Source organism: Mytilus trossulus, chromosome 13 (genome assembly GCF_036588685.1).
Source record: "Mytilus trossulus isolate FHL-02 chromosome 13, PNRI_Mtr1.1.1.hap1, whole genome shotgun sequence".
Classification (NCBI taxonomy): Eukaryota; Metazoa; Mollusca; class Bivalvia; order Mytilida; family Mytilidae; genus Mytilus; species Mytilus trossulus.
Window position 1 is genome coordinate 22,484,805 of NC_086385.1, and position 113,138 is coordinate 22,597,942.

General features: G+C 32.3%; 3 protein-coding genes across 6 annotated transcripts; all 3 read right to left on the bottom strand.

Moving 5' to 3' along the window:
• Positions 1-24,676: 24,676 nt before the first annotated feature.
• Positions 24,677-88,817, bottom strand: LOC134694790 (dynein axonemal heavy chain 7-like). 4 transcript variants are annotated; one of them, XM_063555844.1, is made up of 70 exons: positions 88,692-88,817; positions 86,685-86,874; positions 85,929-86,067; positions 85,397-85,505; positions 84,881-84,985; positions 84,572-84,650; positions 84,074-84,272; positions 83,273-83,392; positions 81,255-81,438; positions 80,338-80,517; positions 79,892-80,047; positions 79,178-79,198; positions 78,612-78,725; positions 77,415-77,429; positions 75,934-76,061; positions 75,282-75,585; positions 74,456-74,602; positions 74,015-74,151; positions 73,422-73,557; positions 72,883-73,152; positions 72,318-72,466; positions 71,534-71,807; positions 70,833-70,939; positions 70,358-70,556; positions 69,558-70,021; positions 69,131-69,299; positions 68,160-68,603; positions 67,425-67,658; positions 67,009-67,122; positions 66,531-66,680; positions 65,770-66,132; positions 65,121-65,252; positions 64,747-64,842; positions 64,421-64,546; positions 63,688-63,885; positions 63,239-63,394; positions 62,489-62,784; positions 61,975-61,995; positions 61,122-61,338; positions 52,586-52,902; positions 52,091-52,232; positions 51,586-51,699; positions 51,141-51,259; positions 50,526-50,706; positions 49,974-50,203; positions 48,845-49,034; positions 47,961-48,305; positions 47,105-47,247; positions 46,381-46,632; positions 45,593-45,707; positions 44,070-44,233; positions 43,561-43,714; positions 42,861-43,052; positions 42,164-42,297; positions 41,511-41,643; positions 40,832-41,110; positions 40,217-40,462; positions 39,266-39,535; positions 38,688-38,849; positions 37,941-38,141; positions 37,437-37,451; positions 35,806-35,967; positions 35,002-35,187; positions 34,491-34,628; positions 31,699-31,707; positions 30,825-31,055; positions 30,245-30,397; positions 29,647-29,824; positions 28,891-28,994; positions 24,677-26,837 (listed from the first exon to the last, which is right to left on the bottom strand). In XM_063555844.1, exons 1-70 carry the CDS (start codon positions 88,707-88,709, stop codon positions 26,631-26,633), a joined length of 12,126 nt encoding a protein of 4,041 aa, XP_063411914.1. In that variant the 5' UTR covers positions 88,710-88,817; the 3' UTR covers positions 24,677-26,630. The 4 variants fall into 4 exon arrangements, with proteins under 4 accessions (XP_063411914.1, XP_063411915.1, XP_063411916.1 ...); XM_063555845.1 differs by lacking the exons at positions 77,415-77,429; positions 79,178-79,198; XM_063555846.1 differs by lacking the exons at positions 31,699-31,707; positions 37,437-37,451; positions 61,975-61,995.
• Positions 88,818-92,024: 3,207 nt separating this feature from the next.
• LOC134694163 (uncharacterized) lies at positions 92,025-92,672 on the bottom strand. Its single transcript, XM_063555161.1, has one exon. The coding sequence runs from the start codon at positions 92,670-92,672 to the stop codon at positions 92,025-92,027; it is 648 nt and encodes a 215-aa protein (XP_063411231.1).
• A 9,870-nt stretch (positions 92,673-102,542) lies between these two features.
• Positions 102,543-110,864, bottom strand: LOC134694785 (uncharacterized). The gene is made up of 2 exons (XM_063555836.1): positions 110,686-110,864; positions 102,543-104,779 (listed from the first exon to the last, which is right to left on the bottom strand). Exon 2 carries the CDS (start codon positions 104,596-104,598, stop codon positions 102,652-102,654), a length of 1,947 nt encoding a protein of 648 aa, XP_063411906.1. The 5' UTR covers positions 104,599-104,779; positions 110,686-110,864; the 3' UTR covers positions 102,543-102,651.
• Positions 110,865-113,138: the final 2,274 nt, after the last annotated feature.

Genomic DNA, 113,138 nt, shown 5'->3' on the forward strand with positions numbered 1-113,138 from the left:
CTGATAGTAAAGAGCACAACAGAAGACCAGAAATGCCAGATAATGTGTGTATTTTTGAAGAACTGGATATGGATATAACCATTGATGAACTTATTAAAGCTATACATGACTAAAAACGCGAGAAAAGCCATGGTCCAGATGGTTTGTTAAACGAATTTAACATTGAGTTTAAGGGCCTTGTGCTGCCTTATATATGTACTATTTTCAATGCCGTTTTGAGCTCTGGATATTTTCCGTCCACTTGGTCTGATGCTATTCTAGTGCCAGTATTTAAATCCGGGGATGCGAACGACCCAGCAAATTACCGTGGTATAAGTCTTGTCAGCAATCTAGGTAAACTATTCACTACTATTTTGAATAGTAGATTATTAAAATGGGCATCAATGAACGATATTTTATCTGATGCACAATTTGGGTTCCGTAATGGTTACAGTACAGTAGATGCTGTGTTTTGTTTATATTCTGTCATACAAAATTCTTTTTGTAAAGGTAATAGATTATATTGTTGCTTTGTTGACTTTTTAAAAGCGTTTGATACAGTTGATCGTCTATGTTTGTGGTACAAAATTTCTAAATTAGGAATCAGAGGAAAATTGCTTAATATTTCAAAATCAATTTATAACAATGTAAGATCTTGTATTAGATTTGATGGATTTAATTCAAAACACTTTTCTAATAATCTTGGCTTAATGCAAGGGGAAGTTCTTTCCCCTATTTTATTTTCATTTTATGTCAATGACTTTGAGAATGAATTTATTAATAATGGTAATTGTGGACTTGAATTTCAGGACATAACACTTTTTTTTTATTAATGTATGCTGATGATAATCAAAACCACTGTGCGGAACAAGGCAGGAAAGCTATGTTTAGTATGAGGAAATAGGCATTATCCTTATACCTGAACACTGTTACTTCTATAAGTCTATTTAACACTTATGTATGTAGTATTTTAATGTATGGTTGTGAAGTTTGGGGTGTTCATAGAGCACTAAATGTAGAAAAAGTTCATTTGAACTTTTGTAAAACATTACTAGGTGTCAAGAGGTCCACTTCTAATGTAATGGCATATTATGAATTACGAAGATATCCATTGTTATATGAGCGAAATTTTAGGATGCTTAAATTATGGACTAAAATACACGGTAGTGAAAATTGTATTATAAAGTCTTGTTACAAAGAACTAGTAGCAAATAGCAATAAATGTAAAAACGGGGCAACTTGTATTAAAACAATTTTATATGATCTTGGTATGAATTATTATTGGGACAACCAATGGGTACTTTGTTTGGATAGTTTATTTTTACAATTAACCAAACAAAGAATATATGATCAAGCTAAACAAGAGTTGCATTTCACGCTTGAAACATCACCAAAGTGTAGATTATATAAGTATATTGTGTCAAATGTAGAATTACAATTTTATTTACAAAAATGTATACCCGTAATAGCTCGTAAATGGATAACGAGAATTCGCCTGTCCTCACATAATCTATGCATTAAACTGGTCGTTTTTTAAGGAATAAGTAGAAATAGTAGAATGTGTATTATGTGTGATAAAAATGTAGAAGAGGGTGCATTTCATTTTATTTTACAATGTACAAATTATAATGATATACGTAAAAAGTTTATCAACAAATATTATTGGACTAGACCGTCAACTTATAAATTAGTACAATTGCTTTCTGTTGAAAACACTAAGGAACCTTGTAATTTGGGAAAGTATTTACTCTATGCATTTAAGTGCAGGAATAATATTTAAGACCCATGTTTATTATATGTAGTCTGAAACTCACAAACTGTATAATATGTAACTGATATTTCTGACGTTTGTTATTTGCGTGTATGTTAACGCTATACAACTTGTAAACTGTATATTTAAATGCATATTATACTTATAAACTGTATTGTTTAAAGTAAATACAGAATAGAATTAAAAACCAATTGTTCAGAGAGCAATTAAAGGTCTTTCCACTGAAAATAATGTATTTTAATAAGAAAAATTAAAATTAAGTTTAAAATGTCATTTCAATCGTCAACTGATAGGTTATTGTACGCTGATTCCAGAAATATATGGTTTCTGTACAAAAAAAATTTAAATAAGGGAGATAATTTGTTACTTCCGGTTTGAAAAATGTTACTTCCGATAATATTTGAATATTTAATTGACACTGATTCCAAAAAGATCTGGTTCTATATACTTTTTTATTAATAAAGTACAAAAAATAGCTACTTCCGGTTTACACGAGGTCACTTCCGGTTGTTTTTTTCAAGGTTAATTGGTTTGATACCTTTCACCAAAAGTCTCATGACTATATCATGTATACATATGAGCTGAAAGCAAAGGTCAAAAACTAGAACGTCAAATTAATCTATGACCTTGAGATCAATTTCAAGGTCATAAACCAAGGACCTCAAATCAAAAGACCATAGGTCATTATTATATTTGGTTAATCAGTTATATCACCATACGCGTATTTTTAATTACAAGAGGGGAGAAAACTCACTTTTACATTCAACATACCCTTGCAATCAAAATTTACATGTTACGACATGTCGCAACTGGCTATTGGTACTTTACGGAACGGAACGGAACGGAACGGAATTTCATTTAAGGTATCCAAAGGGGGCATTTATCAAAATTTCGAAAAATCTTTAAAACAAAACAAACTTTAAAATTTCTGTGTTTTACGGTTTTCCATATACAAATAACACAAATGTATACTTAATCTCATCTTCACAGGTGAAATGTGTAATAATGTATAACATCGGGAACTATTCTGTAGATGAATATGTCGGATTGTCCTGATAAATTATCATGAAATTAACGCATTTGCAAGTCATGCATTATGATATCTAGACTGACCTCACGTCGTCCTTTCCGACGATGATTAGAAACATTGGTTCTGATTTTAACTTTTTAAATTTATTATTCCGTTCCGTTCCGTTCCGCAAAGTACCAATTGCTCTGAGGAATTGGTATTTAACGGAATCGAACGGAACAGACATCTTTAATGTAATAAAAGCAGTATGATAAAAAAAAATGTGTCTGACACCCCTTTTTGCAGAAGAAATAAGTGTTTTAGATAGCATTCCCGACCAGATAAATAATTAAGAATTTAAAACAAAGGCAGCTTAGACAAAAACAAAAAGTTTTACTTCTTCCATTGGTAATTATATTTTTTAAAAGAGGCCTCCCACCTCTCGTGCCGACGAGGATTAGAAACAGTAATCAAGTTGAATCTGATTTAAACTTTTTAATTTATTATTCCGTTCCGTTCCGTTCCGCAAAGTACCAATTGCTCTGAGGAATTGGTATTTAACGGAATCGAACGGAACCAGACATTTATAATGTAATAAAAGCAGTATGATAAAAAAAAATGTGTCTGACACCCCTTTTTGCAGAAGAAATAAGTGTTTTAGATAGCATTCCCGACCTGATAAATAATTAAGAATTTAAAACAAAGGCAGCTTAGACAAAAAGTCTTACTCCTTCCATTGGTAATTATATTTTTTAAAAGAGGCCTTCCACCTCTCGTGCCGACGAGGATTAGAAACAGTAATCAAGTTGAATCTGATTTAAACTTTTTAATTTATTATTCCGTTCCGTTCCGTTCCGCAAAGTACCAATTGCTCTGAGGAATTGGTATTTAACGGAATCGAACGGAACCAGACATTTATAATGTAATAAAAGCAGTATGATAAAAAAAAAATGTGTCTGACACCCCTTTTTGCAGAAGAAATAAGTGTTTTAGATAGCATTCCCGACCTGATAAATAATTAAGAATTTAAAACAAAGGCAGCTTAGACAAAAACAAAAAATCTTACTCCTTCCATTGGTAATTATATTTTTTAAAAGAGGCCTTCCACCTCTCGTGCCGACGAGAATTAGAAACAGTAATCAAGTTGAATCTGATTTAAACTTTTTAATTTATTATTCCGTTCCGTTCCGTTCCGCAAAGTACCAATTGCTCTGAGGAATTGGTATTTAACGGAATCGAACGGAACCAGACATTTATAATGTAATAAAAGCAGTATGATAAAAAAAAATGTGTCTGACACCCCTTTTTGCAGAAGAAATACGTGTTTTAGATAGCATTCCCGACCAGATAAATAATTAAGAATTTAACACAAAGGCCGGATAGACAAAAAGTCTTACTTCTTCCATTGGTAATTATATTTTTTTAAAAGAGGCCTCCCACCTCTCGTTCCGACGAGGATTAGAAACAGTGATCAAGTTGAATCTGATTTAAACTTTTTAATTTATTATTCCGTTCCGTTCCGTTCCGCAAAGTACCAATTGCTCTGAGGAATTGGTATTTAACGGAATCGAACGGAACCAGACATTTATAATGTAATAAAAGCAGTATGATAAAAAAAAATGTGTCTGACACCCCTTTTTGCAGAAGAAATAAGTGTTTTAGATAGCATTCCCGACCAGATAAATAATTAAGAATTTAAAACAAAGGCAGCTTAGACAAAAACAAAAAATCTTACTCCTTCCATTGGTAATTATATTTTTTAAAAGAGGCCTTCCACCTCTCGTGCCGACGAGAATTAGAAACAGTAATCAAATTGAATCTGATTTAAACTTTTTAATTTATTATTCCGTTCCGTTCCGTTCCGCAAAGTACCAATTGCTCTGAGGAATTGGTATTTAACGGAATCGAACGGAACCAGACATTTATAATGTAATAAAAGCAGTATGATAAAAAAAAATGTGTCTGACACCCCTTTTTGCAGAAGAAATAAGCGTTTTAGATAGCATTCCCGACCAGATAAATAATTAAGAATTTAAACCAAAGGCAGCTTAGACAAAAACAAAAAATCTTACTCCTTCCATTGGTAATTATATTTTTTAAAAGAGGCCTTCCACCTCTCGTGCCGACGAGGATTAGAAACAGTAATCAAGTTGAATCTGATTTAAACTTTTTAATTTATTATTCCGTTCCGTTCCGTTCCGCAAAGTACCAATTGCTCTGAGGAATTGGTATTTAACGGAATCGAACGGAACCAGACATTTATAATGTAATAAAAGCAGTATGATAAAAAAAAATGTGTCTGACACCCCTTTTTGCAGAAGAAATAAGTGTTTTAGATAGCATTTTCGACTTGATCAATAATAAAAAATTTAACACAAAGGCAGGTTACACAAAAAGTCTTTCTCCTTCCATCGGTAATTATATTTTTTAAAAGAGGCCTTTCACCTCTCGTTCCGACGATGATTAGAAACAGTTATCAAGTTGAATCTGATTTAAACTTTTTAATTTATTATTCCGTTCCGTTCCGTTCCGCAAAGTACCAATTGCTCTGAGGAATTGGTATTTAACGGAATCGAACGGAACCAGACATTTATAATGTAATAAAAGCAGTATGATAAAAAAAAATGTGTCTGACACCTCTTTTTGCAGAAGAAATAAGTGTTTTAGATAGCATTCCCGACCAGGTAAATAATTAAGAATTTAACACAAAGGCCGGATAGACAAAAAGTCTTACTTCTTCCATTCGTAATTATATTTTTTAAAAGAGGCCTCCCACCTCTCGTTCAGACGAGGATTAGAAACAGTGATTAAGTTGAATCTGATTTAAACTTTTTAATTTATTATTCCGTTCCGTTCCGTTCCGCAAAGTACCAATTGCTTTTTATTTCAAGTCCGATTTTGATGAGTTTTTTTTACATTAAATTCCTGATAAAAAGCCATGCCTGCCGGGCATTTTTCACATTGCACGTTCCGCAAAGTTCCAATTGGTCTGAGGAATTGGTATTTAACGGAATCGAACAGAAACAGACATCTACAAATGTAATAAAATCAATATGATAAAAAAAGGCTGACACTTCATTTTTGAATGAGTGGTAATTGTTTTAGATAGCATTCTCGACCTGATCATTAATAAATAATTTAACAAAAATGCAGGTTACCCAAAATCCATCCATTCCTTATTATATTTTAAAATTTTCGGGAAAAAAATGATGAAATGGGCAAAAAAAAGTTGTCGTTAATTATTAAAGTTCGGAATGAGATGCTACATTTGTATGTCTAAAGTAATGTTGATCCTCTTGGAATTCATTTGAATGTAAGTTTTAAATTGTGCTAATGAATATCATGCATGTGTATTTAAGTTAAAAAAAAATGAAAAAAAAATGAAAAAAAATGTCTTGAATAAAAACAAAGCTCTCGTCAATTATTCCCGGCGTCATTACAGTGGTTACAAATGAAAATATCAAAATCAACCTTTTATTAAATTAGAAGTCCGCAACTTTGACAATATACAGTGCGAATGACATAAGCTTTTGATGTAGAAATACAAGTGTACTTAAACTATGACAGTGTCAAATTTTTAATTACTGTAACGGTTATTGGGTTCGGGATTGTGTACTTGTTTTTATGTTGTTCGTTCTATAAATAAAGTTTGAGTACTGCAGACGTCTTTTAGTCACAGCCAAGCTTTTTGTAGATCTCTGCTATTTGTGGTGCCAAATAGGACCCACGTTGCTTGAGAAATGTTTCAGGCATCACACTGGTGTCAGAAGTGTCGACTATTGTGAATTTATTCGACTGAGAAGTTTGGAAATTCATCGGAAAGTTGCCAGTTTGGAAAACCACGTGAGTCGACGATTGGGCGATCCAGATGCGGATCCCTGTCAATCACAACCCAAACATAATTATTCCGATGAGATCGTATGATTTTTATACTTTAAATACTGAAAATTGTTTTATTTTTACAAAAAATTTAGCTGACGAAAATTTGCATTTGAAAAAAAATAATTCCGGTGGCTCCGACCTCGTCACCAAATTACCGGACATACAAAAACATTTTTATTTTTTATTTTTTTTTTTAGTCAAGATTTGCATTTTGAATCATAATAATTTGCATATTTTTTGACTGTTTCATGTAATACGTGTTTTTTAAGTATTACAGATCGAATTTAGAAAATAAAGGACTTATGAGTGAAACTGTTCTACACAACTATCTCAGGTCTATTCCACTGGTCATCACACAACAGACAAAATATTAATTTTCACCTGCTAAGAGACGGGCTTCATCCTAAAAGAATATGGGCACAAAAGTGGTTTAGAAAATTACCACTTGACATATGCCAAGAGTATTGGTTAGATAGGGAATCATTTTCAGTACACGTCGATCCACAGGATTGAAAATTACAATCTTTTATAAATTGCAATTTAATAATAAACATGAATGACGATACAGTAGTAGAGACGGGTTCTTATCGAAAAGTCAGCGAAGATTCCCCGCCAAATGGTGATCAGTTGGGCATAAAAATGCTTAACGTGTTAGAAAGAATGGGGAACGACATGGGAACCTTGGCTGACACCATGACATATGTTTAGAAAACAGGATGAGGTTTTTGCCAATACAATGCAGCTACTCTACCAACAAAGTAGAAGTATAGAAGAATTGAACAATACGTTTTTGAAGAACCGGGAGACATCGAAATCCGACATTAGGTAGCAATACACAGTTAGAAGTTTAGTTTCGCATTATGGCCCCTGTGAAATTTTTAAATATGAAAGTTTTTGTACAATAAAATTGATTTTTAGATAATTGAAGAATAAAATAGCCTTCTTAGTGGGTTTATATGAACATTTAGATTGATTTTAACATGTTTTATAGGCCATTTCAGTGATTGACAGTCCGTATTTTCCTATCCGTACCGTTCATAGGTCCATAAATTATTGTAGTGTTTATCAACAAAGATTTTGCGCTCGATCTTTTCAATTCAATTTTATGGAAAAACGAGCAGGAAGACATATGATTTTTTTTGGACCACTTGATAGATATAAACCTATGGATTCAGGAAAGGTATCACTGTAATTCATTGAAATTTTCCTTTAGACCAAATTTTGGAGACTTTTGTGACATGTTCACCCCCCTTTTTTGCTATATTTTGTATCTAAGAAATGCAGATTGTTGCCATGGTTACACCCAAAAGGGATTATATTTCACCCTTATGACCATTAGAAATCAAATCTATGGAAGATTCTCTTTCTACAAGTATATACATGCATAACACACATATAAAGCCTTCTTTGTTAGACAGGAGGGGAAAGAGGGTGTTTAAAAATTATGAGTGTCAAATTTAAGTTTTTTTCCTAACTGTGTATTGCTACCTTAAGAGCACAGGAACTAATACTTCCGGTTACACAGTTGACGATTTTTCTGGGTCTTCTATTAGTCCAAAGTATGGATTATATGATGGAAATAATGAACACATAGACCCTAATAGTTATCAAAAGTACCAGGATTATAATTTTATTTTGATACGCCAGACGCGCGTTTCGTCTACATAAGACTCATCAGTGACGCTCAGATCAAAATAGTTAAAAAGCCAAACAAATACAAAGTTGAAGAGCATTGAGGACCCAAAATTCCAAAAAGTTGTGCCAAATACGGCTAAGGTAATCTACTCCTGGGGTAAGAAAATCCTTAGTTTTTCGAATAATTCAAAGTTTTGTAAACAGAAAATTTATAAAAATGACCATATAATTGATATTCATGTCAACACCGAAGTGCTGACTACTGGGCTGGTGATACCCTCGGGGACGAAACGTCCACCAGCAGTGGCATCGACCCAGTGGTGTAAATAGTTATCAAAAGTACCAGGATTATAATTTTATTTAAAAAAATATAATTACCAATGGAAGAAGTAAGACTTTTTGTCTATCCAGCCTTTGTGTTAAATTCTTAATTATTTATCTGGTCGGGAATGCTATCTAAAACACTTATTTCTTCTGCAAAAAGGGGTATCAGACACATTTTTTTTATCATACTGCTTTTTTTACATTATAAATGTCTGGTTCCGTTCGATTCCGTTAAATACCAATTCCTCAGAGCAATTGGTACTTTGCGGAACGGAACGGAACGGAATAATAAATTAAAAAGTTTAAATCAGATTCAACTTGATTACTGTTTCTAATCCTCGTCGGCACGAGAGGTGGAAGGCCTCTTTTGAAAAATATAATTACCAATGGAAGGAGTAAGATTTTTTGTTTTTGTCTAAGCTGCCTTTGTTTTAAATTCTTAATTATTTATCTGGTCGGGAATGCTATCTAAAACACTTATTTCTTCTGCAAAAAGGGGTGCCAGACACATTTTTTTCATCATACTGCTTTTATTACATTATAAATGTCTGGTTCCGTTCGATTCCGTTAAATACCAATTCCTCAGAGCAATTGGTACTTTGCGGAACGGAATAATAAATTAAAAAGTTTAAATCAGATTCAACTTGATTACTGTTTCTAATTCTCGTCGGCACGAGAGGTGGAAGGCCTCTTTTAAAAAATATAATTACCAATGGAAGGAGTAAGATTTTTTGTTTTTGTCTAAGCTGCCTTTGTTTTAAATTCTTAATTATTTATCTGGTCGGGAATGCTATCTAAAACACTTATTTCTTCTGCAAAAAGGGGTGTCAGACACATTTTTTTTTTATCATACTGCTTTTATTACATTATAAATGTCTGGTTCCGTTCGATTCCGTTAAATACTAATTCCTCAGAGCAATTGGTACTTTGCGGAACGGAACGGAACGGAATAATAAATTAAAAAGTTTAAATCAGATTCAACTTGATCACTGTCTCTAATCATCGTCGGAACGGGCTGTTGAAGGCCTCTTTTTTAAAATATAATTACCGATGGAAAGAGAAAGACCTTTTGTGTAACCTGCCTTTGTGTTAAATTTTTTATTATTGATCAAGTCGAAAATGCTATCTAAAACACATACCACTCATGCAAAAAGAGGTGTCAGACAATTTTTTTATCATACTGCTTTAATTACATTATAGATGTCTGTTTCCGTTCGATTCCGTTAAATACCAATTCCTCAGAGCAATTGGTACTTTGCGGAACGGAACGGAACGGAATAATAAATTAAAAAGTTTAAATCATATTCAACTTGATCACTGTTTCTAATCCTCGTCGGAACGAAAGGTGGAAAGCCTCTTTTAAAAAATATAATTACCAATGGAAGAAGTAAGACTTTTTGTCTATCCGGCCTTTGTGTTAAATTCTTAATTATTTATCTGGTCGGGAATGCTATCTAAAACACTTATTTCTTCTGCAAAAAGGGGTGTCAGACACATTTTTTTTTATCATACTGCTTTTATTACATTATAAATGTCTGGTTCCGTTCGATTCCGTTAAATACCAATTCCTCAGAGCAATTGGTACTTTGCGGAACGGAACGGAACGGAATAATAAATTAAAAAGTTTAAATCAGATTCAACTTGATTACTGTTTCTAATCCTCGTCGGCACGAGAGGTGGAAGGCCTCTTTTGAAAAATATAATTACCAATGGAAGGAGTAAGATTTTTTGTTTTTGTCTAAGCTGCCTTTGTTTTAAATTCTTAATTATTTATCTGGTCGGGAATGCTATCTAAAACACTTATTTCTTCTGCAAAAAGGGGTGTCAGACACATTTTTTTCATCATACTGCTTTTATTACATTATAAATGTCTGGTTCCGTTCGATTCCGTTAAATACCAATTCCTCAGAGCAATTGGTACTTTGCGGAACGGAACGGAACGGAATAATAAATTAAAAAGTTTAAATCAGATTCAACTTGATTACTGTTTCTAATTCTCGTCGGCACGAGAGGTGGAAGGCCTCTTTTAAAAAATATAATTACCAATGGAAGGAGTAAGATTTTTTGTTTTTGTCTAAGCTGCCTTTGTTTTAAATTCTTAATTATTTATCTGGTCGGGAATGCTATCTAAAACACTTATTTCTTCTGCAAAAAGGGGTGTCAGACACATTTTTTTTTATCATACTGCTTTTATTACATTATAAATGTCTGGTTCCGTTCGATTCCGTTAAATACCAATTCCTCAGAGCAATTGGTACTTTGCGGAACGGAACGGAACGGAATAATAAATTAAAAAGTTTAAATCATATTCAACTTGATCACTGTTTCTAATCCTCGTCGGAACGAAAGGTGGAAAGCCTCTTTTAAAAAATATAATTACCAATGGAAGAAGTAAGACTTTTTGTCTATCCGGCCTTTGTGTTAAATTCTTAATTATTTATCTGGTCGGGAATGCTATCTAAAACACTTATTTCTTCTGCAAAAAGGGGTGTCAGACACATTTTTTTTTATCATACTGCTTTTATTACATTATAAATGTCTGGTTCCGTTCGATTCCGTTAAATACCAATTCCTCAGAGCAATTGGTACTTTGCGGAACGGAACGGAACGGAATAATAAATTAAAAAGTTTAAATCAGATTCAACTTGATTACTGTTTCTAATCCTCGTCGGCACGAGAGGTGGAAGGCCTCTTTTGAAAAATATAATTACCAATGGAAGGAGTAAGATTTTTTGTTTTTGTCTAAGCTGCCTTTGTTTTAAATTCTTAATTATTTATCTGGTCGGGAATGATATCTAAAACACTTATTTCTTCTGCAAAAAGGGGTGTCAGACACATTTTTTTCATCATACTGCTTTTATTACATTATAAATGTCTGGTTCCGTTCGATTCCGTTAAATACCAATTCCTCAGAGCAATTGGTACTTTGCGGAACGGAACGGAACGGAATAATAAATTAAAAAGTTTAAATCAGATTCAACTTGATTACTGTTTCTAATTCTCGTCGGCACGAGAGGTGGAAGGCCTCTTTTAAAAAATATAATTACCAATGGAAGGAGTAAGATTTTTTGTTTTTGTCTAAGCTGCCTTTGTTTTAAATTCTTAATTATTTATCTGGTCGGGAATGCTATCTAAAACACTTATTTCTTCTGCAAAAAGGGGTGTCAGACACATTTTTTTTTTATCATACTGCTTTTATTACATTATAAATGTCTGGTTCCGTTCGATTCCGTTAAATACCAATTCCTCAGAGCAATTGGTACTTTGCGGAACGGAACGGAACGGAATAATAAATTAAAAAATTTAAATCATATTCAACTTGATCACTGTTTCTAATCCTCGTCGGAACGAAAGGTGGAAAGCCTCTTTTAAAAAATATAATTACCAATGGAAGAAGTAAGACTTTTTGTCTATCCGGCCTTTGTGTTAAATTCTTAATTATTTATCTGGTCGGGAATGCTATCTAAAACACTTATTTCTTCTGCAAAAAGGGGTGTCAGACACATTTTTTTTTATCATACTGCTTTTATTACATTATAAATGTCTGGTTCCGTTCGATTCCGTTAAATACCAATTCCTCAGAGCAATTGGTACTTTGCGGAACGGAACGGAACGGAATAATAAATTAAAAAGTTTAAATCAGATTCAACTTGATTACTGTTTCTAATCCTCGTCGGCACGAGAGGTGGAAGGCCTCTTTTGAAAAATATAATTACCAATGGAAGGAGTAAGATTTTTTGTTTTTGTCTAAGCTGCCTTTGTTTTAAATTCTTAATTATTTATCTGGTCGGGAATGCTATCTAAAACACTTATTTCTTCTGCAAAAAGGGGTGTCAGACACATTTTTTTCATCATACTGCTTTTATTACATTATAAATGTCTGGTTCCGTTCGATTCCGTTAAATACCAATTCCTCAGAGCAATTGGTACTTTGCGGAACGGAACGGAACGGAATAATAAATTGAAAAGTTTAAATCAGATTCAACTTGATTACTGTTTCTAATCCTCCTCGGCACGAGAGGTGGAAGGCCTCTTTTAAAAAATATAATTACCAATGGAAGGAGTAAGACTTTTTGTCTAAGCTGCCTTTGTTTTAAATTCTTAATTATTTATCAGGTCGGGAATGCTATCTAAAACACTTATTTCTCGTGCAAAAAGGGGTGTCAGACACATTTTTTTTTTCATCATACTGCTTTTATTACTTTATAAATGTCTGTTTCCGTTCGATTCCGTTAAATACCAATTCCTCAGAGCAATTGGTACTTTGCGGAACGGAACGGAATAATAAATTAAAAAGTTTAAATCAGATTCAACTTGATCACTGTCTCTATTCATCGTCGGAACGGGCTGTTGTAGGCCTCTTTTTTTTAAATATAATTACCGATGGAAGGAGAAAGACTTTTTGTGTAACCTGCCTTTGTGTTAAAATTTTTTTTATTGATCAAGTCGAAAATGCTATCTTAAACACATACCACTTATGCAAAAAGAGGTGTCAGACAATTTTTTTTATCATACTGCTTTAATTACATTAAAGATGTCTGTTTCCGTTCGATTCCGTTAAATACCAATTCCTCAGAGCAATTGGTACTTTGCGGAACGGAACGGAACGGAATAATAAATTTAAAAAGTTAAAATCAGAACCAATGTTTCTAATCATCGTCGGAAAGGACGACGTGAGGTCAGTCTAGATATCATAATGCATGACTTGCAAATGCGTTAATTTCATGATAATTTATCAGGACAATCCGACATATTCATTTACAGAATAGTTCCCGATGTTATACATTATTGCACATTCACCTGTGAAGATGAGATTAAGTATACATTTGTGTTATTTGTATATGGAAAACCGTAAAACACAGAAATTTTAAAGTTTGTTTTGTTTTAAAGATTTTTCGAAATTTTGATAAATGCCCCCTTTGGATACCTTAAATGAAATTCTGTTCCGTTCCGTTCCGTTCCGTTCCGTTCCGTAAAGTACCAATAGCCTCGCAACTAACAATTTAGAAAAAATAATTTGTCGATATCTTATACGGTTTCTGGAAATTAGTGGAAAGAAGCCAAATTCAAAAATTAAAATATGACCTTGACCTTTGACCTTGACCTAATTTTTATTTTTTGGGACGAAGGACCTCAAATCAAAAGATCCTTGGTCTATAGCACTTATGGTTTACAAGATAGAAATGCATATCACTTATATCAAATGCATAAGGGGAAATAACTCTCATATAAAGCGTTCATATCACTTCGGTCAAAATAGGACAAATCATGCGAAGGATACAACGAGCAATTTTGTAAAATAAATTTGTCATAATATTTTACGGTTGCGAAGGAGTTGCACTAACAAGGAAAACAGTGTTTGGGGAGATAACTCCTACAAAGAAAAGTATTCGTTTACGCAGGCTAAATTTCAAAAGCGCATAAACTGTTCGATATCATATACCAAATATCTAAGCGACATATTGCGAAACAAATGTTTATCACAAGAACAAAATTAGGCAAAAAAAAAAAAAAAAAAAAAAAAATTGTTCAGAGAAGAATTGAAGGTCTTTCCACTGAAAACAATGTATTTTAATATGAAAGTTGTAAAATTAAGTTTAAAATGTCATTTCAATCGTCAACTGATAGGTTATTGTCACTGATTCCAGAAATATATGGTTTCTATACAATATTTTTTAAATAAGGGAGATTTTTTGTTACTTCCGGTTTGAAAAATGTTACTTCCGATAATATTTGAATATTTAATTGACACTGATTTCAAAAAGATCTGCTTCTATATACTTTTTTATTAATAAAGTACAAAAAATAGCTACTTCCGGTTTACACAAGGTCACTTCTGGTTGGTTTTTTCAAGGTTAAATGGTTTGATACCTTTCGCCAAAAGTCTAATGGCTATATCATGTATAAATATGAGCTGAAAGCAAAGGTCAAAACTACGTCAAATTAATCTATAACCTTGGGATCAATTTCAAGGTCATAAACCAAGGACCTCAAATCAAAAGACCATAGGTCTTAATTATATTTGGTTAATCAGTTATATCACCATATGTGTATCTTTAAATACCAGAGGGGAGAAAACTCACTTTAACGTTCAACGTATCCTTGCAATCAAAATTTACGTGTTACAATATGTCGCAACTAACAATTTAGAAAAAATAATTTGTCGATATCTTATATGGTTTCTGGAAATTAGTGGAAATAAGCCAAATTCAAAAATTAGAATATATCCTTGACCTTTGACCTTGACCTAATTTTTATTTTTTTGGACCAAGGACCTCAAATCAAAAGATCCTTGGTCTCTAGCACTGATGGTTTACAAGATAGAAATGCATATCACTAATATCAAATGCATAAGGGGAAATAACTCTCATATGGAGCGTTCATATCACTTCGGTCAAAATAGGACAAATCATGCGAAGGATATAACGAGCAATTTTGTAAAATAAATTTGTCATAATATTTTACAGTTGCGAAGGAGTTGCGCTAACAAGGAAAACAGAGTTTGGGGAGATAACTCCTACAAAGAAAAGTATTTGTTTACGCAGGGTAAATTTCAAAAGCGCATAAAATGTTCAATATCATATACCAAATATCTAAGCGACATATTGCGAAACAAATGTTTATCGCAAGAACAAAATTAGGCGGAAGAAAAAAAAAAATAATCAGAAGAAAAACAATAGGTCTTTTCACGGAAAAGTGGAAAGACCTAATAATCAGAAGAAAAACAATAGATCTTTCCACAGAAAAGTGGAAAGACCTAATTATAGTCAATTGAAAAGTAATCGATAATTACATCATATCTTTTGCTGTAATCGATTAAATTGCGGTTACATGCAGACTTGGGGTAATTGTAATTGTAATCGTCAATCAGCTGTAATTGATTACAATTTTTCAAGTAATCATTGTAATCATTAATCTGCCAAAAATCTGATTACATGTAATTTAATTTAATCAATTACTTCTCAAAATACCCTGTAATCATGATTACTTTTTGATTACATTCTGATTACAATGAACAAAATCTTAAACTCTGTTTATGTTCAATAAATGAACCTTTTAGTTATTCTTCTTTAATAAATATTCATCATGTTAAGATAGTTTGGTTTACTTTATAAAGCATGTTAATTGATTTGTATACTTTTATACTATAAAAATTCACTGTTACAGTATTGAAAAGTCCTCATTAGCACAAGAAGAGACATACAATACAATCTTATGTCTCCCTTGTTAAAAGATATTGTACATATATTCACAATTTAAAGATGTACAATCATATTTGATAATAACTGTTATTTTCAAGTTATACTTTTCTCTAACCCTGAATTATAATCTTTTTTTGTTATTGTGATTTTTGTCAACTTTGGATTGACAGGCAGGAAACCAATAAAAGTTTGTTTTTATTGCAATTACCAAATTAGTATAGCTGTAGGACAATATATATGATGAAATTAATTAGACAAGTGAAAACTTATCTAATTAGCACAAACTAAATCAAAAGTTAGACACATATCTTGTTTAAAATAAGCACATTTGTGTATGTATTTGGCCTGGACATGTAAAATGCAATGATTTTTAGTACTTGTATTTTGTTTACAATGTGAATCCGCTTCCATTAAAATTTTACATAGATTTTAACTGGTAACTTAATTTTATCCATGTTTTAACCTCCATAACCTGCACATTGAAACACATATATATAAGGATAGCTCACTGATGATGAAGTGTAATGGGTCATATTCAGTGACACAATGTTCATGTATGTATGTAATGAACTTTTGTGGTTTATTAAATAGATGAAGTTTGCAGTTAACAGTTTATAATTGTCCCTTTGGTATATTTTGTCCCTCTTTTATAATATATCAAACATAATTCTTTCTAAAAAATGCTATAGTTATATTAAACGTTTATTCATTCACATCATTCAAAATGTGTGCTTTTTTTTAAAATTCATTGTAATCAGATGTAATTATGATTACATTACCAATGTAATCATTAACTTAATCAGACATTTCAGAAATGATGTAATCGTTAATTTAATTTAATTGTACAAATGACAAAGTAATTGTAATGTATTCAATTACATTGAAAGTAATCGGACCCATCTCTGGTTACATGTAATCGAAATGTCTTCGATTACAGGGAAAATGTAATGAATTACAATCGATTACGGTAACAGATTACGATTATCCCATCCCTGGTACGCATCAAGTCGAATAATTTATCTGAAAAGGTTGTTTTGAGACATTTTGTAAGTTGAAATGTAGGTAAACTATTTTTCTCTTCTGAGAATTGCTTTTGATTTATAAACAATTATGTTGATTATATGACACTGAAGATTAAAAGTTGTAGAGTGTATTTTAATCACGTTATAATTTTAAAATATTTTCCGCAAAAGGGCATTGAAATTTAATTTTTCAAAAATAAACAAATTAAGTTTATAAACCTTAGACTTCAATACCTTCTATATTTCATACTTGTATTTCATATTTTGTCTTTTTTTAGGAAAAAATATCTTGTTTATCCTTAATTAATCATTTATCTTTCAGACATTATTTACAAGACCACGTTCTGAAGTGTGGATCAACAGTAATTCTAGTAGGTAATGAATAAATATATCATTTCTATATATCAAACATCTCATATATACATTTTTGTATTCAGTTATCAGCCAAATATATATGTATTGAGAGTAAATTGAGATGTTTAATGAAGGATCTGTATAATTATGAAAGACTGGGTTGATTTGTTATGTGGTCAATATGACTGGCATTTGAGGAAATATGGCATTGTAATCATTGCGCCAACTTTGTCTCTGGTTGTTTGGTAATCATGACAGTTGTCAATCGTACATATATTGGATCATTACTCTAATTGCCTATTCAAAATGACAAAAATAGCCTCTACATTAACACACCTCAAAAACAAACATATTTGAATGAACTGCTCAAAAAACATACCTAGTGTTTTAATTTAATTTAATGTGCATAGCATGACCCAATCTAATACTTCGTCCATAGTCTAAGATAAACCATGCAAACAGGAAAACATGTACATCTTACAGTCATTGTATATGTCGTGTACATTTTATTATTTTGTACATGTTATTACTTGTACAAAAACTTTGTACGAGTAATTACTTGTATGATGCCATCATACAAGTTATTACCTGTACAAATATAATTGTACCAGTAATTACTTGTACAATTTTTGTTGAGAAAAAGATAATAACTTTTATAACACAATATCTTTGAGTTGTTTGTGCTTCTAACTTTACTGTAAACAAAATGTTTCATTGGAAAACTCCATTCTATGAGTTAGTAAGTCGGTGATTGTTATGTCAATTGTCGGGTATTAATTTTCTTTTACTGTTTTCTCGTATTTATTTATTTGATTCACTATTTTTTCTTATCATAGAACGTACGTATTTTTGAAATCTGTATTGTGTTTGGTTTTTTTTGTTTGTTTTTTTCAAATGTGTATTTTGTGGGCTTTTTTTTTATTTTTGTTGGTGTGTGGGATATACATGTACCCAGCCACGTCCACTCTGTGTGGTATTTCTGATTGTATTGATCTGATGAGTTAAGTCTTTTTCAACTGATTTTTATTGTTCGTTCTTGTGTTATAATGTTACACCATTGTCCCAGGAAAGGGGAGGTTTTGGATCCTGCTAGCATGTTTAACCCTGACACATTATGTATGTACCTGTCCTAAGTCAGGAACTGTAATTCAATGGTTGTCGTTTGTCGCTTATCGTTAAGTTACATATTTGTATTCCGTTTATTTTTGTAGAAAAATAAGGCATTAGTTTTCTCGTTTGGATTGTTTTACATTTGTCATTTCGGGGCCTTTTAAAGCTGACTTTGCGGTAGGGGCTCTGCTCATTGTTGAAGGCCGTGTGGTGATCTATATTTTTTTAATTTCTGTGTCATTTTGGCTCTTGTGGAGAGGTTTCTCGTTAGCAATTATATCACATCTTCTTTTTTTATATTAACACTATTTTTGAAATGTCAGAAGATTGAGCAGATTTACCTTAACAGCTAATTGCCACTTAAATAGTGCTACTGGTGCAAAATGACAAAGTCGTTAAAAGCAAAAATAAAAAAAAACTTCTATAATTTGTTTTTAAAAATGAATAATGATAAAAAAAATTGCATATGTAATATCATGTCTTGGAATTAAATGTTAAACCTAACAGATAAAATTATCTATTTGTTTGCACAAGACAAGGAAGAATAACGTCTGGAATTACACAATAAGTTGATCTTTTCATTTACATTTGCCTGTCATACAGCCACCCTGACAACTGCAGTGAGCATGATTTTGTTCACCACTTAAAGAAAAGATTTTTACTGCTTCAATGACGTTAACCTCGGTGCTCTCTGGTATGTCCAACATTGTCAAATCTTTTCTCTGAATCTGTTTGATTTGATTTCGACTCATTAAACCAATCATGATTCCAACTTTTGTTCCTATTTTTAAACTTTCGTCAATATTCAGTACAACTCCTTTGATATATCTACAGTCAATCTGTCTACTAGTTCACTGTAACATTGTGTCCAATTTCTAAATATATTAATCATCTTTTGGCATGTGCTGTTCTTATCAAAGAGTAAAATTCATCAACTGCACAATAAAAACAATTTGTCTTCTTTGCGAATGTGATTGTTTGATAACTGGTACATTCAAAGCACCATTCTGTCATAAGAAATATCTTTGAAGTGCTGTCTTTCATGGAACTGAATGTGGCTTCCTTTACATAACTAAGAGTCTTTCTGTACTATCTGACGCGTGTGAAAGTGAATTTTTAGAGTTAATTATTTCTTGATATTTTTTTCTTCAATGTTTTCCATCTTTACACTTTTAAGTTTTGACTTTTTGTTTTAGTTTTGCTTATATATTTGTAAGTTAAAAAGCACACACATGTTGAAAGTTTATATCTGTATGTCTGAGTAATAAATTATTTGGCAAACGATTTTAAATATAATGCTTTGTACAAGTTATTATCTTTTTCTCACTAAAAATTGTACTAGTTATTACTTGTACAATTGTATTTGTAAGAGTAATTACTTTAATGATGGCTTTATACAAGTAATTACTTGTATAAAATGTTTGTACAAGTAATAACCTGTACAAAATAATAACATGCACACGACATATACACAAAATAAAGTTGTCAATTACTTATGTTTATAAGAAACAAACTTTACCAAGAAAATTTCACTTTGACTAATGAACTATTAAATTTTTTATAAGGAAAAGGAATAAACATATATGTGAATTCCTTAGACTATGGGTATTATAATCATAATTAAAAAAAAATGCAGAATTTAGTACCATCAACATTAATCAGCAGTAATTAATTGACTGGGATTGTTTTAAAAGAGACGACAGTATGGGTAGTTGATCTTTCAATCAATCTATGCTCTTAATATAGTAAACATATTTATTTTAGTATTTAAATAACAAACTTAACAATGAAAAAAGTAAGTAACAAAAAACATCGAACTCCGTCCTCCGAGGACAATTCTAAACGAAAAGAAACTAAGCAAATTGCAAAATCAAAAGCTCAAACGAATGGATAACAACTGTCATATTCCTAATTTAGTACAGGAGGTTTTTTTTCTTATTTAGACTGGTTTCATTGCTAGCTAAACCTCTCACTTGTATGACAGTCGCAGAAAATTTAACATTGACTAATGAACCATTAAAATGCATCTTCGCTAGCCAAGGGTTACGATCCACTCCCGCTCTCTTCACCCTTGGCGGATTGAGATAAAATTTCGGAAACACAAGGTAAGGATTTTTATTGGTTGCAGTCAAAACTCGCTGCATCCAATCAAAATGCGCCTATAACATGATCACGTGTAAATGTAGAAAGTGTTTGTAAACAATTGCCACGTGTTTTTTGTGCAACAAGCCTTTACATCCCTAAACATACGACTATATTTAGTGAAAACTTGAATGTTTTTAATCAACAAATAGAAGTTCCTGTGTATGTTTCATGCACGTTGACGTATGCTTTCATTTCCGGCTTTACCAAGTGTGTAGAATCTAGACGCTTCCGTGTTTTTACCTCCAAATTGAAGAGTTCAAGTGCTACCATTGGTCAAGACTAATGTATTCGGAATTGGTGTGATTTTTATCGTCCGATAGATGGCGCAACATTGTTATCACAAATGTTGACTCAATCCGCCAAGGGTGAAGAGCGGGAGTGGATCGTAACCCTTGGCTAGCGAAGATGTTAAAATGATGTAGAGGTAATATATAGACAATACCTACCAGACAGACATGTACAATGCACTTTTAAAGTCATTCCAAATATAGTTAACTTATTGCTTATATTTTAGAAAAAACGGTCAAAAACACAGAAACTTAATTAACACTGAGCAATGAATGACCCGTGAAAATGAGATCAAAGTTAGTAAGCAAGTAAATTTTATTAAGGTAAAAAATAATTAATGAAACCTACAAGACTGACATGTACATCGTTAAATATTTCCATACACCAAATACAGTTGACCTATTGCATATAGTAATCGGAAATAGACAAAAACTCAAAACTTAACTTTGACCACTGAACCATGAAAATGAGTTCAAGACTAGATGGCAACTGTCAGTTGGACATGCACACCTAACATTCATTCCATACACCAAACACAGAAGATCTATTGCTTATAGTATCTGATATATGAACATGACCACGAAAACTTAACCTTGTTCACAGAGCCATGAAATGAGTTCGATGTCAAATAAAACTGTCTGGCAGGCACGATAACCTTGCAATGTACAATTATACTAAATATATTTATCCCTTTACTCATAATAAGAAAGAAATCAACATTTCAATAAATCTCAATTTTTTTCCAAGTAGTCACTGAATCACGAATATGAGGTCAAGGTTAATGGGCATATGATATACGAAAACATCATAACATATGGCAAATATATACAAAGTATGCAGCATCCAGGTCTTCTACCTTCCAAAATAGGGAGCTTTCAAGAAGTTATTCAACACTGCTGCTGGCTCACTTTCATTATCCTGCTTTCTGTGCAGAAGTTGCAGGCTCGACAAAAATAAGTAATGTATTAGGATTGTTAATAAGACTAATTATCCACCGAAGCTTAAATTAGGTGGAGATAAAAAATTATAGGTAAGGGTATAGCCTTCAACAATGAGAAACCAGATGCTCCACAGGACGCAGCTTTATATGACCGCAGAAGTCAAACAGTTGGGGCAAGTATGGACACAACATTCATTGACAAGCTTGATACAGATTGAAAGAAAAATTGCGGTCATATAAAAACCCATACCTTATAGTTGCCTTCAAAAGCCCTTCACATGAAAAAATGTTTTCAAACCAAACTAGAGGCTCCAAGGAGACTGTGTCACTCACCTGATATATTTGTTCACCATTGATGTATGAAATAATGCAATGATTTTAAATTTTAGTTTCTTGTGTATAATTCGGAGTTTGGTATGACGTCCATTATCACTGTACTATTATGCATATTTTAGGGGCCAGCTGAAGGACACCTACGGGTGCGGGAATTCTCCCTTCATTGAAGACCCATTGGTTGCCTTCGGCTGTTGTTTGCTCTATGGTTGGGTGGTTGTCGCTTTGACATATTCACCATTTCCTTTCTCAATTTTAACCATAATATTTTTGCTTTTTTTCAGCGATATAAGCAAAAACCTGCATTTTATACCCATGTTATATTTTGAGCCATGTGCCACTAAGTTGGTTGGCAGGTGGGGAATCAGATATATTTTTTTAACTTGATACCCTAATGATAATTGTGGCCAAATTTGATTAAATTTGTTGCCGTAGTTTCAGTGAAGATTTTGAAAAAGGTTACAAAAATTTGTTAAAAATTGACTTTTTAGGGCAATTACTCCTTAAAGATGTATTCTTCTGTTGTTTCAGTCTCTTTGAAATCTCATTTTGGAATTATATCCATAACTTGTTATACAATTGGAAAATATCAATGAATTTTTAAAATGTTATAATCAAACTTTTAAACTTTGAAAAAATAACATGACATAACATAGGTTTCAAAAATGAAATGAATGTGGTGAAAGACCTTAAAAATTTGAAATGGGTTGAAATATTTCTATTAATTTTCTATAGAAGATTTCTTGCTATTGCACAATACTGTGCAGTATAAGATTTCTTGCTTCGTTGCAATATTGTGCTATTACACAATAGTGTGAAATTGAAGATTTCTTGCAATTGCGCAATACTGTGCAATTGATTTGAGGATTTCTTGCTTATGCACAATACTGTGCTATAGTGCAATACTATGCAATTGAAGATTTTCTGCTTTTGCGCAATATTTTATATAATAATTTACATATCATATTTGGTGTGTTTCTCCTGCCATATCAGTATTTTTCCGACGTAGTAGGTATAGTTTCGGTTTTTGCACTTTGAACTTAAGGTCGCTTCACTATGACAACAGACTACGCATGCTCGAAAATCCTTTCTGAGATTGGACAAAATGCTGTCATGGTGGGTGATTTTGTTGTGTTTAAAAAAACGTCTCGAAAATTATATCTTGATGGAAAGCAAGTGAAAAACTATAAATATTTGAACTAGATCTTACAAAGATTTATATTTTTATCAAAATAACTGTTTCTCCAAAGACAATAGCTCTTTGCATCCATGACAGCTGTTTATTCAGGACAATTATATAATTTTTAATGTAAACTTTGTTGTACGAACGTACATGACTTTTAGAACGCACTTACCGGCATGTGAGATTTCCGCGGGGTTTTGGTGAATGTAAACAGAAAGATACTACTTATACTACCAATAGTTTCTAGATTTGTTAACCGTGAATTAAGTTAAATGTAAACAGTAGTAAATGTATATTTGTTTCTTTTTATTTGCACTAGATTTTTTGACAAATTAAATTTTTAGGTGTCATCACAATATTCTTATATATTATCGCCTTAATATAACCAGACTTAGTAAAGAATTTCTTGTAGTTACATTCAGATGAAGATTTTATTAAAGAGGTCCTGCATCATTAAGCCATTTGTGCTTCTGAAGGTGATGGAAATGATAGTTTTAAACATATACTCAAGTTTAAATACGTCAGATATCTTTTTTAAAGATAGTTCTTGTTTCCTTTAATATACAAATAAGTGCTAAAAATCAATGGAAAAAATGGAAAATTTAAAGAAAAAAAATTAACTATCGAAATGTTTTTTCAGAAAGATCATATACAAGTTATTGTCTGGAACCACTCTGGAAACTAGAAACATTCTTATTTTGACCCCTTTTGGGCCCCTTATTCTTCAACTTGGGACCTAACCCCAAAAATCAATCCCAACCTTCCTTTAGTGGTTATAAACCTTGTTAAAATTTTATTGATTTCTATTTACGTATACTAAAGTAATGTGTCTACGGGAGACGCTGACTATGGCTACAAAGTGATACCAATATATGACCAAATTTTTTTATTTTTGCGGTCGTATAAAGACAATCACAGAATAAGTTTTGTGACATGCACATAAGTAATGTGGCAGGTTAAACATGTTTATTTGTTTTTGAAGAATATTGATTGTTTGATTTTAGTTTTAAAACCACTTTTCAACACTTTTGTGGTTGTCAGTTTTCATTGGTGGATGAGTTGCATTGGGGGTAGAACCACCAAACTTACGTAGGAAAACTCCAGCACCCAGAGGAGTCCTTCAGCTGGCCCTTTAACAAATGTTTCCAGTTTAGTGATAATGGATGTCATTAGACCACTTAGCAACACAGGAATATACATTTAATTCTAAATTGCCACTATGTCAACTTCTTGTAATACAGAGGCTCTAAAATGTATTATAAAAGAATCATCTAGGAAAATATTATCATTGACATACAAACTTGGTCACTGAAATATATAAGTAAGTGTGATATCAGTTTTAAAATGTTTAACTGAAAGAGCCCCAAGGATTTGCCCAGTGACAGTGATGTGCTTTGTGCAGGGTTAGGGTGTCACTTTGAAATATGCAAAACCTGACAAAGATAGGGGAAGTTGATAGCGGAAGTAACTCTTGGTATATAGAAAACAAACAAACAGCAAACACTTCAAGTTTTATTATGGGATGTTCTTTCTCTGTACAAAACTAACAGAATAAATATTTCAGATTTGTCTGAATATAATATACTTAGGACGGAATGGTTTAACATAACTTTCTGCACCACTTTATATCAGCAGATAAGTATACCAAAGTGAACGGTCTTGTTAAAATATATATCTATATATACTACTATATTTGGAATGTTTAATCTAAAAATCAGCAGTTTCAGTATCAAATTAAAGATTTACAAATTACCCAGATCATTAAGACTGACAGACGAAACTCCATGTCTGTACATTAAAACTCAAACTTTCTGTAAATGCATCTATTGTTCATTCTCAACTAATCAAAATAATTTGTAAATATCAAATTCAAAATTTCATTAATTAAAATATAAAACAACACTGTTTTGTCCTTCTCATACATGAAAAAATAGCTATACTTTATATGTGAAAATATCAAAATGAAAATTAAGAAAAAAACAAGTCAACAAAAACAAAAGTCTATCCATACAATAAAGAATAATTAAATTATGACGTTAAATAAATAAGATATCACAGTTGGTTAGCACAAGACAGATGTGCAGTATGATTGAAAAAAATATGTACAATTGTGTAAATAAATTCACATTAAAAACAAATATCACGAGCAATAAATTACTGTGGACGGAATTCAGCAGCTAGTCAACCCATTATGTTTATTTTATTTCTTCTGATTTGTGTTCATCACAAAGTTATGTCACTTCTAACTAGATCTTAAAGAAGGACTCATTGGATAGATATTTTCCTTTTATAACAATAATATCTGAAACAACTTTTTTCTTCTTCAAAAGATGTTTCCTTACCATACCTGTTTGAGTTGATATTTAATAAACAGGTTAAGTTCTTCCACTGAACAAAAGATAATAAATAAATTTAACTAATAACAGGAATTGTTAAATACAAATCACAGATCATATAAATGTCTCTATTTGAATACTTCATAAAATGCAACAACATTTCATTGGCTGATAAAACAAATGGAGTAATTTGATTGGACATCAGGCAAAACTCAACTTACTACTGAGGACCCCATAACACTGACTTAACAGAGTTCAATTTCTTCTTAATTAATATAGCTCTGTTAAGCACTAGCCATACTTGTTAACTTTGTTGTACACACGTAAATAATTTCTGTTAACTAAACACTAGCCCTGTAAACAAATAAGCCATTCCATTATTTGCACACACAAGCACAGTACTTACAAAATCAAACATTTTTGGTTGTTTGAATTAACTCTTATTGAAATCTTGTTGTTGCAAAAAAAATGCATTGTTTTTTTGTTAACTAAAATAATTGCAATCTATGAACAGAAAAGCAGTTATTTTTAATGAGGTGACAGAAAATGATTTTTTAAATCTTTTTTTTTCACTGCAATCCATACAAATCACAAAATTCTAGCAACACACAGATTTAGCACTACTAAAACAGATATGGCTTATGGATATCAACTGACTGGTCCGTATAACACAAAGAGACAATATTATCTACCAGTTCAATGAAATCAATGGTTTAGTATTTACTATATTTACATATATCTTAAACAAAGGAAGAGAAAATCAAGATGCGACAAGAATTCCTGCTTTACATTTCAAATGTCACTACTATTCCCACTGGATTCGTCATCAGCACAAGATTATTCTCATGCATTTCATATTTCATCAGAGGTTTTAGCCTATAAGATGTATTAGAGAAACTAGCATAATACAATATTAGCATGTTAAAAAATCAACTGATATTCAGATGGTTTTCTTTTCCAGTCTATAGTTTATAGTAGACAACATTGTATTAAAAGCAGATATAACTGTAGTTGATAATTAACAGAATAAGCAGCAGATTTAACACACAGATTAGATTATTATATGGCATTGTGAAATTGTGAAAGTCTATGTTATGGGGACGGAAGCACCCTGTCTCTAATCATTAAGCTGACAGATCAGGGCCACGCCTCTTTGGACCCAGTGGTCTTGAGGTTTGTCTGACGGTAGGGACATGCCAATAACAAAGTTTGTAGAGTGTCCAGTAGTTGAGAGAACACCACGACGTTCGCTGGTCTTGTACACAGGAATGCTATATACTGGCTTTTTAGGAATGTCTGATTTCTTAATCGGTACCATGTGGATCTGGAAATATAAGAAAAATCTTGAAACTTGTTGCTTTTTGTAATTTAAACAAACAGATTTAATTAATATTTTTTATCTTGAATTTGACTCATCAATTTTCACACTTGCAAATTAAATGGTTTCCTTTCATACACTTGATTTTTGCTGTTGATGCATTAACCGACACATCTGCATTATGACCTAAAGACAAAATATATCAAATACAACTTTTCCTACTGCCAGTTAGATTTATATATCAAATACAACTTTTCCTATTGCCAGTTAGATTTATATATCAAATACAACTTTTCCTATTGCCAGTAAGATTTATATATCAAATACAACTTTTCCTACTACCAGTTAGATTTATATATCAAATACAACTTTTCCTACTACCAGTTAGATTAATATATCAAATACAACTTTTCCTACTGCCAGTTAGATTTATATATCAAATACAACTTTTCCTACTGCCAGTTAGATTTATATATCAAATACAACTTTTCCTACTGCCAGTTAGATTTATATATCAAATACAACTTTTCCTACTGCCAGTTAGATTTATATATCAAATACAACTTTTCCTACTGCCAGTTAGATTTATATATCAAATACAACTTTTCCTACTGCCAGTAAGATTTATATATCAAATACAACTTTTCCTACTACCAGTTAGATTAATATATCAAATACAACTTTTCCTACTGCCAGTTAGATTTATATATCAAATACAACTTTTCCTACTGCCAGTTAGATTTATATATCAAATACAACTTTTCCTACTGCCAGTTAGATTTATATATCAAATACAACTTTTCCTACTGCCAGTTAGATTTATATATCAAATACAACTTTTCCTACTGCCAGTTAGATTTATATATCAAATACAACTTTTCCTACTACCAGTTAGATTAATATATCAAATACAACTTTTCCTACTGCCAGTTAGATTTATATATCAAATACAACTTTTCCTACTGCCAGTTAGATTTATATATCAAATACAACTTTTCCTACTGCCAGTTAGATTTATATATCAAATACAACTTTTCCTACTGCCAGTTAGATTTATATATCAAATACAACTTTTCCTACTGCCAGTTAGATTAATATATCAAATACAACTTTTCCTACTGCCAGTTAGATTAATATATCAAATACAACTTTTCCTACTGCCAGTTAGATTTATATATCAAATACAACTTTTCCTACTGCCAGTTAGATTAATATATCAAATACAACTTTTCCTATTGCCAGTAAGATTTATATATCAAATACAACTTTTCCTACTACCAGTTAGATTTATATATCAAATACAACTTTTCCTACTACCAGTTAGATTAATATATCAAATACAACTTTTCCTACTGCCAGTTAGATTTATATATCAAATACAACTTTTCCTACTGCCAGTTAGATTTATATATCAAATACAACTTTTCCTACTGCCAGTTAGATTTATATATCAAATACAACTTTTCCTACTGCCAGTTAGATTTATATATCAAATACAACTTTTCCTACTGCCAGTTAGATTAATATATCAAATACAACTTTTCCTACTGCCAGTTAGATTAATATATCAAATACAACTTTTCCTACTGCCAGTTAGATTTATATATCAAATACAACTTTTCCTACTGCCAGTTAGATTTATATATCAAATACAACTTTTCCTACTGCCAGTTAGATTTATATATCAAATACAACTTTTCCTACTGCCAGTTAGATTTATATATCAAATACAACTTTTCCTTCTGCCAGTTAGATTTATCTAATGTAGCAGCATTGAAACCGAGGTCATTCTGGAATTTTTGTTTTATCTTTGGTTGTCAAGCAGAACATGATGACAGTGGCTTCACGCTCTTAATCATAATTATCTATTTAATATCAGATAGTCAATATATCTTTTTATGGATTGAGACAACAATTGTACAAACTCAACCAAGACAAGCTGATTCGGCTTTTCATTTTCAATAGATATATAAAGAAGATATATTATCAATGTTATCATTTTAGTTTTTCTGAAGTCAATGAACCATGAAGTCACAGCTAAGGATGTATAATTACTTACCGTAGGCATAGGATCAAATAATACTTTAGGCACAGATTCTGCAAAAACATTGTTTTTTCTATCCCAGCATGCACCTTCTACATATAATCCCTGGACATAAACACCTGCGAAATAGAGAGAAAAGAAAGTTAAAAATGATTTTTAAATATTTTAAATAGCCTCATCTTATATCCTTAAAGTTCTATGTTTTTTTTCCACACATATTTTACTACATTTGACATTAGTCAACGATTTATACGAAATGCCTTTGTTTCATTTGTAACAATTAATACCAATATTCCCTATTTTACCAAAACAGTATTTTTTCTTAGTAAAGACTAATTACATAACTCATTTAAAATACAATAATTAAAATGTATATCTATGCTTCTTTTGAGACCTTGATTTAGTATTGTATATTTGTGAGACATTGTCCTAGTATTGTATATTTTTGAGACATTGTCATAGTATTGCATATTTTTGAGACATTGTCATAGTATTGTATATTTTTCTGACCTTGTCCTAGTATTGTATATTTTTGAGACATTGTCATAGTATTGTATATTTTTGAGACATTGTCATAGTATTGTATATTTTTGAGACATTGTCATAGTATTGTATATTTTTGAGACATTGTCATAGTATTGTATATTTTTGAGACATTGTCATAGTATGGTATATTTTTGAGACATTGTCATAGTATTGTATATTTTTGAGACATTGTCATAGAATGGTATATTTTTCTGACCTTGTCCTAGTATAGTATATTTTACTTACCGTCTTCTGGAGGAGTGTCATAGTCCTTATCTTCCATAACTATATAATCAAATGACAACAAATCTATAGGAATGGTGTATTTCCTGGCAAAATTCTGCTGAGCACCAGTCAAGAAAGCCTGTGTGAAGTAAAATCCAGAGATCCAGAAGACTGGTGGTGGTCCATTATCATACCAATCCTGCAAAAACAGAAACATTTTTTTTTTTAATTCATACAAATAAAATATGAAAGTAGAGAAATGAAGTAACTGAAATAACTAATTGAAATTGATTAAAAAAAAGCTAACACATACAATATATTCCTTACAATGTAGTTGATAAGACAAAACTAACCCAATGATAGGACTTACTATAAAGGTCTTTTTAGTAAGATGTAAACAGAGAAGTGAATTCAAAAAGTGTCACTCATTTTGTGGAGATGTTTTACTGCAAATTTAGGAATTTTGCATAAATATATTTTTAAGATTGTTGAACAAAAGTCAGATATATGATTTTTCGGGTTTTCCATCTGGTCAAAAAAATAAATACAACAAATTATAAATTGAATGAGTCTGAAGCACTTCTCTGGATTTACCTTCATGAAGAATGCAAAAAATTACCTGTAAGAATTTCAGTCTAGCAATAAAATCATTGACATAGCTTCCAAGTGGCTTCAATGATGGATAGGACCTCTTCATCCACATGCCGGGAATCTTTCCTTTAAGGATACTAAGTACGACCTCTTCTAGGTCAGATGACATCACAACAAGTCCCTAAAATACAAAGTGTAAATTTAAGAAGATTAAAGGAACAAAAAAATCATTACATTGGTTGCAATGAATTACAGTGATTTCCTAGTGAAATAAAAACTGAAAAATTTCACGTGAAACAACCTCCTCAATGTCATATAACAATAGGTGTTGTCAAGAAGTTTTCATTGACGTCGCATCAAAACAAATTGCAGATGAGTAGAAAGGAATTAAAGCATTTATACTTGATACTTAACTGACTGGTTTTAGAGGATAAGGATTCATTTATTCATGTGTGGAACCAATATTCAAGACTATTTTTGTGTAAAAATTAGGTTTTAAAGAAATTTTGTAGGAAATGTGTATTTTTTTTTTACAACAATATCCATAAAAATCCACAAAGTGTGTACCCCATTATTGATATTGAATCTATAGTATCATTTTAACCTACCTTCATGGCTTTTCTGATGTTTGCCAAGCTGGATTTGACAACTGACAGAAGTCTATTGAATCTGGTCATTTCTTGGACAAGGACAGTGTTCATACTCTGTTTGTAGGATGTAGGATATTTACGCAATGCTGAATCCGTGTCAAATATGTTTGGAATTTTAGATAAAATATCAGCGGCAACTTCATCCACGACCTCGTCTGTTGATTTCCCTCCACCAGATGTTGCTCTAGCCTAAAGGGAAATAATCAAAATTTGTTTAGTTAATTTACAAATAAAATAAAAAACCCAACAAGACTTTGGAATGAGAACTAAATAACAGAAATACACGAAGGTATATATCAAGAGGTCAATAATAGATGAATATAATATGTGTATAAATGTTGGTTTTTAAATGAAAATTGATGAAGAAATATAAGTAATGATAAAATTATGATATCAATTCTTAAAATGAAAAAGGTATGACATTTCGAAATATATATACTTGACAACAAAAAATACACTCTTTGAGCACACTTTTTCCGTTCAGTTTCATATTTCTAAATTTGATAACTGAAAATTTACAGCAATCTTAAGCTGCTCAACTTTCTCAAAAATTAATAATTGAGATTCTAAGTAGAGATTCTCCAGAAATTTTGACAAGTGTAAGTTTAAAGCAGCTAAAACAATATCCATTTTTTTCTTCAAATTTTAAGTGGACCAATTTTCATGCTGTCATGTGAAAAAATAAAAAACCTAATATTGAACTTGAAGATAAGACCAAATTTTAAAAAGCCAAAATAATTTCATGCTAAAAACAATAAATGGTCATTTTGAATATAATTTCAAAGTCATGCAAAAGATATGTCATGTAAAAGTATGGAAGTTGAAAAATTACCGCTCCTTGCTGAAACATAAAACAATGATCGGAAACATTAAAATGTACATGTTTACAATATATTTTTCTAGTGCTAATATACACTAACAAGAATATATAATTTGCATGCAAGATATAAAAAGCAACTACATAAAAGTAATGATAGTTAGCAAGTTGTCAAACTTTGGAATTGGAAGTTATCCCTATGATGGAAGATTTGTAAAAGACCTGTTCATCTTGTTATTCAGTTTGTTTATATTTTTATGGGGGAATTATTATCATAATAATGATCTTGGGTAGCTTTGGCACTTGTTAAAATTATATTTACATTGATTTAATCTTAACAGGGAAAACATGAGCAAGTAAAACAGCGAGAAGTTTCAACATTTTCCCTCCAAAGTGGCAGATTTGGCTTTTCTGTTAGCACACTTGTCTTCCAAGAGACTTTCAAAACAAGAATGTGTCCAAAGTACACAGATGCCCCATCCGCACTACCATTTACTATGTTCAATTGACAGTGAAAATGGGGGAAAATCTTTAATTTGGCATTAAAATTAGAAAGATCATATCATAGGGAACATATGTACTAATTTTCAAGTTGATTAGACTTCAACTTCATCAAAAATTAACACAACCTAAAACTTAACCTGAAGCAGGACAGACGCACAGACCAGAAATATAATGCCCATTCTAGGGCATAAAAATCAGGAGGAGGTCAACATTCACACTAAATCCCTGATTGGTTACAAGGAATCATAATGATTACTGTGTAAGGTAAAGCTCTGGGGGACTTTTGTTAATTTTATACATGCATATCTATTCATTAAACTAAACACATACATCTTGGATATATATATATATATGAGGGGTCTTAGTGGACGAGTGGTCAAAGTATGCAGCTACAGGTCAGGTGCATTTAACATTCAATGACTTTTTTTACACATCACTTTTGTTTTTTTTGTGCTTAATGATCATTATCAGCCATACCAGACTATCAGTGAATTGTGGACATACTAAACATCTTCTTTCTCTCTGATTTCCTTCTACTTACCAAAGCAAAGAAATGCTAATAGATTTAGTTTTTTGTTTTATTTTAAGAAGAAAAATTGTGTATATGATAAAAAGAAAACATAACAAAAAATTATAAACAATAAATGAAAAAAAGTAATCAGAATAGATATTTAGAAACTAAGGATACAAATCTATATTTGTGATCCCTAATATTATTTTAAGACTGCCAAGAAAGTACAGAGTAACAATTAGCTGAAGTATGTTAATTTCACTAAATTTAATCATTGAAAAGGAAACATAACCCATTCATAAGAAAAGAGATATAATCTCTTCTATCCTCTGTGCAGTTTAACCTTCTATATCATAAAAACTTCTATATCACAATTTATTTATTTCCGTTAAAATCTACTTTTTCCGTCTTCCTTCAAAACCTATGCTTGTCTGTTTTTCCCCTTCATAACATTGCTAAATCTTCAGAAACATAACCAGGAGAAATATTATTAAGAAGAACTTGTGTTCATGCACCTTGACCCTAGACAAATGTGCAATGGTATATACTATTACCTGAAATTAAAGAGCCTACATTATATGACTAATAAATATATATGATTTTCTCTATCTACAGAGTTATTTGCCCACTGCTAGAGTTACTTCCCTTTTCAAGAAGTTTGCAGACATGCTTGATAAAATAAACAATATTTGTGTACGTTTTGCCTTTTCAAGAAATTTGCAGACATGCTTGATAAAAGAAATGTTTTGTGCTATTTTTGTTGGTAACTGCTCACTTGAGGCAGCATCCATAGTTTCTTGTGATCATTGCAGGCAGTCAACATTTTGACAGTTCCCTAATGAGCAATGCATGCAGGCAATATTTCAAATCTTTCTAGTGATGAATTGCATCCAGATAATATTGCTAAGAATTTATACTTCTATACTGAGGGGAAGTAACTCCAACATTTTGACTCTTAAATGTATACAAAGAGGTGAAAATAAGCCAGACATGATACATAAGCTAGTGGATATATGGTACCCTACTCTTACCCGTTTCTGTTACCATAGCAACAGTCAGTTGAATAACCAAGTTGAAGCACAAGCAAATTATAAAAAAAAATAAACAAAAATGTTAATATTTAATAAATCATAACCAATATAACATATAACCATAAAAAAAGGTAGGAAAATAAAACTGGGAGATAACTTCACAAAAATTGCACTGGAAAACATCATATATTCCAATTTACAGAAATAAGCCAGAAAGGGCTATTATCAAATTCAAGAAGGTCTGCCCTTTGTGTGTGACAAAGTTTTTTTTCAATATATATATATTTTAAAGCAAAAACAAAAGAGTGACATATAAAATCAAAATAAAAGCTTTGAACACATCTATTTAAATTAAATATGTAAGAAAACATATGGGAGGAACCAAAGCATCAATCAACACCATGATAGACAGCCAACACCTCATAAAATATATATTAATTCTTTCACCATATTTTGACAAAGGGAGATAAATTATTTTAAAATATGTTTAAATATTTTATGATCACACGTCTAAGTTTGATCTTATTATTGGACACTTGATAATTTTAAGTTCTTTTCTAAACTGTTGCGAATTCAAGTCATTACAGTTCATAGCATGAGTAAAAATCAAGTCCATTCAACTCACAGACTCAAAATGATACTTGCACAGCTTTTTAAAATTATGTTGGTGAGGAGGTCACAGATTTTTACTACATCAAATATTTTTCTTGGAATATATTGAAGGATAAATTGTAAAAAGGAGAATTAACATTCATACTAACCTGTGTAAGAAGAATGTTGTCAAACAGTAGTTTGGTTTCACCCTGGTCTTTAGTGATATCAGCATTATCGTGCATTCCAAAGATTCCTGGCTTGGGGACAAGTGGCAATTGGTTTATATATTCTAAATAAGACTCAAACTACAAAGATATAAACAGCAAATGTTAATTCATATAAACAGTATATACAAGGAGATTTTGTTTGTATACGACAAATGTAACAGGAGCTTGTAGTTCAGTGTTTGTTGTCTGTTAATTATAGTTCATTGAATACTGAATTCTATTAGTAGATCAGACTGGGCGTTTTCTCATTTGAATTGTTCCACATTTTGTTTTTTTTTGGGTATTTAATGTTTTTTTTCTATTAGGTGAAGGTTATACACTTTTTTGAAGGCCTTATATTGACAATTTTGTCAAAATTTGTCTTTGTAGTATAGTTGTCTCATTGCTAATTATACCACATCTCCTTTTATTTTATATATGGTATATGTTGGTGTGTGATAAAAGTAATTACCTCTCCTTCCTTTGGTGCATAGTAGAGGTGGGAGTCATCAAAGAAGTAATTGTCATCCTCATTAATTTTAGGACTATAGAACTTGTCTAGGATACTATGTAAAGTACGTCTATCCCAATCATCTGTGACACGACCTCCATAATTACACTCTCCTGTTAGGTATCTCAACGCGTCATATTGTACAGTCTACAAAATATATATAGTACTAGTAAATGTGGATTATCACTACTGATTTGTAAGCAGTCATTTCATTTTTTTTCCCTTTTTTTTTTTAACTTCCTTGAAAGAAGAAAATCTGCTTAAGGTGGTACCCAACACTTAAACTCAAATTAATTTGGCCCGTTTAATTTTCATAAAAATTGGACAAAGCATTACTTTAACCCTTTGAAAAAAAAATATGAAAATTTCAAATAATTTAAACCAACCTTTTTATTAGAAAAAATACACTGGTTATATAGCAGTTTGACAAACATATATTTTGATCATTGAGAAGCTTAATATTCCTCTTACAACACAACGTAATTAAAACGTTTAGCTGATTTTACAGAGTAATCTCCCTGTAGTGTTAGGTACCACCTTAACCTTTTCAGTTATTGTCAAACCTATGCTCCTTTTTTTTTTCAAAAAAATATTTTTATAATCAAGATAAAAACACAATTTTAAGCATTATAATCTCTCTTCATAAATGAAAATAAAATCTTCTAAGAAAAGTAATAAGTTACAAGTACATGTAATTACAAATTAATAGAGCAAAATTTGGGGATATATATTTTTTTAAACGAGATAAGTTAGCATTTGACTTACATCATATTCATTCATGAACATGGCCAACTGTCTGACAGAAATACGTAAATCTGTTTCATTAAATTCATACGGAATATTCCATCCAAGAGCTCCAAACTTCCTTCTCTCCTGAACAATGGCATGGAAGAAACACAAACCAAACAACATCTTCTTCCAACAATGCTACAAGTAGAGAAAAAAAGTTAATAAAAAATACATGAACACTGATAGTCTTCTTTAGAACTCATACAATGTATTCACATTCATATTCAGATACACTGAAAACACAATGTTAAACAGAAGAAAAAAAGTAAATTTCTGTTAAAGTGATGAGCATGATGCGGTTGAAATGCAAATATTTAAATATGTAGTTGACTTTTTTGTTACTGATTTAATCAATTATTCAGAATCTCAATAAAATATCCAGGCCATACACTAAAATTCCGTCCCCAATCATTGTGCCTAAAAAATCAATCTACTAGTACAGCATATATGATTACAATATGCCTCCTGCAATATATCATGTTTCAGGACATATTTTTCTACCGGAAAACCTGTGAGCAGAACCCCACTTGTACACATGGTTTTCCATTGGAAATCAAAATTGATTAGATAAAAAAATAAACCAGAGATGCACAATGCCATTGATGCTATATTTATAAGAGAAAAAGAACTTATACAAGCATAATATTTTCTCTACATATTGGAGTATTTTACAATAGAACCATTGCCATGCTACCAAAGTGAAATTTTAGATTATTAAGCACATACTTTAGTCGGGATTATAATTTTTAGAAATTACTGTAAGCTCAGAATTTAAGTGTCTACATTTATAATAGAGAATTGATGAGAACCTACTATAAATCATTATCAATTATTGTCATTCCTGCACATTTTGTATGATAACATAACAAGGAAAGAGTAAAAGGGAGTTTGATTTTTTGTTATTCTTGAACATTACCAGGAAAGAGTAAACGAGAATTTTTTGTAAGATTTTGTTTTTAAATCACCTTCTTTAAGGTTGAGAACATAACCTAGTAAACTAGAATTAAGTGTAATATTAATCCCATCACCATGAACTAATACAATATATATTGATAACTAAAGTAAAGAATAGCATAGAAGAATTGAAGAAAATATATGTTTTAATTTATTGTGCATTTCATGTGTCACTATGTAGTCTATGACAGCAGCCTCCATTTCATAGTGTTTAACCTTTCACATCCATTTTAGAGGATAGATGATACTGCCAAACACAACTGAACCTTCACCAAAAAATGCCTGTCCACTTTTCATAAATTTCACAGACTAAAAACTAGATTTCAAAAATGTTAAGTCAAATTGAAGGCTATGGTAGCTATCTTGATTGATTGATTGGCTAAACAAGGGAAATGAAATGTGTGGTTAAAGACCCTAATATTCTCTTGTGTAAAGTATAGTGGTAAATCGCTTATGTATTGCAACCTTGTCTAACTATCCAAAGTAACATAAATATATTCATCTGCTCCTGAAAAAAAAATCTGAAACAAAGTATGTGCATTTATATACACTAAAAAGAATTAGCCATGCATATATCATGATTTTCTACAGAGCTATATATTATCTGCAGTGAGGTAATCTTTCACCACACAGCATGATGTACATGCAATTACCTGACTTCCTGTTTTCTGTTAAACAGAGTAAAATCATAGTTGAAATTTCTATACATCTAACCATACTAAGTAAACTGTCAAAGAATTTCGAAAAAGTTGAAAAAAAACCATAACTGAAGTAATAAGGAAATATGTGCCTATTCCATCAAGAACGGTATAGCGACTGTATTTTTTCTTTTGATTTTCTGACATCATTTTAAGTGGCTATTTTCTATTTTATTTCAAAATTTTTGTCATCAAGTTTTCTTTTTATTCACATGTTAACCCTTTCCCTGCATAACCTTAATGCATTTAGTCAATTTTTTACATTAGGTTGCTTTATGTTTATAATAAGGACCACGGTTAAATAATCAGGAAAGCAAACAAAGAAAAGCAGGGTAAAAACACATGTATAGTATCAATAGTTAAAAAGCTGAAATTAAAAATAAAAAAAAATAAAATAAAAATACTTTAATTTTTTTTGAAATATCACATAACAAGAATTAATAAAAACTGGCCACTTACTGCATTTTTGGTCGAATTAAACAGTTCAATATCAGATATTGGATCAGTCATGTAGGACTTTAGTATATTGAAGCGTAATCCTTTTGGTGCCTCATTAGTCATCTTGACACCATTCTGCAGGATAGATACAGGGAAAAAGCTGGTTGGGTAACTTGTTAACCATATACGGAAGTCAGGATGTGTCGTTTCTGGGTTAAATTCCTGAAAGTAGAATATAAACAATGTTTATGAAATAGTGGAAAGGCCTACTGGAACATTGTGATATATTACAAGAACGGATCATACTGTTACCCTTCAACATAAGTTTATGTGTAATTATAGTTACTAGAAGCTAAACAGAAGTGAGTAATTTGCTCTGTTTACATTCAAATAACTTATTGAATATTTCTTGTGATAATCTGTTAAGCCATTTCTACTTAATTTAGAATTTGATTTTCACACTCCTTTAGATAATAGAAGCAGGAAATCACTTTTTAAACTAACTATTACCCCTTTGAATTAAAAAAAAGAAAAGAAACTAAAATCACCTATACAATATAACTATCTTGTGTACACCCAAATTCCAAAACTTTCCGTGACAACATGAATCTAAAATAAGCAATATTTAAAACTTGCATACAAACCATCTGAGGCACAGGCATTATAAAACTTACTTCACAAACCTTCTCAAGTGCAGGTATTGAGGCATCGAAAATTTGCCTCACATTCCTTCTCAAGTATAGGCAGGCATAGGTTTTTAAAACTTACCTCACAAACCTTCTCCATTGTAGGCATCCATGAAGGAGCTAAATGACAATTCTGTAACATCACCCATGTTCCTTCCTTCAAACCTTTCTCAATCATCTTCATGGCAATAGGACCTTGACCTTGACCCAAAGACAATGAGTCAAACTTGGCACCACCAAATCCCTAAAAACATTTAAATAAAATCATTGATACAAAACCTAATATAAGATACTACTATAATCATCCTTTTAAAATTGAAGACCCAAACTTAAGTTTTTACAATTGAAATTTTGTCAAAAATTGTTCAAATTGTTAAAGAGCTGTTCAAGAATGATATGTAAATATTTTAAACATTAGCCCAATCATATGTATTCATTATGTTCATTAGATAATAAGTTTTTTTTTTCACTTAAGATGGCTACATTAACTTTTCTAATTTTGAATGATGTTTCAGCCACAATAAACCAGGTTCAATTTATTTCGTCACAAAATAATTTTTACACTTGTCAGAGCTTCTATTTAAATCTTGTCTTAAATATGTAGATGTTTGAACCACAAAATAATGAATTAGATAAAATTTATCGAGTTAAAACACATACCATATCTTCAGCAAATCTGAGTAAAGCTGACATAGGATCAGAACCTGGTGATAAGACAAACAATAACGGTGAAGTACAATTACTGTCAGCGAAGGCCTTGGGAAGATCAAATGGTGGTGGTTCAACAAACTTCTTGCCAAGCTTCTCTGTTACAAAGTCAAATACTGCAGGAACGACCTTGTCTGGACGAAGACAACGTAAAACTAACATTTTCTGGAACATTGTTAATTTTTCATGCCATTCACCTGCATATTTACTATGATGAGGTTCCTGTGAAACAGAAATGTTCAGTAATATATTCAAATTTAAATAATAAGCATTTCTCAAAAATATTTTATTGACGATTCAGAATATACTTCATATAACAAGAATGTGTCCCCAGTACATGGATGCCCCACTTGCACTATCATTTTCTATGTTCACTGGACTGTGAAATTGGGGTCAGAACTCTAATTTGAAAATTAGAAAGATCATATCATAAGGAACATATATACTAAGTTTCAGGTTGATTGGACTTCAACTTCATCAAAAACTACCTCGACCAAAAACTTTAACCTGAAACTGGAAAGACGAACGAACGAACAGACGGACAAACGAACGTAGGCACAGACTAGAAAACATAATGCCCCTCTACTGTTGTAGATGGGTTATAAAAATATGTAAAAACAACAGAAAGTTACTCGATTTAGTTTTTAGTTTTTTACTCCTGATAATTAAGTAAATCAGCAAATAACTACAAAGTAAAGTGATACACATGCTAAACCTATCAGAAATAGAAATGTGCATAGATGTTTGAATGGTTTCAGCTAGTCATTTTTGATGCTCTTTCTAGCTAGATGTTCAGTGTGAATCAATGCCCCGTGTTGAAGGCCATTTTAAGACCTATAATGGTTTTTCTTTTACACATTGGCATTCATACCACATCTTCTTATATCTATAGATTATACTTACAGGGTCATCATATAATTCCCGCCATTCATTCTTTTGTGTCAGGAACTTCTGACGCATTCCTTTATAGACTGTCAAATCATCAAGACGGCAGATTTCATCCCAAGATTTTGATGGGAGCCATGATGCAGGATTTGGATGTGGGTTGTCTAAACCAATACCTCCAGTCAACAAGAATCTCCATTCCTCTTCATTAACCTCCTTCTGATGTTTCAGGATGTTTACACAGAGGATGAAGGAAAATAGTAACTATAGAAAAAAGGAGAAAAAAATTGTCATTATCAAACAAATTATTCTGTGTCTGTTTTTCTTTTTATGCATTTAGTAACTTTCACATAATTCATCAGCATTTGATTTCACAAAATTTACAAACCTATCTTTTCACATTCATAATAAATTCAGGATTTAAAAGTCAGACATTTCTTTACTTTCAGACCATACATAGAATAGCATTTGAAATAACAAAATTTACAAACCTTATCTTTTCACATTGAAAAACATATTCAGGATTGAAAAGTTAGCCATTTCTTAAAGTTCAGAGCATGCAACAGCATTTTAAATCACATTTCAAAACTTTCTGATGATGCAACAGAATTTAAAATCATAAAATTTACCCACCTTATCTTTCTCAAAGAGAGATCTACAGATGTTACAGTACAAGGAATATGTAAAATGGTCGTAAAGATGTTTCAGACGAACTTCCAAATTGTCTGTCTTTTCAGCATTGTCAATTGACAGCACAAAGAGATTTATAAACCATGTTAAAGAATATTGGTACATAGGTTCAATATTGGCCAAGTCTGCGATGGAGAAGAACAGAATCGTCGAGTGCACTGCAATCGGTGTGTAACCCATACGGGCCTGGTCAATTTTCTTTTCAGTCTCTTCTGCAATGGCCTACAAAATAAAAGATAAATAAAATAAAAATTCTTCCCTTTCTTGGAACCTTTAGCCGAAATTACTGCCTTTCTTCCTCATTAAGATTTTATGGTAATATGCTATAGATGTGAAAAATTTCTTTAGTCACTATGAGAATTGTCAGCATCAAATAAGATTTCGAAGCAACCAACCGCAATTTAGGTAGATTTACAGGTTGCAATTGAGGAATAAGCATTTGATTTGGAAACTTCTGATTCAATAACTTGATACACATTCAACATGTTCTCTTAAAAAAAATCATTTAAATTTCAATATTTTGGAAGAAAGAAAATAGCAGTTTTAAATTTTTTTTAAATTCAGCAGGATCCATTTGTGCTTTTTGAAATTTAGAAATAACAAGTAAACTGTAGATGCATACCTGTTTCTCTGAAATCTCATTGGACAGAACTTTGGAGGATGACAGTACTTTAATGGCTGTCTCATCTTCTAAGATGTTTCCTTCTGATGATGATAATACTTCAAGAATTTTATCTTCAATCTCCTTCAGTTGTCTGTAAAGAGGAATAACACAGATAAGTTGAATGATTACATTATTAAAAGTCACAATGATGATTACAGTTTTAATAATCATAATGGTGATTACATTAGTAATAATCACAATGGTGACACTGGCAATCCAGAGATAAAAACAATGGCAACATTGGTAAGCTAGGGATAAAAAAACTTAATGGAGATCTAAGTTTTTTCTATAATAGTTAAAAATAACCAGAATATAATGTAAACACAGATGTGTCTGTGAATCACATACAATAACCTGCCTATGCCTTTCTGAAGCTTGCATTGTAGGAGAGACAAACAATATGAGCTGAGTTTACAAATTCATACCCTGCTTCCCTACATTTGCACAGCTATTGTTTGCTATGTAAATCCCAAAGGTCATCTAAGATTCACCAATTTCCTTTGAAATTCAGTAGCAAATTCAGGATCTCTTTCAATTAAACTTTGATGGCTACCATGTTTGATTTACATTTTGAAACTATGAAATTATAGAAAACGTCTTTTCAATCTTACCGTTTATTTTCAGCTCCCTGCAGAATGAGTGCATTTTTCTCTTCCTCAAGTTCTGGTCGCTCTCTGGCTACAACGATACCCAGTAACTGATCCTGTAATCCTTCAGGTGTAATCATGAAGTTCAATAGGGTCACCTGAAATAATAATCAGATCAAATAACTTTCTATTCGTCTACATATATCATTGCATTTTATTAAGATTTATTCTGACACTTAGAATAGGTTACATTATGATGTTTAAAATAAACATAAACTGTTGACACAAATAAACGTCTCATCTTTTTGTAATTTTGATAGTATAATGCAAATGTTGAAAGTAAAATATCAACTGATTTATATTTACATGCTAAACAAATTAAAAAAAAAAATCCTTATTGGTTTAGGCAAACTTGAAATGTCCATAATCTTCCATCAAATTGTCCTTACCTTGACTGAAGTTTCTGGTAAGTAGTGAGGATTCCTGAGTTTAGTTGTCATGTAGAACTTATTCTTACCTTGACTGAAGTTTCTGGTAAGTAGTGAGGATTCCTGAGTTTAGTTGTCATGTAGAACTTATTCTTACCTTGACTGAAGTTTCTGGTAAGTAGTGAGGATTCCTGAGTTTAGTTGTCATGTAGAACTTATTCTTACCTTGACTGAAGTTTCTGGTAAGTAGTGAGGATTCCTGAGTTTAGTTGTCATGTAGAACTTATTCTTACCTTGACTGAAGTTTCTGGTAAGTAGTGAGGATTCCTGAGTTTAGTTGTCATGTAGAACTTGAAGTCTTGTGAGTACTCAATGGTGCTGTCACCAAGTCTGATACACAAACTTCCACTCTGTTTAAATGTCTGTTTCAACAACAAAGGTTCCAACAATGGATCCAATTCTTCAGCTAAATTCTCCATTAAAACCTACGAGAGATATATAAATTATTTTAACTCTTCAATTAGCCATTTATGATGTGTGTGTGACAAATGATATTGTAACTGCAAACAGAATGAACTATTCTTTAATAAGATAACTTCTTACATCATTTTTCCAATTAAAACATTAAAATATTTTTTTCAAAAATTATAACAATGTTTCTTTTTTTGTTGCCTTTTTTTTTAAATCAAAAACTATAAAAAAAAAAAATACATTTCTTCATCTTTGAGGGCCCTCATGGGGTTTTTGATTATGTGATTACTTGGCCGTTTTTTTAATGATTATTTGATTATTAAGCCAAATATTTCATGATTATTTGATTACCTAGGACTGTATTTTTAGTTTATGATTATTTGATTACTAAAGATAAGCAAATATTTAATGATTATGTGATTATATTGGCAAAAAAATGGTGATTATGTGATTACTAGGACCCCCCCATGAGGGGCCTCATCTTTTCTATGAATTTGATTTGTAAAAACAGAAAATACTTACTGGAGTTCCAAATTGTATACAATTTTCTAGTGTTCTGACAAAATCAGCATCAGACAATTTGACAACATGCAGATTATTAGCTTTTTCCATGTTCTTTATCCATTTATTGGCCTGACCCTGGGGATCTATCATCAGTGGCCATCTTCTGGCATTCCTGTTATAAAAAACATGTACGAGAAAATATCTGTCTAGGCTTTCATACTATATAACATTCAATTGAATTCAATTTTTTTTTTTGTAAAATTGAGAATGGAAACCGATTACAGCTGAAGGTCACCAATGTAAACTTATAAGAATTTGCATTGTGATAAAAAATTGTCAAAGTCTTACAAAACAGTTATGTTTCCTGGTCATGACTTGTAAAATTTGTTTTTGACTGACTTCAAATAGGGATTTGCCACTTTAATTTAATTCAGAATACAATTAGAGGTATTTGGCGATAATTTTCAGCATGAAAGTTTTCCTTTAACACAATGGTATTTATTCTAAAATGCATTGTTTTTGCTTACGAGAGAATGATTCCATTTTCAACAGAGAAGTTGTCAGTTGGTAATCCACAAATATTCCAAGCTCTAATTTTAACAGGTTCTCCTAAACTGGACACTAGTGAGAATTCATCAGAACATGGAATTCCTTGTTTCTTCACATCAGTCAACCAAGTCTGTACTTGATCCTGTAAAAATAAACAATGCTCAGTAAAGTAATCAGCTCAGATTATATTTCATGTTTTTATAAAATATTGGAAATTTTTTATTTCACTGAACCTATAATAATCTCCACTTAATTTATCTATAGTTACTGCTATAAACTTTATTTTCATAGATTGAAGTAAATTGTTTGATTTTGTCAATTTGCCAAAATTTCCATACAAGCTAGTATAAAGAAATTCATACTCTGTTGAACATCTAAATTGATGGTTTTGCTCTGCCAGGGAAATAAGATTCCACAGTATTATATTATACCAAAAAATGAATGTTGTCCCCATAAAAACTATCTCTTCATTACATCTAATTTCCTAATGCATTTAAAGCAAAACTTTGGTTGGCTTGCTTGCTTTGTTTGTATAACTGTTTATGCAAGCTTTGAAAATAAGATTGACATCTTTACACAATATATATAGACATAGTTTAACCTGTATATATAATATTTGAATTTAATTGGGTGTTATCTTAATGATTGTACAATATAAAAATAAAGCCAGCAAGCTAACGAAAGTCTGGCTCTACATGCTTTAGGAAATAAGCTGTAATAATAAAACAATCAATACATAAAACCTGAAGGAAAGAACCATAAATTGTATCCTACCTAATTCAAGAACATTGTTCACGATTATGGTCATTTTTGATACTTCCAACACTTATTTAGGTTCAATATAGCTGCAGCTTTACAAGAAATTTGGATGAGAATGTTATACTGTGGATTCATTTATTTTCATGGGTACCAATTTTCGTGGTTTGAGGAAATTTTACAAATTCATTGATATTTAATTTTGTGGTTTTGGCAAAGTCTACACTCATTCCTTTAGAAAATTTGTTATTCATTGAATATTTGAATTCATGGTTCTCCTGTACCCACGAAATCCACGAAAATTGGTATCCAACTAATATTAATGAATCCACAGTAGATATCTTATGATAACTTTTTGCATTTTTCAAGTCAGTTTACAATTTATTTAGGCCACATTTAAAAGACTGAATGTCATAGTCACATGAATAGTTTGACTTGTCCAGTTGAGGCCAATTTAAAACAGTTGTTCGTGCTCAATTTGAGTGTATTTATTTAGATTGTCAATCCTTTTGCTTTCAAGAACTTTTCAAAATTGGAAACAAAATTATTTTCCAGAATATAAATAATGACATTTTTTTTGTGATCTTATTTATGGTCCCGGAGGAGAAGGGTAACATATTTTGTTATTTTGGCCCTATAATAAAAAGTAAACCTTGATTTGAGTGTTTTAAAATGACATTTTTTTTGAAGATGAGCTTTCTGTAATAATATTGAAGCTAACATTAATGTCAACTGATTGTTTTACCTGTCTGTAAGCAGATGTAAAAGCACCCAGGTAGGCAACAATACCACTAGATACTAAGATATCTCCAGTTAAGTTAGTATACTTTGTAGCCAACATTGTAGCAGCTGCTCCCCATCTAAAAAAATATAACAAAATCATCAGTCAAATTCTTACAAAAATCTCTATCCAATAAAAACTATCAATATATCACTCAAATCCTTAAAATAAATTAAAATTTTTTTTTCACCCAAATCAATGACATTTGTTTCAATGATAAATCTTTATATGTCCTTCATTAAAAGTGCAGAATCGTAAAAATTTGAAATAAGTTTGTGTCCCCAGTACACAAATGCCCCATCCATAGTATCACTTTCTATGTTCAGTGTACCGTGAATATGGAGGAAAATCTCTAATTTGGCATTAAAATTAGAAAGATCATATCATAGGGAACATGTGTACTAAGTTTCAAGTTGATTGGACTTCAACTTCATCAAAAAACTACCTTGACCAAAAACTTTAACCTGAAGCGGGACTGACAGATGAACTGACGAACAGAGGAAGAGACAAACATACATACAGACCAGAAAACATAATGCCCATAAATGGGGCATAAAAAGGTATTTTGGCCCCCCTACACCTTGTTTGGTTATTATCCACATATATAGAGTGTATAGCATTTAAATGAAACGCCATAATAATAGCTGTAATAATAGCTGTTATAAGTGGTACTGTATAAGGTATGCTATTATTTGGATAGTCACATGTTTAAATTGTGAAGAGATAAAAAGAAAAGGTAAGAGACTATTCACCTGTCTTTTTCACCACCAAGACCACTGATCAGTTGCTCAGCTCTTTCTAATTTCTTTGTGCAAAGGTCAACTTGGTTCTCAAGGTCAGCCTTCTTTTTCTTGTTATGAGCCAAAGTATCCTGCAACTTGGATAATTTCTCCTGAACCTCTCTAAGTGAGGCACGTTTCTTTTCCAAGGTTCCCATGGCAATTGCTAATTCTCCTTCTGCCTTCTTCAACAACTCCTTTTTAGGAGCTACAACTTTAGCAACTCTAGAAATAAAAAAAATTGAAATTAAATGGCACAGCTTTGCATGTTAGTTCTGAATAGAAACAAATTATATGCATATTACTTCCTTTATATTTATTAGGTTTGATTTGGTCAAGAATGAAATGATCACTGATTTACTTGCATAGATTTTTTACTTTAAAATTTTTTGGTTTCCAATGCTCTTCAAAATTTGTTTTGTTTAAAAAATAAAATCTCTGAACTAATCATAACATAAAAATCATTAAACAACATAGTATCGAGACCATTTGGCTAAAAACTCCTTTTGAGCCCTTTGGAATTTATTACCTCAAATGTATTCAAACATATAATTGCTTTCAAAAACTTGAGATTAAGCATTACTGATTAAAGACCAAGGAGAACTGGTTGACATCTAAATGAGTAATTAGTAACTGCAAAAAATATTTATGTCTCTCTTTTATAACATGTGATCACACTGTATATATAGACCCTTACCTGTCATACACATCCATGGCTCTAACCCATTTACACAAACCCTCACAAGCACCTGAGGCATTACGGATCTTGTCTGGATCAAATTCTGGATTTGACATATATTTCTTACGAATCTGTGCAATGTTTGGGCCTGGAATGTTGTCCTAAATAAAATAAAATATTTATTTAATTACACAAAGCTTAACATTCATTCACAGGAAACAACATATCTAAATTTGAATAGATTTTATTCAAGACTTTTAAATTATTGCACAGACATTTTATGGCAGCAGCCTGCCTGCCTGACATACATCACCAAATTTATAACCTATATTCAAATATAACATGCTTTTTCGCTTTGTATACAACATCGTGATAAAATTCTGGATATATCTATACTTAGCACAGACTCCAGGATGTACATAATAATGACTGTTAAAATATACATCCCAATTAAATCCACATGTCTTGTAACGTATGTGCAAACGCTATGTAATTTCACTGTGTTGAAAATTCAATTAAAAATAACCTACAGAACCTTTATTCTAATTGGCTGTTTCAGAATCTAGAGCACTATGGGTAATTTCATTGTTCTTACCCAAAATGAAAATAACGTCACGTCATTGGTTGAATTTCAATTGTTGAGGACGTTTTTAACCAATCACGACGCTTTGGTGTACACTTTTGAAAATATTACCTGGAATGCATTGTGTTCTGAAACAGCAAATTCTGAGGCATAACAAAAAGAATGAATGCATTAGAGATCAAAAAAATGTACATGGCTTCCATGAATTCTTTCTTAATTTTCCTTTGGAAATCAGGTTTAAAACTGCACGAGAAGGCTCTTACTTTTATCTAATGTCATATGTTAACATACCTTATCAAAAGTTCTCAGTTGATCAAGAAACTTCATATCTCCCAACATTTTCTTGGCAGGGCCCCAGAAATCCTCTATTTTTTTGCCACTACCCGAGGGATCAGGGACACGATCTGGTTTGATTCCTCTGATTACACATACAGCTTCCATGACAAGTTTGACTGGTGCAGGTGGTTGTTTCATGGTCTTGACAAAGGTGATATCCTGTTGTGTCAAGGTATCCAGAGCAGCTAGAGAAGCATTCAATGCAGGAATAGCCTCGGCCAGGTCAGCGTCACATTCATCTTTAATAGCCTTGGCAGCTTTGGCTTGTTCATTAGCAACTGCCTCGTCAGCTTTAACTACCTGTCATTAAACAATTACTTAAAGTATTACTATTGAATATATGTTTTGCTATGCCTTCACTGAAGGATATTTTGTAATTAACTTATATATATCTAAGAAATTGTCCAGGTTACATCTATCAACTATACTAGAATGTCCTACTTTCAACGATTATTATTTCACAGTGTTTTTTGTAGAATGTCTTAATAAATATTCAGTTTATTACCAAAGAAACCAGCTATCAATAAAAATCAGCACTTCTGCAAGGGATACTACCTGTGTTTTTAATATCAACTGAACATTTTTGTAGTATTCGTGTCTATTTCTGACATTTTTGTAGTATTCATGTCTATTTCTGACATTTTTGTAGTATTCATGTCTATTTCTGACATTTTTGTAGTATTAGTGTCTATTTCTGACATCTTTGTAGTATTAGTGTCTATTTCTTACATTTTTGTAGTATTCATGTCTATTTCTTACATTTTTGTAGAATTAGTGTCTATTTCTTACATTTTTGTAGTATTAGTGTCTATTTCTTACATTTTTGTAGTATTTCTTACCTTCTCAACTTTAGCCACTTCAATGGAATCTTTCTCTATGATGACCATTATCTCATCCACCTCTTTACTGGCAACAACCAACTGAGGTTTGAGGTCTGTCAACTCAATCTGCATGTCTCCAACCTGTGAGGCAGCTGATCTCAGTTTCTCCAACCCTACTTCATATCTCTTTTTCTGTTTCATTACTTCCCTGTAATAAGGAATTACTTCAGTAATAAGAATCATTAAATGAAATATTCAGAATTTTAATATATTGTGATTGAACAAGAGTATATGCCTATGATCTGATTTTGAACGTACATAACCTTAGTTTGTTATATCTTTTAGAAAGTTCACATAATAATGGATTTTTGTATCTACCCTTAGAATTTCGTGACCATGGCTTATAATTACCATAAACCTAACCTTTAAGGATGTACTTAGGTGAGGTAAGGTAAAAATTAAGAAAGTAAGAAATTCAAATTGATACTTTAAGCTGGTAGAGCATCAATTGAGGCTAAAAATATCAATAGGTCATTGACCTCCTTTTCGAGATATTTGAGATTTAAAATATGGCGGAAAAAGGCTTACTCGGACTTTTACCTTATATTTGCATTGGTATTATTTGGGTCTCGAAACAAAATAAAGAAAATCAAAAATCTTCTAAAATTTTGGTAAATTACCTTTCATGACCTATTATTTTTTTTTTAGTCTTATATGAAAAAATAAATGGGTGTTATGGGGCCAAATATTTTACATTGTATTGTATGGATAAACACCAAGGAGTCTGAACATTTGACACAAATTCCAAAACTTCACCTAAGTACACCTTTTACCTGAGAAAGTACTGCTTTCTCACTATCACATATTCATTGAACTGCGAATTCTGTATTAAATTGTTTATTTCATAAATATTCTAAAATGTTTAAAACGCAAGTTAATGTTCGTGTTATTTCAACTAAACGTCAAACACTATAACATAAAACCAAGACAAAAAGAGGACAGGAATACTAACTAAATAATTGACCTTCTGGCTAAAAGATAGTTGTACAACCATTTTCAGCAGTGCAGAAGAATGTGACATTTTAAAAAATAACTGGAAAACAATTGAAAAAAGCTCGACTTAATTTTTTTAATAAGGTAAACTTACTCTCTCTTTTTATCAAGCAGTGACTTAAAGGTGTTAATCAATTCTAGGTAGGACGTAGGTGTTACGTAATTATGTCTTTCCAGTTCTAAGAAGAAGCGTTGGGATAGATCTCTTGTTGATGTATGGAAGGTCTTACAGACGTCAATGCATCCCTTTCTCTCATCCTCCTCTAATTCTACTTCCTCTAAGAATCTGGTTGCTACAGCTTCCAAAGCATCTTCAGGCCATGTCTGAAAAATAAAAAAAATGTGTTTTTGCAAAACTATGATTAGTTGATGCTGTTTGGTTCATTAGGACAATGAAGTCAAATTCATGTCAAATGTTTGAAGGTAAATGCACAGACATTGGTCAATTCAATGATGCATTTCATTAAGGGGTTTGACTATGGAACACTAGTGACGAAACACGAAAGAGGTCTTTTTATAATGACCCCCATGTGCTGTGAATGGTAATATAAGATGGACTTGTATAATGGATCTTTTCTTATAAAAAATATGAGCTTGTAAAGATGAATATAAAGAACAGTTAGTCACTGATCAGATTTGTACGTACCTGGAACCAATCAATGGTACAGCAGTTGACCAGTGAGGGAAACTTCCTTAGTCTGTCACGGAAAGCATCACCAATAGGACTCATAGCTAATACAATATGGAGCTGATCCCGACAACGTTGAATGAAGAAGTTAAACAAGGATACTGGGGTACCATCTGTTTGTTTGGCTTTGTCTCTTTGTCTGAAAGAATCATTATATTGTATACAAATTTTTTCCCTTGTTAGTAAGATAATTAGCTTTACAATGAATTAACGGATTAATTGATACGGCTTAATATCCAGCTTCTGATCTTTGACAAATTGTCTATAGTAACAGTGAAAATGGTACTTGTGGAACACTTGTTTTTTGCATTTAGGTGGTACATACCACTACAGGGAGATAACTCTTTAAAATCTGCTGAACATTTTATAAGCTTCTCACTGATAAGATCTACGTGTTTTCAAACTTATATATATCCAGGGAATCTTTTTCTGATATGTGTGGTTTAATTTTTATATTTTTTTCAAAGGTTCAAAGTAAATATTTGTCAAAACTCATGAAAATTAAACGAGCCAAATTAATTTTAGTCAAGGTGTTTGGTACCACCTTCAGTGGTTTATAACATATTGACTTACCTGTCGAGTTGTCTCATTTTCTCACAGATTTCTTGTTTTTCATCCAATGGGAACAAATTAGGAACTTCACCAGCATTTAACAAATTATTGATATCTTCCAAGAAGGATTCTTGTTTGATCTATAAAGAAAAGTTAAAAATAGTGGTTGTAGTATCAAATATACAAATCTATGAACAATCTTGAGTTTTAGTAAGATTTATGAAGATTCAGTTGTATGAGGAGCTATTAGTCTTTAATCCTTTTTTCTAGGTCTACTTTTTCTTATATCAATTGTGTAAATAGATGAAATACAAGGTTTAAAAGTATCAAGGAGTTTATTTCAAGGATTTTCCTTTGTAAGTTATTTAAGAGAGAATGAAGTTATTTTGTCCCATCTGTGTAAAAAGGGATAAAAATTTATTTCAACCACCTGATTATAAAAGTATAGGAAGTTATTTTTACCCACCTGTGTATCAGAGAATAGGAAAACAGCATGATTATCAGTTTCTGTTGATTTACGTAATATTCTTTTAATATCTTCTCTCCATTCAACACTAGTGTAACTCTTAGAAATCTCAACCTGTTAAAAAGTGAAAGTAAAATTGTAGATAACAATAAAATGTAACATTTTCAATAATGAATTGTATTGCAAACAATTTTTAATTTGAAATGTCTGAGAGCAATTTAGAAGTATGACTCTTTTTGTGTTACAGTGTACAACTTTTTTATCATCAGTTGGTTTTTCTTCAGCTGTTGTATTGTATGGCTTGTGTTATGAAAGAAGCCATCTTGAACTTGCTTAGTTATCATATTTTCTCATCATCAAGGAATGTTGAATAGCATAATATTGACATCCCCCTTAACTCTACCTCTAATCTCATCTGATAACGACTCATAAAGGCATCTACCCAATATAACATATTTTATCTGACACATTTCAAAAAGAATATATCTCTAATATTATATCTTACCTGGAAGAGGTCATAATCTGACATGTGTGCAGCCAAGCGTGTCAATGACTGACGACCAGAACCTCCCACACCTACTAACAAGGCATGACTTCTGGGTTGTTTGATAATACGGGAAATTCTAGATACATGTTCAATAGCAAATCTAAAATGAAAATATACACATGTCATTATACATCTTTTTAAAAACTCTCCATGTACAAAATAGAAGATCAAATTTATTGATAAATCACTACGGGTATAAAATGTTCCACAGACACAATTAAGTTACTACTTTCTCTCTTAATTTTAATGCTCATATCTTTTATATAAAGAAGTATACTTCTTGAATGAGATTTTTCCTTGTCATTCATTTTTTTCAATGTTATATGACCTACCGCATTGCATGTAAAAAAAATGTTTTGCATTACAATAAGAGCTAGTAATACTGAAGAAAGAGTTACAGTAATTCAGCAAAAAAAGACTTGCAAAAAAGTGACAATACAAATATAAAATTACCTGAATAATACAAGGTTCATTGGTTTTTTGCTCATGTTATTAAATTCCTCAAGGTATCCCTCTACAACATGACGTAATTGTTCCAAGTCTCTTACTTCAACATAATGTTTAGAGTCTGACTTAGGATCTGCAAAATCACAGTACACCAAACTACGGAGATCATCCTCTGTAACTTTACCGTCATTATCAAAATCCAAATGAATAAATAACTGATCAAAGTCTTCACGTAACTGATTCTTACATACATCTCTTGCATAATTAAATAGCCAGTTTCTATCAGAATCATCAACAAGACGATCATAGTATACTCTGAACACCTGAGATAGAGAATAAAAAGAACTTTAGAAACATTTAAAAATACACTTTAATATAAATCAAAGAATAAACCTTCATAAACATTCAAAGAATACACTTTTATAAACAATCAAAGAATACTCTTTTATAAACAATCAAAGAATACACTTTAAAAAATTAAATTCCGCGAGGTGAACCAACGCCTGTGAAATCGTTTTGGTAGAGTCCCTGAAGTGGATACCTTGGTATGCCGGGTTGTCAAATCATGCAAATGAATGCAATCCTTAAATAATAATAAAAATTGACAACAACACTTCAAAAGATCTGCAATTTTATTATCTATGTCTACATGTTTCGCCTGCAAGGCAGGCTTCATCAGGACAATTTTTATACAGAAATTGAGCCCCTGAAGTACTCAAAGTGGTGCATTGAATTTGACGTCGTCATGGTGAGAGAAACAATGAAAAGTGAAAGTAGCAATACAGAGTTATAAATAGATAAGATAAATATAGAAAATTAAAGTTTGTATACAATGTAACTTGAGTTCGTTTTACTATTATATGATACATGAAATTGTTCTAAAGGCTTGGCATCTAATAGGACGAACTTCCCATGGTTCCTACCACTTCGCAAGGCTTCTCTTCCAACCTGGCCATAGTTGGAGGTTACTACTTCCCGGCGCGTCGGCAACAATAGGAAGATTATGATCGCCGCTGTGGATAATAAAATTGTCAAAAACTGTTCCTTTGTTAATTATTTGGTGACTATATATTTTTTGGATCATCTGCAGTAGTTGGTCTGTATAATGGCATATATATAGTTGTGAATTCCTAGTTCATTTAAGATCGGCGCCCGTGGTACGTTTCTTCTGCAATCATTTATATCTGCTATCATTTATAGATGTATAGGTGGTATCGGACATCTTGGTCATCTTGATTCAGTTGTTATTTCGTTGTAAGTATGGAATATTCCTTGGTCCATGTATATGCTGGTGGCCTGTAGATCGGCGCTGTTAGCTTGGCGGTTCCTTTCGGATGCAGGGGTTCACGATTAAATAATAAATTAAATTCCGCGAGGTGAACCAACGCCTGTGAAATCGTTTTGGTAGAGTCCCTGAAGTGGATACCTTGGTATGCCGGGTTGTCAAATCATGCAAATGAATGCAATCCTTAAATAATAATAAAAATTGACAACAACACTTCAAAAGATCTGCAATTTTATTATCTATGTCTACATGTTTCGCCTGCAAGGCAGGCTTCATCAGGACAATTTTTATACAGAAATTGAGCCCCTGAAGTACTCAAAGTGGTGCATTGAATTTGACGTCGTCATGGTGAGAGAAACAATGAAAAGTGAAAGTAGCAATACAGAGTTATAAATAGATAAGATAAATATAGAAAATTAAAGTTTGTATACAATGTAACTTGAGTTCGTTTTACTATTATATGATACATGAAATTGTTCTAAAGGCTTGGCATCTAATAGGACGAACTTCCCATGGTTCCTACCACTTCGCAAGGCTTCTCTTCCAACCTGGCCATAGTTGGAGGTTACTACTTCCCGGCGCGTCGGCAACAATAGGAAGATTATGATCGCCGCTGTGGATAATAAAATTGTCAAAAACTGTTCCTTTGTTAATTATTTGGTGACTATATATTTTTTGGATCATCTGCAGTAGTTGGTCTGTATAATGGCATATATATAGTTGTGAATTCCTAGTTCATTTAAGATCGGCGCCCGTGGTACGTTTCTTCTGCAATCATTTATATCTGCTATCATTTATAGATGTATAGGTGGTATCGGACATCTTGGTCATCTTGATTCAGTTGTTATTTCGTTGTAAGTATGGAATATTCCTTGGTCCATGTATATGCTGGTGGCCTGTAGATCGGCGCTGTTAGCTTGGCGGTTCCTTTCGGATGCAGGGGTTCACGATTAAATAATAAATTAAATTCCGCGAGGTGAACCAACGCCTGTGAAATCGTTTTGGTAGAGTCCCTGAAGTGGATACCTTGGTATGCCGGGTTGTCAAATCATGCAAATGAATGCAATCCTTAAATAATAATAAAAATTGACAACAACACTTCAAAAGATCTGCAATTTTATTATCTATGTCTACATGTTTCGCCTGCAAGGCAGGCTTCATCAGGACAATTTTTATACAGAAATTGAGCCCCTGAAGTACTCAAAGTGGTGCATTGAATTTGACGTCGTCATGGTGAGAGAAACAATGAAAAGTGAAAGTAGCAATACAGAGTTATAAATAGATAAGATAAATATAGAAAATTAAAGTTTGTATACAATGTAACTTGAGTTCGTTTTACTATTATATGATACATGAAATTGTTCTAAAGGCTTGGCATCTAATAGGACGAACTTCCCATGGTTCCTACCACTTCGCAAGGCTTCTCTTCCAACCTGGCCATAGTTGGAGGTTACTACTTCCCGGCGCGTCGGCAACAATAGGAAGATTATGATCGCCGCTGTGGATAATAAAATTGTCAAAAACTGTTCCTTTGTTAATTATTTGGTGACTATATATTTTTTGGATCATCTGCAGTAGTTGGTCTGTATAATGGCATATATATAGTTGTGAATTCCTAGTTCATTTAAGATCGGCGCCCGTGGTACGTTTCTTCTGCAATCATTTATATCTGCTATCATTTATAGATGTATAGGTGGTATCGGACATCTTGGTCATCTTGATTCAGTTGTTATTTCGTTGTAAGTATGGAATATTCCTTGGTCCATGTATATGCTGGTGGCCTGTAGATCGGCGCTGTTAGCTTGGCGGTTCCTTTCGGATGCAGGGGTTCACGATTAAATAATAAATTAAATTCCGCGAGGTGAACCAACGCCTGTGAAATCGTTTTGGTAGAGTCCCTGAAGTGGATACCTTGGTATGCCGGGTTGTCAAATCATGCAAATGAATGCAATCCTTAAATAATAATAAAAATTGACAACAACACTTCAAAAGATCTGCAATTTTATTATCTATGTCTACATGTTTCGCCTGCAAGGCAGGCTTCATCAGGACAATTTTTATACAGAAATTGAGCCCCTGAAGTACTCAAAGTGGTGCATTGAATTTGACGTCGTCATGGTGAGAGAAACAATGAAAAGTGAAAGTAGCAATACAGAGTTATAAATAGATAAGATAAATATAGAAAATTAAAGTTTGTATACAATGTAACTTGAGTTCGTTTTACTATTATATGATACATGAAATTGTTCTAAAGGCTTGGCATCTAATAGGACGAACTTCCCATGGTTCCTACCACTTCGCAAGGCTTCTCTTCCAACCTGGCCATAGTTGGAGGTTACTACTTCCCGGCGCGTCGGCAACAATAGGAAGATTATGATCGCCGCTGTGGATAATAAAATTGTCAAAAACTGTTCCTTTGTTAATTATTTGGTGACTATATATTTTTTGGATCATCTGCAGTAGTTGGTCTGTATAATGGCATATATATAGTTGTGAATTCCTAGTTCATTTAAGATCGGCGCCCGTGGTACGTTTCTTCTGCAATCATTTATATCTGCTATCATTTATAGATGTATAGGTGGTATCGGACATCTTGGTCATCTTGATTCAGTTGTTATTTCGTTGTAAGTATGGAATATTCCTTGGTCCATGTATATGCTGGTGGCCTGTAGATCGGCGCTGTTAGCTTGGCGGTTCCTTTCGGATGCAGGGGTTCACGATTAAATAATAAATTAAATTCCGCGAGGTGAACCAACGCCTGTGAAATCGTTTTGGTAGAGTCCCTGAAGTGGATACCTTGGTATGCCGGGTTGTCAAATCATGCAAATGAATGCAATCCTTAAATAATAATAAAAATTGACAACAACACTTCAAAAGATCTGCAATTTTATTATCTATGTCTACATGTTTCGCCTGCAAGGCAGGCTTCATCAGGACAATTTTTATACAGAAATTGAGCCCCTGAAGTACTCAAAGTGGTGCATTGAATTTGACGTCGTCATGGTGAGAGAAACAATGAAAAGTGAAAGTAGCAATACAGAGTTATAAATAGATAAGATAAATATAGAAAATTAAAGTTTGTATACAATGTAACTTGAGTTCGTTTTACTATTATATGATACATGAAATTGTTCTAAAGGCTTGGGAAGTGGTAGGAACCATGGGAAGTTCGTCCTATTAGATGCCAAGCCTTTAGAACAATTTCATGTATCATATAATAGTAAAACGAACTCAAGTTACATTGTATACAAACTTTAATTTTCTATATTTATCTTATCTATTTATAACTCTGTATTGCTACTTTCACTTTTCATTGTTTCTCTCACCATGACGACGTCAAATTCAATGCACCACTTTGAGTACTTCAGGGGCTCAATTTCTGTATAAAAATTGTCCTGATGAAGCCTGCCTTGCAGGCGAAACATGTAGACATAGATAATAAAATTGCAGATCTTTTGAAGTGTTGTTGTCAATTTTTATTATTATTTAAGGATTGCATTCATTTGCATGATTTGACAACCCGGCATACCAAGGTATCCACTTCAGGGACTCTACCAAAACGATTTCACAGGCGTTGGTTCACCTCGCGGAATTTAATTTATTATTTAATCGTGAACCCCTGCATCCGAAAGGAACCGCCAAGCTAACAGCGCCGATCTACAGGCCACCAGCATATACATGGACCAAGGAATATTCCATACTTACAACGAAATAACAACTGAATCAAGATGACCAAGATGTCCGATACCACCTATACATCTATAAATGATAGCAGATATAAATGATTGCAGAAGAAACGTACCACGGGCGCCGATCTTAAATGAACTAGGAATTCACAACTATATATATGCCATTATACAGACTAACTACTGCAGATGATCCAAAAAATATATAGTCACCAAATAATTAACAAAGGAACAGTTTTTGACAATTTTATTATCCACAGCGGCGATCATAATCTTCCTATTGTTGCCGACGCGCCGGGAAGTAGTAACCTCCAACTATGGCCAGGTTGGAAGAGAAGCCTTGCGAAGTGGTAGGAACCATGGGAAGTTCGTCCTATTAGATGCCAAGCCTTTAGAACAATTTCATGTATCATATAATAGTAAAACGAACTCAAGTTACATTGTATACAAACTTTAATTTTCTATATTTATCTTATCTATTTATAACTCTGTATTGCTACTTTCACTTTTCATTGTTTCTCTCACCATGACGACGTCAAATTCAATGCACCACTTTGAGTACTTCAGGGGCTCAATTTCTGTATAAAAATTGTCCTGATGAAGCCTGCCTTGCAGGCGAAACATGTAGACATAGATAATAAAATTGCAGATCTTTTGAAGTGTTGTTGTCAATTTTTATTATTATTTAAGGATTGCATTCATTTGCATGATTTGACAACCCGGCATACCAAGGTATCCACTTCAGGGACTCTACCAAAACGATTTCACAGGCGTTGGTTCACCTCGCGGAATTTAATTTATTATTTAATCGTGAACCCCTGCATCCGAAAGGAACCGCCAAGCTAACAGCGCCGATCTACAGGCCACCAGCATATACATGGACCAAGGAATATTCCATACTTACAACGAAATAACAACTGAATCAAGATGACCAAGATGTCCGATACCACCTATACATCTATAAATGATAGCAGATATAAATGATTGCAGAAGAAACGTACCACGGGCGCCGATCTTAAATGAACTAGGAATTCACAACTATATATATGCCATTATACAGACCAACTACTGCAGATGATCCAAAAAATATATAGTCACCAAATAATTAACAAAGGAACAGTTTTTGACAATTTTATTATCCACAGCGGCGATCATAATCTTCCTATTGTTGCCGACGCGCCGGGAAGTAGTAACCTCCAACTATGGCCAGGTTGGAAGAGAAGCCTTGCGAAGTGGTAGGAACCATGGGAAGTTCGTCCTATTAGATGCCAAGCCTTTAGAACAATTTCATGTATCATATAATAGTAAAACGAACTCAAGTTACATTGTATACAAACTTTAATTTTCTATATTTATCTTATCTATTTATAACTCTGTATTGCTACTTTCACTTTTCATTGTTTCTCTCACCATGACGACGTCAAATTCAATGCACCACTTTGAGTACTTCAGGGGCTCAATTTCTGTATAAAAATTGTCCTGATGAAGCCTGCCTTGCAGGCGAAACATGTAGACATAGATAATAAAATTGCAGATCTTTTGAAGTGTTGTTGTCAATTTTTATTATTATTTAAGGATTGCATTCATTTGCATGATTTGACAACCCGGCATACCAAGGTATCCACTTCAGGGACTCTACCAAAACGATTTCACAGGCGTTGGTTCACCTCGCGGAATTTAATTTATTATTTAATCGTGAACCCCTGCATCCGAAAGGAACCGCCAAGCTAACAGCGCCGATCTACAGGCCACCAGCATATACATGGACCAAGGAATATTCCATACTTACAACGAAATAACAACTGAATCAAGATGACCAAGATGTCCGATACCACCTATACATCTATAAATGATAGCAGATATAAATGATTGCAGAAGAAACGTACCACGGGCGCCGATCTTAAATGAACTAGGAATTCACAACTATATATATGCCATTATACAGACCAACTACTGCAGATGATCCAAAAAATATATAGTCACCAAATAATTAACAAAGGAACAGTTTTTGACAATTTTATTATCCACAGCGGCGATCATAATCTTCCTATTGTTGCCGACGCGCCGGGAAGTAGTAACCTCCAACTATGGCCAGGTTGGAAGAGAAGCCTTGCGAAGTGGTAGGAACCATGGGAAGTTCGTCCTATTAGATGCCAAGCCTTTAGAACAATTTCATGTATCATATAATAGTAAAACGAACTCAAGTTACATTGTATACAAACTTTAATTTTCTATATTTATCTTATCTATTTATAACTCTGTATTGCTACTTTCACTTTTCATTGTTTCTCTCACCATGACGACGTCAAATTCAATGCACCACTTTGAGTACTTCAGGGGCTCAATTTCTGTATAAAAATTGTCCTGATGAAGCCTGCCTTGCAGGCGAAACATGTAGACATAGATAATAAAATTGCAGATCTTTTGAAGTGTTGTTGTCAATTTTTATTATTATTTAAGGATTGCATTCATTTGCATGATTTGACAACCCGGCATACCAAGGTATCCACTTCAGGGACTCTACCAAAACGATTTCACAGGCGTTGGTTCACCTCGCGGAATTTAATTTATTATTTAATCGTGAACCCCTGCATCCGAAAGGAACCGCCAAGCTAACAGCGCCGATCTACAGGCCACCAGCATATACATGGACCAAGGAATATTCCATACTTACAACGAAATAACAACTGAATCAAGATGACCAAGATGTCCGATACCACCTATACATCTATAAATGATAGCAGATATAAATGATTGCAGAAGAAACGTACCACGGGCGCCGATCTTAAATGAACTAGGAATTCACAACTATATATATGCCATTATACAGACCAACTACTGCAGATGATCCAAAAAATATATAGTCACCAAATAATTAACAAAGGAACAGTTTTTGACAATTTTATTATCCACAGCGGCGATCATAATCTTCCTATTGTTGCCGACGCGCCGGGAAGTAGTAACCTCCAACTATGGCCAGGTTGGAAGAGAAGCCTTGCGAAGTGGTAGGAACCATGGGAAGTTCGTCCTATTAGATGCCAAGCCTTTAGAACAATTTCATGTATCATATAATAGTAAAACGAACTCAAGTTACATTGTATACAAACTTTAATTTTCTATATTTATCTTATCTATTTATAACTCTGTATTGCTACTTTCACTTTTCATTGTTTCTCTCACCATGACGACGTCAAATTCAATGCACCACTTTGAGTACTTCAGGGGCTCAATTTCTGTATAAAAATTGTCCTGATGAAGCCTGCCTTGCAGGCGAAACATGTAGACATAGATAATAAAATTGCAGATCTTTTGAAGTGTTGTTGTCAATTTTTATTATTAAAAAATTAAAGAACACACTTATTCAAAATTTAAAGAATACACTTTAACAAACATTCAATATTAATATGTCATTAAATTAAGAATTACTTCAGACTTAAAAATAATCACTTCACAGGTTGATTTTTATTTTTTTTAAACATAAATTTTGAATCTTTAAAGAAAATTTTCACCTTAATCATTATTGGGGGTGTAAGTAAGACATCAAAAAGGGAAAAAAAGACGTAATACTGACCTCATGCACCCATAGACGTTTCATTGAGGCTGGTTCTTCCATAGTTTCTGGTGTAGATAGTAAGACACCCTGTATAACTCTGCTAAAGTCTCTCAAGTTAAATAGATAATGAGATTTGGCTGGTGTTGGTAGTAAATTCTTCATGGCTTCTTTATAGATAGTTAATGTACCCTGTACTAGCTGGTCAACACATGGTTTGAATTCATTACTGAATCCTCTGTAAAAATATAAAAAATATATGTCATATCAAAGCCATATGAAATTTTATGCACACCACACACACACATTGAAACATTTTTTTGGATGTATTATTCACATAAACATACATTTTTAATTATATAAAACATGTATAGTTACCATGGAAAAATGTTTCAATCACAAAAAGAAGAATTGCCAATGGTCATTTTATTTCAGCTTTTGGTGTTGAATGAGGTAAATTTGTTTCATGTACTTTTACAGCTTGTGTTACAAATGCATAAACAACTTTTCTCATGATATCCCGAAGCTGAACATTGTAAAACATCATAATCAATTTAAAACAGTCCAATTAAATAACAAGAACATAAAAAATAAACATCATATTTCTCATGCCCCTAAATACTGAAGATGCATTTTTTTGTGGGTACCAATTTTTGTGGCTTGATTAAATTAGTATTTTCTAAACTTGGATATTTGATATCATAGTTTTGCCAAAGTCTTTGAACAAGGCATACAGAACATGTGTTTTTCTTTAATAATTTCTAACAAAAATTGGTATTCCATGAATAGTAATGTCTTCAAAGTAGATATATATCAAGGCATGAGAAATATGGAATGTTTTGCAACTGTAAACAATCTATGAACAATTTCATACCCTCCAGGATTAGAAATAAATCTAAAAACAATCAATTTCATTTATTAATTATATATATGAAAAGTATTTTTATGCATATTGTTAAGGACAATTTCTTTCAAGTGATTGTTGAAGTGAAGGAATTCAGAAGTTTTAATTTTGAACATGGATTACCAGTTATTCATTGGTTGAATTTCCAATTTCATGTATGCTTAAATACTAAAGAAATAGTATTTTGGAAGATACTTCCTCTCCTCCCACTTCTACTTGAATGGAAAAGCCAAATCTGTAATTGTAGGCTACTAATTCAATTACTTATAATGATACAAACATTTGGGTCTTTTTAAGACAGAAAAGAAAAGATTTTGTATACAGGTCTACCTTGAAAGAAGCATAATTATGTAGTTTTTATAGAAAATTATGTTTTCCATGAGTGTCGTATCACATGCCAGTTGGGAACAACTATATGAAATTTAGGCTGAGTTTAAGACATTAACATACAACCATCCATAACAGTACAATTGAAAATACAAACCTTGCAGAAATATGCCAATCCAAAATCTTTCTGAAGATAGTTATCATACTGTCATCATCAAATTCATTTATAGTTATAGTATTGAAATGTCCAAGGAAGCGAGGAGTTACTACATTTCTACCACCACCAGGTGGCCCCATAGCAGCCATAAGTTGAATGTCAATCAATTTAATGGGTGTGACCTCTTTAAGGTCATACCAAGTCCAATGATCCAACCACTGTCTCAGTAATTCGACTGGAGGCTGTGCTCCGTAGGTTTCCCTCATTGGCATGTTAAGATCATCAACAAACACAATCTGCAATAAAATTTAAATAATGCTTGATTCATTTGTTACATTACAGAGTTAAAACAAGTGCATATCATATCTGATGTATAATTGTCCATATTCTATTCCAAGCATATGAGTTTATTTCAGTTCACTTGTTTGTCAACTGAACCAAGCATTAATTACAATTGGAGAAGACGTTACTAAGTTGTAAAACTTGTGTCTGATCCTTTTGTCATTTTGAACTATAAAATATGTTTAAACTATTAATTACAATGCCTTCTTAATATAGAAACAAACCAGGCAATTTTTTTTTTGCCTACTCTTGTAACTAGTTTTTGATTAATTAATTTGATTGGCTACTGATGACTACTGTTACCCTTTTAATAGGAAGTAAATAAAGGTAACATTTGATGTTATAGTCCACCTTCTTAGTACACACTCAAGTACATATGATGTAATGATCATTAACAGTTAAACTTACAGATTTCTTGCCCATAGGAGGTCCATAGACACCCTTTCTCCTCTTGTCTAGTTTGGACATGATAATATTCTGTGTTTGGTTGGCTGAAGTCTGAGCCGAGAAGTTGACAACATTTGGCTTGTATCTTTCTTTGTCAAGTTTATTCAGCAAGAAATCCTATAATGACAATTAGAAATATAATAAAGAACTTCAACCTATGATAATATCGAAATACACATTTCATTGAATCTTGTAAATTAGCTTAATTCCCCCTTGTATAAAGGCAGAACAACCTAATAAATAAATAACAATGATTTTTTCCCTTTTTTACTGAAGCTGACACTAGCCATATAGATAAAGTTAAAATCCCTGTCTCAGCTTTTGGTCCTTACCATTACTCCAAACTAAACATGAATCAATGAGGACAAACCAGGGAACCAGTCTTGTTGGAAATAATTTGCATTACTTACTGTGATGTACACACTCTTTCCAGTACCAGTTGGACCAACAAACAGACATGGTTTCTGATGGTGCACCAACATACTCATAAGTACTTCATATCGTACTGTGTCCACTGTCGGTACAATAATCTCATTGAAGGTTATGTCCTTAGGGATTGGTGGACTGTCCTTAATTGTTTCACTCCATGCAACCCATTTGCCAGCTCCCTGTAAAATTTTAAATGCAATTTAAAAAAAATGTTAATTCAAAGATTTTCAAGGCTGTAGTTTTCACTTTAAAAGTGTACACATGTTTTACTGTTCAAGGAAAGGCTAACAGTGCTTAAATTTCGTTTTTGTATTGACTCAGCAATTGTAAAATTGTCATCTGCCACATTTACACACGATTAACCTATAACCCTATAGTAAAATAAATGTTTCAAAGCAGACAATGAAATAGATATCGCTATGCCCCCCTCTTTCCTCAGACAATAACATGTGCAATGGTTCCTTTCTAATAAACTTGGAAGCTTGGTATATCCCAAATAAATTCTAACCACTAACCTGTGGATTCACTTATTGTTATGTCTATCAATGTTCGTGGATTGCAGAGAAAACATGCTTTTTCCTGGATATGTGATTTTGTGGTTTTGACATATTTAGCATACATAAATCATTGGACATTTGAATTCATACTTCACTTGTATCTTCTAAAAGCACTTAAATTAGTATTCAATGAATAACAATACAGTGCAATACTTACCTCTTTAACAAATCTGTAATCATATATTTTGCCTTTAGGTGGGAATGGATTTAAGTATGGTTTCATCGGTGGTTCTACTAGTTCAGCTAAACTCAGTTTTAATCTGGTGTCTTCTGACATACCTCCCTGCAAATCAAATTAAATGAATGTTTTAAAACTAATATTTTAAAAGCAATAATTATAAAATTTTGTCTTTTACTTATTCTATTATAAAATTATTTTTTTCTTTTACATTTTACATGGATAACTTTCAGTGGTTGGTGAAAGCGAAATTAGAAAAATATTGCTTTAAAAGTAATTTTTAGATTATTTTCTTCAATACTTACCGAGATGAGTTCTCTGAGGAGTTTGTCAAACCTGACTCTTCCATCATCAGAACAACTGGCACCAATGGACCATGTAAAACCAAAGAAGAAAATACTCTGAAATAAAAAAAAACCACACATTAGGTATCATGAATTGGTAAAAAAGTCAACTAAAAAAAACCAAAACTTTCCTCTTCTTTGAAAAATAAATAAGAGGTTCATAATCTACATAAACCATAGATTTTTTTTGCAAATGGGTGTTTTTATTTTCCGAAATTTAGGTAACAAAAAGTTTCAAAGGCTATTTTTAAACAATTTTCAAACTGATAAATTAACCTGTAGCTTTTTCCTCAATTGACAGAATTAATATAAAAAACACTGAAAATTTTACCAACCTCTAGCCATGACATAATCTCTCTCTCCTCCATCTGAGCTATCTTTGTCTCATCTTGGAATTCATCCATCAAACAATCCATTAGATTCATCAACCCTTTCACCATAGATGTGTCTGTGGTGGGGGATAACTCCTACAACAAATTGTACAATTTTACCATGTAATTCTGTATTTGTTTCAACAAGATAATAGAATACTCATAGTCCATCATTATGAGATGGAGAGTTGAGAAAACACCAAACTCCCAAGACATATGGTACTTTATTGAAATAATATAAAATAAATATGAAATAGATTTTTTTTTGACTTTTTGAAAAAGAAATAAGACATTAATTAAAAAATATTCGAAAAAGAAATAAGACATTAATTAAAAAATATTCAACAGAGATTTATAAAAAGTATTTACAGGAAAATGCAATTAAATTTTCTTCTCTTTGATGTAAAACACAAAGAAGCTATAAACTGCTTAAAATTGTTATACACATTTTTTTAGTATTCCCTTCCTACTTGCATGTCAATGAAATTTCATTTAACCTACATACTCATAAATTTTAGAATATAACTCATGCAAGCATCATGACCTAGATTTCCAAGTTAAACTTTCAGCTTTATCTATTTTAAAGTGTTTTCTAGCTAACAATCCAGCGTACCTTGATACCACCTTTTCTGACAAGTTGGAGTCCAGCATCAACAAATCTTTCAAACATATCATTGACAGTTGATCTGTGCATTTCTGACAAGGACTTTGGACAATCATTCAGCCATGATTTTACAATAGGACGCCACCCCAAAGTCTGAGGTTCCATATAAATCATGCCACACCTAGATACAGTGGCTGGGGAGGCCACCTCTAAATCCATTGGTTCAAACATCAAGTTAGTTGTTGGAGCGAGCTGGATAATTTCACCACTCATCAAACATAGCTTTTTATTATCATCCAACACAGTGTTCATGTTCTCAATCCAGATAGCATCAACAGGGCCGTCAAAGATCAACCATTTACGATCTGGTGTCTGTTATAAATATCATTAAAGAATATTAGGGGTTTACAACACATCTTGAATCAATTTGCTTTTAACAGATAAAGTTTAAGCAATAAAAAATTTATATTTATGTGCAATGTATACTAACAGAAGACTGAATTTGGTGTGATTTGATGTAATTTTCAATCAGTATGTTCCTAAATCTTACTTAAAATTAGTTGATTGTTTTTCATTTTTTTGCAATATGCAAGTTATTTCATTAGTTCTTATCTTGAAAACATCCTTTTAAGTACTAAAATACCTTTCCATTAGGTCAAATAACAGGATGGAATGTTAAGATCAAAACAGAGGTAGAACTTTTGCAAGTTCATCCATGTAATAAAAAGTGAAATTCAATTATCCCACTAAAAATAATATCCCCCACTTACAGTTGATGAAGCAAAAGCTCTGTATGATACAGCCAGGACACCATCTGACCACTCATGGGAAACTGGATCAAAGGCACCATATAACTGACCCATGGAGATAGCCTTGGGATTAATGACAGTGATCTGTACTTTGTTTTCTTCCATCAAACCCTGAAACATTCAGAACAATAACATAAATTTATATGAGAAAAAACCTTTGAAACTTTACCAGTATTTTCCAACAATCTATTCAGAATATTGCTGGAGAATTTTAACAAATGGAAGTTGCTAACATAATCATGAAGGCAAAATTTTGTTCACATTATAGTGATGTAACTGAAGTTTTTAAGTTGCAAATTTGGATAGCAACAGAGTAGCTCCAAGTGGAATTGTTAGTTTTATTTGTCTTTTCTTTCTCTTATTGTCTCATCAACTATGTTAGATTTTTTCTATATACTTAAAATATTTTCCAGTATAATTTGTCTTCCAGTCTACTTACTGCATCATGTATGTCTCCTAAAGCCAGGGCCAAAGTTTTGTATGCTGCACTTTTACCACCAAAGGGTTCACCAACTATCATGAAACCATGACGGACAATCATCATCTCATAAACCTATAAATATAACAGATAGCATATAAATATATAATAGAATAAATTATGAGATAGGCAAACACTTTCCTCCCCCCTTTCATACTCCACAAGTTTATTTATATTTTTTTAACCAGCTGGCAAAATATCAATTAGTAAATTCCTTGTGATAAAAAATCTCTTATAATGTTTATCTCTATAAAATTAAAAATATGAATACTTGAAAGTGAAAATGTGAACACTTTAAGGCAAATATGATCAAAATATCTCTAAGAGTCTCCTAACAAAGTTCTTACACACTGGCACAAAAAGTACAAAATACCAACCTGTTGGATCTTCTCCAAGAAGAACGGTACACATTGAAGATTTTTCTTATCACAGTTGTTTCTGATATGCTCGTTCAATATCTTGTAATCCGGTTCTGGTAGTTTGACTCCAGGGAACAAGTCAGATGTAATACCATGGAAAAGGGGTAAGTCATGGTTCAAGAACTTGGGTAAGTTGACATCAATGATGGACCTCAACAACAGAATGTTCTCATCTTCATCGGGATATTTCAGCTGAAATAGAAAAAGTGATTAAATTTTATGAATATTGAATATTATTAAAAAACAAAACAATCACATTCAAAACCTGTGTAACTATTTGTTTTTTTCTGGTGAGAAACATAACAAATGTGCCTGTCCCAAGTCAGAAGCATGTAGTTCAGTGGTTTTCGTTGGTTCATGTTTATGTTTATATTGCTTTTCGTAAATTGTTATGTTGTAAATTTACCCGTTAGTTTTCTCAAATTATTTCATATTTTTCATGTCAGAGCCTTTCATAGCTGACTATATGGTATAGATTATTCTTATTGTTGAAGGCAGTACGGATGCCCATGATTGCTTACACCCACTTCATTTTAACTTGATTTGAAGTTGTCACATTTGCTATTATACTACATCTCCTTATTTTTATAAGTATTCCACAAAATCTGCAAGAATCAAATTGACAGGTAACTATTAGTATTTAATGTGAAGATAAGTTAGACAGCTTGAGATAATGCAATAAGTGATTCATACCTTTAGATTAGCAGCAGCTGTCAGCACAGACTTAACAGCTCTCATTCCATAATCGTAGTGATGCTGTGATGATAACTGTTCTGAACACAGTCTGTAGACAGCTACAATCTTTACAGACAAAGGTCTGGCTTGTACAAAACCGCAAGAATACAAGGAAATCTCAGCAATCAGAGCATAATCTGGTACCATCATAGCAACAGTTCTGAACAAAGCTTTCAAATTGTCAGGCAGTTCAGATCGTCCAGCATAACCAGGGTTCATTGTAATGAAGACAGAACATGTGGGATCCAGTTTAATTTCTGTACCTTCAAATAGGAGAGTGGTCTGTCCAGCAACAATACCTCTCTGGATGGTCAAAATCTGTTGGGCGACCACAGACAACACTTCCAAATCAATTCTGTTGAACTCATCAAAGCATGACCAAGCACCACAGGATGCCAAACCCTAAAGACAAAACAATATAGTATTTAGTAGAATAAATTTTGTACTTGCATCCTTTATCCTGTACAAGCTTAAGAATTACCCCGTTTTATAATGCATGTTATCTATGGTAAGATCTTTTATACTTTTTGAATTGTTTATCTCTTTACCTATAAATCTGCAATGAATAACAAAAAATTATAAATTGAAGATAAATAAACCAGCTTTAAGATATGTCAGAAATTGAAGGAAATAATTTATTAACCTCACTTTAGAAAAGATTTGACATCAAAAGTCGTCATTGTTTTGCAAACTAAGGTCATCCCAATTAGATTCCAGACCTGTAATTGGTACCCCGTAAAAACAAAGATTATTTACAAAAACATACTCTCAACAAAAAAAGTACATCACTTTAAAAAAGTTTATGGTTGCTGGTTTCCTACCTCCACTAAGATTCACTGAACGTAAACAGTACAAGAAAGTCTCACACTTCTTATAGAGGAGTGAGTAGGAAAAAAATAACAAACAAAAAAATCTCATTCCCAGCTTACCTTGAAGAATTTTCCCAAAGCAATGAAATCAAGACCATCAGAACAATTAAACACAACACACTGTTTAGCTACAGCTTTGGCCAAATCTTTTGTTGTTTCTGTTTTACCAGTACCAGCAGGTCCTTCTGGGGCCCCTCCTAAATGGAGATGTAAAGCTCCAAATAGGGTTCTAAAAGGGAAAAAAAGGTTAAAGAGATAAATTAAATATAAATGATGAAAAAAATATAAAATGTAAGTAAAATATATAATTACAATGACTCATATACTAATCAAGTTGGCAAATTATTTTGTAAATCAGTATAAATTTTCTGTACTTTGTCACAATAAAAAAAAAAACCAAAAGAGGTATTATACTGTAACTGTGTATTTGTCCTGAAATTATAGAACTTGGGGTTAATATTTTACATACGATTTTATAATTGTATACCTGTAACATCTATCTGTCAATGGAGTGATGACAAGACGTCCAGTGTTTCCTAGGTATTCATACCCATAATTCAGTTGGGAGTTGATCATCCTAGTCACCATTTTCTTTTCTTCCCAATAATATCTCAGCTGACTTAACCAAGCAAAGTCCATATCACTGCTGATTTTTTGTTCAACCAATATGGCCAACACATCTCTGGCATGGACATCCAATACAATCAAAGCTTGCAATGTGACTCGGTTCTGTTTGGACAACTGACCTCGTACCATTGCTACAATGTTATTGATCTGCTCATTACTGATTGCCAGGTAATCAGCTAGTGCATTACCTCCCTTTTGCATAGCAGCATGAATGTAGTCTGTCCAGTATTTGGCTGTCACAGCGAGTACAGCTTGTCCTGGCCAGGTCTTGACCCAATCTTCTCTTATCTCTTTGACATAGGCATCTACTGCTTCTTCAGTTACCTAAAATAAAATTTTATCAAATTTAATTTATTAGGGCCAATGTCATTGTTTATTATTTACAGGGTTTGAAATTGGTAGGGGCCTACTCGCCAATGGCCCCTAAAATTTGGTGTGGGCTACTAAAATTTCTGCTTTCCTTGTATAAAATGATATATATATATTGTGTATAAAATATAAGTGTGGGCTGCTATGCCAAATTTTAACTTCAATCCCCCATTTAACATTCCTAAAGACAGCATTCATGTTTTTAAAATCTTTGGAAATTCATGTTTGACAAATAAGCGTTTTATCGATGTACAATGTCAATTTTAACTGTCTCAAACATTTATATATTACCTTTTGTAGTGATTTGATCATGTCTGACTCCAGTTCTAACAACCACTTTTCTACTTGACCTCTAGCCTTTGATGTTGAGATGGTGTCACTCAAAAGGACAACTTCACCTTCACTACTCTTCATGTGGGTAATATCTAAAGTGTCTGTGAACTCAAGGCTATTAATACCTTCAAAGCATTTCTTCAAATGAGGCTGTACTCTAGAAATAAAAGGAGAACACATTACTTCCTCTGGCATTTCTTAAAATTCAAGGAAAGGCTGTAAAAACTTTTAAAAAGGTAAAAAATGAACATGGGTCAAAGGTGAAGATCATGGTCACAAATATCTACAAATTTCCTTATACTAATCACAAGTATAAATTGCTGATTTTAAGAATGAAAAACAGATGATTATTTAGTGCATGTAAGTATTTTTTGTTATCCTGATTATTTTGTCACTCTTCATGATATTGTTTGTTTTACAGTATTAATCTTACCTCTTGGGATCTTTGGTTTCTGATAGAATTTCCAACAACTCATCATTAGACAAGAAGAAAAATCTAGGGAAGTACAGTCGTTTCTTCTCCAAATAGTCATTCAAACCCTGAAATATAGTCAACATTACAGTCTTTCTCAAGTTATCTTTACAAAAAGACAAAATATTAGGAAAAAATTTCCTGTCCAATACTGTGGATTCATTTATTTTCGTGGTTATTGATTTTCGTGGATTGAGGAAAACTTAATTGTTCGTAGATATTTGATTTCGTGGTTTTGCCGAAGTCTGCATACAAGCCATAAGAAAATTTGTCATTCGTTGAACATTTAATTTCGTGGTTCAACTGTTCCCACGAAATCCACGAAATTGGTATCCAACAAATAATAATGAATCCACAGTAACCTACATGAGAAATCCATCAAGTTTAAAATCAAGTTACTCATTCAATTATCCAATCTGACCATGTCACATTTTTTCCTATTTGAGTAATTTGGAATTGAACCGTTTATAACTTTTCAAAATGCAACTGTAACAATCAAATTGATATTGACCCAACAGAAGATAATAAGTTGGCATTTGAATGGAGTGTCCACCTCCTATTTAATCATCTGTTAGCAAAGGGAAACAAATCTCCAATTCAACACAAATGCACCACATGCATAGTATTAAATACATGTATGCAGTTATATGTATGTCAGTTACCTTTTGAATGAGCTCAAGTAACTCATTGGATTTCTTCAACCCATCCAGTAATTTATCAATTTCAATGACTGCTAGTACATGTTTATCTAGATTGACTTTCTTCATGATTTCTCTCCAGTTTTTGTCGACAGTTGTGAATCTCCTTCCTTCCTCAGGCATCTGTGCCATGATGTCAGGAGAGCTGAAGATTGGTTCCAAGTATAACCAGGTGGCTTGTACCTTCAACCATTCATCTAGAACATCTTGTAACAGGATCAGCTTGGATTCCCATTCTCTGAAGAAGAAAAAATGACAATGTATTTGGTGGTCTGTTGTTTTCAAGTTTAACTGATAGTTATTATAGTAAGATCTAGTGGCAAATTAAATACTTATTCAAAACAAGAACATGAATAGCAACTGTATTTTGTATAAGACTGAGTAAAAATTTTAATGTGCTAGTTCAAAAGGTAACAGTTAGCAGGAGCACATGTCATCCTGCCATGACACATTACATGACTCTGAGTATACCAGTCTTTTCTCGTTTTTTACATTTGTCAATTTGGGCCTTTTATAGCTGACTATGCAGTATGGGCTTTGCTCATTGTTGAAGGCTGTACAATGACCTATTGTTGTTAATTTCTGTGTCATTTGGTCCCTTTTTGAGAGTTGTCTCATTGGTAATTTCTTTTTCATATTTGGTCTTACACCTTAATGCTGGATACTATAGAAACATACATGTGTTATGCAGTCTTCAAAAGATTTTATTTCTCTCAAACTAACAGGTAAAAATGATCCTAATACTTACTTAATTTCATCTTCAAATGGTTTGATGAAGGGAGAACCTCTCATGGTCTGTGTTTTGACAATGTGGTCATCAAGTAACAACTGGATATCATCTACAGATGACAGGATGTTGGTTCCTGTGTCACGGTATGGAATAGTAATAAGCTCCATCTAAAAAAATAGGGATTTATCATAAATAAAATTAACATTGATAAAAGCATATTTAATTAATTATAATATAAAAGGGTACAAGATATTTTATTCCTGCATGGAATATTTGCAATTGAGAAATAAATACCATACATTCAATGGATTAATGAACTAGCATATAGTCCTATAAAATTTTCAAAATACATTTTGTAGTAGTGAAATTAAACATGCTTTGTTCTTTTGTCCTTTAGACTAAAATGCAAAATTTGAACAATGATCATCTTCAAAGGGAACACAGAGAATCAGTATTATGCCATTTTCATAAATGCAAAGAAAAAGGGAGATAACTGGAGATAACTGTTACAAAGGGAGATAATTGATGTTTAAAGGGAGGTAATTTGTAGTTAGAGGAAGGTTATCAATGTTAAACGACTTACAGGTGCCCATTCTTCTTTCATCTTTTTCATGGCCTTCTCCAATGAGAATTCCTTACTGGCTGCTTCACTGATGGACTCAAACTTTGGAATGAATTGGTCCAGACCCATCTCCACAAACTTCTTGAGGTTATAGGTCTCATCAGGACGTAATGGGGGGTCTATGTTACAGATCTCAGAGATCTGGTCCCAATGACGATCTCTAATACCAGGGTTGAATAAGGTCTGGATAAGTGGCATGTTCTCTCTGAAGTCTTCAACTGTAGATTTCACCTATAAAATGAGAGATATTAAAATAAGAAACTTGTGACCTGGATTTTTTTTGGTTTCAGCAATTTATGACTATTGAACACGATATACTTATTTATAATAATGTATGCAAATGAGTATACAAAATTTCACTCCTTTACTTCAAGTGTTCAAGTTTTATAATTATGAATGGCAGTTACACAAGTTAACATGAATTGCATGGATAAATAAATATCAGGGAGCATAACTTATCATTTGAATTGCATAAAGGGAAGTGTCCATATTATTCTTACCTTTCCTGCCATTTTCTTGGCTTGTGGGATTGAATCAAACTGTTTCTCTAGTTTATAGAGAGCTCTCCAGTAATTGCCAACCTCATTCTCAACATCATCAGGGTCAACTCCAACCATTGGACCATTATTCCACTCACTTAACAAAAACAAAATAACATTATTATTGTATCCTAAAATATGTAACATACACAAAAATCTTACATTTTTTCTTTGCCTGTCTTAAGTCGGGAGCCTTAAATTCAATAACTATCTGCTATAGATTTGTTTTTTAGTTTGTTGTTTTGAGCATTATTAAGATCATTGGTATATTCTTCAGCAATATTTTTAAATCTATTATCATGATTATTTAGTAGCCTTCCATAGCTAACTATCATATGTCTGGGTTTTCCCAACTTATTGAAGGCTGTACAATTACCTATTACAGTCTCTGGTAGATTGTTGTCTCATCAAGATTCATACCACATCTCCTTATATCAATATATGTTTTGAGGTACTTTAGATGGTAACTTACTTGTGTTTATTGTCTCATCAGCATTCATACCACATCTCCTTATTTCAACATATGTTTTGAGGTACTTTAGATGGTAACTTACTTGTGTTTATTCTGGAACTCTACAGTCATTTCATACAAACTGAGGTATGGTTTCAGTGTATTTAAGATCGTCTGTCTCTGGGGGTACTGTGTAGTATTCCAACCAAATGCTTCTTCTTCAAGGTTGAAGGCTTCAATCTAAATATTACAAATTAAATTTGAAAACAAAATACATAAGCTACAAAATTGTGACTCAAAATATGTAATTAGGAAAATTACCATAAAAAAATCATCAAGCATCCACAATATCAATGATGAAATTTATTTTTAAATAAATTGAGTCTGACTTAAAATATTTTTTTAGGCATTTATTGTAAATGCAAACTATACTTTGAATCTTAGTACAGTAGATCCTTCCTCCAGTAATGTAAATTTTGTCTAAGTGCATTTATTTCTAAGCTTATGACTGTTTCAATAATATAATGAGCTGTTAATAGTTTACCTTTTCTGCAGCAGCTTGAAGTTTGCCATCTAAGTTCTGGGATTTCTTCAAGTATTTATTGATCTCATTGAGATCACCATATGTAGAGAATTCGTCTGCCTGTTTCAGGTAACTGTCCAGTTCCTCCTGGAATCTCTCTCTTCTCACCTGATAAAGGTAAATGAAATATTAACTCAAAAGTTTTGGTTTGATACAGCTAAACATTTACATAGAAAATTAAAACATTGATTCTGATGACTAAACTGTCAAATATTTAAGAACAATGTAATAGGTCTTAAAAACTTCACAATAATATGATATTCCTGGGAGTTAAAAATTGATTAAATTTATAAAAGTTCACGTGTCAAAGATACCACATCACTCTTTAACTTTGTAATCCAAACTTTAAATAAAAAGAGGGCCTATAAAGGAAAACTATCTCTAATTCAAATATGTTTGAATGTGTTTATTATCTCAAACTAATCAATGACTCAATTGTTAATGTCTGTGTCATTTTGGTCTTTTGCAGATAGCTGTCTCATTGGCAATCATACCACATCTTCATTTTTATATCAACCAAATAAAAATAAGAATGGAATTGGGGAATATGTCAGAGACAAAAACCAAACCAGGAGCAGACAACAGCATATTGACCAATGTTAATTGAAATTATACAGAAAGTATAGATTCAGATAAATCTCCGATTAAAATAAAGGAACATAAAATTTGTGTTTTATATAATCTAAACATCCCCAGTCATATTTTTTGCATTGATAAAAATACCAAACTTTATTTTGATGTATTGCACTGAACTTAACAAGAAGAGCATTAAGGATAAGTTACATACCTTGAGAGAATCTTCATATTGATTTCTCTTCTCAGCAACTATCACTTTATGTTCATTAAACACAGCAGGCATTCTCTGGTGCCAGATAAACACACCAGCATTCAATTTCAGATCGGCAGACTGAAATGTGGTATGATCAAACAAGAATGTTAGACGGTCCTTTGACTCCACTAATTTCTTCTCTAGTTGGAAGATAATGTCTGATTCTACTTTTTCTATGTATTCTTTGAGTTCCATCAACTGCTCAGTGTTAGCTGGTGTTGTAAGGGCTTTTTGAGCTATCTCCTCATATTCTTTCTTCAATCTTAAAAAATATGAATAAAAAATTAAAATCATAATAATGTATAAAAAATAAATACTATAGTTAACAATATTCAAAACCATGAAAATTCAATATTGTTAGAACATGTTAAATAATTCTTTGGTTTTATCTTATATCTGATTAAAGAAGTGTTCGGACAGTATTTACTCAATGCTTGTCTCTGCTTTATTTTTTCAGGTTCTCTTTGGTCATATAGCTGTTCAACTGTTTAGGCAATTATAAATTCTTGGCTTCCAAATATTGGGCTTTTGAGCGTTCCTGATGAGGTAAATTTAGAATAGCGCTTCGGATGCATGAACGTTTTGAACATGACCTAGTTGTTCTCCTTACCTTTCATTAGCCTCTTTGTGGTCTGTTAGCATCTTAGACAGAAGTTTCTGACACAATGCTTCTGCTCTCTTTGTCAAGGTTCTGATCAACTCTTCACAGTTAACTTCAAACATACCCAGACGAACAATCTGTGTTATAAAATATCTTATTAAATAAAATGCTTAGCAAATACAAAAACAGAAGTTAATGGTTAAAGGTTATATGTACAAAACAATCACAAGGTCAACACTGAAGGTTAACATTTAAAAAGGAAATAATATTTCACACCTGTGAACTTTAGTAAAAAAAAATCAAAGAACTGCTAATTTAGTTTTAAGGAAATTTATGATGAGAAATGAAAAATCTCATTTCTGTAATTTACATTACACCTTTTGTCAAAACACTTTTTGGTAATTCATTTCAAAAAGTCCCTTGGGTTTTACTTTCTTTAAATTTATAACAAGATAAAAATGCCTATGAAATAACTGAGAGACTTAAGCTAGCACCAATCTTTAACATAAATGGCTGGCTGAGAAACAAAATTCAAACTGTTTTTTTTTATTTCATATTTCTGTTGTTAGCATTGAAATGTCTGGACTTGCATGCCATTATTTTAAGTTTGAGTAGTAAATGAACAATAATTTTATAGGACTTTTTAGAGGGTTAATAAAGTAATATTTTATACAACAATGTTAAATGTGATGAGAATAAAGTGCAGAAATAAAACAAGGGAAATAACCAACACCATTTTCTATTCAAACTACAACATAAAGAGAAATCTTCAAAATGAATCTACAGGGCGACATTTTATTCTTTTAAAATTTCATGTAATGCATAGAATACTTCATTGAAGCATAAATTGAAACAATCATACAATGTGTCAATCACAGCTCTGATCGAGAGTTTCCATCATATCAATGATGAATTAGTGATTACTATGATTAAAAGTTTCAATCAAATTTATGATAATAATGATAGCAATTATGATCACATAAATATCTGCTGTGATAAAATTTATACAAATATAAAATCAAACATTTAATCATTGTAATGCATCCTTCTAAAGGGTGTTGACTAATTGTTCTCCTTTTGCCTTTCATGGTAACTTTCAGCAAACAAAATTACAATAATCTGCAAAATTTAGTCTAAGAAAAAACTAAACCATAAATGCACATCTATATATAAATTCTGTTAATCCTTTGCATTTAAAACAATATTGGAAAACATATTTTCCTAATAATTACTAGTAACTGAAGAAATCACGAAGATTTGTGACAAAGTATTAGAAAATATGCTAAGCACTGTCTCAGATTTTTCAATTTTATATTTCAAACTGAAAATTTTTTATACAAGAATTGTTATAAAAAAATAAAAACTATAATGTATTAAATCATAACAAAGTTAATCTGAGAGAGGTCTTCTGCAATTTAAGAGAAAAGAAAATATATCTACAGAGACTTCTATTTTCAAACTCGTTGTGAATTTCATCACAGATTTTATACCTTTCTCATCCCTGTCTGTGTCATAATGATAAAAGAATGTGAAGGTTAACATCAAAATAAGTGTAAAAAAAATCTGAAATATATATGCTAACCATTCATACAATATAAAATCTACAGTTTGCTTCAACATACTTCCATAGGAGTGAGAGAATTCAAGATCTCTTGCATTTAACATTTAATTTAATGTAATACTTTTCCCCAATCAAATCTTTTATTTTGCTATTGTGTCTATTAAAAGGTAATATCCAAATAACAGAAACACCTGAAGTAAATTTCAACTTTTAAATTTTAATGAAACATCCTCACTGATAAGTATGTTGTACAATTATATTCTCATTCTATACTATGATATATATGCGTCCTTCTAGTTAATGTGAGCAAGCTATTAAACATGCAAATATATTTCATAAACCAAACTGTTTTTTAATCAAATTATTAGTTTAGTATCATCTGTAGAAAGGCAGTGCCAAATTTCTACTAAAATATAAACAAGATGTCTCATGTGAACTCTTAGTAACCTGTCAAATTGAACCTTCAGTAACCTGTCTATAGCCTGTGTAATGTGATTCCTCAGTAGCCATTCTTTGATGTCATGACCAACAATTAAAATTCTTCACCTTTCTAATCCGCATAAACTTAACATTTTTCATATTTTAATAATTATTAAGTTTCAAAAGGATTTTCTTTTTTCTGAAGTACCATTACACATATTTCTGTTTAACCTTGAAATTTTTATTTAATTGGCATGCAACAAAGTAGTGTTGATCATCTTCTACAATGACTATAGTACATTCACAACTGCACAATACAGGTGAGACAAAGCCTTTCCACAAAACACCTATAGTGATTTATACCAAATCCTCTATCTGGCAGATTTATAAAATCAAAATGTCAATTATATGCAGTTAATTAATATAAGATTATCACCCTTACATTCATACAAAACTCACTTATAGGGCAATGTTTTTGACATTTGTTTATAATTTATTGAGAAAAAAATTTGATCTAAAACCCTCATTTATGTATACTGAAACAAATGGTTTTGTTTTATTTCTCTACATGACTTAATCTGAACAATACATGTTAATGTTTTAATTTGACTTTTCTAAAGTGTAAAAATGTTAAGTGAAATATATATTCTGAAAGAAAAAAAAATCTTTTCTTAAAAGTTCCGATGAAGCAGATTATGTTATTTACCTTTTGTGAGTTATAGGCTATTTCTTGTGACAGATTTGTATATTTCATTACTTCCTTGGAGTAGTCCTCAAATGAGTGTTCTTCCTTCATAAACTGTTCAACATCTTGTTCAGCCTACAAGTAAATTACAATATTTTTAATAAATTTATTAAGATAAGGTCAACAATACAGTCTAAGATCCAACAAAACTGTTGTTCTCTTCAATCCAAGTAAATACTAAAAAAACTATGAAGCTTAATACACCAAGAGCTTCTCATACTCTCTAATTTGAAAAAAGAAAAGAAATAAGATAACAAACCATTAAATTGGTCATCCTTAGAATATCCCAGACTAAAAATGAATGACTTTTCATCAATATGATAATTGCCTGCTTGATTAATTGTGAACAAAGTGTCAGCTCAAAACGCCTTTATAATGATGAGTTAACAATATTAAATTTTAAGGCTGTGAAACAATGGCCAAAGAACTATAATTTTAAACAAGATTTAACTAACAAATCAACCAAATAATAAAAACCAACAACCTGAGAATAAAAATTATAGGCATAATCAAAAACCAAAGTCTACCTGTATCTTGCCTGTGTATGGCTGTGGGTAAAAAGGATAATATTTCATATATTACACAAAAACTAACTTTAAATATGATAATTTCATAGTGTAATTGTGGTTGCAATAATTTTAAGACATCATCCTTTGAGGGGGGTCTCATTGGGGGGTTCCGATCCCGGATCCCGCTTACTGTTTTGTTGGATTCCTGTATCCCGCTTACACTATGTACGTAAGCAATTCTCATTTTTTTGTCATTTCCCGGGTCCTGCAAGACCTCATTTCCCGTTTTCACGACACAATAATTTGACTTTCACATTTCACGCTTACAAAAAATCGGCAATCCCGTGTCACGCTTAGACCCCAGTGAGACTCAATTTGAGGGTAACAGCTTTCAATACTGTGAAAACAAAGAGACTTTTGAAATCTAATCAGTTTGTTATCTAACAAATTTACCCAAAAAATTAAAATGAAAAAATTTATGTATGTTGTTTCAAGCTAAATTAGAACAAAAAAGACTTTTTTCCAAATAATTTAAACAAATTTTGAGGATAAATTTCCAATAATAACAAAAAAAGAAAAATACATTTCTTACAGCAGCTTTAAACATTTTTTTTATAAATCTTTCAATGTGAAACTATCTGAAGGTCATGATGCATTTATACATGTGTTCTACATCTGTAAACTTAGCTACTTTGAACAGGTATTACACATTAAATATAAAAGGCTTCATACCTGCTTTGAAATGAGGAAGTTGTATTTATCATAAATTTTGCAGTGTTCAATTGGTCCAACACTTTCTTTCTTGATGACATCCCTGACTTTCTGTTTGTGGGACTCTAGGATTTCTGGTAGAACAACTGGTTGTAAATTGGTCTTTGTTTTGGAACTCTGTTAAAATATACAATATGCATAGTAATATATAATAAATTATTAATGGACAATTATTCACAATTTGATAATTCATAATGAATATCATATATGTTTTTTTCTAAAGAAATTTCCAGTTAAAATATATAACCCATGGGACATTCTTACAAAATATTATATACTGATATTCAAAATTATGTTGTTAGAAATCAATCAAAACTAAGTAAAAGTAAGAATTTGTCAAATTGTAATTTTTCAGTACTCCTTCACTTACGGGGTAGCTGAGAAATAAATCTGAAAGAGCTACCTACCCAGTCCAAGTACAGTTTTGTTTCAACCCTTGGTACTTGTTGAGATGCTTTGATCATTACATCATAAACATTTAGTATGACAACTTCAAAGTCTTTAAATGTTGGCTCAAAAACAATGTTTGTGTCCTCCAGAATCAGGTTAAGTTGGAACCCGGAATGTTCATATGCCCTTGTGGAGTACTAAAACAAAATAAATTACAGTATTAACAGAAACAGTTAACAAAAATCCATATAATAATTAAGTTAACAATACAGCAATGTGTCAGTTCTGTTGTTCCTTTTATTATTCAAACAATATCAATCTTCTTGGAGACAAGACAATCTAAAATTCAACAAAATTCAGTTTTCTCCTCAGGTCAATCATTGTGCTTTTTTCTCAAGGTTGCAACCGATATTATTTTGCAAGATATCTTTTTATGACGACATAAAAAGTATGAATCATGTATGACAATCTAACATATATTAGTCAATTTTGTCAAAAATTGAAGAACCTTTAAGGTGGTCCCAAAAACCTTGAATACTATTTATTTGGCTTATTTAATTTTTATAAGATTTTGACAATAAATTTACTTTGCCCCTTTGACAGGTACCATATACAAATTTTCCTAATTGAGAAGTTTTTAATTTTTCCTTTAAAATAGAATGAAATTAAAAAGCTGATTTTAACAGAGTTATCTCCCTGTATTGTTATGTACCATATGAAGTACAACATTACTTTTGTTCTGATATTTCTAACATTTCAGTGGAAGTATAATAGTGATTGCAACCAGGAGATTTTTCTTTCATCAAGTTTTTATAAAGTTTTTATAAAGTTTTCTAGCTTTGAAGACCTACACATATATCTTCAACAGATCAATTTAAATCTAATAATAAAATTTTGCATTGATGAAACTGAAATTGCTTTTCCTATAACTCACGATAGGTTGGTCAATAAGATCTGTAAAATCATCAAGTGAGTTCAGCGACAACTGCTGAAGATTTTCAGTCATCAATGTAGCTGCACTGTTAAAGAAGGATTCCAGTTTTTCTGGATCCGCATTACTTGGAACCTGTTTACGCTTGTTTCCCTCATAAAACATTCTCTGTACTTCTGGGCACCATCTGAAAAGGTATGATAAGAAGTTTTAATTAAATGACTATTTCCATAAATAAATCTTAAAGGATATTATAAAGACAAATTGTTATGGTTTTAGTAAAATAAAATTTATAAAAAGATTGGTAGTACCAAATGCAAAGTGTGAAAACCAGTCAACCTTCAATCTGGGTTATGATGATGGTTTGGCTGTCAAAAAAAATGAATAATATAGAAATAAGTAGCTGTTGTATGATTGCAATGGACACAATTATGGAACATAAGACCAAAGGAAAATAATGTAAACAACTTAAGTTCAACCTTCAACAATGAGCAAAATCTCTACTATATAGATGGCCCTGGATACAAAAATGTAAAATAATTCAATAGAGAAAACTTGAGGCCTGATTTAAATGTAAACACTTAAAAGTAAAACAAGAGGTTCTGCACGCTTACATTATATAATTTGATATGCTGCCCCTACATGAAAGAAAGTCAGTCTATAATTTGTCAAAGGAAACCTTGAAAATAATAATAAAAAAAATAAAAAAATAGTAGGTGCACAATGGCATTATATATGGTTAAGTTTCTGGTAAAGTTTCAAAACATTCTACCCAGGGGATTCAGAGGTAACAAAGATATCATGAAAAGTTTCATTGTAAAAGTTAATCAAGCATACTTTATAAGTACATGTAATATCCTATTATCAATTAATAATTCTTTAATTTTTTTAATAGCAAAATTGGAGGGAATTTCCCTAGATTGCACAATTAGTCATTAAATTATATAAAAAAATATAATTTTATAACATCAACAGAGTTTTTAAACTTCTTTAAAATTCTTCAGTTAATCTTATTAAATCTTCAGACTTATTGATTATATGCCAATTTTCAATTGATCAGGATTTAAAACAGTATGTTGCCAGCTGATTTGCACACATGCCAACTTATTTGTTTGGTTTACACAACATATATCATAATAAAATGCACATGTTCTAATTCTTTTTCGCAAAATTCAAATCAATTTAAAGCACAAAGAATAATATTTTCATTTCCTTACAGATAGTATATTTACATTTAAGTTCAACTGAAAATTACAACAAATAATTACAGAAGTGAGAACCCACTGAAAAAATTGAAACAACTTATTTTAACATCTTATATGGATAGTCATTGACTGAGGACTACCAAAAATTATCTAAGGGCCATTGAATGCACTTCCATGTTTATTTTTATTGGCAGTTTGGTCAGAAAAACATAATATATCAGTATTAAGTATAAATTTTGTGAATGATTGGGCGCATGATAGTGCCTTCAAAGTCTTGTGTATTTTTCTCTTTTGGTCATACATGATAGGAAAACACTCGTCTTTTCTATTTATCTAAACATTACATCTTTACACATAGTTTATCAAATACTCTTTCAATGTTTAAATTTGGAAAAAAGGGTTAAGGTTTACAGTCTAGAACCACATTAGACAATAATTCAATGAAACACTAGGAACTAATAGAAGTCCTTTTGTTGTTTTTCTCCTTATACTACTTACACTTTCTTTGAAGGAAACAGTTAACAACACACTGTAAACAACACACTAAATGACTTTTCGACCCAACACCATCGAAAAAAGGCCAACCATTTTCAATTAAATAACTTGTATTTAGTGAAAAACCCAATGTAAAACTTGTGTTCACAAAAATTGTTAATGGTTTTACTCCTTTCCATTTCGCCTGCACTTCAATTCTAAAATCAGTTGGTATAAATAGGCATGATAAATCAAAGTATTTTTAAACATAAGTGATATATTCAGGCAATCTAAAAAAAACCTGTAATTGCACTTAAATGTGAATATTGTAACATAACTTACTTTTTGAGAAGTTTTTCCTTTGCAGCATCGACATGTGCCATACACATCTTCTGGAAAGTTGTCAAGTCCATAGATTCTACTTTATCATTAAACTCCTCTGTATTGATGAACCTCAGTTTTCTGTGGATGGAAATAAGTTCAAGGTTGATCTTTTAATACAAATGTCTTATTTTATGCACTTACCTATTCTATAAATTTGAGATTTCACTGTTTTGCTACAAGCTGATGATTACAGAAGGACTAGGATATATGTTAATGAACTATGCAAATCAACAACAACAAAAAATCAGAAAATTACCTTACTTTGACTATCTGATTTTATGAGATTAAAAAATGGTATTGATGAAATGTTTTTAATGTTGGAAGTAATGAAGGGGTCAAGTAGCAATTGGCACCATAGATTTTGTCAAGGGGTCACAACCTTTTCATAAGAAACCCAGCTGTATACTAGAATAAGGTTCATTATCTTATTCATTATAAACACAGAACAACTGGGTTTTTGATACAATTTTGCATGAGGCTAACTTGAGACTAAATGTTAATCAGTCAAATTCTATATCCATTTTTAAATTTCAATATTACACTGTAAAACAAACCAAATCTACAAATTACAAAGACTTTTTCAAATGTAGATAAAATTTTAACAGCTACCAAAACATTATACAATCAAGTGATTTTTTCGAGCATTTCCCTAAATAACCTCTGTATAATGGATTTTTTGTTTAACAAATGAATTTGTTTCAGAGGGAAAAAAATATGTCCTGCAAACGATTTTGTCTACAGCTCTATATGTGTACTCACCCAAAGGAAACATGCCAGAAGTCAAGAACTTGTAACATGCATGGAGTAGTAATATGAAGTTTCTGTGACATCAGATCTAAACCTGATATAAATGACTTGTGCCATGGTTTAGGTACAACATCCATCTCCTCTCTGTGAGGTGGAAGTCTTTCTTTTTTGTCATCATCTTTTTCTCTTGGGTCTTTCAATACAAAATCAACTAAAAAAATAAAAGGTACTAATTCTAGTGATGGTGGTAGCTACGACTATTCAATGTGTTACATATTCACACCAATCAGCAGTCAACTTTCCCCCCATGTATAAATTGAGAAATTTTAGTAAGTTTTGCATTAGCAACAAATAAAGACTTTAGCCATTATGGTTCCTACTATATACATCAATGTCAGTGTTGAATTCTAGAAAACTTTTTTAAAGAATATCCTAAGTTCAAATTTGGGATATTTTGAGATTACAAAAAACACTTTTTAATTTGATTTCTTTGAAGTTACTAATACTAACCAATAGCTTTTTTGACACTTAATAAATAGTCCTCTCTCATTTCATCTGACAAATTCTCTATCGTTTCAAAGTGGTCTTTCTGCAAAAATAAAACAGCATCAATTAGATCAGTTTAATTGTGTTTCTTTTAAAAACTTTTTAACTCAAACATTTGCAAATTATGTTCAGTTTTAACCTTATTATATTTGGGAAACAATTTTCATCTTTTTTATTGATAAACATTTTGTTTAATGTTGAATAGAATGACAAGTGTTAGAAATTGTTTATTTTCAAAATTTTGACTTCATAATTGCGTATAATGAAGCATACCTTTAGATCATATGACACAAGGTCAAGGACATTCTCAAGCCATGAATCTTCCATTGGAGCCACATGTTCTGTGTCAATTCCATTGTGAATATAGTAATAATATCTCTAAAAAAAAGAGCAAAAATTGATTATAAGTTCTGTGTCATATCAAATTTGTTGAATACAGTAATTATTGATCAAAGAAACACAATTGTTTACAAGTTCTTTGAGTTTACATATGTATCAATATTGCCAAAATGAAAGATCAGTAGAATTTTCATAATTTATGAGTTGTCATAGTGTCTGGTAATAAATATAATCTTTAGTTTTCATACATGTCAAAGCCAAAATAAATATACTTTTTTCCAAGGTTTTGAAGTTGGGTTTTTTATCCAACAGTATTATATTAAATGAAAAGGTCATCAGAAATCATGAAAACAATATAAAATTTTAATTCATTGACCTGAAATAGATGGCCATCTTGGCAGCCTATATTTTGCAGTTAAACATTAAAATTAATTTTAACTTGAGACTTACCAGAATATCTTTTTCTGCTGATGTTGGTGACCCTGTCCTTGACAGTGGAGGTAACTCACCACCGTTAATAGATACTGTACTGCTGTGAGGAACTCCACCTTCCTCTTGCCTAAAAAAGTACCAAGAGTTAGCATCGGTATTATATGAACAAATTTTAAAGGAGAAATGAAATATATGATCACATACACCAAACGTATATCTTCACATGAAAAATAGGTCTGATAAAATTGAATTTTCTTAAATATTTTTCTTGCAAGAGAATAGTCATAAATAGGACATTTTAATACAATCTCATAGGAGCATGTCTATGAAACTTTAAACATATTTTTATAGAAACTAATTATTGTTATGATGTTGCTTAGTTAAAAGCTTAATATAAAGTATCTTTTTGCAATAAATGTAAATTTAAAAAAAAGTTATCAGCAACAGTTTAGTTGAATTTTTAAGGATATTCATTTCCTTAGAACTTTACAGATAAACTTGGTACATGTTTTTAGAATAATATTAGTTTCAATTTCATTCATTAACTTACATGATAATATCAACCAAAGCCTTTCTGAAATTTTCTCTGTCTTTTTTGGGTTGTTGAAATTGTGTAACATCCCCATTTGCAGCACCATTTTGTTTTTCAATAGGTTTCAATTTGGTTGGCTTCCGTCTCTTAGCATCTCCTTTACAAAAAAGAAACATGATTAGTATCAATGTTATAATTGAAACTAAAATAAATCAACTATGTTTAACCAGTATACATGTTGGTCTGATGGTTCTCTACATTGTAGCAGTATCATAGAAAATATGTTTTTCCCAGTGACTTTTTAATTAACTATTTTCTACATAAGAAAATGCCTGTACCAAGTCAGGAATATGACTGTTGTTATCCATTCGTTTGATGTTTTTTATGTTTTGGTTTTGCCGTTTGATTGGACACTTTCAGTTTTGAATTTTTATCAGTATTTTTGTGATTTTACTTTTTTTAATATTCATGATATTTACTTAGTTTGATTATAGCTTTTGGAATTCAACTAACTTATATTATGTTTTGTAAAAATAAAATCAATGGTTATATATTTAAAGACAAAGTTATCAAATGAACTGACATGAAGAATTTTCGGATTTACAATGTCATGAATGTAGGCTATGAGGCTTTTGTTTTAAATTGAAGACTTTTTTCAGTGGTGGATGAAGCATAGCGAACCATTGGCATTGATCTTCAGCAAGAGAACCTGACAATTCTAGTCAATGAGATTTTGAGTGGAAATGTAAAAGTCATATTCTTTTATGTACTTACTTGCTGTGAGTTCTCCAACTAAATCAATTCCATTTGTTTCTTCTTCAACAATTTTACCAGATAGTTCAAAAGTTGGTTGATTTTGTTGCCATGCTGGTTTTGATCTTTTGGATGGTAATACTGGGAGAAATCTAATGGGATCGTCTGTCCCTTTACCCTTACTCCCTCGGCCACTACGACCAGGAGTCAACTAAAAAATAGAGAAATAAAACAACAATGGAAACCCAAATGTTCTTTAAAAGTTTTACATAAGTGAGGTAAATCTTCCAAAAAGTAAGTAAATGATATCATGAATAAACAGATACGTTTGTAATATAATGATGGATCAAATTTATTTTAGACATAAAGTTTAAGTGAATTTAATTTGTATTGAAGTACACGTGCATTAATTGAAGATATATATCTACAACTTGAACTATATCCAAATCAATCTGTGTTAAAAACAAGGTGCAGATTTTATACTTTTTGATGTGACATTTTTAGAATGAACTCATGTCTAACAAGGTATTCTTTCTCCCACTAGGTAAAAAGAACCCCAGAAATTGTTTTGACACTGTAATTCCTGAAGTCTGTATGTCATTACACCCTTATTGTTTGTTTGAAATTAAAGAATTCTTTTTTTTATGTATTATTTTTTAGCTTATTATGAAAAACTGATTGTAATTGTCTTTAGAGGGACCTGTCACCATTGTACCTAATAATTACATGTGTAAAGTAAGGACTCTTCATAACAAAAGCACAGTCAAAGGTTTAAACTTTATCTACTGGAGGGTTCTTATAATTTGCGTCAGTCAAATTTTTACAATAGACAATAGACATTCTAATGCAATTTGGATGTAACAAATGTTTTCATTGACTAAAAGTTGCCGTCAAATCCGCAGTTGACCAGGCGTAACCAAGGAGGGACTCGCCATTTTGAATTGATGAATCAACAAATGTTCGATTACTACTATATACTCGAAAATAATACAACACCTACCTCGAATTCATCGTTTTAATGTAATTTTATCCGAATTTGAAGCGTACAGGTAACGTTATAACCTCTAGTTTGTTAGTTTTCATTTGTGTGACGTCACGTTTAGCCATGACGTCTTTGTGCCAAAATCATTCATGAAGTTTCACGGATTTTTTTTATTTGACAAATTTAGACATTGTTTCAAGTTTTATCGTATTTTTTCTTTATGTAATGCATTAGAATCGGAATAACAGTACTGTAGTTCAAGAGTTGCCACCGTCAATTTTGATTTGATGGTCGCAAATCTCTGTTTTATAGTCTCCACTACGCGTCGCCAGTAAAACTGCATTTGCGACCGTCAAATCTACAATTGACGGTAGCAACTCTTCAACTACAGTACTGTTATTCCTTAAATAGACAATATTTAATTTTATTTACAGTAATTTTTGTAATTTCCAGTAATGGCCAACAAATAGTGATAAGGTGTACGTAGGAGGGTTACATACCCTTCAAGTTCATGACGAAAAACATTTAGCAATTGATTTTGCGAAATAATGTTAATGATAATTTTTTGTGCATGATGATAAAATGTACATTAACTTTCTGACGATTACGAAACTAATTCTGACGAGTCATGCAAAAAAATCCTAATTCTGTCACATAACAAATAGAAAATTGGACGAATCACAATAAAAACTGTTAATAATTTTATGATAATGGTAGCCGAAAGCCTAATGGTAAAGGGCATATTCCTACCCTCATACTGGGCAGGCTTGTTGACATGTTGTTGCTTGGTCCCTAGCTGTAACTGTCAGTGTTACCATCAGAAGTTGCATGAATCCTATCTAGAAGTGGCCTGATATATTTTTAAAAGTTAATTTTAAATCAGTGCTATCTAATTATCTAATCAGGAGTCTTACACAATACTGCGTTTAACTTCTGAAGTTGGAACGTTGTCAAAATAAACCCTGCAGTGACCAGCAACTTATATAAATCCGATCTGACTCCCCTTTATAAAGCTTGCTTTCAATGTAAATTACTAATAAAATTACCTCCTGAATGTCTGCCATTCCAAGTTTCTATGTCATGGGTATATCTCAACAGTTATTGCACTGGATCAAGAGAAAATAAAAAATGTTTTGATTTTATCCAATTGAGCAGTGCGTGACAAGATGGCGGTTATGCTTTAACGTTGCTAGGTAATATGGATTTAAATTTTTTTTATTGTGAAATAGTTCATAGTGTGAAAACAATTTTTCTTGTTTATTTTTAAAAAGAAAACACAATTATATTCTTTTTTTATTGTTTGAACGTTTGATAGTTTAATCGCCGAAGCGAGATTTTTATAAATGGGGTACCAGATGGGATATAACATTTTTTAGCGGGAATTTTAAATCTTCAGTTTTCAATGCTTTCTATATATAATAAAGTGAACACAGTACTAGAGATCACAAATTCAAGTTAATTAAGACCGATATAAGAATAATCTGAGAGATGTTAGAAAAAGTTGTAATTTCTCAAGATTTTGTTTATACACAAATTCAAGTTAATCATAAGACCGATATAAGAATAATCTGAGAGATGTTAGAAAAAGTTGTAATTTCTAAAAGGTTTTGTTTATAAAGTCACGTAGGGCCTACTGATGTCTTCAAAGGCTTAGCCAGCCGCTCTAAAGTATCTTCGGAGACACCGAGATATATATATTTTATATATATATATATGTCTCTTCTCAATGTTAAAAACACCTTGAATTATGACATGAGACATAAGTTAGTATAATAGTCACAGTTATTATAACCACACTGACAGTTACAGTATAACCTGAGTCCTCAGTGTCGGTAGAGACATATAATACAATTATATGTCTCTGGTGTCGGCAAGGATTTGTATAGTAAAATTTGTATACAAATCCTTGATGTCGGTTAAATGTTCGTTAGAGCCTATGTTGTTTCTGTTTGTATACCTTGCAGAGTCGCCTCTAAATAAAGCTTAAATAGATAAATGTATTTATATTATAATATACTATGAGTAAGGATGAGAAAAAAAATTCAATCCACATTTTCCCGCTAAATTGTAGTATGAAATCATTAAAAAAAATTGATTGCTAACGTCGAAAACACAAAAAAAAATCTGACACGGACAAAAAACAATATCCCCCGTTGAAGTTTAATGGTTACTCCCTTATTGAATTTGTTAATTATTTTGTGTGTTGTGCTTTGTACATACAAAGTGACATTCAACATGTTCAAACTGGCGACGCGTAGTGGAGACAATAAAACAAAATGAAAAAAGAACCCCGAAAAAAAAGAAGACACAATAGAAAAAGAACAGCCATTTACACCGTGAATGATCCCAGGAGAAACGGAGGGGTATTTTTTTTTAAGAAGATCCTACCCTACACGTGTTAACTTTAAAACCGAATAAGTAATCAAATATTTATGTACCAGTGAAAATTTAAAGAGGTTTCCCTAAATTCGGTACAAACTATATGTCTGTTCCAAGTCAGGAATGTGTCATTTGTTTTCGGTGGTTCCGTTTGGTAATTTATATACAGTAGATTATTTAGTATTGTATTTTTTTTTTATGAACTTCCCCATTTTGAATTACCTTGGGTTTGGTATTTTTTTTTAAAAACATTCGTTATCAACTTCTTTTACTCATATATACTGCATTGTCTCAACATTTTCCCTTCTTACTATTTCTTTTGAAGTTTAATTTGTGTGCTTGTTCCAGAGATCGAGAGACTTTAAGTCTCGTTACTTTTACGAATACAAGTAGTCTTTTCTCTTACTCAAATATGCCGACTATTGAGGTGAACATGCGGTAAAGCTACTACGATAACACAGAGGCCGTTGAAATGCTAAGGTTATTAATACCACCGCAAAAGAAATAATCCTAAAACATTACAAAAATTATTAATATGTTAACATAAAATCCATTATGAGCTTTCCATTTTTGTGAAGCAACATTCTAGCAGCGCCTGCATACAGAGTATATATCTCCCAATTGATCAGATATTCCCCGTTTTGTATTTCCTATCCTGATTTGGTTGCTGTTCACAAGGATTGGAACCTATTAAACCAAGAGTTCCAAATGGTTAAGTTGAAATCACACCTTCGTAAATTTTACTGACGCAAACACGAGTTGGTTCAGTAACCGTTATGAAACATCTATTTCACAGATAATATCGGATATGTTCCTTATGTCGTAACTACAATCCCGTTCACTTTTCACGAATGTGACATATACAGAATAAGACTTTGTACCAGGTTTTTAATAATAACATGAGCAACACAATGGGTGCAACATGTGGAGCAGGATCTGTGTACCCTTACGGAGTACATGAGATCACCCCAAGTTTTTGAAATATTGATGCAGTCATTTTCTGTAAATTTAACAAAAGATAACTCACCAATAAGTGACCGCATCAATATTTTTTCATGTCAGCACACTATTGACAACTTGGCTCGTGATACCCTTGGGAACGAAGTGTTCAACCCGGAATGTTATCAACCCAGTTGGTATAAAATTCATAAAAGACACCAGGCTTATTACAAACTACACTAGATATTGACTCAATAAAGATACCAGACTTATAACAGACTACAGTGGACATTATCTCACCAAAGATTTTAAACTTAGATCATACTACTCTGAACATTAACTCATCAAATATACCAGCTTACAACATACTACACTAGACAGGCTTATAATATACTCCACAAGATCTCGACTAATCAAAGATACAAGGCGTATATCATACTACACGAAATATTGTTTCATCAAAGATACCAGGCTTATATTATAATAAAGTAGACATTGACTCATCAAAGATACCAGTCTTATAACATACTACACTAGAAATTGACTCATCAAAGATACAATGCTTACAACATACTACACATTGAATCATCAAAGATACCAGTCTCATAATATAATACACCGCACGTTGAGTAATCGAAGAATATACCAATATTACAACATACTACACTTGACCTTGATTCATCAAAGATACCAGGCTTGTAATAAACCACACTTAACATTGAATCATCAAAGATACTAGACATATAACATACTACACTTAACATTGAACCATCAATTATATCAGTCTTATAACATACTGCACTAGACATTGATTCATCAAATAAACTGAGCTTATAACAGACTACACTTAACATTGAATCATCAAGTATACCAGGCATATAACATACTGCACTAGACATTGATTCATCAAATATACCAGGCTTACAACATACTACACAAGTTCTCGACTCATCAAAGATACAAGGCGTATATCATACTGCACTAGACATTGATTCATCAAATATACCAGGCTTATAACATACTACACTTAACATTGAATCATAAAGTATACCAGGCATATATCATACTGCACTAGACATTGATTCAATAAAGATACCAGGCTTATAACATACTGCACTAGACATTGATTCATCAAATATACCAGTCTCATAACATACTGTACTAGACAGTGATTCACCAAAGATACCAGGATTATAACATACTACACAAGACATTGATTCATCAAATATACCAGGCTTATAACATACTACACTAGACATTGATTCATCAAATATACCAGGCTTATAACATACTACACTAGACATTGACTCATCAAATATACCATGCTTATAACATACTACACTAGACATTGATTCACCAAAGATACCAGCCTTATAACATACTACACTAGACATTGACTCATCAAAGATACCAGGCTTATAACATACTACACAAGACATTGACTCATCAAAGATACCAGGCTTATAACATACTGCACTAGACATTGATTCATCAAATATACCAGTCTCATAACATACTGCACTAGATAGTGAGTCACCAAAGATACCAGGATTATAACATACTACACAAGACAGTGATTCACCAAATATACCAGGCTTATAACATACTACACTAGACATTGATTCATCAAATATACCAGGCTTATAACATACTACACTAGACATTGACTCATCAAATATACCAGGCTTATAACATACTACACTATACATTGATTCATCAAAGATACCAGGCTTATAACTTCTACACTAGACATTGATTCATCAAAGATACCAGGCTTATAACATACTACACTAGACATTGATTCATCAAAAATAGCAGGCTTACATCATACTGCACTAGACATTGAATGATCAAAGATACCAGGCTTATAACATCATGCACTAGACATTGACTCATCAAATATACCAGGCTTAAAGCATACTTAACTGGACATTGAATCATCAAATATACCAGGCATATAACAGACTGCACTAGATATTGATTCATCAAAGATACCAGGCTTATAACATACTACACTTGACATTAATTCATCAAATATACCAGGCTTATAACATACTGCACTAGATTGATTCATCAAAGATGCCAGGCTTATAACATACTACAGTGGACAATGATTCATCAAATATACCAGGCTTATAACATACTGCACTAGACATTGATTCAAAAAAGATACCAGGCTTATATCTTACTGCACTAGACACTGATTCACCAAAGATACCAGCCTTATAACATACTGCACTAGACATTGATTCATCAAAGATACCAGGCTTATAATATACTACAATAGATATTGATTCATCAAAGATACCAGGCTTATAACATTACACACTAGACATTGATTCATCAAAGATACCAGGCTTATAACATACTACACTAGACATTGACTCATCAAAGATACCAGGCTTATAACATACTGCACTAGATTGATTCATCAAAGATGCCAGGCTTATAACATACTACACTTGACATTGATTCATCAAATATACCAGGCTTATAACATACTGCACTAGATTGATTCATCAAAGATGCCAGGCTTATAACATACTACAGTGGACATTGATTCATCAAATATACCAGGCTTATATCATACTGCACTAGACACTGATTCACCAAAGATGCCAGCCTTATAACATACTGCACTAGACATTGATTCATGAAAGATACCAGGCTTATAATATACCACACTAGACATTGATTCATCAAATATACCAGGCTTAGCCTTATAACATACTACACTAGACATTGACTCATCAAAGATACCAGGCTTATAACATACTACACTAGACATTGACTCATCAAAGATACCAGGCTTATAACATTCTACACTAGACATTGATTCATCAAAAATAGCAGGCTTACATCATACTGCACTAGACATTGAATAATCAAAGATACCAGGCGTACAACATACTACATACTAGTAAGACATTCACTTTTAGTTTCTTGCGTACAATTTGGAGTTTAGTTTAGTCAGAATAATCATAAAAACTAATGATGCCAATGTTTTCTTTAATATTTGGATATCTCCAGGTATTATTTTATTTTTTGATTAATAATAAAAATAATTTCAAGTTATTTTTGGCTTTTGTACTGAAGAAAGCCACAAAGATACCGCAGGACAAACATGGAAACCATAATAAATGATTTAATTTTGTACTTCATATGAAATTCAAATGTATGATATAATTTTCTCTTGCACAACACGTTGTTAAAATAGCTTTCACCAGAGACAAAATCCATGAAAGTAAAACGCCCACACAGAACAGGCGTATTTAATTGGAACATAATTGTATAATTGTAGATTCTTATCTTTTACTTCATATAAATGATTATTAATTGTAAATGAAAATGAACTAAGCATAATGATAGCTACAAAATGTTTGTCATTTATACTTCATAAATGATTATCGTGTTTAATTATCACAATTATTATGCCAAGCTACAAGAGAAAGATGACAAGCTTTTCGTCAACACGTGAAAGAAATATTTGTTTTTGATATGATACGTGATTGATATATATATTTGTTCTCTTCAGCCAGTGTGTTATAATGTAGAGGCATAATGCGTTAACTAATGTTAATATTCTTTAATTCAATTTACCATTTTCTGCAGGTACTCTATACACGAGTGTCTGGGCGGGGTTTAAAGAATAGAAAGTAATAAATAAAAAGTGTAGAATAGAGGACAAAAAATATAAAGAACAGAGAAAACAGAGAAAACAGGCAAACGTCCATGTCCCTGTACTAGAGTTATCCACTTCACCAGACAAATATATCAATAACGGTCCTGTACTGAAATGAATGTTAAACATAATGATATTGAAATTAACCTACCGTCACTTCTTCTACCTCAGATGTACCAAATGACGACACCAAGACTCGCTCCCAGCTACTATTATCATCTCATGACTTGAAAACAGAAGATTGGATTACTCGTAGGCTTGTCGACCATGAAGAGATGATGACGATACTGACCATTGTTATAAAGGCTAACACAAAATGTATACATGAACTGCAAAAATCCAGAAATAGTCGCATACAGACAGGTTAAATGAAGTGATTGCTGGAAATATACCCTTAAATGTAAACACTTTACCCACATGAGCCAGGTTATAAGGTTATATTAAGAAATTGTCACCAATAAACCCTGGAACACCTGTTGCAGTAGCTGCAGTCCAACATGACTGTCACGTGGATAGTACAAAAGAGGGGCGAAATTTATCAGCGAGACAGCCACATTCATCAATCGAAATCTAACTGACAATGCCATGGATAAAAAAGAAAAAGACAAACAGAAAAATAATATTACACAAGACACAACATACAAATCTAAAGAATAAACAACACGAACTAAACCTAAAACCGGGGGTGATCGGGGGTGATTTCATCGAAGGGTAAGCAGTTCCAAAAACAAAATTTCTGTAGTTGCTAGCTAGAATGAATTGTGCACCTTTTTCCAGAACAAGCATGCAGAGAATGACACATATTGTTGAAAAGGATCTTGTAAACCTGGGTATTGTAAAGTGAGTCAATAACATTGAGGAAATATATTATAACATAATTTTCCCAAAATCAGATGTGCTGGAAAGGAGCCTGTTTGAGGGGAAAAGATTTGATGTGAATTATTTCAATCGTCACGAAAACCGTACTGCAATCTTATACAGAGCTTCTTCCGTGTCAGAATGCGAGAGGGGGGATTTATCAGCTTGCACTTCAAGACATACTTGTCAAGAATACCACAACTGATGGAGACGTGCGTGTTGATCAAGGGATAGACAACACAATCAGAGCCCGACATCACATTTGTAAGGTCAATAGGCTAGCTAGTATAGCTAGTATGTTCACCTGGTGTATTCACAGTTACTTACGAGCGTCACTGAGAGCTCTGTTCGGCGATATATATATATATATATATATATATATATATATATATGAGAATAAAAAGTAGGTTCATAATAAGTAAACAAGATAAAGTTTGAATTTATTTTCATAATGAAATACCGGTATAAGATAAATAGGTGACGTGACATAATCCACATAAAAGATATCACATTGTTTACATAATAAAAACCACCCCCTACATCATATGATCAGCTTAAAACATAAAAGAAAGAGAAGATGACTGGAGCTATCATGATTCGAAATGTTTTATTGTTAGCTTTTACAACTTTCGCTTGTGGATTTCTATTAGATAATCAGAATGCAGGAGGTCAAACCACTGGTAACCAACAGTATCTGACGGTTTCGGAATTTTACCACGTAAAAACAGATCTTCAGGACGGACTAGTTGATTTGCGTCACGACACGGACAATAAACTTGTGTTGTTGTCATCACAATTGCAACAAATGTTTATCTCTTTTAAACAAGAAATAACCATCAATAACAGCAAAAGTGATGACCTAGAACACAAATACCGTGACCTTTTACACAGTCATACCGTTCTCCAACACGATTTCGACGCATTGAAGAATAAATATACCGAACTTACCGCGAAAGTTGCCGTTTTAGTTCGCTGCGAGAATACCACATTAGCTCTACAAGGGGAGATTTCCGATTTGAAGAACTTAAAGAGTATTCATCAACGGCAAGACTTAACTGCTTTACAAAGTCGGGTAAATACAATTAGTAAGCAAACTCATTCTTTGGCTGTAAATGAACAGGCTAGGAACGAAGACTTCCGTGCGTTATATAATCTTACTGTAAATCAAAAACAGATGACAGATAAAAGTATCAAAGCTTTAGAATCGGAAACAAATAACAACATGAAAGCATTGGCCTTCAATACGAGCAACGCTATTAACTCATTAGAGCTCAACACGAATAACAGTGTCGACGCACTTGAGACAAAACAAAATTCAATGTCAAATTCGTTTGGTATGAAAACTCAAAAGCTGGAAGGGATATTAAATTCGTCGATGGCAGGCTTGCAACAACAGATCAATAATAGTAACAAAAGAGGTTTGTTTATGAAGTGTTATAAATTGAAAAAAAAGGGGGGCTTGATAAGGGAGCTCACATTATAGTAGTTCACATCGAACCATTATTATTTATTCATCTAGATCTATTTTATTAAATTTAAAAATTGACTATAAAGTTGGTCCTCAAATGTCGGAGTGAAATATCAATACTTCAAATCCACAAATTTGTCAAAATTTGGTAGGTTTGATCCAATTTGCAAATATAGTGCTTTGTCAAGTTGGCGAGCGAAGTATCTTATTTAATTTGAAATTGCAAATGAAATAGAAGGCATACTTTTGTTTAGAGTAAATGATATTATCCATGTCAATAAGCTGTTAGTATAGTGTTATAGCTGTACCAGTATGTTATTTCCTTTCAAAAACATGCAAAGTATGCCTATAGAACATTATAATCTATTCATATCTGGTAAATGAGAAAGCATTAATATTTTAAATGAAATCTGTATCTTTTTGACAGTCAATTAAATAGTGATGTGACCATAAAAGCCCCCAACTCCAGTCTACATTTGAAACTGACTGTACCAGTCAGGAATATGACAGTTGTTGTCCATTCGTTTGATGTGTTTTGTCATTTGATTTTCCATGTGGTTAGGGACTTTCCGATTGAATTTTCCTCGGAGTTCAGTATTTTTGTGATTTTACTTTTTTCATTTATACATTTAAAAACAGTGTCGGAAGGTAACTTTGGTGAGTATTTATCAGACAACAAGTTCGTTAAATAAACGGAAGTCATCACAACAGACTCCAACACCATGAAATCATTTCATTCACCAAACAAAGTTTACCGATGGCTGATATATAGTTTGGAAGGTTCAGAAATAAGATCCATATGTTAACAAAATATATGATATAATACTTTATTATTAGAAGATTTGATGTAAAAGAGGGACGAAAGATACCAAAGGGACAGTCCAATTCATAAATCTAAAACAAAATGACAACGCCATGGCTAAAAATGAACAGACAAACTATAGTACACATGAAACAACATAGAAAACTATAGAATATATGTAAGACACTTGTTGTGTTAGGCTCTGATCCTATCCATATATGGTAAGTATGGTATAAAGTTTCAGTTTTGCTTTTTCCAATCATATTGTGCATAACATTGTTGTAAAATGCCCTTTATGGGTTGTTGATTAGATTAATAATTTTTTTTTAGTGTTTAGTATTTTTGATTTCTAAAAACGTGATAATGAGAAATCCCGTAGTGATCGCTAAAATATTTAAGTTTGGTCATTTAGAGAGTTGCATCAACGCACAAACAAGTATTTTGATAATCAAAACCTATACGATGCAATGAAAAGGCACGATTTGGTTGGTTAAAAAGGTGTAAATTCCACGGTTTGCGGTGTGCAACTATAAGGGGAGTCCCTATTCCGACGGCGAAAGTAAATCGTAATAGGATCGAAAAGAAATGAATTGTAATAAGTTTCGAATTAATGAACTTATGGTGGCCGGTTAAGAAAATTTCGCGTTTTCTCCTTTCATATTCGATACGAATTTCGACACGAAATCACGAAGTCTTGAACGCGAAAACACGAAAAACGCGAAATCGCTAAAAGGCGAAAGGGCAAAAACGCGAAAAGACGAAACGCGAAAACACGAAGTCGAAAACGTGAAAACGCGAAGTCGAAAACGCACAATCGGAAAGAAAACATATTTTGCGTTTTTGCGTTTTCGACCTCACGTTTTCGTGTTTTTGGCGTTTTCTATAGAATACGAAGGGCGACAACGCGAAATGGCCATAACCGGCCACCATATGAACACGCTATATCATTCAATTATAAACTTCTCCCCAAACAGTAGAGATACTGTTTGTTTTTCGGATACTCCTAATTCCACAGGATTTTAGTCCACTTAATGTAAAGTTTATTCCAACCTCGTAGAAAAAGTCATTTGTAGGATGTATTTGTCATTTATATGAAAGTAGTAACAATGCTTGCGAAACTCTCATTTTAATATCTTTTTAAACTTTTGAATATAAAATTATATGTAACTCACAAGGTTTTAAGTACATTATGCTATACTTAGTATTTGTTGCCATAGTTGATATCTTTATATATTTTTTTAGTTCTTTTTAATAGTATTCTTACATATGTAGCTATTGTCTTTATTTGCTAAATTATGTGTGTTTCAGTTTCCATTACAGCCTGTGTGAGATCACAAGGGAGACATCAGTGGTCTAGAAATGAAGTCGTCAAATTTGATACCATTCAACTGCTATACGGCGTAAACAACTTAAATAGCTTTAAATCCGAGGGAAAGTTTGTCGCCGAGATAGAGGGCTTGTACATTGTGTCAGCTTGGATAATGTCATCTTCAGACGGAGCAGAATTTGGGATATACCATAATGCTAGATTGATGACCCGCACATATGTTAGTGATAATACAAATAACCATTGGTATTCAGCAAGCGGAATTGCTACCATCGAACTACAAATTAATGACACTGTATGGATCGGGACTTTATATGCAATGCAAATTTATAACACTGACAGATCATGCTTCACAATCGTAAAAGTAAAATGATGTCAAATTGAAACGAATTTATCTGACTAATATCTCAATTTATATAAATAATCAGATATTAAATTGAACCTTTTGTAACTTTTGACCACCATTGTTAATTTTTGGTGAAGCTTCCAGTTCACAATAATCCGCATGAGCTTATTGGAAATGTAAAAGCAATCTATTTGTAAAAATGTAAAACTTTGGCTAAAGATGGAAATTTTATCAAATACAGACACAGACACACACATATTACAAAATATTGCAATTTCAAAAAAAATATTTTACTGAACTTATGATGAAAAATAACATCAAATCTGAATTGTTGTGCGATAAAGAGAAATTTTAACTTTTAGAGATTTTATCTTTTTCTATTTGTTTAGGGGATGCTTTTGCATCAATTTCTCTCTCTGAATTTGACAATGTTCAACTAGATGATTTTGTTAGGACAGTGACACAACATATGGTGCTTATAGGAACTTTAAAATGTAAATTATACTGACGGACTTTAGAAACGCAAGACTCGATTAGTTTAGTTTGTTTTTTTAACTTTTTCATTTTAAAATAAAAATGACCACTGCCCTTTCCTCGATCTTGATATCTATATCACTAACGGAAATCTTAATACTAAAATTTATGATAAAAGATATGATTTTTCATTTCCTATCTTTATCCATTTTTAGATGGTGACGTTCCCTTGTCACCATCTTACGGTGTTTATGTATCTCAACTTGTACGATTCGCAGGTGTATGTAACAATGTTTTAGGTTTTAACGAGAGAAATTTATGTATTACTAAAAAAATATTACAACAGGGTTTTCGATATCACAAACTAGTCCACACATGTACTAAATTTTATCATCGGTATAAGGACATCATTCGTAAATATAGCTCGACATGCAGACTTCTTATACGTTAAGATATTTCACATCCAATTTTTTATTGAAATATTCTTTATAAAGCACAAAAATGTCAGTATTCACCTCAGAAACTAATAAAACCTTGAAAAAGACTAATTAAGAAGGGATCTAGTTACGATATTGTTGGCAGGTCATTAAAAATTGCATATTTTGGCGTTAATATTGATTCACTTATAGGGTCTTTGCATCGGAACTAAACACATTTATTCAAAAACCAGTTGTTGGCATGATACGGGTTATGTTCTTTTCATATATGTTATGATGATATGATACTATGTGCCTGATATTCATATGATGTAATCATAATCTTTCAATCAGTTTAATTGATGTCTTTTTTTATGTCTGGCATGTCAGCAACTGCTAATAGTCTGTTGTTATTTATGTAATATTATTATCATTTTGTTTGTTTTCTTTTGTTACCTCTTCTGACATCGGACTCGGGACTTCTCTTGAACTGAATTTCACTGTGCGTATTGTTATGCGTTTACTTTTCTACATTGGCTAGAGATATAAGTGAAGGGTTGATATCTTAATAAAACATGTTTAACCCCATATATTTGGGCCTGCCCTAAGTTAGGAGACTCTGGCCTTTGTTAGTCTGGTTTGATTTTTAATTTTTAAGTTTTTGTGTATAATTTGGAGTTTAGAATGACGTCCATTATCACTGAACTAGTATAGAGATTCTCGCTGCATTGGATACCTACTATTGGTGACCCTCTGTTGTTGTCTGTTCTATGATCGGGTTGTTGTCTCTTTGACACATTATCTGTCGAACAGACATGAACACCTTACAATCATTGAATTGAAGTGCCCCTTTAAAGTTTGCTTCAAATAGCCCAAATCAGAAAAAAATACATAAGACCAATGAATTATGTCAAGGTCAGACGAAACCTGCCAGTCGGATATATACACTTGCAATCATTCCACACACTAAATAAAGTAAACAAATTGCTAACGGTATCTGAGATACGGTCTTGACAACGAAAACTAAATGAGGTCCAGATAAGGTGGACTCTGACCGACGGAGCTGTAGACCTTGCAAAGAATCCATATACCAAATATAGTGGATCTATTGCTTATGGTATCTGATAAAATGACAAAACCATGAAAACTAAACATTGACACATGCACCATGAATCTAAAGTCAAGGTCACGAAATCTGTCGGACACCTTAGTACACTCATCATTTCATATCTAAATTCTAGTGGCACTATTGCTTGTTAGAAAATAAGTCGATGTCATGTAAATCCTGTTTGATAGACCTTGCAAGGGACAAGCACACCAAATATAGTTATCTGAGTCTCAAAATTAATATAGTTATCACCCCTTGTTTTTGGTGGGGTTCGTGTTGCTTAGTCTTTAGTTTTCTATGTTGTTTCTTGTGTACTATTGTTTATCTGTTTGTCTTAATTTATCTTTTTTAGCCATTCGATTTACGAGTTTGAATGTCCATCTAGTATCTTTCGTCCTCTTTTATCCTTTTTCTCATAATAAATGGAATATAATCTACATGACAAAATCTATAATAAAAAAATCGCAGAAATCGTTGAACCATGAAAATGAGGGCAAGGAATAAGTCTCGTATCATATGACTTCAGTCATAGGCGAGACAAAACATTAACCGAGTACTACATTTATAAGTTGTAATCTTGATGTACTTTACAAGTTCAAAACTAAACGGTTCTTGTTGTACTCTTTATATCTGCTATCTCAAAGCTTCAATCCAAATGTGCAATAATATTTAGGCACATAATATTATACATGATTACCGTAGTCATAAACAAAGCTACAAGCTTGTACTTCAACTTTGTTAACAAGATGTTTTGGTTCATTTTTATTCCTTACTGAGCAATTGTCGGCATGAATGACACATGTCTTATTATGTTTTTTAAACTTCCACTGTGACTGAAATTGCGACATATTAAATTTTGTTGAGATACGACTACATTATTGTCTTATAGTTCTGTTAGTTCATTCAATAATGTTTCAGAAATTTAGTTGAACAATGCATTTAATCCTTGAACTCGAACTAACATAATCTATCTGAAACGTATCTATACAGTTCAATAAGGTATCCTAAATGCTGGATGTTTAGCGATGGATGTGTTCATATCTGTAGAAAATTTCTAAAATGTAACTACTGTTTCTGACTATTTGTCGCAATTATTTGTTGAAGTGGGACGATACTTCTGTTCACGTGATCTGCACATGCATTTTCGTTGTGTTATTTAACGTTGTTCGTTGTTCACCAACTAGAACTGAATCTGAAATAAACTGCATCAAACGCAATAGCAGTATTTTCTGAGTTCTGTTTTTGTCATACATGCTGACTGGTTACCGTATGTGTTCGTTCGACTAATATCACCTAAAACAGCAAACTGGTTTTGCCCATAGCTTTCTACAGTAACCTCAAACAGAGCATTACTAGGGTATACATCAAAGGAAACTTGATATCTCTCTCGTAAATCCTCCTTTGGTTTATAAAACATGTATAAAAAAGGTTTCTTATTTTGGTTTGAAGCATCATAGCTGAGTTGTGAATGTATCCTTTTAGCATACTGAATTTTCTTCAGTGAGAGTTTAGCACATTTTTCTTGTGGAATCTGCTTGTTTATGTTTGCAGTGACATATTCTGCTAATTTCACAACAACTTGACCTTTAACGTCAACGCTATCAGAGGAATAACAGACACAATTGTGCTCATCAATACCGGCATCTGCGCATGACCGGTCGTTCGGTATTGGACGGAATAAACTTATTCCCCTTGGATACGGAACCGCAACTTCTTCTGATTTGAAGTTTTCGTTCAGGATATCGACTATCGTTTCGTATGCATCAAAAGGTGACGTTAGTCTGTTGATGTTTGTTTTCAAATTTTCATGCAAATTCGGATAGGCTTCTTTTAGTTGTTGTGGAACTACTAGTGAGATTAAAGGTAGCCTCTCTTCGAGTCTTCCAATCGGAGTGTTTCTGATTTTATCAACACGGGATCCATGGTCGCTTAAAAAGAACAAAAATGAATTGTCCAGAAACCCTTCGGTTTTAAGGAAAGTCATGAGATCTAATAAATCGTCGTCTGCCAACTTAATGAAATTAACATAGTTATGACTAAGTTTATTGTTCCATACAAGTGTGAATTTTAAGTCATCTTTGTAAGCTCGTAAAAATCTTTTAAAATAATCTATAGCTATGACATGCAATGATTTTTCCCCATAGCACAAGTATGATGTTGAGCTAAGCTTCACGTTTTTGTCCTCTAAAAACTGCAAAACATCACTAACAGGGGACTCAAACATTTGCATGTGGTTTATGGCAAGATAAAAAGGTCGCATATAATGATTTGTAGGAGGTTTAAGGAACCCACCTCCACCACTGGTTCCTAGATTGAAAGTTGATATTCGCGGCCAGTCTTCCAAAAACATTGTAGTTCCACCTAGTCTAGAAACGTTATGCCAAATAAAAGGGTGATTATCAAACTTTGTGTGTTCAACCACAGGAAATTCTTTGGAAAATGCATAATGTCCTGTAATTAAAGGCGCCAAATTTGGCAGCGTGTTGTCACCTAGTTTGGTATAGCCTTTAAAAACATAAGCGCCAAGATTATTTTCTAAATATGACATTGTCTTTGGAAGTTCACGTATTGCTGCTAGTCTAGACACTGAATCCATTCCGAAAATCAATACGCTATGTTTCCTTTTTGGATTTCTTTTTTCTTTTTCTAGAGGTCGATAGACCTGATAGTGTAATCTACTGTAAACCATTTTCCCGCCAATAAAACATTTTACATTCACAAAATCTGTTCGGACAACAACGGAACTATTAAACCACACTTCGGGACCTAGTTCAACATTAAAATCATCATTCGTCTTCCGAATGACTTCCTGATAATGACATGAAATGCTGCTACTTGGAGCGCGCGTTTTATTCAAATGTAATGTAGAATTAAAATCAAAGTATACGAGATCGCTGTCTTTTGAGCACATAATAGGATCAGGTTTCCAGAAAAATTTCATTATTTCTTTATCGTATGGATTCACTTCCGGTATGATACAGCTTGCTTGAATATTTTTGTGTACGTAAACCATATATCCAGGTCCAAAGTACAAATGAAACAATGTATATCCACTTAAACAAATAAAAGTACACACGTAGAGAAGTCTTCGTAAAAAAATGTTTCTTCTGACTAAAGCTAGAAGGCGTTTCCGTACGACTCGACACGGGTACATTATTGTTATAATGCAATATACTAACAGACGCAGTTATTTAAGTTGTATTCTATTCAAGACTGTTTTCTTTCGATCAAGTATTTACTGGCACCTCTAGGGTTCAAATCATGTACTCGATTGAAATGTTTGATTAATTACTGCAACCGATCTTAGAATAGGTTTTTCCACTGATGAAAATTGGCTGAAATATAAAAAAATATCATTGAGATGTGGTTGTGACAATTTTGTAATTTCATTCCTACTGATATCTGCTTTTTTTTTCTATATTGTTTGCTTAAATGACTCGTAAAGTACAAGTGTTTGATTTGAATGATCGGAAAGGATGGATTTCATTTTTTGCATTCTTTGAAATTCAATTGATTAATATTATATCTTAAAGACGTCTAACATTGTTTTTGAACTAACAAGTGTCTATTCGATGTGTAATATTTATTGCAAATAAAATATTTTTGAACTAAGCAATTATCGTTTGGAGCAACCTTAGTGCATATAGTTCAGTTCAGAAAGATAACTACTAAGTTTTAGGATCTCAGTATTATTTGTAATGGACACACTATTTTGTCCTAAGATAGCTCCAACTAGCTAGAAATATTTTAGTCTATCTGGACACAGTATCAAAAATAATACAAGAGGCAAACTCAAGATTGATTATTCTATATAGATAAACTAAATGCTTTGCAGATATTTCATATATATTTTTTTTATACAATGGATTTCATGGCGTTGTCAGATTGTTTTAGATTTATGAGTTTGACTGTCCATTTGGTATCTTTCATCCCTTTTTCATAAGACGCCACTAGCTTTGACTATGCCTATCCAATGTGACAGTCACAAACCGAGTCAAGAACTCCCTCAAGTATCATCTGTAATGAATTATTTATGGTTTAAGGTGATACGTATTGTCTGTAATTTCAATGGTTGTGTGTGGTGTATATTATCTGTAATATCGATGGCTGTGTGTGGTATGTATCATCTGTAATATCGATGGTTGTGTGTGGTATGTATCATCTGTAATATCGATGGTTGTTTGTGGTATGTATCATCTGTAATATCGATGGTTGTGTTTGGTATGTATTATCTGTAATATCGATGGTTGTTTGTGGTATGTATCATCTGTAATATCGATGGTTATGTTTGGTATGTATTATCTGTAATATCGATGATTGTTTGTGGTATGTATCATCTGTAATATCGATGGTTGTGTTTGGTATGTATTATCTGTAATATCGATGGTTGTTTGTGGTATGTATTTTCTGTAGTAACGATGGTTGTGTGTGATATGTGATATGTATTATCTGTAATATCGATGGCTGTGTGTGATCTGTATCATCTGTAATATCGATGGTTGTGTGTGGTATGTATCATCTGTAATATCGATGATTGTGTGTGGTATGTATCATCTGTAATATCGATGGTTGTGTGTGGTATGTATCATCTGTAATATCGATGATTGTGTGTGGTATGTATCAGCTGTAATATCGATGATTGAGTGTGGTGTATATCATCTTTAATATCGATGGTTGTGTGCGGTATGTATCAGCTGTAATATAATTGGGTGTGTGTGATATTTATCATCTGTACCATCGATGGTTGAGTGTGATATGTATCATCTGTAATATCCATGGCTGTGTGTGATATGTATCAAATTTCAATATCGATGATTGTGTGTGGTATGTATTATCTGTAATATCGATGGTTGTGTGTGGTATGTACCAGCTGTGATATCGATGGCTGTGTGTGGTATGTATCATCTGTAATATCGATGGTTGTGTGTGGTATGTACCAGCTGTAATATCGATGGTTGTGTGTGATATGTATCAGCTGTAGTATTGATGGTTGTGTGCGATGATTGTATGCGATATGTATCCGCTATAATATCAATGGTTATGTGTGGTATGTATCATCTGTAATGTTAATGTTTGTGTGTGGTATGTTCCATCTGTGATGTCGATGATTGAGTGCGATATATATTCTTTATTTTGTCGAAAGATGTGTGTGGTATGTATCATCTGTCAAGACGATAGCTGTGTGGTAAATATCATCTAGGCTGTTATGTCGGTAGCTATGTGAAATATACATGTATAATCTGTAATGTTGATGACAGTGTGTGGTGTGTACCATCGGTAATGGTGTATTCTGATATTTGTGTGGTGTGTATCATCGGTAATGGTGTATTCTGATATTTGTGTGGTGTGTACCATCGATAATGGTGTATTCTGATATTTGTGTGGTGTGTACCATCGGTAATGGTGTATTCTGATATTTGTGTGGTGTGTATCATCGGTAATGGTGTATTCTGATATTTGTGTATGTGTTATATGTTATGGTGATATTTGTGTGTGTATCATACGTTAGTGTTTTGCTGATCATGCTGATATGTGAGTGTGTTTTTATCATATGTAATCTTTAATCCTGATGTTCTCTTTTATGCTGATATTTTGTATGCATGTATCATCTGTAATTATTACTGCGTCATCTGTACTGTTTTGTGATGATACGTATGTGTTTGTATCACCTAAACTGTTTTGTGATGATACTTGTTAGTGTTTGCATCATCTGTACTGTTTTGTGATGATACGTGTGTGCTTGTATCAGCTGTACTATTTTGTGCTGATAATTGTGTGTGTTAGTATCACCTGCACTGATTCGTTATGATACTTGTATGTGTTTGTATTACCTTCACTGATTTGTGATGATACTGGTGATTGTTTGTATCACCTGCACTGATTTGTGATGATACGTGTGATTGTGTGTATCACCTGTACTGATTTGTGATGACACCTGTGTGTATTTGTATCACCTGCACTGATTTGTGATGATACTTGTGATTGTTTGTTTCAGCTGTATTGTTTTGTAATGATACTTGTGTGTGTTTGTATCACCTGCACTGTTTTGTGATGATACGTGTGTGTGTTTGTACCACCTGCACAGATTTGTGATGAACTTGTGATTGTTTTTTACAGCTGTACTGTTTTGTGATGATACTTGTGTGTGTTTGTATCACTAGCACTGTGTTGTGATGATACTTGTGATTGTGTTTGTAACACCTGCACTGATGTATGATGATACTTGTGTGTGTTTGTATCACCTGGACGGATGTATGATGATAATTGTGTGTGTTTGTATCACCTGCACTGATGTATGACGATACTTGTGTGTGTTTGTATCACCTGGACGGATGTATGATGATAATTGTGTGTGTTTGTATCACCTGCACGGATGTATGATGATACTTGTGTGTGTTTGTATCACCTGCACGGATGTATGATGATACTTGTGTGTGTTTGTAACACCTGCACTGATGTATGATGATACTTGTGTGTGCTTGTAACACCTGCACTGATGTATGATATAAACTTGTGTGTGTTTGTATCACCTGCACGGACGATGATGATACTTGTGTGTGTTTGTATCACCTGCACTGATGTATGATGATACTTGTGTGTGCTTGTAACACCTGCACTGATGTATGATATAAACTTGTGTGTGTTTGTATCACCTGCACTGACGGTTTTGTGATGATACTTGTGTGTGTTTGTATCACCTGCACGGATGTGTGATGATACTTGTGTGCTTGTAACACCTGCACTGATGTATGATGATACTTGTGTGTGCTTGTATCACCTGCACTGATGTATGATGATACTTGTGTGTGCTTGTAACACCTGCACTGATGTATGATGATACTTGTGTGTGTTTGTATCACCTGCACGGATGTGTGATGATACTTGTGTGCTTGTAACACCTGCACTGATGTATGATGATACTTGTGTGTGCTTGTATCACCTGCACTGGTGTATGATGATACTTGTGTGTGTTTGTATCACCTGCACGGATGTATGATGATACTTGTGTGTGTTTGTATCACCTGCACTGATGTATGATGATACTTGTGTGTGCTTGTTACACCTGCACTGATGTATGATATAAACTTGTGTGTGTTTGTATCACCTGCACTGACGGTTTTGTGATGATACTTGTGTGTGTTTGTATCACCTGCACGGATGTGTGATGATACTTGTGTGCTTGTAACACCTGCACTGATGTATGATGATACTTGTGTGTGCTTGTATCACCTGCACTGATGTATGATGATACTTGTGTGTGCTTGTAACACCTGCACTGATGTATGATGATACTTGTGTGTGTTTGTATCACCTGCACGGATGTGTGATGATACTTGTGTGCTTGTAACACCTGCACTGATGTATGATGATACTTGTGTGTGCTTGTATCACCTGCACTGATGTATGATGATACTTGTGTGTGCTTGTAACACCTGCACTGATGTATGATGATACTTGTGTGTGTTTGTATCACCTGCACGGATGTGTGATGATACTTGTGTGCTTGTAACACCTGCACTGATGTATGATGATACTTGTGTGTGCTTGTATCACCTGCACTGATGTATGATGATACTTGTGTGTGCTTGTAACACCTGCACTGATGTATGATGATACTTGTGTGTGCTTGTAACACCTGCACTGATGTATGATGATACTTGTGTGTGTTTGTAACACCTGCACTGATGTATGATGATACTTGTGTGTGCTTGTATCACCTGCACTTGTGTATGATGATACTTGTGTGTGTTTGTAACACCTGCACTGATGTATGATGATACTTGTGTGTGTTTGTATCACCTGCACGGATGTATGATGATACTTGTGTGTGTTTGTATCACCTGCACGGATGTATGATGATACTTGTGTGTGTTTGTATCACCTGCACGGATGTATGATATAAACTTGTGTGTGCTTGTAACACCTGCACTGATGTATGATGATACTTGTGTGTGTTTGTATCACCTGCACGGATGTATGATGATACTTGTGTGTGTTTGTATCACCTGCACGGATGTATGATGATACTTGTGTGTGTTTGTAACACCTGCACGGATGTATGATGATACTTGTGTGTGTTTGTATCACCTGCACTGATGTATGATATAAACTTGTGTGTGTTTGTATCACCTGCACTGACGGTTTTGTGATGATACTTGTGTGTTTGTATCACCTGCACTGGTGTATGATGATACTTGTGTGTGTTTGTATCACCTGCACGGATGTATGATGATACTTGTGTGTGTTTGTATCACCTGCACGGATGTATGATGATACTTGTGTGTGTATGTATCACCTGCACGGATGTATGATGATACTTGTGTGTGTGTGTATCACCTGCACGGATGTATGATGATACTTGTGTGTGTATGTATCACCTGCACTGACGGATTTGTGATGATACTTGTGTGTGTTTGTATCACCTGCACGGATGTATGATGATACTTGTGTGTGTATGTATCACCTGCACTGACGGTTTTGTGATGATACTTGTGTGTGTTTGTATCACCTGCACTGACGGATTTGTGATGATACTTGTGTGTGTTTGTATCACCTGCACGGATGTATGATGATACTTGTGTGTGTATGTATCACCTGCACTGACGGTTTTGTGATGATACTTGTGTGTGTATGTATCACCTGCACTGACGGTTTTGTGATGATACTTGTGTGTGTATATGCTGATTGTTATGAGTGCATGTATCATTTTTATGTTTATTTTCCTACTTGTTTGTGGAGGTATCATCTGTGAAGTTTAAGGTGTTATTTGTGTGGGTATGTGTCGTCTATAATGTTTTGATATTGATGCATGCATGTTAAACAAATATGTTATGTTTTATGCTAATTCTTGCGTATGCATGTATCATCTGGAATGTGTGTGACACTGTGGATACTTTATGCTGATATCTATGTGTATCTCTGAATTTAAAGAGATGTTTCATAGAAAGCTTAAATAAAAACATCTCTGATTTATCAGTCTTTAAAATAAATTTCATGAGAGTTCTACCTTTGTACATGCCACCTCTGCTGGGTAGATTAATATTATTTCTATTCATCAGATAAATACAGAAAAATACACATTGAACAGAAATTATCCCATCAGAAAAAAACTGATACATTGACATTATTACTTCCTTGTGGCTGTGTGTAAGTGTGTATGTGAAATTATAATCTTGTGTGTGTATCGATCGTTTTATCTTTTATGAATGAAACATTGCTAGATATATAATAAAAGACTTACATTTCAAAGTGTCTGGCTACTTCCGGTTGAAGATGATGTAAATAAAGTGTGTTTAAACAAGATTTATCATTAAAATCCCTTTTGACAATGATTAAATGTCCTTATATTGCATTGAGTTTAGACGGTATGCACCAATGAATATACTGATACAGGTCGATATATGTTGATCGCATGATAACATTACTATACCATTTAAATCTTCACACCGGGGAATATTAACACACAATAAGATCATGTTGTACCCTTCAGAGGATAAAAGGTATACTTACATATACAACTTACCAAAATAAGATACTGCGTGTTTTAGGATTCAAAATATGTCTTCAATGATTAAATATTTATGCTATGAGTTAAAACTTGAAAATTCATATATTTAACCATATATAGATGTTACATACAAACTAATTTAATCTTGGACGAGACCATGATAATGAGATGTTCAAGTATAACATTTAGCTTGTAAATCATCAGAGATTTGTTTGAAGATAATAAATCGTCTTTTGCTTTATTTGCACTGACCCATGACACTCTTTGTTTATAAGACTTTAGGGAAAAGAGATACAATAAATACCATTATTGTCCAATACCGATACATGAATACTAAGATCGGACTTTCTCAAAATACAAATTGAAAGAATTCAAGCGTAGCATATCTCTTTAGAACTTGGTAATAAAGCAAGGAGAGTTATGTTTTCCATTAAAACTTAAACTGGTTATTTGAATAATTTGCCAGTTAAAGTAGATTGCAGTCTTTTTGACTCTATAGTTTTAATCAATAGCCACATTCAATTCAGAAATAACTTATATGAATACATATTTTTCAAAATAAGGGCAGAAAAACGTGCAAATATTTACATAAAAAAATGTAGTACCTCCTTGATTTTACTGATAACTCATGTTTAGGAAAATTGCATTTGTCTTTCTGTAAGTATATACTCGGAACAAATTTAATACATTGGAGAATAAAACTCATTTTCTAATTTGTACTGTAAAAAATCTAAACGGTGAAATAACTTGTTATATGCTAAATTTTATGACCTGGCAAGAAAATGTGAAAATTAGATATCTTCTTTGCCCATCAAACTCAAAAGAAGTAGACAGCTTATGGTCCTTTTTTTAAACAGACATTAGAACTGAGGACAGGGCGGACTCTTGATTTATTCATATATATGAATAGATTGTTTTGCTTTTTAACATGTACGTGTTTTATGGAATATGTTCTATGATTTTATTTTTGAAATGTTTATGTGTGCATTCATATAATTTGACACAAACTTATTGCTTATAAAGAGTGTATATGACCATTGATATTTGAATGGAATTATGATATACACTGAATAAATTGTTAATTTCAGCTTGGAACTATAACACGTACACGAACAAATTCAAAGAGTTTTATTCAGAATCTTTCACTTACTTAAACATTAGTTTGTCTATTAAAAGAGTGAAAACTAATTAAATAAATCATTACAAATGTAAAGGCTAAACAAAGGGGACATAACATAGTCCAGCTACAAGCCTACATAAATACATTATTTGATCTGAGAAGTGTATCACAGCTGTCATTTGTCATTTGGAATGTCGATCCAAGAGGTTGTGGAAGAATAATGAGTGGCGGTCGGTTATTACTAGTATTACTTTGATAATTCAAAATACACTTAGGGGGGTAGATTTACTGCTTATCAGGAGCAACAAATGCATTTATATTTACATATAGCTAGGAAAAAAATGGTCAAGTCGTGAAATATCCGGTATCCGATTGTAAATTCAAACTGACTTTATAATCTGTGACCTACGGATTTTTTCAAAAGGCGGATAAAACATAATATAAAAACTTTACATGAATCTGTCAAAATTATGTATTTTGCTCAATAATGTGGGGAATAACAAAAAAATACAGTTAAGTTTCAAGATTTCGCGGATCAATAATTTAAAATTAGAATAAATCAAATTGTAAATGATTTTTTTTTGTTAGTAAGCTCATTTACTCGTCTCGCCAATTGTTCAACAATATATAAGCTATACCTAAGATTGGGTGTACCATCTCTTAGACATGTATAACTATACCCGTTTTGGCATGAGACTTTATATATGCACGTACATGAATAATCTGACCAGGTTTTTTCATCACTTTGCGACTTGGTAACATTTTCTGAATCGTATATATACGCTTACTTTTGAAGTTAATGTTTTTTCAATGAAAAAAAGTAACCGTTAAATGAACTTAAATTTGTCTTTTTTTTATCACAAATTCGAGTTCAAAGTTGGCTTTTGTTACCCTTTTTTAAATTGGGGATAAAACTGTTACACTTTTACTATGTAGTTTGGTGAAAAATTATATCCTAGTATAGAAAGTTGATATGCACTACTATATTATTCAGAAAACAAAACAAAGGACTTTTGTGGCATATTTTTATCATTTAATGTATATGCCCTGAACTTAATTGCTAGTT

Coding starts and splice junctions, on each gene's coding strand:
- LOC134694790 (XM_063555844.1), bottom strand. Junction 52,903..61,121: donor AACGTCTATGGGTGCATGAG/GTCAGTATTACG, acceptor TCTCTATCTCAG/GTGTTCAGAGTATACTATGA. Junction 43,053..43,560: donor GTATACAATTTGGAACTCCA/GTAAGTATTTTC, acceptor TATCTCTCGTAG/GTTTTAATGGAGAATTTAGC.
- LOC134694163 (XM_063555161.1), bottom strand. CDS start 92,672: ATGTATAGTGTAGTATGTTATAAGCCTGGTATATTTGATGAGTCAATG.
- LOC134694785 (XM_063555836.1), bottom strand. CDS start 104,598: ATGTACCCGTGTCGAGTCGTACGGAAACGCCTTCTAGCTTTAGTCAGA.